Raw genomic sequence first — 144,179 nt, 5'->3', positions numbered from 1 at the left:
TGTTTGAACCTTTCAGATGATCATTCTCAGGGAACGAAGGATTCTTCTACATAAGAGAGGATTTTTTACGCGACCCACAGCTAAGACCACATTCGCTTATTTTGGTTAGACTATATTGTTTTCATTGCCACTGTATTCACCTTTTGAGTTTTAAGTTTGTATTCATTTACTTTCTTTCCAGGACAATGCTATCCAAATACAACACTCCGAACAAATGCTCCGTGAAGTAATGGAAACCATAAATACCATAATCGAACAACAAGTTCGCTCAAGAACCTGTGTTCCACTTCGTCCTGATTTGCAAGCATTCTACGAACAAATCATGGCATCTCACGTTGAGAACGAGCGTAACGGGCGGACCTCACGAAAACGTAAAAGTCACGAGCATCATGCATTTGGCAACCATCTATTTAAAAGAGATGCAATTAGCGAACCTAAGATTCGAGAAAAAAGCAACGTAGTGAAGAAGCTTCTCAATGAATACGACTTTCTATCGGTCGACGATCAGGAGAAAGCAAAGGAAGTTAAAGATTTACTAGAAATGCATCAGATATATTTGAAGGAGCTAGAACTAGATGAAAAGCGAAAGAAAAGACAGAAACGTAGGATAGATGCTAGGAAAGATGATTCAGGAGATACTGTTGGTAAAAAGTATGCAGAGTTAATAAGAGTTGAACGATGTCCTGCGAAAGGTCGAATGCATAAAGGAGAGGCTGATGAAGACGATGCGTTTCAAGAGTATGCTTAATATGGTCAAGTTATGTTATTTTATTTCTAGTTTTTTTCTTTTTATTGATACTAGCAATGTTAACTAAGCTTTGATTAAAAGTTATGAGTGAAACCAATAATCTTTATTTTGTATGTTTGGCATTTTTTCTAATTTATTTGGACTCATAACTTAAAAACACACCACCAACAGCACTTTCTTCACTAATTTCAGTATGCCGGACAGATAGACTAATGGGGAAAAGTCGTATACAGGTTCATTTTCCCAAGGGAGAAATCCCCCTTCTCTTCAGTGAAAACTTACACTTGTTACTTAAACCATCCTTTGGCAGGCCAAAAAAAATCAAACGAAGATTTAAGCACAATGCATAGTATATTATCAACAATAATTCGCACAATCACAAACACATATAATACTAATTAAATAAATATATAAAGCTATCAATCTTTAAAACATATAAACGAAAGTCTTTTGATAATCAACATGAGAAATCTGTTGCTTTATAAAGTCGTTATCTGGACCTCATATCTCATCAGTATTCGCACAAATCGCCATGCACTGATCATACGTTGCAAAGTTATTAGCGTTTCCATCGCATCCGCCAAATTTGAACTCATGGCATTCTTTCGTTTCCGGGTCATAGCTCCATCTTGGTATCAAAGCCCGACAGACACCTTTCTTAATGGGCATCTTGCACCTGTCTCCTGTTTGATATATTGGTCTGCCGGACGCTTGCCTTTCTGGGGCTGCAGTGGCGATTATCTCTGCGGGGACTTTCACTTCACCTATAGCTTCGGCGGCTTCTATAACCTCTCCGTCCTCAAAATCAATTGGCTGCGATTGGGTTTGTTTTGATGCACTCAGCAAGAGAATGGCAAAAAGCACTAGCACTGATATTTGCATTTTTGATGCTGTAACGCACTTAACAGTCGAAATTGGGAAAGATCAACAAAACTAAAGATACTTTTAGATTGACTGTGGTCACTGGTTATACTCTTTGATCGCACCTTACACCGGTTGGGTTTTTACTGATTGGATTCCACCGGAGGTCTTCGATTTATATATCCAACAGGTGAGTGCTAAGGTGAGACACACAGACACAAAGTGCATTTTGTTTATCTTTGGTCGGTATGGTAATTTCTTTCTAGAAATAGTTTAGTTTCATCATTTTTTTTTTTAATAAGCGATAGAAACATAGGGAGTTATGCTGGTCGGGTTAACAACCAGTGGATCACTATTATTCCTTAGAATTTTTAGTTTGTATGTTGGGAAGAATGTACCCTAATCAAACGTAGAATCAGGCCCATTCCGACTCATTGTTGCATAAGTATTCCTTATACAATACCAGCTCGAAAATTAGGAGAAAAGTTTTGACCACAAAAATTAGGAAGTGCAGAAATCATTTATTCGAGATCTATGTCTTTTGCCAGATTTTGTAGCAAGCTTTCGGCTTTAATTCTAACATTTTAGATGGCAATAATTTCGGACGCTGGTAAATAAGTTTGCGTAGTCCAGCTTAGCAAACCGTTCGTAAAACTAATAACCTCTCGATGGAGGGCCCCCGTATATTCAATTCCTCATCCACGGAATAGCAGCTAGTCAACTTTAACTGTTGGTCAATAATGCCATTCCATTCTTCAACCCGAGTTCCTGTTACTTCGTACAAGAATCAGCAATCCTTACATTGGACTTTAAAAAAGAATAGCTTTGCGGAAAAACATGCACATTAACCATACGACCACCAGGCTGCAAAATTGGCATTCCCTGCCAAACTTTCGGGCCGGAATTAGTACTTTCGTCGGTGGACGGTCGGGGAATTTCGGACAAGCTGGATGGGGACCCGTGGGGCCTCGGCTATAAACCCGAAAAATTGAATCCTTATTCCCTAAGAACCCCGTTCGGATTAACGGCAAAGCAAACGTTATTAGAATCGATGCAATGTCTATCGGTCCTTCTGTCTGTCTGTTTCTTTTTTTTAAGGAGGAAAATCTTCATAAGGCACTGGCTCGCCTTTCGTCTCTACGCTACGTAACATAACCGCGCTTTTCTCGTCTCCTCTGCCTTCCGCAGTTTGCTCTGAATAGATGCAAGCATGGAGTTAATCACTTCCCAGTCTTCCTGACATGCTAGCATTCTACGCACTTGATTTTCTGGTACCAGCACCTCTCTTAGAATCTCCTCTAGACTCTTCCTTTTTTCCACCAATCTTAGACAATTGAAGTATACGTGCTCTAGGTCTTCTGGGACTCCATTGCAATTTAGACAATCGGGTGAAGTATCCAGTTTAAACCTGTACAGGTACTGGCCATATCCTCCATGCCCCCTAAAAAACTGGGTAAAATAATAAATAATCTCAGCATGTCGTGATGTTGCCATCTATTTGTAGATCTCTCCCTGTCGACGTCCTTCGTCTGCGATGAAAGAGAGCTGAACCTGATGCTGAATAAGTTCGTCATCTCATCTGCCAGAATCTATCAATCGGCATCATTCAAGAGATGGCGAACGCAGCATCATCTAACACAGTCGTGAAAGCAGAGCACACTCTTCAGGCTGTTCTTTCGTAAACTACAATCACTTTGTAGGCGTTACATTACTTTGACCCGCAATACCTTTCCCTAAACTGCAGCTACATAGAGCAGGATCCAAGTCACCATCCTAATAATAATCAACTTGGAAACATACCGTGGCCCACCACGTTCGATATCATCCTTGCTAGGGCCATACTTGCGTACATGCTTTCGCAAGCATACTCCTGCTTATAACCGAGTTCCGCGTCGATCGTCATTCCCGAGTATTTAATGGCAGACTTGGAAATGATGATATAATTCCCATAAATTCGGGCATAATGTTTTTCCGCAATCGTGAAGGCAGAACTCTCTAGCCAACTCATAATAGCACCCTCGCGATGCTTTGCGACTAGAAACAGTGCTATATCGTCGGCGTAACCCACCACCCTGGCATCCTCCAAAACTGAATTGAATACATTTCTCCCGTCCAAGGTCACGAAATATTTGCTAGTACTACCCTTTCCGTGGATAGCATCTCCGGCCAAGCTAGTAACCAATTTGATGGCATTAATAGCTAATCTGGCTTTACGGAACCCATACTGTTGATCCGAGAGTCCTCCATGGTTCTCAGCAACTGAAGTTGTCAGTGCTTTCCCCTTGCTAGGGGAATAATTCCTAGGTGCTTTTTAACAAGGGTAGGGCACGTGTTCTGCGAAGATGAACGGCCTCTGAATCGTCCTGTCACCTATCATTATACCTTTTCTATAGGCACTCTCCCAAGGGCTTAAGTCTGCTTTCAAACAGAGTTCCTCAAAACACTCCCTCTTGATCCATTGAATGACGAGCTTGAGAAATTTGGCGAATTCCTTAGAGGAGCGCTCTTTTTGCCCCTGATCAATTCTACCTACCGCGCACTGAGCTGCTTTTCTGGCTCAGTGGCAGGCTGTTGGAAGGCTAGCCAGTTCGCTATTTCACCAGTAGTTCGATCTTCTACTGAGAATGAGCACCTCCTAACACACCCTGTCGCGCCCTGTTGCTCCATCTATAGCTCAAGAAAGGTTTCTTGGTGGTAATGCAGGACTGGCAAAGGTTAGGTCTAAGATTGAGGCAGATCCCCCTTTCCGAAAGGTATTTACATCCCCCCATTGGCCAGAACTATCCAACTGAGCAAAATCTTATAATAGACTGCGCCACTCGCTACCCCACTCAAGGGCCCAAGCATTGAAGTCACCGGAAATCACCTTTGGACTACGTCCTCTTGCGTGTATGTGTGACAATGTCAGACTTGTTGACGCGTAACAGTTGTACACATATACGCCGTTTATTTTCGCAAACACAAAGCCGCTGGCTGTCTCACTCGCAATACCTTGTATGCCCACATCGATGCTCTACCAGTCGAAGCTATTCCATCCCATACGCAATATGGTCTTTCTCCCTGCATCTTCTACATCGATCAAGCCGGTTCATGCCTTCACGAAGTGACCAAACATGAGACACTTGAAGCGGAAATCAGCTTCCTCAAATAGCAGATAACCCCTCCCGTTCAAACTTTTCTGGTAGTCCCAATGTGGCCGTTTGAGTATTGCCATAGGCTTTTCGCAAACTCACAGTTCAGTTTTAGAACAGGGGGATGCCATGGAGGTTGAGGACTCTGCTCATCGAGCTGAGGCACCCAGACCTGATCTCGGCGAGTAGTGCTCCTCGTAACGTCAGATGTCAGAAATGCCCTGACTCCGTAAAATTCCAGATATGCTAGCCGTATTAAAAAATTGATTTCACGTACCGGGCCGCCTCTTAGAAATATTTACTGATTATCTAAAACCGCTTCCTACTCTGTGAGAGGCCAGAGGACCAGAGGAGAATGGACGTTAGGTAGCACAGGGGCCCACGTTAGGGCAGCTTACGATAGTCTGCTAAGACTCGACATGACAGCAGAGCCGCTTTATCGGTTATACATATGGTGTTGCGGCACTTGTTGCCGAACTCACTGTTGAACAAGCCTAAAGCAGATTTAGCATATTAAAGCGACGGGTAAGCGCAGATAGATAAACACCAAATTAGTCATATTGAGTAAAAAGAGAAACCAAACCCTGCGTCCAGATCGGTCACTTATGATTGAGTCAAAACCAACGGTAAAGTACCTTGGATTGACGCTCGACTCAAAGATGAGCTTTTTCGAGCAAATCAAAGCAGCGGCAGATAACCCCGCGGCTGGAGTTTCAGCCTTAAGTCGACTAATTGCAAACATTGACGGTCCTACCCTCTAGAAGGAGCGTCTTCTTATGAGAACAGCTCAATCAGTTCTACTCTATGGCGAAACATACACTGAATAAGTCGCAACTCTCAGGAAAATGAGTCAAGATTATGATGGACTGCAGCAACTTAGGTCCGTGGCAGATCCGAAAGCTCAGTGAGATTGATTATTTCATTACCTCCTTACTTACCCCCTTCCGATATCTGCTCAAATAAACTTACTAACATATTCAGTTCTCTCGATATCTCTTTCAGTACTCTGTACTCCTCAAGTCTAGCTAAACGAATTACTCTATGGGCTGTTCTGCAGTACTTTGAATATATATATATATTTCCGAGGGCTGCAAATTCAAATTGAGTAATGCGTCCAGAGCTACGCGAAATTTCGTGCTCATAGTGTCGGTAATACCCAGATATACAGCTCTTTGCCGTGAGACTAGCTTCCAATGGAAACCTTTTATCTCGCCTTAATCCACCACGCTACGAACATATACTCGAACATCGGCCTAATGACAGAAACATGCATATATCCACATTACTACAGACCTAAATTCCTTCTCATGCACAGCCCCCAGGTTTTAAAAACCCGTTTCATTTTCGCCTCCACATCTTGGTTTCTGATCTATAATAACTCTTGAGATATCACCTTTTTTGGAAAGTTGAAGGGTTATTCTCCTCATTTCTGGAAGGCTAAAACCATTCAATTTTCTTCTTTTCGTAAATAACGATTTTGGATTAACTGAAAGCCCTTGCCCAAGGTCCAGCGTATTGTATATTCCTACTCACCGCTCAGCTTGGACGTGTAACTAAAGTAACATCGACACCCTACTCTCTCCTTGGCTAAAAGACCCTTGAAATTGATAACTCATCGCATATTTGCCTTTCAGAGTGGCTTTCTCTATCTTTGAAATCAAGGAATTAGGAGCAGACTTACAGGACTTTCCCCGCTGGTAAACATATTGGCTTTCATGTAATGGGTGTCACCTTCACGCTTTCGCACGAATGTAATGCTCAACCAATCTCTCTAGCCATTTTAGTGGGAATAATGTGACCTGTCTAAGCATCTTTGCATTTAAATGGTCATCTTTTATAGGTCGGTATTAAGACTATCTTAACTTTTTGCCAAGAGGCAGGCACGTAGTCTAAAGCAACATATACTAGAAAAATATTAACTAGAAATCGCTTTAGTTGCCCTGTGGCTTCCTTTAGGATAGCTAGGTAGATGATATCCATGCCAGGTGCTTTGAAGTATGTAGCACCGTGAATAAGTCTTTTAAAGTAAATGTAGGCGAACGACCGTCATTTCTTCATTCTACGCAACTAACACCTCAAAAACCCTTGCCCACTGAAAAACTCAATCTTATCATGTTTGCGGTAGGCGGGTGCAAATCACAAAGCCACAGTCGTTAAACATTCTTAATCGTTAGGATACACTTGCTTACTGGGGATAAAAGCTCACCCTTCAGAATTGACTGAACCTTTCAGATTGATTATCAGCGCGTTAATCACGTTCGAAGAAAGCCGCCTTTGAGTTTGCCATTACGTCAAAATGTTTTACTGTCGACAGAGATTCGACTGTGACTGTCGACGGTGGTATCACCGGCTGGTATTGGAAGAACTCTGGGGAGCTTCTCTTTTGTCAGAACGATCACTTTTTTTTTCTCAAGAACTAAAAAAAAATCGCATTCAGCTATCCATCTATTTGCTTCCAACAATACCATTCTCAGCCTGCTCTTGGCTTTTTCGAGAAAACCTGATTTCGAGTGGCAACATCATTATAGCGTTTCGCAGGGGATAGATTTAGAGCTGCATCCTGATTTTCCGTTACCCTTCCTGGATCTCGGGGCACTGTCGTTCTGGTACTCTCTATTCTTACAAAAGGTAGTCAATCAGCTTAGCTGAACTAAAAGCGATCTTTGCAACCATGGGCACATAGAGTACTACCGCTTATGACCGCTGTGTGCCTCAGCACACCTGCTTGTTAGACCGCTTTCTCAGGAGCCGCAACTGTGAATAGTGTTGCATTAGAAACATATAATTTTGACGATAAGCCTGCATCTATACACTTGGGCCAGTCATGGCTATCAGTTCCCCAAATAGTTTAATGCTGAGTGTAATATAATGAGATGGTAGTACACTGATGGTAAATCAGAATAACCTTTGTGCAAGCATACGTTACCCGTGCTAAGTAGCAAATTTCTCTTATGACCAACCTCAAGCTTCAACAAGATAGCAGGGTTATAATCTGGTTTCGGCGCTTGTTAGACCCTCATACACAAGACCACCTTGTCTGATAAGGCTTGTCGTAATGAACCAATGACGTCTCTTTTATTCGCTCCCAGATATTTTGGCACACTACTTATGTCAACTTTCTCGCAGTTCTACTTCTCCTTAATGAGATGATGAAAGATGAGAAACTACTTTCAAGGTGTTCTGGGCTACCTCGTGAGACGTCCTTTTTATCAGTTCCCGATTTCGACAAGCATGCCACCGGGTTTAGCCTTCCAAATATATACTGTATTTGCGCCAGCGGCATGTAGCTTGTAGCTCGGTACTTTTTTCTAAGATGGTTTTACATTTGTTGAGCAACTTCTCTTCCTTTGTCTTCGACTTTTGAATAAAATCTCGTATCATGAGGCTCGAACCTCGCCATCCTGTTTGACGACTCCTTTTTGAACCTTAGGCTCGAAGCAAAAAGTATATGCACAGGAGGTCAGACTGCCTAGGCAAGCCATTAATGCTTGCGGGAGAAAAAGATGACGTTGTGTGGGCGGGAGTTCTCGGTCAAGATCGCTGATACATTCTATACATCTTCACCTAGAAGAATTGGTCGCCATATGTGGGATTAGGGTGTTAGTGCACGAGGATGAATTTATCATAGTATATTATGAAAGTAGTGCACATTGTTTTATTATGATGCAACTATACATCGCAGCGTGATCAGATCGGTCGGCGATTGTGGAGGGGGTTCTGCCCTTTCAAATGCGTCTCAATTTACTCTGAGCAATAGGAGTGTTGGAACGTGTCTTTGGGCGAAGTCTGTTTTTCGATTTTGTCACTGCGTAATAGAGTGCTCACTGAAATAGCGGTACGCGATCAAGTTTTGTGTGCGGCTTGGTAGGAATGCAACGGAAACTTACCAAATGCTTCGAGAGGCCTTTAAAGAGATCCAGAATCCAAAAGCAGGAGCTCCGGGTGGCACACACAATCTTCTCCCAAACCAAAAAAGCTCTCGCAGTATTTCAATCCCTCTTGCAACTCTTTCCTTTTGAATAGTTTTTAGAAACAGCTGATTCCCTCTCTCCCACTTTCATCCCCTATTCTCTATCAAGTGTATAACGAACATAGGACTCACTCAATCCAAAAATAAAAATTTTGGAATCTAGTTGTTGATGTTGGGAAGAACCACCCGAGAGGTACAAACTGCCTCCATCCAGATCGAGCAGGCAGCGTGAAATTTTGGGCTGCACATGAAGGAAGGCAAGACAAAATATATGGTGGCAACATCAGCACCGAAAACCAGCCAACCAACAACATCAAACCGCACTGGTCAAACAGGAAGGATAGGAGAATAAAACTTTAAGACCGTTGACAATTTCTCCTATCTAAGGTCGAAAATCACAACCGATAACAGCTACGATGATGAAATCCGTGCACTGTTGTTGTCAACCAACAGAGCCTATTTCAGCTTATAAAAACTGTTCCGCTCGAAACGCCTCACCATAGGGTCAAAGCTCTTACTGTACAAGACTATGATCTTGCCAGTCCTCTTGTATTCCTCGGAAACTTGGGTTCTTAGCAAGAAAAATTGCGAACTCTTGGCCGCGTTCAAGAGAAGAATCCTCCGAAGATTTTTTGGCCCCCTACATGAGGATGGACGATTCCGTAGCCTACACAATGACGAAATCTATGAGCGATACCATGGCCGTCCGGTTGTGGATAAAATCCGGCTCAATAGGTTACGGTGGGCGGGTCACTTAATCCGTATAGATGAGGATGATCCCACCCGGAAAGTCTATAAGGGCAATATCTATGGTAGAAAAAGAAGACGAGGCAGACCCTGCCTAAGATGGAGCGATGGCGTAGGTCAGGACGCCAGACAGCTTTTAGGGATATCGAATTGGTGGACCTCGGCGCAAAACCAGGATGTCTGGAGTTCCTTATTAAGGCAGGCCTAGACCGGATACCGGTTGTTGCGCCGTTGATTATGATGATGAATTGGTAGACCTCGGCGCAAAACCTGGATGTCTGGAGTTTCTTGTTAAGGCAGGCCTAAACCGGATACCAGTTGTTGCACCGTTGATGATGATGAGTTATTGATGAGTTTCTCTCCGTTGCGTGGCACCAGTTACCAACTAAATTCATACTTGCTACTGGTGACCTGTAACTAGCACAGCACTTTTATTAATCGTACGCACCGGGTAAAACCCTATTCATACTATCCAGCAGCAGAGTATTCATATTATCCAGAAGCAGGCGTTCCGTATCCAGCATGAACCGTGTCCAACACAGCACAGACGAAAGTATTCATACTATCCAGCAAATAGCGTGTCTAGCATAGAGCGTGTCAGACACAAAAGAATTCTTCGACACATTTACTATGATAGCATTGATACTATCCAACAGAAGGCGTATACTATTCAACTGTTCTTCTCCTTGTAATTTTTTGGCGATCCACTTCACGATTTTACTGAAAAAAGTGGATCTAACTCATGGTAAACCAAGCAATTCGACCTCTCAATGTTGGAATTACATACTTTAAATTATGCAATCCGCGACTGACTACTAACCTCAAGTGAAGATGAAAACTTTACCGAAGTCAGTGTTTGAGTGGGTGGATTTTACGAGCCAACTGAAAATATGTATTACTACAAAAAGTGCCATGTTTGATTCGAAAAACACAGCCGTTCTTAATTGCAAAAAGATTTTGAATGGTAAGAGTCAAACGATGAAAACTGGATGATCTTCATAGTGATGTCATTCCTTTAAGATTTTGATCTATTTCTTCACCCAACCTCGTATATAACCTGAACCTGAATAACGCGAAAACTACTCAAATAACGCACATTACCATAAACTTTACAAATATTTATTTTTCTTTCCCAAAAATTTATTCATATTTACATCAGAGGTCATTCACGCGACTCAAAACGATACGCAAAAAATTCACGTGAAATAGACATGTCAACCAGATTAGATAATAATTTCGATCAGTTTTGAGTCAAAGAAGTTAATTGACCTGTTAGTGATAATCGCGTTATAAAAGCAAGGTTGAAACTCTTAACATTTTCCAATAAATTAAAGGGGAATCGGTCACCGTTGACGCAGGTGTTGGTATACATTAGCCGAACATTAAATAAATTTTATGGTGGTACCATGAGATTTGTGCAATTTTTCTGTGAAGTCGTTTTCAGTATCTTTTCTGCTGCAAAATGGAATTAGCTGATATTTTTCAGATGGTTGACAAACAAAAAAATATCCGATCTACTATGGCATTTTGAAACAGGAAAAGTCACCAGTATGTCACTATCCGAGAATACCATGAATAGTGATATAATTTCTTTGGTTTTTCCCTAGCCTGAAATGAGTACGCAAGTAGTATCTACAGAAAACTTCCCACCTACGAGTACCTTCGTACGTGTGTTGCATATCCTCAATAATGGCAGTAAAGCAAACTTTGTAAAGCAATACACCCCCGCAACTACGGAGTCGTCGATTCATTTAGTAAACGATGAAGTTTCAATCAGATTTCTGGCGGAAATGCATTCAAGCTTTGCATATGATGAACAACGCTCTCAGTAAAACAATACGAAATCAAGATCTGAAGGAGTTAGATTGAAAGTTTGTACATTTTACAGATACTTTGTTTTGTTGCTCCACGTAAATACCACATATGTACAACGAGATGAATGGTAGTCCCATATTCAGCGGAGCCTCGAACTTAACTATGTACTCGTGTGTGCATATTAGTCCCATTCGAGAATCAAGGATGAGGTGCTGACAAACTTTTCTGTGTTTAATTGAATGATGAATCATATTCTTTACGAAAGTGATTGGTAAATTCAATCAAACTACTGCAGTAAATATTGTTTAATTCATATTTTCCAAGTATTGAAAAGTTCCTGATTGTTATTTTTGTCAGATCTCATGAGTTTTGTTGTTAATTTAAAGTTTGACTGCATGTATGGATTCAAATAGAACAAAAAGGGAGACAGCGAACATAGTAGAATAGAAAAAGTGTTGTTTAGTCACTCTTCCCGCGATACCTTATCTTTCAATACAATATTGGCTGGACTATTCGGTATCAAACGTGTGGTGCCTATATACATCTCATTCAAGATCATCATCATCATCAACGACGGAACAACCGGTATCCGGTCTAGGCCTGCCTTAATAAAAAACTCCAGACAACCCGGTTTTGCGCTAAGGTCCACCAAATCGATATCCCTAAAAGTTGTCTGAAGTTCTGGCCTACGCCATCGGTTCCATATCAGGCAAGGCTTGCTTCGTCCTCTGTTTCTACCATGGATATTGCCCTTATAGACTTTCCGGGCTGGATCATCCTCATCCATACGGATTAAGTGACCCTATTGAGCCGGACTTTATCCATAATCAAACGGTCATGGTATCGTTCATAGACTTCGCCGTTGTCTAGGCTACGGAATTTTCCATCCTCATGCAGGAGGCCAAAAATTCTTCGGAGTATTCTTCTCTCGAACGTGGCTAAGAGTTCGCAATTTTTCTCGTTAAGAACCCGAGTCTCCGAGGAATACATAGGGACGTGCAAGATCATTATCTCGCACAGTAAGAGCTTTGACATTATGGTGAGACTTTTCGAGCGGAACAGTTTTTGTAAACTGAAATAGGCTCGGTTGGTTGTCAACAACCGTGCGCGGATTTCACCATCGTAGCTGTTATCGGTTGTGATTTTCGACCCTAGATAAGGGAAATTATCATCGGTCTAAATTGTTTAGGATAAGTGAGGGATCCTAAGTCCACAACCACTTGCTGTTGGACCGGACCAAATGGAGAGCAACTTACTTCCACGTCTCTTTGGTCCGTGGATCCCTCGTCTGGGGCATGGCACCCAAGCATTACAAAAATTATAGGACAAACGGTTTCGTCCAGGGCAGAGGCAACTCTTCAGACGCTGCCTCACCTGTGCCCTGGGAGCAGCGTGACCGTGAGTGGCATCAGATGGAAAACGCTCCTTTATATTTTCAGAAAAACACGCCAAGGGTGCGAATTATATCCAATCGAAACCAATAGTTTGAGCCTGAGCTGGCTAAAGCTCTGCGAGCGTCAGACCAGCTTTCTCTAGACAAGACCTGATTTCAAAAATTGCTTCGTTTGTGAGTATCTCGATCTCATCAATATCTTCTGCCACGATAGTCACTCCGATGTCGTCTGCGAAGCCAATGATTGTCACCCCTTTGGGCAGTTGTAATTTTCCGCCATACATTATTATCCACAGGAGAAAACCCAAGATTAGTCGTTGTAGAACCCCGCAGGTTGTTCTCTACGTCTACATATTGTTATTCTCTACGTCTTAGGTCCGTCGTCCGAATCGTAACACAATATTCTCTTCCGGAGAAATTCCATGACTATGTGCACCAGGTATTTAGGAGCGTCCAATTTCTCTAAAGCGGCAATTATTTTCGCGTATTGAAGGCATTCTTCACGTCGAGAGTAACTACCGCGCAACCTGATAGCATTGACGGTAGATCTTACCATTCGGAATTTGAACTGCCTGTCTGATAGACCACCCTCCTTTTCTATGGTTGGTACAAGCCATTCTATCTTTGAGGCACGTCGTAAATGTTTCAGCGAAATACCTTGGAACTGTTTTGATGGCCACTATCAGTACTTTATTCAGAACGCCGTCTAAACCGGAGACTTTATCTTCGCAACTTCCAGGACTTCTTCAATGGTTACCTCGCGAATTTCATCGGGATCTACCTGGACAGTGGATAGGTTTTATTCACTTGAAACTTGTGGGAAAAGAGTACTAATGATATCCCGCAGCAAATCAGGGTTGATGATCGGCGATGAGCGTTTACCCTTGATTGATTCCATAACTGCCTTGTATGCACCTCCTCATGGGTCGAAGTCCACCTCCTTGCATACCCTCTTGGAATGTTCAGTTTTACTTCTAGAGATGGCTGCTTGCAGTTCTTTCCTCGCATTCTTATATCGGTTGAGCAACTCTTCAAACTCCTGGTTTTAAAGCAAACTTTACGAAGTTCTTCAATTTCGGCATTCCACCAGAAGTTGGGCATTCGTTTCTTGAGTACAGTGCGGTGGGGCAAGGAATCGTCACACGCTTTTTGTCTGCCTGTCTGTCTGCCACACCCGATTTATCCGGAAACGGCTAGACCGATTGTCACAAAAATTGGTGAGAGTATGTGGTCTATTGTTTCTTTTACATACAACAAGTGGCGCCATTTTGTGTAAAGTTTAAGGACCTAACAATTTAAACCAAAATTCGAGCTGAAAACTGAAAAATGAAAAATAATAAAATGACGGCTCGACAGCGCGCGTGGAACCGTAAATCTGTTGACCCGAGTGCCGCGATCGAGGAGAGGATATCCGCAACGCATCACAGTCTCGATCCCTGTTCCTTCTGCCTCATATAGTTATTGAGACGCGGCCTTTGAGGTTCCCTCCCTTCCTTAATACCCTCCGGCCATGATCCTGAAGAATGTTCCTATGTATTAGAGTTTTGTGGGGTTAAGGAGGAGAAGTAAAGAAGGAAGTCCTCAAATTGACTAAAGGGTAAAATTCAGTACATTCATGCGTGAGAGAATATGAGAATCATGCAGAAAACAATATAAAGTGGAAATATTTAAATAGCCAACATCTATGGAAACGGAATAAAAAGAAAGTAGGTGAAATAAAGTAAAAATAAATAAAATTAAAATAGAAAGAATCACTTCAAAAAGAAAGAAAAAGAACCCTCACCTAGAGCTCTGGTGAGCACGTAATTTTGTTATCGTAAATATTACCCAAAAATTTAAAAACGCTAAATTCATATAGTCCTTAGAAAATTTTAACGTTAATTCACTTCTTCCCCATAATTTCTGTGCTGCATGATTTACGTGTTTGCCTATACCCAGCTCGGGGATTCCGATTACTGTCGTAGCTCTTCTGAAGGTTTATACTTGGCTATGATTTGGAATTATTTTCAAAATTTCAATGTATTTTTATTAAACAAAGTGCACTTGATGCACGGTTTAGCCCGATGTGGCATTAGATTGACTGAATAGAATCCAAATTGGGGTCTCATCTGGACTTAAACTTCCCTCACCGAGTCGCCGCCTCCTCCAGGCCGCCTGAGCGAAACACCGAACAATCACGGTAGAACTCAAGTCAACTACTTCGTTAATGCTGCTATAGAAGTTCTCCAAATCTTCCTGCTCTTTCCCGTATATTTTCTCGCGACTCTTTGTAGCACGAAACACCAAACACCTCGACCCCAGGCTGACATAAGGCCTCAATTCTCCCTGACAAGTAAACTCTCTGGTGATCATCGACGAACTTTCTCTTTCCGTACCCCCAACACCCCCGGAAATTCGGGAGACAAAGAATCTACAAATTATCATGGAACGACTCTAGTAAAAACGACGAAATTTTGAAATGCCTGTATTCATTTTCTATCCAAAATTCATTCGAGTTTTTAAAATATTGATTTAATTGAAATATTGATATAATATGATATTTTGGGACACAACTTCTATTTATTTGAAAAAAATATGCTTAAATCACTACAAATTCACTGTTATCACTGTATTTGCCACTAGCTGTCGGAAGACTCCCGCCATCCACCGCCTCGCTCGCGAACTTCACAATTCGCAGGCCGCTAATCAGTCGTCTCCCAGGAACAGGTCCCGATGCCGCTACGATTGCCTTGAACTTCGACAGTTCATGTTGCCAAGAACAAATACATGCGCATACGCGGCAGCGAAGCAAAGAAAGCACAAATCGTTACATAATGCTCCAGGGCCCAAGGTGATCAATCGATTAGTATACAAGGCAGGTATATTGTATGTGTACTAATCGACTCATCATCATCATCAACCGCGCAACAACCAGTATCCGGTCTAGGCCTGCCTTAATAAGGAACTGCAGACATCCCGGTTTTGCGCGAGGTCCACCAATTCGATATCCCTAAAAGCTGTCTGGCGTCCCGACCTACGCCATCGCTCCATCTCAGACAGGGTCTGCCTCGTCTTCTTTTCTATCGTAGATACTGACTTTCCGGGCTGGATTATCCTCATCCATACGGATTAAGTGACCCGCCCACCATAACCTATTGAGCCGGATTTTATCCACAACTTGACGGTCATGGTATCGCTCATAGATTTCGTCGTTATGTAGGCTAGGGAATTGTCCATTCTTTTCTGAAACGGGGCCAAGAGTTCGCAATTTTTCTTGGTAAGAACCCGAGTTTCCAAGGAATACATGAGAACTAGCAAGATCATTGTCTTGTACAGTAAGAGCTTTGACCCTATGGTGAGATGTTTCGAGCAGAACAATTTTTGTAAGCTGAAATAGGCTCTGATAGCTGACAATCCGTGCGCAGATTTCATCATCGTAGCTGTTATCGGTTGTGATTTTCGACCCTAGATAGGAGAAATTATCAACGGTCTCAAAACTGTACTCCTACTCCTATCTTTATTCTTCCCGTTTGACCAGTGCGGTTTGATGTTGTTGATTGGTTGGTTTTTGGTGCTGATGTTGCCATCATATACTTTGTCTTGCCTACATTGATGTGCAGCCCAAGATCTCGTACCGGTTGCTGGATCTGGATGAAGGCTGTTTGTACGTCTCGGGTCGTTCTTCCCATGATGTCGATATCGTCAGCATAGGCCATGGGCGGAATTGAAAAGGATCGTACCTCTTGCATGCTGAGGTAACATCACGGATCCCTTTCTCCAGGGCCAGGTTAAGGGGACGCATGATAGGGCATCCCATTGTCGTAGACCGTTATTGATGTTGAATGGTCTTGAGAGTGATCCTGTTGCTTTTATCTGGCTTCGCACATTGGTCAGGGTCAGCCTATTCAGCCTTATCAATTTCGTCGGGATACCGAATTCGCTCATGGCCGTGTACAGTTTTACCCTGGCTATGCTATCATAGGCGGCTTTAAAGACGATGAAGAGATGGTGCAACTGATGTCCATATTCCAACAGTTTTTCCGTCACTTGCCGCAGAGGGAAAAAAATCGATTGATTACCTCAAAAATGAACTCGACAGGCAAAACCTTTCTAATGGATAACTTCGCTCAACTAACCACTTGTTCCGCAATGACATGAGTCTGAGAGTTTCTGACCAATGCCTCTACTACCGAATCCAATGAACCCTTTTAAAGAAGCGTAAGCATCCACTTACAAAACTGGCTTCATGACTTCGTGGTCACTGTTTTTCTCACATCATCTACAGAGCGACAAAATTAGCCTTCTCTCAAGAGTGCGTTCTCTCACCGAAACTTTCTTGGTTGTCAGGGCAAAATGACATCAAGGCTGCCTTGTCTGAAGGATATGGGTGGCTTGAGTAGACCATGGCATCTTTCCTTTATGACATCTGCTTGCTCCCTAGCCGAACTATGGATTTCGGCTACATGTTTCTGAATTTAAAGAAGATAATACATAGGACCCAATTGAAGACAAATGCGAACAAAACTATGCTTCTTAATCTGACGGGGCATCGCACTCGCATCAATAGGCAGAGCATTGAAGGTGATGCTCTATTTATCTTGGTAGCGTTGTTTCTCCTGACGATGTTACCCAACATATTAGGTTATTGCAAATGAAATGGCCGTTTTTGTACTAAAATTTGAAACGACTGTAAAGCTTACAAAAGTTTATTTAATCAAAATAGGTGCCAGTCGATTCAAAACACTTCTGCCAGCGAGATTCAAGAGCATTTATGCCAGTTTCGTAGAAGTCCAACTGTCGGGTGTTGATAAATTCGTTGAAGGCAATTTTGACAGCCTCTTCGTTCCTAAATTGTTTTTTCCGCCAAAAAATGATCCAAATGCTTAAAAAAGTGGTAGTCGGTTGGCGAAAAGTCCGGTGAATATGGTGGATGAGGCAGAGTCTCATACTGCAAACATTTGAACCGTTGTTCTGGATACATGAGGTCGTGCATTGCCGTGAAGGAGTATCACACCATTTCTGTTGACAAATCTTGTTATTGCAAGTGCCGGGAAACTGTCGAATATTGTACGCCCAGTTTCTCTGCAATGTCCCTCACAAACTGACGTGTGTCGGATTCGACTAGCAAACGCAGCTCATCGTTGTCAATCGATGGTCCTGGATGTCCACGTGGCTCACTTTGAAGGTTTACGTCGCCTGACCGGAATTTTTCGAACCACCGTGTCGTGTGGTTCGTTCGGTTACCGTATCAGCTCCAAATGCGCTATTAATGTTCTTGGTCGCCTCCGCCGCTATATGACCGAGTTTGAACTCATACAGAAAAAAGTATACGTTCTTGGCTCTTTTCCATCTTTTTTTTCCTTTCTATTCCGTGTTATCCCAACGATGGTCAAAACTGAAATAACTCCTTGATTAAATGTAGGAGTATTTATACTTCAATATTCAACACCAACAGTACCAAATGGTGGTGGTTTGATACACCAAATTCAAAACTAACTTCACTTGATTGCCAAAACGGTCATTTCATAGGTAACAACCTAATATTAATAGCGCTACATTCATGGCCACACGGATAGAGCGCCATTAATATAAACAATTGATTAACTGAAAATCGCCACAAAATATCCACCATATCCACACGTAACCTCAACGACCCAATTTCAAATTTCTTACCATCTACCTCAGTGTCCCAACTCCTCCCTGTTTTAATAATTTGCCTGAAATTCTCAGTAATAAAGATGGATAAAGATAGGTATCTATTTATGCATTCGTCATGTCAGGCAAACCCAGAAATACTTACCATTACCCTCAAACCCAAATTGACTACCGCCCCTTACTTTGAGTACCTTCATACATTCTTCACGTATCACTACAAGTTGCAGTTGCTCGATTCCAAGCAGATACACAGACCTATCATGACCCAAGGAACCATGAGTCAATTTCATAAAGTGGATATGCCTACGAAGCCAAGACGTTAGCTTCTCGGTAGCGAAATAACATTAACAAAGAGGAAACTATCTGGGTGCCCTATAACCCTCAAAGGAGACTCGTAAACCTGTATAAAGTCCTCCCCCTAAGCCGAGAAACGCACAAATTAATTTTAAGTTCACAACAAATGCTTCAAAATTGAACTCTAAAATTAGGGATCTCCAAATTTATCTGTAATAAGAGAAGGCTGATCACACATTCTTGGCAACCTTATCAGCACTAAGAAGTAATTGTTTTCCCATAAGAAGGTAACATTGTTAGCGTTAAGCCACATGGAATAAGTCCAATTTGTTAAGCCCTAATTATAATTTCAATGGAATTAGAAACAACATTCGCTAAATATAGTACATCCTTGGTCGGAAGTTAAATATTCATGTACGTAGCTTCGAGAAGATTCACAAAGTAGGACAGCGAACACCGGTGCAACCATATACGTAAATTTTGCGGTACTTTCAGCTCTCGGAGTCGCAATGTGCACCAAAGTACCCATATTGACTCAGCAACACTATCTACTGCTTCTCATATGGTATATTGCAACCGCATATGGAAATAACTGCTATAGTTCGGATACATATTCATATGACCGGTAAACAACTTTCGCAACGAAGAAGTGAGACACAGCGTTCGAACTATTGGATAACCGACAAAAGGTGGAAAACCGAAATTCCCATACTGTTATCACGTACGCCTCTGGGAAACACGCAGGTTTCTCTGTTTACCGAAGGAAGGGTTCTACGTCAGTAGAAATGCTTTCAGCTTGACCTTCAACTCGTTATGCAAATTACATACACATTTCGTACGGGTGCGTATAAAGATTATTCGCGAACGTGGTACTCATGCCTGCACTTACCATAAGTGTGTTTACATCGAAACAGTGGTTGCAATTGATGATCCGAATGGGAACCGGTCATTGGTTTTTACCGCATATAAAAATGTACAGAAGTAAGTTAATTATTTATACGGTTTCTATACGATGTGACTAATTTAAGGGGACTCGCTGATAAAAATGTTGGTGAAATACATGTACCCATATATGCATATGGGCAGGTTTCGTGAGAAACTTATTTTTGCAATATTTTTACATATTTGATATTAAAACCCTTTTCAAAGGGAACATACGTATGTATACTGTTTTTACTTGTAAAGCTTCCAAAAAAATCAAAATCCTGATCGTTAAACTCTCATTCTATTGTTCTCTCCTCTAACTCATCGTCAGTGGCGCAACAACCAATACGATCTAGGCCTACCTTCCCGGTTTTATGCCGATTTCCACCAATTCGATATCTCTAAAAGCTACCTGGCTGACCTGACCAAAACCATCCCTCCATCTAAGGCAGAGTCTGCAACATCTTCTTATTCCACCATAGATATTGCGCTTACAGAATTTTCGGAATGATTCATCCTCACTGGATTAGGTGACCCGTCCTATTTGGTCAGATTTTATCTAAAACCAGACGGATGTGGTATCGCCCTTCTAACTTCTTCATCTAACAATTTCGGAGCGTGGAAATCTTCCAAAGTTCTTTCGTATTTCGAATAATCCAGGAAACTAAATAATTTGATCCTTAGTGTACTGCCCCATATCTCCTCTGCATTTACTTCTGCAAGCAACCCCGTCATATTATTTACATAGCATGCTGATCCCAAGGCCCTTAAAAGGAGGAAGGTTTGAGGCTACGTACTTTATACTGTCATTAGTAAATCAAAAATAAACTGCTGAGACCAGGGAAAGGGATAACTAAAGCATAGTTCGAGTTATTCCACTATACTAAATCGTACCTGATCTCTCTTGGTGACAGTTCCCGCGACAAGCCGACCAAGAAAATGCATCCAATATCGTTAAAAACAAAATGATCGGTTTGAGTCATAGGCCTCGAGAAAATGTTAGGGCGGTCATGTCGAGAAATGGGCGAGGGTTCTTGAAGCAGGTACGTAAAGTAAATTAGTCCGAGCAAATAGAATACGTGTCTGAACGTTAAATATTGGCACCCTCACTGGAAAGGTGAAGAGTAACTCACAAGAGCTGTTCGGAAAATTCGCATTAATATCTGCGCTCCACAAGGAACCCGATGGAATGATATCAAAACTAGGACACCGAACCCGAACGCGGTAAAATTAGCTACAAAGTTCTCTATTTTGGTAGCCCACACACTCAATACGGTGTTTGCATTGCCATCTCAGAAGTTTTCCATGATGCTATTCAAGAAGTCGAACGATTTGATGACCAGTTGATAAAGCTCACCATTATATCAGCTGATCTTCACCGCGTACGCACCACAGATGTCGAGAAAAATACCTTCTGGCAACTACTCGATGCAAAGACATGTAACTTGCCCGCTGATGACTATATCATCATTACAGTTGACCTTAATAGTAGATGGCAACAGTTGGCAAGGGAGAAAAGGGTTTGAACCGCCAAATAAGGGTGGCGAGTGTGTAGTCCATTTTGCGGACACCCATAACCTTGTAATTGTAAATACATGGTTTATCAAACGATTGCCCCATTTTCATACATTTGATAGTGGAAAAGTAAAACACAAATCGACTATATTCTCATAAGACGCCGACATTTTACCACCGTCGCTGATTGCAGTCATTCTCTATGAAACCATCATACCTCATAATCGGTCGTTGGTTGCGGTCTTGCGTCACCAATAAAAAAGCATGAAGAGCGTACCTGTCTCTAATCTCACTGGCGCGATTATCAACCATTACGAATAAGAATCAAGAACAGTACTTCTACCTGTCACCGCGACTGAAGTCGACAAAGCAATAAAACGATTGAAATCGGGTAAAGCCACAGGACCTGACGACATCGCATCTGAGCGCTGGAAAACAAAGAGCGAATTTTTCAATCACATTATTCAGGAAGGTAGAACAACGTCTGACTGGCAAGAAAGTACCACACTTCCAATATGAAAGCAGAAAAATAGTCCAGCAGAATGTTCAAATTACCGTCCGATCCGGTTGCTGTCCCATACTATGGAAATTTTTGAACGCATCGGCAACCGTATTCGCGAAATCGTTCAAATAACCGTAAATTAAGCTGGGTTTATCACGATTGGTCTGAACATCGAAGTTGATGGTAAGCGACCAAAAGGCCGGCCGAAACAACGATGGCTTGATACGCTGAATGGAGATTTGGAAACCTCGCGACTGCATCCAGATCAGACCTTTGATAGAACAGCATGTCGCAACCAGTCACGACGAAACGACTCCGCTTGTGAACGGGACAAAGGCTAAAAATAAAAAGGCTGTACTTCTGCAAACTAAAGTGCACCGGTAGGTCCAGTAAAAACCTTTCCATGCTTGTATTGTTGAAACTTAATGATTGACGATTTTCTATCTGCCTTTGATTTCCGACCATGTTTACCTACTGCATATAAGTTGACAGCTTCCCCCATACCGAATCCGTTGTCGAAAAACTTAGTTTGGATAATTACTGCTTTAACCTTCTCAATGGTACATTCTTCCGTAGACACTCAGTAGCTTGTAAATTGCCGTGTATTTCGACCTAACGCAATTGTGACGAAATTCTCTACTATTTGAAAGCCGTCCCTAATTGTTTCTAAGTGATATTCGGAATAAAAGTCACTTCGAATATATCGAATCAGTTGAAGAGATATTACAAAATCATTCAAAGTATTGTCTGTTTAAAAGCAAAAGATTATATGTAAGCCACCTTTTCACTCTTTTGCGGGGTATAGGGCAGCCACAGAATCTGTTTCCAATGAGAGGGTGCCTCAGTATCATTTTCATCACAGGAACAGTAGCGAAACAGCCCAAAGTTAATCACAAACATCCGTGATTACCGAGATCCGAATCGATGCAACCAGATCAACTTATATTTTCCCGGGATCCAAATTTATGCATGCGTTCAATGATAAGAAAAATGTGGCAATCAATGAGACCAGTAGTATCCCATGGTTTCCCGGCTAAAGCAGAATCGCCGCCTTTCTATTGTCTTACTATGGAATCCGTTTTCATGCAATTTTTTTTATTCTCTGCAGCATATCTTTTCATTGATCCCCATAGTTGCTAATTTCTACTCCCTTTCCGAATCCAGAACTATAATATAAAATTAACTTCATTTTCAGCAGGGTTTCAGTATAAATTCTAAGAATTCAATTTATTGTTATGCTGTGTATTGCCGTATTGGCAATTAGATGGATGATTCTCACTGATGATCCGTGGAAATTAATTGACGAAATCGATTGATGTAGCTGAGAGTTCAAAATTTAGGTAATTGTCTTACAAAACAAATGCCTTGAATAAATTGGAAAAAATAGAAAAAAAGCTATTATATATGAGAAAACTAGAAAAATTAAAATAACCGTTGTAATTGAGGTTCAACTACGGTTTTTCGGGAGGGAATTACTCCCTTTTTCAGCACATTGGCTACCTCTTACTTAATCTCTTTTTCAGTACATTTGCAACCTAATAGATAGAGAAATCAACATGACTCGATGCACGAAAAATTTCACCTGGAAGTGATTGGATTATTGTCGATAAAAAAACAGCCCAACAATCAGAGAACTAAGGCATAGGCTTGGGCGAGCTATCAAATTTCGTAAAAAAACGAACTCCCTGCGATCTGAGGATCAAGTCTGCTATAAATTTGTTCTTCCCTTCGTCGCGAAGGGTTCATCAGCAGGGTTCTTGGCTTTGAATGAAGGTCCGGGAAAAGAAACGTCTTTATCATAAGTTCCTCGACGTGGTCCATTACATAGAACTTTGCGATAAACTGGACAATCTGAACGGCGAGAGGAATCAATATCGACTTGTCAAAAAACCGACAACAACGCACACAAGATATCGAACACCTTTGCTGCGCTATTGACCAAAATGGCACTTTACTTGCCGATCGATGAGACACGACAGATACATAGATGGCAAAAATATTTTGAGCAGATTTCAACAGAAGAATTTACTCATTTCCACTTCCACAAGCATTGCCGCAATTTGGAGAAATTCCACCTATTAGTGCCACTCTCAGGTCGATGCTGTACCCGATTTACACTGCAGTGGTGGCTAAGACTAATAATAATATAATAATCGTTGGCGCAACAATCCATAGAGACACTGCTGTGATCCACATGCGCGAGTATAGTTTTGGGATCGCAGTGTTGCAGGAACCCTGGGTAGCTTGCGTGCTGACATGCGTGTGTTCACTGTTAAGCGGTCGGCCAACGTGACTTTTGTGATTAATTATACCATTTAAATAGATTGCGCCTGTGTTGAGAGTTTCGCTAATAAGTGCGGCGTGTGTGTCCCAATCAAGGGGCCTTTCTTCACTGACAGACGACCTGGAGCAGTATATCGCGTGGCGGTTCAAGGGTAGTATGCGCCCGAGCGTGGTAGACCGCATGATACGGTATCATCATCATCAACGGCGCAACAACCGGTATCCGGTCTAGGCCTGCCTTAATAAGGAACTCCAGACATCCCGGTTTTGCGTCGAGGTCCACCAATTCGATATCCCCAAAAGCTGTCTGGTGTCCTAGCCTACGGCATCGCTCCATCTTAGACACGGTCTGCCTCGTCTTCTTTTTCTACCATAGATATTGCCCTTATAGACTTTCCAGGCTGGATCATCCTCATCCATACGGATTAAGTAACCCGCCCACCGTAACCTATTGAGCCGGATTTTATCCACAACCGGACGGTCATGGGTGTCGCTCATAGATTTCGGCATTGTGTAGGCTACAGAATTGTCCATCCTCATGTAAGGGGCCAACAATTCTTCGGAGGATTCTTCTCTCGAACGCGGCCAAGAGTTCACAATGAAACGGTATACTATTATAAAAAAAAAACTGGAAAATGCATTCTAATTTACCACCTACAGCTCTGCTACCAAACCCTACTCTCACCTCCACTTGGTAACTGCCGGGCAATGCATCTGCAGCTAACGAGAGGGTATTGGCGTGCCCCTTGCGCCGGAAATCAAGGTATTATGCCATACCTGGCTGTAGGTATAAAAAGTTATGGAAACGTCACGCTGAAAAAAAAACCTAAGAAGCGCAACATACACGGCATTCAGCATTGGAATCCGATTTGGGCTGATGTTTTGCAGCATTCTGTTACCTGATGTGGAAATGATTAGATCACATATGAGTACCTAAAATGTGTGTTTGCTAGAAAAAGTTCTATTATGGACTTCGGACTCGAGATGGACTTCCCCCTGATGTGGCATGGTAGCATGAATGATTTACACGTTTAGCGGAACCTTGCCTCCGGTCGGGGTTGCATTCTGTATGGGGCAGATTCAGACAACTGGTTTCTTGTTAATCCAGACGACATGGGCGTTCATATAGTAAATGGTATCTTTGGTTTTAATCAGTGCTTTGCTAGCAGTGATACGCTTAGTTGCGCCAATGAATACACGCGTGGTGCCTTCCGCTGACGGAAGGAGTTCCTCGACGCTGCTTCCAATTGCATACGTTTTATGTTAGTGCCATCCTGTAACGTCTTGTGCTATATTATATGCGGATCAGCCAGCTCATGGAAAGGTTTCATTGCGGTTCTCCGCACCGGAACGATTCCAGTCCACAAGGAGGGAGATCAGACACGAGTCTGTAATGAGACTCATCTGCAGTGGCTCTTGCTTTGCACCCTCGCCAGAGATCATCTGGTATCATGGAAAACAGGAATGTCCTTCTTAGAAGATTTATTCCTACACGGCAGGTGCTTCCGTTGAACCCCCAGGACCTTCTTTTTAACAGGATGAAAGTCCCCTTTGAATAGTAGACTAAGTATTTTTATTCTACTGTCCGTTTAGCATGTATCGCTAGAGTCAAGCTGAAGAAATCAAGCACCCCACGAATCTCTGACCTCAGAACCAAATATTGTATCCTACGTGACAAGCAGAGATAACGGGTTCCCCTCACCATCTCCTCGCTAGGAGTTCTAGATAATTCTCAGGAATTCAAAATGAAGTTATTCTTATATCACCCTTCTCTTCCCAGTCTTAGTCCCTAGAAGAGTTTAGAAATCTTTAATAATATAGGCATGAAAATGAACTCCTCTTTTAATTCTTGTCTATTGAAAAGTCTCTCGGAGACTCCCCATCCTCGTCGGAGGTGAAATCCACACGGAACTGAAACTTATGTCAAAATAATTCCACACACACCTTGCTTCCATTCGTTTAATTACCTTCCACAGAAATTACACGAATTTAACCATATGTGACCCAAAAACCAAAAAGGAATACTAATTTGTATGTAATTCTTCTCCACAGTGACCATTAGGGAATAGACCCCGGCATTTCCACAGACAAAACAATTTTCCTAATCTGAAGATGGACAAATCACATGAGGGATTAGTATTGTAGTAACACTCGTACTCGTGCGAAGAAACTAAGTAGAAGGAAATTTTCCAGTTTTCACACGTATTTCGATTAAATTCATGTTTCTTTCATAATTTTCGAATAACATACGAGTGTGTACCTTCTGAAAGGATAAACTGAAAAGGAACGGAGAACTTACATCGATACAAGTGCATTCCCCAGGGTTAGGGCAGGCAAAACTATCATCCTTTGTTTTCCAGTTCAGATATAAAGAAGCCTCTTGTAAACTTTCCAAGTTACGGCCGGAGAGTCCTGCTCGTGGGGAAGGAGACGAATGCGGGAAAACAGCACACATACCTGTTGACATTAAGTAAATACGGAGCTGTACACAAAGAAAAGTATTAAAGAAAGTTTTCGTGAAAGACAATCCTAGAAAAAATCTCCTGATTTTGTCTGTAAGGACACATTTGTCTTTGCATAAATTCATATTGACACGAAGAATGTGTTAGTTCAAACCTTCTTGAAAATATGGAAGATATTTTATGAAGATCCAAACTCACTTCTCTTGCACCAGGATGAATTGTGCAGAGACAAGATTTTCAAACTTTCTGATGGGACGAGATAAATGTCGTAAGTTAGGAAGGACGAACTTAAAGTATTCTCTACAGCTAGAGAATTGAACCCTTTACAGGTGTTATTTCTTCAGTCGAGAAAGTGGATAAAGTGAAAGCTCGTTTAAATACGTTTAGAGCAATTTGACCCTCATTAAATTAAAGTTTTTAATTCCTTGTAAGGATCTTAGAAGTAACTGTCTTGTAATTGGCTAAACAAGTCATTACAAATTACTTCTTTTCACACAGTTTTCTCCCAACCAATGGCTAGCCTATCTCAACAACGTACCTCTGAGAACTGACTCAACAATCATTGCAAAGGTCTTAAATATCCAATAATATTTTTATTGATACTCCAGGATACCAGGGCACACGTCTATTAAAGTTCCGCTTGCCAGTTCACCACATAACTATTATTATTTCAGTTTCAAAAATCCCGGAAAGCCAATATACGACCTAATTCGAAAGCTTTCAGACGCAGCCTTTTCAATTTCGGTCCATTCTTCAACCATAACTGCCGCTCGAAGCTGTAGCATGTGCAAAGTCATTTCAGCCAAGAATGTCACTATTATTGTTTCCAGAAACAACAAATCGATCCACCCAGCCTCCATCCATTCCTTCGCTATTTTCGTCCTGCAAGACGGTAAAGTCCAGTGAGGACCGAAAACAATGAGAATGTCTACGACCACCATGTACATTGGCTGCGCCGCTCGTATACAAGTCCAAGGAACAGTAAATGCCATTTACCAATCAATTGACCGTACCAAATGTACCTGAAAATTAGCCACAAAATCTACGATTTCGCTGGAAAACAGAAGGACAAAACAGGAAAACTGGAAAAGTTCATTCTAGTTTACAGTTTCGGAGGGAAATTTTAGAAATATTTTTCGACCAACTGCAAGTGGTATGTGAAGGTTTTATTGAGTAAAATTGTGAAAAGGACATTCATTTGTTGACTTGAATGGTGAGGATGAATTGGAAAATATAGTAAAGAAATGAATATTCTACGTAAATTGTCCCTGAAACATAGCATAGTCAATAACAAATCAAATCCACTTGTCACCAACTTGCCCAAAGATATCTCTCGATATCACTTGACAAGATTTACCACCAAGACAATGGCGATCATGGCCCTATTTTCACTGGAGTTACCAAAATGGAAGTTTAGTGGACGGTACACAATTCAAAGAACAGGAGTGGTTCTAGCCTCAACTATTCTAACTTTATTTTACATATGTCGTCCACTGGCATAAATAGTAAATCGTTATTGTTAGGATTACTTATGTCCTTCGTAAGGAGAACATGAATCCGCAACCTTGCTTCCTATACTCCCCCTCGAACACCACCTTGAAGGGTGATAAAAACACATGAAACAAAGGATATTAACTGTCTAAGTGGTAAGAAGTCACACACTTCGAATCCACTCGCGATTCTGGAGGCCTCACCTACTTTATGTTCCCGACGGAGAAATGTGTGGTAGACAGGCTCTTCACCTCAGTGGAAAACTTAAAACCGGTGTCTACGGCGCGAGCAGCCAAAAAAGATAGTACAGCAACTCCCTTAATGGTGACATTGTTTTCTAACTCTTTTAAAATACAGGGGAGAAAGGCTCGGCAGAAGGAAACTTTAGCCGCGAAGGAGAATTGGCTATAGGCTTGCCTGCCGGAACCTTGTCCTCCGCCTGCACCCGGAAAAACGGAAGAAAGGGAAGCTGGTAATATGTAAGCAATCGGTCTAACGCTGGTATGTGAAAACAGATCCATGCAGCCCGGACTCCGTGAACCTGGGACGGCTTCTAGCGGACGACAACGGAAAGCACTGAGAAAGAAGGCGAAGTTTCTTGGAAAAGAGGACATGGGCGTTACTACACCACCAAATGTGGCGATATCCAGAGAAATCCGACGCAAGAAAACGAAACCTTCGGCGGAAGGTGAGGCCAAGCTGCTAACCCCGCTGAGATCCACACTGAATGCAGCAGACTTTTCAATTAGCGGCAGTTTCATATTAGACTATACTGCAAATATAAGAGTTAGTCAAATCAACCTGCAGCATGCCAAAGCTTCTTCCTATCTACTGGCGGCAAAGCTGGCAAAGTTGCAGGACTGTTCTTATATATTTCTGGTTCACAAGTCATGGGTTCGTTTTAACAGAATCTGTGGTATTATTATAGATCAGTCAAGGGAATTAGGATCTTCGATGAAAGATCCTCGAGATCGAGGGCCTGCGTTCTGATGTCAAAATTGTTAGAGGCAACCATGCTGAGGCAATTCTGTTCCTAGGACCTTGTTACTGTCAACTTATAATACCAGGTTAATGGTAAGAGGAAAAACGTCACAGTTGCCTCTTATTACTTACTCTATGATTCTTCGTGTCTGACGCGAGAACTAAGGGATCTGCTAGTGTATGCAGAATCAAGTGTCCTTGAACTTTTAATAGGTTGTGATGCGAACGTTCAGCATATTTGTTGAGGTAGTATCAAATGCAATCCTAGAGGTCTCTCCTGTTTGATTTTATCACTTCAGCTGGTCTGATGACCGCTGATCGCCTCATGCAACACGGTCTCAGATTGAATTTAAACAAAACTGAATTTTTGACGACCGATCCCCATGAAACAGGCACAATCACTGTCAGTGGCAGTGATCTGCCCAGAACTGGGCGATTTAAATACCTCGGGTCAACGCTATCAGCCAATGGAGAGCTGCGTTATGAAATTGCTTCACGCATTAGCGCAACCTGGATGAAGCGGCGTTCAACAACTGTTGTGTGTTCTTTGTGATCGACGTATCAACGAACGTCTCAATGTCGTCCTTCCTGTCGCTCTCTATGGTTCTGAGTGTTGGCCGACTATAAAAGACAATGAACGACGTCTTGCGGTATTGGAGACGAAGATGCTACGTTGGACTAGTGGCGTCACACGTTTAGATCACACCCGAAATGAGGATATCCGCGATCGTTATGGGGTTACACCTATCATGGAAAAGTTGCGAGAGAGGCGGCTTCGATGGTATGGTCACGCAATTCTTGCCAACGAGAATTCACTTGCCAAGATTGGTCTGAACATCGAAGTCGATGGTAAACCACCAAAAGGCAGACCTAAACAACGGTGGCTTGATACGCTAGATGGGGATTTGAAAGCCTCGAGATTGCACCCAGATCAGGCATTCGATAGAGCCAAATGGCGAAGCTGATCACAACGAGCCGACCCCGCTTGTGAACGGGACAAAGGCTGCAGAAAAAGAAGAAGAGCTGATGAGTACGCGATGGGGTTGTTCGTGGACATTGAAGGGGCTTTTGACTGTGCGCCTTTCCAAAAGCTCTTAGATGCCGCCAGAAAACATGGTGTTGACGAAATTCTAATAAAGTGGATCTACGCTTTGCTAACGCAGAGATTGTTGTGTGCTGAAGGGGTGTTGATCGCTACTTAACAATGGAAGCGACGAAAGGCTGCTCTCAAGGAGGTGTGGTGTCACCCCTTCCATGGAGTATGCTGGTGAACTCACTACTATGCGAACTATAAAGTCTGCTAATACACGTTCAAGCTTATGCGGATGACGTGGCTCTGCAGGCTGTTGGTCGAAATCTTAGAGTGGTGTGTAGAAATACACAACGCGCCGTTAATTTTATTGACAGTTGGTGTCTCAGGCACGGATTTTCAGTAAATCCAAATAAAACCACAATGGTATTATTTGCAAGAAGGAGGAAACTGAATGGTCTTTGCCTCCCAGAGATGAGGGGTATAACCCTTCAACTCTTCGAGGAAGAAATATCTGGGAGTTATTCTAGACAAGAAGCTTCTTTGGCACAAACATGTAGAGATAAAGATGAAACTATCTCTCACAACTTATGGGCTGTGTAGGCGGACCTTTGCCTCGACATGGGGACTTAGGTCTCAGGTAGTAAAGTGGATATATGTTGCTATTATTAGGCCGTTTTCCCCTTATGCATCTGTAGTGTTGTCGGTTAAGCTGAAACCAAAAGGTTTTCGCTGCAAACTAGCAAAGAATTGTGTGTCTGGGTATCACCGGTGCCATGAGCACCACATCCGGAGCAGCTCTGAATGCATTACTCAATTTGCAGCCCTTGAATTTGTTAATTCAGAGCACCGCAATGAGAGCAGCTCATGAACTAATTCGACTAGATCTATAGGAAAACAATGGACGTGGGGGCGCAGACAATTGGAAGAGTCATTGAGAGAACTAAATTTAGTTTTCGCAATGCCTTCCAATTCTCAGATCTCCATACATCTGTTTGGTAGAAGATATGATGTTATCCTGAAACGGAGGCAAAACTGGGATGGACCAAAAGAATGCGAGTCAGGATATACTGACGTCTTCTACACCGATAGCTCAAAGACAGAAAATGGTTCTGGAGCAGGAGTTTACCTCTGGAATAAAAACAAGAAGTGGGTTTTTCCTTTGCGACAATACACAACGGTCTTTAGGCTGATCCTAAGGGCGGTAACCTGGATGATTGACGAGCGGTTCAAGGGCAGGCGCATCGCAATCTGTAGCAATAGTCAAGCTGCATTGAGGGCGTTGAATAGTACTTTGATCACTTCAAAAATCGTTCAGGAATGTAGAAACCGATTGAATTCTATTTCTAGAGTCAATACGGTGGATTTACTCTGGGTACCTGGTTATTGCGGTGTAGAGGGAAATGAAATCTCAAATGTCTTAGTTAAAAAGGCTTCAACTTTCCCCATGCCCGAACCGAAACCAGCAATTGGAGTGTCGCTAGCATTGGTTGATGCTGCTATCAAAAACTGGGAACAAGCTTACCATAATGAAGGTGGCTGAGCCTTAATGCTGCTAGACAGACCAAACTCTTCCTGTACAAAATAGTACAAAATTTATCCTGCCGAAAAGCAGGAAGACTTGCAGAAGTATTGTGGGCATTCAGACAGGCCATAATTCACTAGCTGGGCATATTTTCAGAATAGGGATTCTCCAAGATGATACGTGTCCATCCTGTAATGAGGAAGCGGAATCCACGAAACATTTTCTATGTGAGTGCCCCGCCTATGGACGCATCAGACATCAGATTATTGATGCTGATGTGCTCGAACTGCAACCGTTAGCATCACATCCACTAACGGAAATCCTGCGATACATAAACGAATCCGGGATATTCGGGAATCGAGTATAATGGACCACTAAAGTCTGAGTGCTCCGAGGCTTTGCTTCGCCCCTCCCACCTCCCCCCCCCCCCCCCCCTCAAACACACATAGACACACAAGCCTATACAAATTCAAAAGGTTAATACTGGCCTGGTCTTGATAAACAAAATTCTATCTAGGAAGTTATGAAGTCTTGTATGGTGGATGAGGTTGCAAGGTCAGATCGGAAGTTCGCGTGTTTGCAAAGAGGTAAAAAAATTTATATATTTAGTTTCTTACTTCATGACGGTATCATGTGTTCACGACTTTCCGACGTGTTCAGTCTGCGCTGCTTAAATATATAATAAAGAGTGGCGTATGATCCTTTCAGTACACTCATTTAAAAATAATAATACTTCAGAGCTTATTCATATACAGCATTTTCCTCCATTCAGTTTGGCATGCCTCTGAACCTTTTCACAACTATACAATGGTGGCCGGAGGCATGGGTTTGTATTTAAATATAACCCCCTTGTGTCCGGATAGCTGAGTGGTTAAAGCACAAGGCTGTCGTACGGAAGGTCGCGGTTCAAATATCACTGATAGCAGTGGGATTTATATCTTGATTTGACTTCGGATACCATTCAACTCAGCTGTGAATGAGTACCTGAGTCAAATCAGGGTAATAATCTCGGGCGAGCGCAATGCTATACAATGCAATGCAATGTTAAGATCATCGTGTCTGCGGGCACTGCAAATAACGTGTCCGTAAATGTTATTTAAAATAATTGCAATTCTTTCCTACAACACGACGAAATTGGACCCTAGCTAACGATGCAACAGGAGGACTTCTCGATCTGAAGGGTGAACGAGGAGGGACTACAAGAGATCTATGAACGAATTGGGGATAATAATTCCCCGGTATTGTTCAGGATTTCGAACAAAGGCTTCGAATGGTTAAACGGGACCTGACGGATGAAAATACGAAGGCGGTCCTTAATACCAGGGAAAACAATAGCGTCGCAAACTCGGGTTTGTTATCATGATATAGATATCTAGGGGTAATAATCGATGCCGACTTCAAGGGGCACTTGGACTATGAGGAAGAAAAGACAGCAAAGGCTAATTCATTTCTACCAAGGATGATGCCCAATATTGGAGAGCCAAAATATAGTCGCCGGATGCTTATGGTGGTGAAATCCATCATGCTATACGCGTCTTTTGTCTGGGCGGGAGCACTAGACAATGTGGTGAACAGGAAAAGAGTGAGTTCAACATACCGGCCAATTGCACCGAGTGTATGAAGCACATATAGGACCGTATCAGTGATAGTGCTATCTCACATCAATGGAGAGATAACCCCGGAAACCCCCATTGGAGATCCTACTAGTCCCGTGTATTAAGAGATGGATCGAGCGAATACGGTAGATACAGAAAGTACTTGCATCCCGTCGAATTGGACGAGTGCCCCGACTGCCCCGACTTTAGAGTCTATCCGTATACAGCAGTTTCCACCATTCAATTTGGCATGACGCTGAAACTTTTCACCACTACACAGTCGTAAATCCCTATATGGGGATTAGCACGTCAAGCATACCATCGCTATTGATTTCTGACAATGACTTTCAGCAGCCCACCCCCTCCAAGATTTACTTACACTCATGGATTGTTGACGATACCCTTTCTCAATTTGTGATCCACCCACTGCTATTTCCGCCTTCTGGCCACACACCACCGTAGTTCATCGTTTACTGTTTATCGTTATTATCTCAGGTCAGAGTACACCAATGACACGACGTAGACATGAGTTGATGTAAGCTTGGAATTTTTGGAGAACCGGCGGCAGTCACTTTCAAAGTGCTGCACCCATATAGCATCCCAAACCCTCACGCGATGTCGATATATTGAACCTCTCGCTGCTACCAAAAAGAGATAATATCCAGGACATAATACAACCTTGGCGAACTACGCATTGGGATTCCTTCAAGACTTTAACCCGATGCAGCACATTATATTTTGCACCATCGTAATGCCACTCCTCCTCCTATATTCCTTTTGACGTAGACATTCTCGAAATTGATAAAAACGAGATTGAGTTGGGAAATTACCCCGCCCCTTCCCCACCTATCCACAACAATCTAAAAGGTGTCAATGTGATTAGTATAGAAGGAACCACACCAGAAGCCAGCTTGCTCTCTGTAGATCAGACTTTCAAGAGGTTCTTTTTTGCGTTCCGCGATTATTTAAGCTACATATTATCTTTACGATGGGTAACATTTCTTTGAGATATCAACGATCATTCTCTTCTTCTGCTCTTTGAAATAGACTTCAGAATCCCAAGATATCCATGTTCAGGAAAACTGCATAGGCTGCAAGGAATAGTTCCGCGGAGACACGGTCAAGGTTCGCAATTGCGTTGATGACAGAAGATTTGGTTCGTGCTTGGGAGGACAATCCGTATCCAAACATTACCTCCATCAAAGTTGTAATATGTGATACCCAAACACTTTTCATTTGTGGCAACTTCTGCTTGCTTAGCCAACGCAGTGGTGAACTTCATTTTATCGTTACGCACGCTGCGCTGCACTTCTCTGTTATAGTATCGGATCTCCAGGGTGTCACGCTTATTACTGAGCGTAACAATCAACAGAACACTCAGCACCTAACGTCCATCACTTTGCAATCAAGAAGGATCATGTTGGCACATTGTAGCGGTTTCCAAGGCACCTTCCCCACTGGACTGTGGGTTGTATGTGTTTGTCCGGTGGCGTTTAAAGTCGAAGAGTTTTTTTTTAACACTGAGAAAAGAGAATACTTCGAACTGCATACCCTGGTCGGTGATCCCTCAGAGGGTCTCGACAAAATATTGTGCTATATCGCCTCTGGCTACCGCGTCCACATATCAATGATTGTGAGATTATACTTAAAACCGTGCAAGTCTCACAAAGGGCCGATTATATCGACATGGATTCTGTGAAAGCGTTTAGTGGACCCAGGGAACACGGTTAAATCTTTTCCAACACGTTTTGTACTTCTGGCCTTTGATGCGCTGCCTGGCCCAAGAGCTAATGTCCTTATTCATGAAAGGCCAGAAATATTTTGCGATAACTTACAGATTCGTTGTCCGAACGCATGGGTATGCTAAATCTGTAGGAATATGTGGCCTTAGTATCTTGCCTAAGGATTCGCAGTATATCCTCGACGTTGAATCGAAGATAGGAAACCGCTAAACGAGTTGACGCCTAAACCATTGCAGGAAATTCGATGGTGGTGGGAATCTTGACCTATGCACTACGTGACAAAGCGTTGGCAACTAAGGTGTACTGGTTAATAAGGTTCAGGTATCGAAGTTGACGAGGGGACGCTTTAGCCGGCTTCTGTTTCAAAATAAAGGTGAGTGGCTTATGGTCCATGAACGCTGTCAACGGCCTGCCTTCAGGGAAATACCGGAAGTATTTTATTGTGAAATACACGGCTAGTAACTCACGATCATAGGTGCTGTAGTTTCGTTGAGCGGGGTTCAATTGCCTGGAAAGGAAGCCTTGCCAGACATGGCCTTAAACATTATCGAATACGGCTAGGAGTGCATCTGGCTGAGTGGAACTTCCATCAATTGTTGCTTGATGGTCTCAAACGCCTGGACAGCATTTGAGGATAACGCAATCAGGTGGAAGTCTTTGGTCTTCGGCCCAGATAGCTAAGCGTTAAAGATCGATTGATCGTGGGCAGCCTTAGGCAGTAGAAGTTTTACATGCCCAAGATCCATCTCAGATCCTTAACCGTTTTTGGAAGCAAAAAACTCGAAATTGTTTGAACCATCTCAGGGTCCGGTTCAATGCCTTTAGGAGCTATCGACTGGCTACCTCACTTGTAGTTGTAAAAATTTTCCTTTCACAACGTGAAGTACCGATCTCAAGGAGACGTTGAAAAATACACACGAGGTGCTTTAAACGCTTGGACTAATTGCAGGACGAGACCAGAACGTCCTCCAAATATGTGAAACAAAAGTAGACCAAAGTGCACAGTCATTCTAGTGGCCGGTCTGGGGTCGTCTGAGCATTTAAACGACTGTAGTCACCTGAAGATCTCCATTCGCCATTGGATTTAGAGACCATATGGAGTAGCGAAGCCCAACAACTGTCTGAAGGTCTGAAAATACTCTGCTTAAGGAGTTCTTTAAACTCTCTTCGCGCAAATGCGAACTTCTGCGATTGTAATGGACGCACCTTAGAAAAGATATGGGAGCCAGTAGTGTTGATATAGTGCTGAACATCATGCTTCACTGGTTCAGAGAGACTATAATCAGTAGCAATGTAGTGATATTTTTGAAAAAGTGCCGGTCGATAACGTCTCCAAAAAGGATGGAAAGAGTGTTAAGCGTGTAGGTTGGGACTTTCCCAATGACCTAAGGGAGGTTGTGAGTTAGATGAGGTATCTGTTGTGCAAATCCACTAGCAATCCATAGAGGCACAAGAAGTCTGTGTTTAACATGGAAGCTTTAACAAAGCGCCAAAAAAAACGTTAGTCGAAGTCCTGAACTTATATCCACTTGCCAGGAACCATAAGTACATACCGACGAGGAACTTGTTACTGCGAGTTCTAAAATTTGTGGTGTTAGGTGATTATTCCGGAATGCAGGGGGGGACCGGGAACTCAGCGCTTGTATCTATCAGATAGTGACATCGACTTAAAGAATTATAAATTGTTGGTGCAGCGTTTCGGGTAGCCAGAGCCCTCGGCAGTCTAGTTTTTTGGTGTAGATGAGAAAGTGCAGGGGCTGGTTCTGTGAACTTTGAGTGGTACCAACATGCCCAGGCACTTGATGAGGGTCTCGACGACCTACTGCCAGATTGGCCTTCTCGGTGGTCTAGTCCTACGTATCGGGCGCAAAGTACCAATCGTCTCCGTAACTTAGAAACAGTGGCTCTTAATGGCGCAAGATTCTTCAGGCTGGAAGTTTAGGCGACACGCTCAAAAACACCCGCCCCTAGGTTTCCGATCATAGACACATAAAGGGAAGTGGAAATGACATGAGAAAAACACGCGATTATCAGTTTATAAAGTTTATTTAAATATATATTTACATTTAGTAGTTTTTTAATTCTATATTTGTTTATACGAAATCTAGTCTCATATATCATCAATATTATATTGTATGTAACTCTACACATTCGTCCTTTTGTTTCGATTTCTATTTTTAACTTCTAGCATTAAAATTCGATTTTAGGCTGCGCGAATTCAATACCATCTATGGACATATTTATTATTCAAATAGTACGAAAATAATTATTGTTGCAGCTAATTTATATCCATTCACTTGACTACGCTTTGCATACATCCAAATCGGAACACGGGCACCATAAGCACTTCTTACATTAACCAATAACCGCATCAAAGAAGACAGTCAATTTTATAGACATTTCAAAATAGTTAATTTGTAACGTAACAATGACAAATAAGCTCCATATAATTTACAGAATTCAGTATTAATTCAATTAACTTGATCTTTTTTTAGCTGGCGGCGAATCCTACTCGTATTCATAGTTAAATAAGTGTCAGATTGTTTTCTATTTGTTTTATTTGTAAAGGCAACATCATATCGCAAGCTAAACAATTAACAGTCGTCAGTCAGATGTTATCAAGCGAAATACATGAACTAAATGATGACTATCTCAAAGTAAAGAAAAATTGTTTTCATTTTCATATCCTACAATAACTACATAGTTGATAACGCGTTTGAAATTATTGAAACGAAATTATATTGTTTTCAATAGTATTGCATTTGTGGGGGAATTGTTTTCGATTTTTCTCATGCATTAGCAACTAACTTCGATCGACACCCCTTTAATACTTTCCGAACTGAAGTGCACGCAACCGTACTTGCAAACCAACGTCCAAACGTACGGAATGAAAAACTCTTCTGGTGCATCCTCCTCTACATATTTGAATTTGAGATCGGGGAATTTCTGAAGGAAATGTTTATTGTTAACGGATCCTCTTCTCAGAATCACTATTAATTAATGCTTAAATACTTACTCTCAGTCTATCACTAGACCACTGACTTGCACCCTTAGATATTACTTCAAGCACTTCGCTTACACCAAGTTCCCCTCTCTGATCTTGTACCCTCTGCAGGCGGGACGAAAAAAATCCAACGACCTGAGAAACGAAATTTCAACCAAATCATTGCGACCATCAAATTTGAAGTAATCCATACCATATCAATGTTTTGTATAATATCCTGGAAGGCATGATGACTTCTGAACCCCTCGAACACTTGTCGCTTATACAATAACGTATACACTAAATTGGGACAATAGACTAATTGATTTGAGAGACACGAGTTCAAAATTTCCAACACCATCCGCAGCACCTCTTCCAACACGTTTAAATCTTGCAGCATATCTTCAGGTGACGTGGCCACATTTAGGCTTACCGATCCGTTGACAGGTTCCTTGATTTGAGCATTGAGCCGTGAATGCTTCTTCGCCAACGTTTCAAACAGGCTGACTAGTCGTTGCGCAACATAAGGATGAAGATATCTAAACTGACCAGACATGTTGGCTAAGGCGGCAAGACAGTTCGTATGAAGATACTTATCACGCATTTTTAACATATTATATTGGATTGTTCGGATCACGACAAGAATGAGAAGGCCCCCGAGGGATATTTCTGATATTGAGCGTTCAGTGTACCAAGTGACATTTTTCAGCATCTGCAATGTAAATTAGGAATCGATGATCTAACCACACTCAAGACGTAAGAATCTACTCACAATCTGATGCACCCGCTTGTTGAATCCATCGTCCTCACTCAATATCAGCAGAACAATCAACGACATGTAGATGTGATGTGACGTGCTATCCGGAGCATTGTACAGTGTCTGCAATATTGGAATAACTAGATTTTGAAGGTTTGTCTGAGACATGACAAACTTGTAGAACCGTTGATTTCGATGTAGTAACAAGTACAGCAAAAGTGTAGCTTGATCGATTGTCACAATGCGGCACAAAGTATTATATAGCGCCGCGAAATCTATTTTAAAAGTCGAGCCATCTTTCGGTGAATCTGTTGAGTCTGAACAATCGAAAATACTATTTCGATACGCATTCTCTTTGGTGGTATAGTGATTCGTCAGGATCAGAAGAAGTAGAAGACTTTGATTCGCTAAAGGATAATGTTCCCGGAATTGCTCCGACAAATCTGTGGTTGTGGCCGCACTGAGCACATCTTGCGTCTTACGGAACGTGAATATCGAGAGCAAGGACTCAGCAATGCCAAAAACAAACGAACCTCCCGACGACGCTCCGAACATGGCTTGCGGAGCTTCGTGCATACGTGCCACAAAATGCAAGAGTGCGCTTGTAAGCACGTTCGCGTTCTTGCATTTATAAATTGTTCTACGAATGAAAATAGTTACCCTAGTAATAAGATAAATAAATTTCTGAAAAATGGTCTTACTTAAATATTGCAGATTTATCTGATGGCTGTTGCGAGAACAGATGAACCGAAAATAAGATAATGATTGCATTCACCGCTTCAAGATGTAGATGGTACGTGAATCCTCTGCAAAGACAATAGTCCCAAGAACCTCAATCAAAAACGTCTGATTTATTATTTACAAATTTACTTACTTCACAGGAATTACGACTATCAAATTAACCAAAGCTTCGAAAAACGCTTCAAATTTTGTTCCATCAACGATAACTGCCGGCTGTTGTGCCTTCTCCTCCGGTGCATCGTTCTCTACTGCAACAATTGCGTTTTCCACTTCACCTTCTGCAGTCTCCTCGGCCTTATCCAGTTCTTCGAAATTCGGAACAGCTTCGAAATGTTGCAAGAGCTGATATTCCGAGCCAGTCTCGATCATATACTTAATTAGTGTTCGAATTATAAATAGAGCGTTGTACGCTTGCCACACGTGCATGGTGCTGTGGAGTTAAATGGCGATAAACAATGCAATTGGTAAGTAATTGATCAATTTATCCATTACCTTTCCTGGTCGGAAAGCGACAGCAGTTCGGTTACTTTATTTAAGAAGACAACAACTAATGATCCGAAATTTCCGGTTTTAAGATTGTGGCTTATGAAACTTTGACACAGAGATTCCAACCGCGAGTCTAGACTCAACTGTTCTTGACTGTAAAGAAAAATGAAAGATTCGTTGGTATTATCTTAAACAATATGAAAAGGAAACTTTTATTTTATTTCACTAAAGGAGGTTTGTAGAATTACTCCGGCAGATTTGTAATTTTGGACGTACCGACTACAACTTACGCTTTTCCAACAAAAGAACGTTGCGGTGCCCAGAATAAAGAATTTGTTATTTGAATCTCGTGGTCGACTTCTCTTTTCGAATCCTGATTTGAAACATTGGTTTAAACCTGATGGGAGCACCACCCAGCCCCCCGAATATCCTATTGTCTATAGGTTACGGTACTAAAGTCGAGATAGGCGCATCTCCGACATCATATCTAGTAAATATTAGCCGAGAAGGGCAGGCATATTGATCAAAAGCGTAACTGCGGCCTGGGGTTAAGAGTCGGTGAAGAAAATTTGGGCCGTTTATAGCTTGGCTGGAATGGCGAATGTAGAAAACCGCTCTATCTTTCAATCCCAATCCACAGATACTGTCAGATTTAGTGATTGTGATATGTATGACTTTCGGTTTATAACCCAATTTATTCATTGACTGCTTAAAGCAGAAAATTTAGAGCTTTGGTGGCGCGTGTCTAATCTGGTGAAGTACGAGTTGATTTGCTGCTGCTCGCCCAATATTAATTCAGACTAGCTTACCCACATGCTTTATCCTTCTTGGAAATTTAAGTAATGAAGCACGGAAGCCTGATTGAACTGACACTGAGCCGAATTGGGGATGTCCTCTGTAAAGTTCAAAAACAATGTTACAGACAAGATAAAACCTTAGGACTGTTAAATCAAGTTTCAGACTACACTCAAAGTGTTTCCAGCTTGCCGTAAAATGTGACCGGAAGGATTAACGTCAATCACGCATCGAATAGAGACTAATGAACTACAAACCTTGGCTATCAAACAAGATGAAGCTCCTGAGCAGCTAGCCGATACCCTGTCCCAATATAGGGCTGATGTAACAGCGTTACAGGGAATGCGTTGGACAGGGACCGGTTTCCTGAAAAAGAGCCGCTACACCATATATTATAGTGGCCATCCAGTAAACCATGTGCTCGGAGTAGGTCTCTTAGTCAGCCAAAAAATGAAAAATACTGTTATCAGCTTTGAAAACATAAGCGAACGGCTATGCACTCTGCGCTTGCGAGGCAAGTTTAGAAATATAAGGCTCATTAACGTTCACGCCCCTACAGAGAAGACTGCAGAGTCGGAGGAGGATACCTTCTACGAGGCAGTAGAACGAACCCTCGAAGCCTGCCCAAGATTTTAACAGCCAAGTAGGAACGCAGTCCGCATTCAGGCGATACGTTGGCTCTCAGAGCTTACGTCAATAAAATGATAACGGACTGCGGACTATTCAATTAGCAGTGTCACATGAAATGGTTGTTTGAAGTACCTCTGCCGCCACCTCTCAGCCTTGATGAGCGTCAGAACATATAGGGGGGCCAATATAGACTCGGATCACAATCTCGTTGACATGGTACTCCGAGCTCGAATAACAACACCACCCAGAGTTAACACTGAAGCCATCCACAACACCTATGAGAGGGAAATGGATGCCGCAATAACCGCAGTCCACAGAAATTCTGGAGGAGAACCATCAACAAATGATGTTCACAATCACCTGGAGAACGTTATTGTAAATACAGCCACAAACATACTTGGCCCTAGCCGCAAAAAGAGTCGGAACAGCTGGTTTGACAATGAATTTAAGCTAGTAACGGAACGGAAGAATGCTGCATACCGAGTAATGTTGCATTTTCAAAGGACGCCGACACGCGCGAAAACTTATCACGAACTCCGGTGAGCGGAGAAGCGACTTCGCAGACGGGAAAAGGCGCGGAAGTTTTAGGGAAATCTGATTTCCGACAGAATGGGCATATTAGAACAACCAAAACATCGACGTGTTGGAGATCCCGCCAACTAAAAATCATAAGTCGCCAGGAGCCGATGGAATTACAGCCGCCAGACACGGACATCGAATTGGTGAACCTCGGCGCAAAAGCGGGATGTCTGGAGTTCCTTATTAAGACAGGCCTAGACCGGATACCGGTTGTTGCGCCGTTAATGAAAATGATGATGTCTTTTCAAAGACGAAACCATACGATCGATCGCTATCAGAGCTACTGGATGTTTGTCAAGGAATTTCCAGATAGACGCATGACCGTGTGATTGGCCACCTTTCCACGCTCCAATGGTATCGAGTCTATATGCATCATTGGCTGCTTTCCGTTTCACCTCCAAGTGAATGGGGGAGCGGGGGGAGATTTAGAATAGCTTCAAGTGCCGCAGTCGGCGTAGTATCATTGCTCCAGTAATACTTAGGCAACCAAGCCTCTGAATCTGCGTTAGCAGCTTCCTGCTATGAGCAAAGTTCAGTCTCGCCCACCAGACGATGCATGCATACATCAAAATGGGTTTTATTATGGATGTATAAATCCAGTGTATCCGTTTTGATGAAAGTCTCCCGGCCTTACCTATCGCATTCCTACAGCACCAGAGCAATCTACAGAATTTCTTATATTGTTCCTGGATATGGTGCTTCCACATTAACTTGGAGTCGAAATGTACTAAATAAATACTTAATTGTTTACGCCAGCTGGATTTCCGCCCCTGTTAAGATGAGTAGCATATAGCTGCCCCACCTGACGTTCCTAGTGAACATAACGTCGCGTATAGGTGCCCCACCTGACATTCCTAGTGAACATAACAAGTCCAGTCTTCCTAGCGTTTACCATGAACCCATTGCGGAGGCACCAACTGTAGATTTCTTGCAGAATTGCATTCAATTGATCACAAACTGCGTCCGCAAACTTTCCGGTAATTATTACGGCTAGGTCTTCCGCAAATGTTTGCGCGAAGACCTTTTTGTCCTCCAGCAGCCACAGCAGGGTATCCATTACCAAGAGCCATAAAAGCGGGGAGAGAACCCCTCCCTGTGGGCAGCCCCTAAGACATCTTGCTTCAATAGACTTCTGGCCGACCAATATATGGATTTTTCTCTACTCTAGCATGTGAAGGATCTAACTAATTAGTAGCGGTTCGAGTCCATGCTGTCTTGCCAGATCACAAATTGCCGCGAATAAGGCATAATTGAAGGCACCTTTGATGCCCATGAATACCTTTTCGGACATCGCCTTTTCAATTTTTGCCGTGAGTTCATGGAGTGCTGTCTCCGCGGATATGCCTTTCTGGTAGGCATGTTGCCTATGGTGAAGTGGCCACTTAGGAATGTGTGCACCCCTTATGGACCGATCTACTAGTCTTTCTAGTCCTTTTAGTAGAAAAAACGTTAGGCTGATCGGTCGGAAGCTTTTTGCGTCTGTGTAGGTGGGTTTCCCTGGTTTGGGAATGAATAACACCTTCACCTCACGCCAGTTAATTGGAATATAAGGTTGTGCTAGGCATGCGCGATATATATTCCGAATATGTAAACCCAGGGCATCCACTCCCCCCATTACTAACGCAGGAATGATGCCATCCGGACCTACAGACCTATAACTATGGAATGAGTTAAATGCCCATTTTACTCGCTCCAGTGATACTACTTTGTATAACAGATTCCAGTCTCTCGGTTGAGAGCTGCATGCTCCTGCTGGCCCCGAGATTAGATTTTGGATGCTACCTGAGAAATGCACTTCAAGTAAATGGTTTGCCGTTTCTTCATCGCTTTCTGTGTACATTCGTTATGTAAACGTAAATAACCCCCTGACCCGCCTGACCACATTCAAGAAAGTGGGTCCATTATCCAAATTAAGAAACTGCAAATCGGTTCCTACTAGATACTCCAGTAGTCTCGATCCTCATGCATTGATGTTGAAACTGCGCCAGCATATGTGGTGAGCGTTGACATCACATCCAGCTTTTACCCCCATGCCTCTACCTTTGGCATATTGGATAGCTCTGATGAATGTCCCACTGGGTGCGTCTTCTGCGTCATAGGGAAAATATGCATAGCACCATAGTATCTCTTTATCTCCCTGTTGACTTTTTATGGTTAGTTTAGTCCACGTGGCGTCACCATCACAAAGGTCATTAACTAAATTAGCCTGGAAGTCTTTTGAGACTACCCTGCAGGAGCGGGGTCGATCGCTTCCATTGGCATACAACAGGTAAGCATGTTGGAAGTTTAGGCCCCTAACTACCCCACGAAAAACCCACGATTCTTGTATGAGGTATACAAATGTCTTGCAGCTATTGCTCCGATACTTTACAATGGTGCAAATTTATTTAGGAAATGTGGCACCTCACCTACGCTTCAGATCAAGATGCCGAGGGCTGCACGTCCCCTTCAATGATTTTAAGAGCCTCTATATTCAACTCGCCGGTCGATATGGGCAGGTCGAGATTCTCTTTCTGGTCAAGATGACTACTTTGGTTTTTCCAGGGCAAGGCTGAAACCATGCGCAGTCATCCATCCGCTTACCCGCCGTATCAATATGAGAAGTCTGCTCTGCGCCTGTACAACAGTGCATCTGGTAACAAGTGCCAAAATGTCCTGTGCATAACCCCTAGGCGTGACTCTGAGATGTCGAGTCTTAGCAGAACATCGTAGCGTAGCGTTCCAGAAGTCCGGTCCTAGGACTCCTGACGTGATGTTCATCCTCCTCTGGCCCTCTAGCGTCTCATAGAGCAGAGCGCGGTCTTTCAGATAATCTCTCAATGATGGAGACCACCACTTGCTGTTGGAAGGTCTGCAGATACCCTGCTTAAGTAGCGATCCAACCTCTCTCCGCACAAAAGCGAACTTCTGGGTTGATAGAGGAGGCACCTTCGAGAAGATTAGGGAACCAGTAGTGTTGATGTGGTGCCGGGCGTCATGTTTAACTGGCTGAGGGAAACTACATTCGGTAGTAATGATACGATATTTTTAGAACAGTGCGCGAATACATGGAACGGGAAACTCAAAAATGATAGAAAGAATGTTGTTATTAGAGCAGGTTGAAATTTTCCCTAACGGCCGAGGACAAGTTTTGGGGGGTTTATTGCAAACCCGTGCTGCAAATCTACCAGCAGCCTATAGTGGCACAGAAAATCTGCTTCTAATATGGGCACACTGATGTCAGCCAAAATGAAACAGCATGAAAAGGTACGTACCCCAATAGTCCGTACATTGCGATAGGCGTGAAGTTTGCTGCCACTAATTTCAGCTGCTGACGAAATAACTTGTTAGGACTAGAGACAAGCAGGACCGAAACTTCCGCACCTATTTCTACTAGATAATTGCGCCTACAAAGGGGGTCGTACACTGTAAGGCGATGTGTTGCTACAATTCGGGCAGACATCCCCGCTGTCAATGTTGTCACATTAGCCGTAAGAGCAGCAAATTGCCTCCTCAGTTCCGCCACATCACCGGATTCGCGAGACACCTCCACGACCACGGGGCGAGCGTGCACCTCGTGTATCTTATCGCGGCCAACACTTCCAGAGAACCGTCGTCGTCACACACTAGGATGACCTACGTACTCTCCGCAAGTCACTGAAGCCACGAGGATTTCATTTCTTGATCACCCAAGATCCGTCAGTAAGTGATTCAGCTTGATTGTCTCACTTACCGACAGACATCTGATGAGTTGGTCCTTCAACCGGGTATAGAAGCACTCGCCCAGCACGTCGTAATTGAATTCAGTGGCGTCCGTAATGACGAGAAGTGTGCCTCCAACTGAAGGAACCACGCCTCCGGTGGCACCATAACCGAACCGGTGTTTAGAGCGTAAGATGGCTCCGCAACATCCTTCCTCTCGCGCGACATTATCAATCAATTTTTTAGCGGAGTATTGCAGCGGAACAACAGGTACCAACTCACAGGAGAAAAAAAGCGGATGCAAAAAGAACCTACACCACGAACGCAGTCAAAAGAAATAGATAACGCCGACTGTTGTGGCTGCTGTGGACTTTTACTTCAATAATGATATAACTATGCTTAAACTAAGAACACTGGGGGCAGTGCAGCACTTGCGGTCGTTGTCTTCTCGTCGTCGCTGACTGCAAAGCGAACCCAATTTTCTGCGTGATCTTCAAGTGCGGGTCAAAGGCGGACGGCCTGATTTCTGCGATCCATTTTTGACATCCTATTCATTGCGATATCCTATTTGCTTGGGGTTGGGGTATACAAGTAGCGCGCAACTAGACCGTTATCAGATAAGCGAACAAAGCAAGTGTGTAACCGTGTTTTTTACACGATGCGTATTGGAATTTCTACATCCAGTTCCGATGATCCAATAAGGAGACTCACAACTCAGCTGTTTGGTCACTCGAAACCTAGAAGTTTACGCAAACCACAAGAGCCAAGCGGGCGAAATTGAATAAAACACTCGTGTGCAGCCATGCACATAAGAAACAAGCGAGGGCACTGTGAATGCGTCCAAGTCCAAGAAAGCTCTGGAATTTTCATTGGACTGGATAGATAAAACCACAATGCGTGTCAAATTGTCGTCTTCGAACCCTCCTTCAACAACGATCGGTGAAGGGCCACACAGATCTTAAATGAATCCTTTTTTGTGTAATGTGAAGGCGTTTGAGGTAGCTCTCCTCAGTTTCTGGTAAATAAATTTGTTTTTGTTAAGCATGTTTTGAGCTGTTGTTTAAATTATATCCTCCTTAGTTGGAACAGCAGATACCAACTTGTTGGCAAACATTGATTGATGCATGATTGTCGAGAAAGAACCGATAATTTACGACTATAGAGAATAAAATGTCGAGAACCAAAAACAGGAATTCCATATCAATTGGAATCTTATTGTATTTGGGTTGGGCCGACCCTCGTTAGAAAATGATAAAATTGAATCATACACAAAGCATTCCTGCCAGCTATTATCAATGCCAATTTGACGCTTCGACCTTATCTGAAATTCTAATCAAGCCGGCGAACCAGCCGCTAATTGGAAACCAACCCCTTCGATCCCAAAGCAAACAAATTAAATTTGCTTGAACTTTGGATGATAGAAACGCGTGGAAGGCAGCCTAGACGATGCTCCGCTCTCCAACAAACCTGTCCAATATTGCGAAACGCTCCTACACGTCACGCTCCATCGATAGAAGAAAGTATTATTTACCTGTTGGTCGGCACGCTGATATGGTACTGCAGGAACGAATCCCAGAACTTCTCGTCGCTGAGCGGGACATGGTTCTTGCCGACAAACTTGCTCAAGTACTCGTTCGTCGTCAGCTCCTCGTTCTTGCTCACATTTATCCCCATTTTGTTCAATTATGTTTGCTTGACGACAAGCGTTCCTCCGTGGTCACGTCTAATTTGTCATTTAACAACAATTTACGAGGTCTCTTCGCGATCTCCGAATGTCGGGTCAAACGGCGGCACAATACGGACGGCAAAAACTTAGGCTAGTATGCCGGGCCAAGTGGTGAATTTCTATCGGAAATTTCTCTGTGTACGTCGTCTGCCAATAATTGTAAATCAAAAGGGAAAATTATGTATCGTCACAGCATCCGCCGACAAAATGTCAAACGCACCGCAATTGACAGATCGACAAAAATGACGTGAACATAGTAAAGTTGTGTGCGTTGGGGAAGTGCAGTCTCTTTACAGCGGGTGCGGAATAATGTAAACAATTTCTTTTGTTTAGTGGGAGACTGCAATACCATTGCAAAATTCTGTGGGAGTTCTGGTTCGCCGCCTTTTAGATACTTTCTGGGTTAACGGACGGTGTAAGTTGAAATTTTCGCGCGCTGTTGAGTTTTCCGTTTCCGCATACTTTTTGTGCAACCTAACACAGCGAGTCCTTTCCACGTCCACATTCTTCTTTCCTTTGTAAGTACCCAGGCCATCTTATCTGAACTTCTTTTGTTTTCAAATTGCTTTTCCATAAATAGTCATGGCAATAACCTTGAACTTAATATTGTATATTGTAACGAATGTATAAACCCATATGGTGAAGAAATGCCTAATAAGGCACCTGTTTGTACTCGACTCCGAGTAAAACCTGAAAAATTGAAGTTGAAATTTAATAAGCTATTTCTGATGTCATTATTAAGAGTAAAAAGCCAGTCCCGTCCTTCTAACAGCCTCTAAACTGTTTTCATAACAAATGGGTCAGAACCGGTTTTTATTATTCATTCATACTAAGAAGGCAATTCAACGAACTCGAAAATGTCCATGCGAAGTAAACCAGACTTCCAAATTCAAAAAGTATTTTATTGGCTACATGTCGACATTTCGGCTACTACTTGCAGTTTTCTTCAGTTCATTGCCTTATCCGACTGTTGTTGAATTTGGGTCTTTACAGGTACAATCAATATCTAACTTCCCAATAAGTGGAGCGTAATTTAATTAGGGAAAAGGGAGTATCAAGCTGTTAGAAATGCACACTGAAGAAGGGATCAACTGGTTCCCGAAATACAGTATAAATATCCAAATGAAACGCTTTAGCCCAAGAAGAAAATTTTTGGTATTTTTTTTCATAAACAATTTGAAATAACTAACATTCTCAGGTTCAGAAATGATTGGAATATGATTAATTTTTATTTAATTTTAATATCTAGGATTATATATTTTCGCTGTCCGTGTTGGTCCTCAGGTCCGGTGGGATTTTATGAATCTCCATAATATCCTAAACATCCAATTTTCTTCTATGTGCTTCAGAATATCCACATTGGCAACCATACAAGTGTATTTGGTTACTACTGATTGCGCTATTTCTATCCACGGGGTGCATGTTCGGACTCCACAGAAGACGACTCAATTTTCTGTTTGACCAATGACCAAGTCGTGGTAAAATCGCCATCTCCTATGCTGATTCGACATCGTTGTAGGCGAATAGGCTACCAAATCTAGCGACTACAAAGTGCATATCCAATTGTGCTGCGCCTAATAGGTGCACATCCGGAACTTCTTCGCTCCCCTCCATGAGTTCTCGCTTCCTCCATTGTAAAGCAACTTAGAAATTGTCAAATAAAGGCCTGGAGCAATTACCAACACTATAGAGAGGAAATTATGACCCGAGGTGACAATTATGCGAATAAGTCGGTCCCAGAGTGAAACTTACACAGGTCTGGGGTAATAATCATCCCCATATTATCCCCTTTTTGATTGAAATTCCTATTTCGAGCCCCTGAGAATAGTCCGCACTCGGGAGGGATCTCCCCTTTTCCACCTTCTTCCCGACAAACCTGGTAATTTCTGAAACGCACTACCTATAGTCCATTCAGCAAACCTCAATGAATATAGAATCATTGAGATTTTCATGAATTCCGTGGAAATTGCCACGCATGTAAGCATTAGTGCCAACCGGAGAGCAAAGAAAGCGATCGCTGTCACTCGAGCGGACCATTACAAAAGTCTTTACGATAAACTGGACACTCCGGATGGCGAGAGAGGTCTATATCGACTTGCCAAATGTCGAAACGAACGCACACAGGATATCGAACACTTCTGTTGCGTTAATGACGGTACTTTGCTTACAACCGTCAAGCCGCAAAGGGTACATGGCGAGAATACTTCGAGCAGATTTCAACTGAAGAATTTGCTCATCCTCCACTTCCACAATCATTGCCGATATTTGGAGCTCTGAAAAGCGAAGAGTTGCGACCCAACACAGTGAATTCTTTAATCAGGTTTTTCAGGAAGCTAGTGGTCAAAGAGTAGTACAGGTCCCAGGGCGAAACGTGGATTGATACCCACGATGAAGCATAAAACCTGGAAAATGCCTGCTGAACCAACACTAACAGCTCTACTACCAAACCCTATCTCCACCTCCACGTGGTGACCGCTGGGAGCTCTTTCTTAACGAAAAGCTGCAGACGGTGAAGGAGTCTCCCGCGCCTAAAAACGGGACAAATTGTACCAACTGGTCCTCCAGGTTGGGGGTTGGGTAGGGCTGACAACCCTACACGGAAAACAACTTGTTAGAAGCCACAACAGGAGCCTCGGACTGGACGGATTTTACAACGACGAACCCGGCAACGACAACGGAATAACGGTTTGCGCATTTTCTCATGGAACGTGCGCTCCCTGTACAGAGATGAAGCTGATAAACAGCTAGCCGATACCCTGTCCCAATATAGGGCTGGTGGAACAGCGTTACAGGAGATGCGTTGGACAGGGACCGGTTTCCTGGAGGAGAGCCGCTACACCATATATTATAGTGGCCATCCAGTAAACCATGTGCTCGGAGTAGGATTCTTAGTCAGCCAAAAAATTAAACCTGCTGTTATCGGCTTTGAAAACATAAACAAACGGCTATGCACTCTGTGCTTGCGAGGCAAGTTTAGAAATATAAGCCTCATTAACGTTCACGCCCCTACAGAGGAGACTGCAGAGTTCGAGAAGGATACCTTCTACGAGGCAGTAGAACGAACCCTCGAAGCCTGTCCCAGATATGATATCAAAATCATACTTGGGGATTTTAACAGCCAAGTAGGGAACAAGCCCGTATTCAGGCGATACGTTGGCTCCCATAGCTTACACGAAAAAACAAATGATAACGGACTGCGGATTATTCAATTAGCAGGGTCATACGAAATGGTTGTTGGAAGTACCGGGTTTGCGCGGAAAGCGGTCCACAAACATACGTGGGCCTCTCCAGACGGGGCCACTTTCAACCAAATTGACCACGTGTTGATCGAACGCCGCCACCTCTCACCCTTGATGAATGTCAGAACATATTGGGGGGCCAATATAGACGCGGATCACTATCTCGTTGGCATGGTGCTCCGAGCTCGAATAACAACACCACCCAGAATTCCCTCTGACAATCAGGTGAGAGTTAACACTGAAGCCATCCACAACACAGCCCTCCGCAACACCTATACGAGGGAGATGGATGCCCCAATAACTGCAGTCAACAGAGGACCTGAAGATAAAGCATCAACAAATGATCTTCACCATCACCTGAAGAACGTTATCATGGATACGGCCACAAACATACTTGGCCCCAGCCGTAAGAGGAGTCGGAACGGTTGGCTTGACGATGAATGTAAGCTAGCGACGGAACGGAAGAATGCCGCATTCTCAAAGAACGCGGGCACGCGCAGAAACTTATCACGAACTCCGTCGAGCGGAGAAGCGACTTCATAGACGGAAAAAGGAAGCCTGGGAGAACCAACAAGTCTGTGAACTAGAAAAGTACAGGGAGCAACCGCACCAGGCGCGGAAGTTTTACCAACAAGTCAGTAGGATAAAACCTTATACTCCTCGATTCTCATCCTGCCGAGACAAAGAGGGAAATCTGATTTCCGACAGAATGGGCATATTAGAGCGATGGGTTGAGTATTTTGATGAGCTACTGAACAACCAGAACCAGAACCAGTAAATCTGCTGGAATATCATCGGGTCCTGGCGCCTTTTTGCTTTTCATAGAGAGACTGCCTATTCCAACTCTTTTATAGAGAAAAGTGGACAGTCCTCTACGCTCTCCGTGCCAATGTCATCATCCCATACGTGATGCGCAGGGAATAGTGCCCTTACAATGCAGCCCATCTGCTCGGTGTTAATTGAACAGGGTTTCCGCAGAGACCCGATTTTTTGGGTTACAAGTTTGTAACCGAGTCCCCAGCTTTGCTCTTGTTTATTGCGTTGCAAAGCCCTCCAAAGCATCAAGTCTCCGTTGCAAGTTTGGCATTGTCTCATTCGGCGTAAGATAGAGACAAAATTATCAAATAGCTCCACAAATCTGCTAGTTGTGCTGAGAATATAGATTCAAAGTTCGAGTGCCTCAGGATATTGTACTCGGACCTCTGATGTACTTACTACACATCAGACTTCCCTAACAACCTACGTACTTCCACTTTTTCATTCGAAATGGTATCACTGATTGGCGAGATGAAGAGTAAATTGTGACACGCTGAACAAGCAGCCATGTCGGACTCAACGGTATAGCCATCCCTCAGTTTACAGTATCCACTGCTATCCAAATAATGATCCGATCCCGATCCTTTGGTAGGAACCCAAGATTGCAGACGTCGCTCAGACTGGTACGAATACCGTCTAATCATTCTATTCATAGCAAATTCCGCAATGAATAATCATTTTTACGCATATCATCAAATTATTTATCGATTTTCCATTACGCTTTCAGAGCTCCTTGGGCCCGCTCTCTTATGATTGGTGTCATATTTTTTAACGGATCTAAACAGCTGGGACCGCTGTTCATTCCTGCTTAACATTCGCTTTCTTTCTAGCAAATATAAATTCACTCTTCCATTTGATATTCCAATAAAATTTCATTTCATTCTTTCAGCTTCTTTCTGGATAAGAAATGCTTCTTCTCCAATTATGACACACATCTACGATCTCAACGACGATTGTCTACTCCATGTCTGCTGCTTCCTCAATATCTATGAACTGCTCCAATTTGCAAAAGTTTCCGATCGTCTCAAATATGTGGCAGAAAAATCATTACAACAAATCCAGTTCCTTGAACTGACCGATCATATAGTCCAAAGGGTATCAGTTGATGAAGTTAAATACATTTTCACACAAGTCGGTCGCAGATTAAAAGCAATTGGTTTGGCTGACTTACGAAGCTCAAACACGCTTTCAAAATTTGTAGAACTCATTCCGCTCTACCTGGTCAATATCGAAGAACTAAATTTGGAATGGATCGATCAAATCCCTCTTCAAACTTATGGAAAAATATTCGGTTCCTGCAAAAAGATAAAATCATTGAAGATATTCGAGTGTAATATTACGGACGAAGTCTGCGCGTTGATGTACTTGTTACCGGACTTGACACGACTGGATTTGAGCGAAAATCGATTAGTTACCGGAAAGTATTTGAAAAAATTGAAGAATTTGATTGATTTGAGAGTGTCTTGCTGTAACATGCAAGCAAAGTATTTTCAAGAAATCTGTGATTCGATGCAACTGCGTATGCTGGATATTCGACACTGTACAATGCTCTTCCAAGACTCATTTGAACGACTGATCCACACCCAGAAGAATTTAGAATTGATACAAGTCAGTAATTATCCTTGCGGTGAAGCTGCTGTCATCGCGCAGCTACCGAGTTTGAAACATATTACCATATCATATCCGGACGGTGTCCATCCGACTCAACTATTGAGAGAGCTTGTCCTTCACAAAAAACACTCATTGGAATCAATTGAGATTTATTGGAAACACTTTAGCGAGCGATCAGTTCGGCATAAAGTATTTCTGCTTGAAAATCTCCGACGACTAGTGATTTTGGACGCAAGGAGTTTTGCTGAAGATGATTTGAAAGCGGTTTCATTGGCTTTTCCATTCCTGAAGTCGTTTCATTGTAGTGGCTTACACTATCTACCGAGCAGGTCATTGAAAAAATTCGCTAAGCGAGCGAAGAGTTTAGAAGAACTAAATATAGTTTATTATGAGTATTTCCCCGATGTATTATATTACAGAATGTTAGAGGATATATGGCGGAAGGAGCATGGAAAAAATCTATTGGCATGTATGACACAAATTCATTTCTCAACAAATATTTTGAAGGTAAGTATACATTGACTGGCGTTCAGATCAGGGTTTTTGACGCTTGTTTTTTTTAATAGAAGCAGAATAGCTGAACAATTCTCCGTCGTTCTAAGCGATTCTTTTAAAGGAGAAAAAGGAGCGTAGATATAACAATTTAATTAATTAAAAGGTTTATAACTAAGAAGACAATAAAACCCATCAATCACAGTATCGTTATTCTTTATATTTCGTTCATACATTTCTACTCTTTCTCTCATATCACAATCATAGTACAATATCATTACATAATCTGTCTCCACTTCCCTTGCGGAAAAGAAATAAAACGGAAAAAGACCCAATATACACTCCTAATGCATTTTTAAAGATCTGCAATTGCCTTGTAACAATGGACTCAGTGAGCCATTTCGGGTGTGTTGGCGAAAAATGGCTCCAGTTCTAGTCTCTTGCGGCAAGTCGCCGAAGTGTGGTTTACAAAATAAACAATAGAAATTAAATTGAATAAAAACCTACCATTTGAAAAGGGAAAATACATGATCTCTGACTTAACAAATATGGCAACCAGATTTGCGCATTGTACATATACCTTAGTACATTAAATTGTTGCTTTTGTCAAATTTTCTCCTCTAAACGTAGCAATACACGAATAATAAATATATACATTTTCTTGTAAAAGTGTGGAAGCACACGGTACATTGGCTTTGTTTCCGTTATCTTTTGTAAATTCATAAATTATTGACTTCCAATTCAAAATAATGTTAATAATACTAAAGTATACATATTAAACTATTCAAAAATTGGCGTCACTTATTTTACGCATCTCTTGCTCTATAATCATTCTATTGGTTTCTTCTACATATTTAAAGAACTAAACGACGAAAATTATTCGAATAATAGGAAAATAGAAGTCTTTAATGTTTCATTTTCCTCGTCGCAACCTGCGGAGTGCTGCTCAGCATCTGTTTCAAGCTGAATGATGACAGAGCGATCCCAAAAACTGCCATCATTGCCGCAGAACGGGCAACTGCACGATTAGGCGTTGCTGCTGTCGCTGTGACATCAGATACCTGAAAGGAAAAAAGGAAAATTTAATAGTTGGAGATCAGAGAGCGGTTATGATATTAAGTAGCAAGGCCTTGACAGTCTTTTATTGGATACTTAAAGTCTACAGAAATACGTCCGCAAAAACAGCATAGACAACTATAACTTATCAGCGTTTCTTATGTTTCCTTTAGAAAGCTACAGAACTCGATACAAAGGTATAATTCGTTTTTCGTGAAGTGAATAATCGGAACACATGGCTAATTCTGTCTACGAAAAACCTTTTTGTCTGCTTCTGTATGTATTAGATCTACAATAGGGGAAACTAACAAGGCAAAGAAGTCATCGATAGACTGAGCAAAATTTGGAGATACGAGATGACGAAGCAATGAACAAAGAAGAAAAACAAAATCTATCTTGAAGAATTAGCACTCACGAGAACTTCGCCGAATATTACTTTAAATTTAGAAATAAATTAAACAAAGCAATAACTAGCAGCAATGAGCGTTTCTTCTGAGACTAAATTTTGTTTTCTTGCCAAATAAAGAGTTTTTTATTGCTCATATACCGGTACTTCGAGGACCAGTTGTCCTCTTCTTCAGTGAGTTTTTATCAGAGACATGACATCTTAAAAACAAAATTTAGCCTCTTTTTCCCCACACCATAGCAACAACCAGCCCCTAATCAACGCTTCTATGAGAAATCTTTAAGGATACACTTAGAAAATGAACTCGCACAAGTAGGTATACTCCCGAAACATAATAGGACGTGAAAAACCCTGCAAATCACTATGAGATTGGGAAAAGGAATTGAATTACTCTTCCTAACTTTAAAAATTATCCGAAAAGATGGATAGCTCGAATACATTTTCAGAAAATGAATGAACCATCGCATATAATTTAAACGGAGAGGGCGGCACACAGTCCCGTGGTGGACAGGATAGTTACAACTCCGATAAATAATGAAATAAAAGAAGAAAAAAAAATAATTCGACAAGAAAACAAACTGATTTCCGAAATACAGTGTTTGTATGATAAAAGAAATGTTAGCCAAGAAATTAGATTCAAGAAATATAAAGGAGAATAAGTGAAACTTGTCAGAAGGTTGCTAAACAGTTCTCAGCCCATATAGTTTAATTTCCATTCATAATAAGATCCTGCAACACTACAAAGGTTCCTAATATTTTTCGGTCGTCTTTCCAATTTGTAAAAAGCTCCAGTGGTCTGCAGTGGAGTGAATATATTCGAAGCGTTAGGGTAAAGATTCAGTTGAAATCGTCAAATCATTTGGTTGAATCATCCACTTCATAAAGCCGCTTGTTCTTTCTGTCGTAGAAGTACTTGGAATTCAGGAGTATATAATTTTAGGAAGCCTACTCCGTATTGAGAGCAAGGAAAGTAACCGCTTCGATAGGATCGAAAGTATAATGTGAAATTTACCGGGAGTCATGGGATCGCTGGGCAAGTATTTTACACGGAACAGGTACGCATTGGGGTGAGGAGAACCACCCCGATTGAAATTTGGCAGGAGTAGCTTGCGTTAATCAGCAGCAGAGTTTTCAGGCCTAGTAATACGGCAACGGCTTGCTCTATTAGTGGCGAATCGGGTAATATCAATGAATCCGTCCGCCATATACTTGAGAACGGACCAGATCAATCGGAAAGAAACTTCCTTCCTCGACTTATGGTCCATGGATCCCCCTGTTTTGGGACAGAACCCACATTTACAAAAGTAGATGACGTGCGGTTTCGCGATAGATGATTGAATACCCTTAGCCCAGATAATTTACCCTTGATTATTGTGTAATATGGTGTTTCGTCCTGCTTTGAAGCACCGCAACTATGCAACGCGACACTACATTCAGCACAACTGCCGCGACGCAGAATATCCATATTTTACTAGCTTGGTAGCCAACTGCAAAAAGTACGACCCCTTTAACACCACGCGACGCGGCGGTACATTCAGCACAACTTCCGCGACGCGGCATGCCTATATTGCACTAGCGCGGCAGCCAACTACAAATAACTCAAATTTTAACAGGCGGCTATAAACCAAAACAGAAAAATCGTAGCAGTCACCGGAGTTCATTATATGGAAATGACACGCGACGCTGCAAAATATTCATCGCCGGCAACCCGACCACGTCGCGTGGCTCAGTTGAATATCGCGCCGCGCAACGTCGTTCAAGTGTGTATTGCTCTCTATAAAATCATATAAAGATATTTTGACATTTACGTCCAGCTTGTGGCCGCGTAATTACGACAATTGAAGATATGCTCAAGGTCGTAGCGGTTCGGTAGCACAGTGGACAGTTACTTTGGATATTGTGGTCGATTCGGAAAATGTACGGAAATACTTTTGGAAACATCGTCCCAAATACTGCTTAGTGAGCAGATTATTGTGGCTTATTACACGTATCTCGACGGGTAGTGCTCCACATAACGCCTGATGTTAGAAATGGCTCCCATTCCGTCGAGTGAGCAGATAAGCTAGGCACATTTGAGTTTGAGTCTCGCGCTACTTCTTGCGGACATTGAGGAATTATTATATGTATTCGATCAGGTGCCCATCCTAGAGATCTCTAGGATGCTTCCTACAATAGTCTTCTGAGATTCAACATGCCAGAAGAGTCGCCCCAGCGTGGTTATGCAGATAATGTTTCAGCACTTGCTACACTGGACACTGTTGAACAGGCGCAAACTAAACTTGGCATATGTAAACGGATGGATGATTGCTTATGATTCCAACCTTGCACGCTAAAAAGAGAATCGAAGACATTGTGAAATTGATTATTTTCATACCCAGTTTCCACATGATAGGACACGATTCTCTGATTATGTATCCTGGAATAAAGTGGCGAACGACGACAATCCCATCTTTTTTCAAAATTGATTGGGATTCGTCAATATTTCTATACAGACACAAAGGAGGAGTCTCCACGGACAATATTGTCAGAAAGGTGCTGAGGGGATTATGTAGGACTCTTCTACTTGCAAAGATGAAAACAATTTCCTGACTTGGAGACTCCCTTGGGCTCAAAATAGTGGATCAGCGAGCAAAGCGTAAAAAATACAACAAAAAAAGCCCACCACGCCACTACGCGCGATCCCATATGTCGTCTTGTTTTTGCTTCCGACGCTTTGCTCGCCACTCTGCTCACCGTTCTACTACACTCTGTCCTGAAGGAGAGAACGGGAGAACTATCACGAAGTAATGTGTAAAACCATTCCAGAATATTTTTCTAATGACGGGCACGTGTTTAATTGCAGTCTGACGCTTATCGCTGCTGGAGTCTTAACACTAAATACGCAAACGCATTTACCCATCATACCAACGAAAATAATAGGCATGGTTTTCGCCTTCTGGTACAGTTCGCTTCGGGCGATATCAGGTTACTGGTAGCGTCCGATTTAAAAATTTGATTCAGCCCAGAATTTAGGTGTGGCTAATCGCAACAAAGGGTCAGTAATCAACTAAAATTATTATGAGATAAATGTGGTTAGTTAAACCTGTTGTGAATTTGGGATTTGATGCCTCCTAAGGAGTTGTGATCACGATACAAATCCCACTGCCACCAGTGAAATTTGAACCGCGACCTTTCGTATGACAGCCTTGTGCTCTAACCACTCAGTTATCCGGAAATTTGTATAAACCTCCGTAACTTTCTTCGCCTCATCATCGGGGGCGCATGCTCCAAGTACAAGAGTTACTATAAGGTCAGTTGAGTTCAACCGACAACGAACATCTAATCAGATCCACCATATCACGATTAGGTTGTTATTGCATAGGCTGCCGCATTTCAGAACTGTATACCGCATCACGAAGCTTTTAGCTTTTTTTAATGGCTGAGGCAAATTCAACAGGAGTGAATTGTTAGGTTTTCGACGGTAAAAACCATTCTCGCATTGGTATTTATATTGGAATGACAACTCGTGATGACCATTGATATCGCCGAGCAAAAAGCGGTGTTAGCCAGTTAAGAAGGAAGTGATAATGGATTTGTACAGGACAAAGATTTCAATCCCCAATATTCCTGAATTGAATGGTAGTAGCGAGTGCTTCAATGATGTTGCCGTGTGTGATAGCTAACGGTAATATTGTACTGTTTGGTAGATTATCATTGCCAGTCCGAGACCAGTGCTAGAAATTCGGTCATCTCAGAGTACGCAGTAACCGCTATGGGAATCGAGGGACAAAAGTGGCGCTAACTTTCGCCTAGATATGGCTGCGATCACTTCAGTTTCGGAAATGTTGTGTTAAAGGCAGTCACGTTGTAAAAGTGAGATGATATTGATTGTGCTGCATTGGAACTCTATTGCGAGTTTAGTAATGGCCAAGATATGGTTACTATTTGTTGACCACTATTTTTGCACTAGTTGGCGGTGAAAGGCAGAGCGCGATGCGCCAATTGTCCGAGCTTATTGTATACCCGTTCACACTTTTGTGGAGTATATTCAGTGTTATTACAAATTTTCCCCCAATTTTTTTTCACTAAGACAGCGTTTCAGTCTTCTTATCGTAATACTTAATTTTGTGTAAGTTTACAGCAGCGGAGGCAAGCACAAAGATAAACACAAAACATTCATCGCAACCAGGATTCGAACCCCGAGCAGCGGGATCGAATGGCTAACGCTTATATATCCACACCAACGAAAAAGAAACAAGTTTTTTATTATTTCAGATAATTAATCGTTGGAAACATCGCATAATTACACTCAGATACGTATATATCATTCTTGCATTGAAAAGAAATTGCGAGATCTGGGCCTTTGTAGAACGGTTGGCCCTTCGCATCGCACCGAACCACTCCCCCTGAGAGGCCGATAAATGTCGTTTTTTTTTCAATTTTCGGATCTTTCTCTTTAAATTTCTGCTGTTCGGAATAAGGCAACAGTCCTTAGCGTTGTGAGATGGAGCAATATTTGCACTGAAATCCAAACATTTGTTTCATTTAGTAAAACAAGCCGTCAATTTTGAGCCAATAGTTATCCCACATTGGTGAATCAACTTCAACAAAGTTGTAAAGCCCATAACACTTTGTTCCACAGATATTTTAAGATTTTCCGCTATAAATTTTTAATTTTCAGATACAGCAATAAATAGAATTTATGGAATCTACCCAAGGTACGTGGGTGGCTTTAAATTTTCTCCCAAACCGGATTGCAACCAGATTTTCGCGTCAATTCAGAATATCATTTAAATATTAGCATATGCGTATCTACATTCTTAATCAGATAATTTTAGATCATGCTCGAGTTTCACCTTTATAATAGCCCAATTATCAATAATTGTGTGTGAGTTGTGAATTTGTTATCATATTAGTGGCCACTTTCGCACATTACATTATTGCAAAAATGACGTTCTTATCAGTCGCATGCAAATGTTTTCTAAACAGATTAGCGTCGCCGCAATTGTTATGTAACAGTCGGCAAGTTCGCATATCTCTGATTCCTACATGATAACCAATGACAATGCATTTCAATTCTGGCACTGCAGGGAGCAGTGCCGCTAGCTATTTCAACAAAACTCGCCATTAAATGTCCATTTTAATTTTAGCTTAAGGAAAGCAGCACCCGGAATAGAATTAACTATGTGACGTTACTATTGTAAAGTAGGAAAAGAATAGAATTGGCATCAAATGCTGGTGGTAAATATGCAGTACACAGTTTAATTGAGTCAATTAAATGCTTGAGAAATTAAAATGTTTGTTTTGCTATCGCTGAATTCATAAAGCTGGCGGATACTACCTTGGATGGGAGTCAAAATTCAACCACCAATAAAGTTTCATGAAATCTAAGATTCAAGTATGTGTCCAGATTTAAACTAATCGCTTAAGTGGTTAAATGACTCTCGCCTGAAAAAATTCCTTACGATAAGGATAGTTTACAAGAGATAAGAGATTGCGACGCATTTAGTGCATGCATCGACCTCTGCTTGAATCTCGAGAGTTTGCTATGTTTATTTTGATATTTATGGCTATACGTCTCCTTTTCAAATTAATTAGTTTGATAATATTCGCAACGATTCAGCTTTATGGTTGGTTTGAGCAGAATGCGATAATTTCATATGACCTGGACTGTTCTGATAAAGAGTATTTCCACGCCACATACATATTTCTTTATTTCGAAAAAATGGTTTATAACCCTGCATGCATTTGGCTCGTGATTCAACGGAAAATACGCATTAGCCAGCAAGACGTTTGATCTTAAAATAAGACCGATCTAGACAGAAATTGATATGAATACGAAGCTCCATAGTTGAATCTTGTGTAGAACTTTTGCGTACATTCATTGGAATTTGTCTTTCCGCTTTCGAATTCGTTCTTTGTATCAGCGTGAGAAAAAGTAATATAAAGAATCTGCTAAAAATAAATGGCTCTTGCCAAATGTCAAGCAAGGCTAAAGACATTTACCTCGTTCCTTTTTGTTTCTTTTTTTTAGTAGTTTTGTGGCGCTTAAAGATAATATTGAACACATTTACGTTTTACATGACTCCCTCGATTATGCAGAACAAATATTTATCCGGCCCGGACTAGATTTTCTGTTTTAATTGACATGGCATAATAATAATACACTCATATAATGATGCTTGTTCAGAATATGGGCCAAGTTTAACAGGAAACTTTAACTCCACTATAGTATGATAACCAGTGGACTTTGAAATATGTATCAATATTGCAAGCTCATTGTATGGAATGTATTTCTATATTTACACGGACAAAAATGTCGGAAATAAAACAGTCATTATATTCTGAAAATAAGACAACAAATTTGGCTTACATTTTTGTGGAATACATATAAGTGAGGTCATAGACACAAAAATGAAAATCTATCTTCAGTTAACTTGTTTTCAAGACTTATAGGAGAATTGAAGAATAAATTGCAGACAAATAAAACCTTCTGAATACCTTCAGTATACATTCTTGCTTTTGGGTCCTTAATGAATAAAACGTTCTGTTCACAAATAGGATTATGAATTCGTGACTAGTTTACAGACAACTTTCTTTTTCTGTCCGCTAAAATTATCATAAACATGTGGACGGCATCAGGAATATTCCTAGATGTAGTCAAAAAATAGTACTCCATCTAAATTTTAACATATACTACGCGGCGTGCCTGAATTCCAATTTCAAGGCCGCAAAAAATTAAATATCGTTAGAGAAATTTTCCTCCTGTTTTCTTTGTCACCTCGAAATTGCCTCATTTTTCTTTTAGTACATTCTCCTAGTCGTAGACATTTTCTTAAATTATTTAGATGAGTTTATTTATACTAAGTAATGACCGGTGTTTTTCCTATAGATCGTTGATGATGTATTTCCCGCTACTGCCAACAAAATGGAAAATGTTATTCATTGTAATAATTCAAAATAAAAGAGAATGGAAAGAATAAATGCGGCAGACTTACAGGATCAATTTAGACATTTTTGTTTTGGTTTTGGGGTAGCTCTGCCTTCGTGGTTGATTATGCTCATTTAGGTCACCCAGCGTTATTCTGAGTCATTAGATAATTCAGGAAATTGACCGGTGCCATTGTTGTCATAGCCATGTTGTTATCCTTACTGAGATAGTTGAGTTCCATGGTTGGACATAACCAATAAAAGAGGCACTCCTTCTCAATGATGACCTCTCCACTGCCACTTTTTACTTCTAATCAATTTGTTCTTTAGAATACTTAAGTTATATGCCTTGTTACACTATGGCCCCCAAACAGATTTGTGATCAACATAAGAATGAATCAACAAGCACCTTATGAACAGCTTTTTTTAAATTTTTCTTTACATATTTGAGGATTATGTTGCTTCTATTGAAAAATGAATTTCGCCTTTCTTAGCAGTAGTAAACAATCTGTTCATTTTCACTTCATTTTTAGGTTTTAAGAGGGTGTAATATTCTCGTTCGTTTTCTTTTGAATATTCACTACCCTATCGTTGAAAAATGGTATTTAAGCGAATGTAAAACGACAATCAATTCGCTGTAATAACTAACACAATCCTTGATTTTTCAATCATTCCCATTCTCACCAAATTCTGTCAATTTTGAGATTAATTACGAAACCCTTACAGATGATCAGAGAATGGATTTCCGACGTTGAAAATACACACCCACTACTATCTTTAGAACTAAGTGTCATTGGGAGGAGTGGTGAAGTTGTTCCGAGCTCTTGGCAAACACCCACATTCCCACACGATTATTCACATCACCAACCACCTGTTTCCATCGACCCGCTTCCGAGTCTATCCACTCATTTTCGTCACGCACTTTTGGGCGCAAACTTTACAATACGCCATGGAAATTCATTCCTTTCACCTGCTTGTGAACTGAGAAGAGCAAAAAGCAAGAATTGTTAGAAAGAATGCGAAAAAATAATAGCATAGACTGGAAAGAATGAATGCCAAAATGAGAACATATAATACGTTCACACAACATATTTTGTATTATATTTTCCGATTTGAAAAGCTTTCCGCAACTTAACAGCACAAAGACCAACAAAAATAACTACGTGGGACTAGGATTTAAAACCAGGCTAACCAGATCGTCCGTTGTTGAACCAACTCGGTCTTCATACCGTCAAAATATATAATTGCAAAAGTATAATACATATGATTTCAAAAAAATCAAAGACCAAAAATTTGTTAAACAAAGTTTACAACAGGATTACGAATCATTCTTTAACAGTACCCTTTCCCACTTCATTACCCTTTTTGTAACTTATATTTTTTAGATATAGTCAGAAATCCATAAGAAGCGAGGAATGGATGAGAACCTTATCGGGGTAAAGAATGCATCCAGGCTCGAATTAATAGTAACCTTAAAACACTGTTTGCTTTGGCGACATTCCAAATACATATTGGAAAATCCAACTTCCATTCCCCAATAAGGATAAAGTGCCTCCATTTTTGGTGTATTGAACCCACTTTCAAACAAAATGTGCAAGTTTTCGAAATTTTTGTTTACAGTTTCGTCAAGGGCAGAGGCAATTCATCAATTCAACTGCTGTCTCGCCTCTACACTGGAAACAATGGCGGCGGGGGTTGCACTCTTTAAACTGTTCACAACACAAGATACGATCAACGAAATCGCTTATTTCGGACCGCTTTCAAAATAATATAATTGATCTAATTTTGCTGAAATTTCCATATTCCAAGAGAAAACCGTGCCCAGAGAGAATCCACTCCTCACCTTTCTCCCCACTCGACTGGGCTGATATCCATCTTTGGTTGCCCGATTTTTCCTCCGAGTTCAAGACACTCTGTTAAACACTTTCAAAAAACATGAAAACTGATTCCATATAACATAAGAAACATGTTCCTATGGATCCTTCTACTTTCTACTTTTCAGGACCCGTTTACACGACGAAGAATATTAGATCGAAAATAATCCACTTAATTAAACAAATAGGGAAACCGGAAGCTAAGCGCTTCAGGTATGAAAGGTTTTGTGTATTTCTTATATAAGTATAATTAAGCGGTCATTTGCACCTAACTCGTAATGTTTATGCATTTAGTTTGTCACACCGTTCACTATAGTGTCATACTGACGAAGTCTTAGAATACAATTTGCACTGGAGTGACAACTTTGACCTAACATAGCTGTTAGTAATGGTGCAATTTCCACCAAACTCCGTAGAATTATGCTCCATAATATAGCCTATATTACTGCGAGTATAGGCTACAATATTTATTTTCAGATATTTGGGTTGGATAGTTTCCGAGGACGGGTCCTTGAAGTAACTAACTTTTTCGAGATCCGACACTCCTCCCCTTTCAACCGTTGTCAAAACTAATATCGGCTATACTAAACAAGACCTTTCATTTGATACCCCACATGACTATACCTCCTTAAACTCAATGTGTAACTATGTTACTTACTGCATGTAGCGAGATTCACAGGTCCCAGTATTCTACCAAATTTCGTGTCAATAGGATTAACCTTTTCGGAGATATAAGGTGTGACAGACAGATGGGCGAATAGAGAGAGACAGTTTTACAAAAAAACCTTAAAAAAGAATCTAATATACTCCATCTAAGTACAAACCACTCCTAACAATGGTTAATTTTAGTGATCAAACGAGAATCGAGTCGCAGTTGACGATAGAAATTAATGTGCAAATGAAACAATATCTTAATATGAGTTTTTAGGACAAGTTATAAAAACTCCCACGAAAAACCACCCTTTTCGAGTGAATTAACGCTTTTCTGTAAGCCTAAAGGGCTGCAAAGATAATATAAGACCCTCAGCCCCCTTTGTTAATGGACAATGTATGCAGTTGATTGTAATTTTCGACCATCGATTGACTGTTATTGATTGTTGATGAATTAAGCCTCAGGAAATTCGCCTGTACGCAAGATCCCAGCATAAAATTTGGAATTGAGAAACATGTATAAGAAATCGTTCATCAGTCACTCGATCTCGTTACCCCGTTAATCATAGATGTTTGTTTTCGCCTCTGTACTGCCCCGCTTCTGTAAGGCTATCCCACCATTAAACCAAAAAGCCCAAGTGGACCGGGAAAATGCAAAAGTTAGGCTGAAATTCGCAAGGGTTTATCAGCACCGTACCACCTATCAGCGGGTTTTACGGGATGTGTTGGAGACGTGGGTCGGATTGACGTTTCAACAGGGTTGAATGATGGAGCATTCGTCTCAAATCCCAGTCTGTGAAAAGTTGTTTCTGGACTTTTGGGGTAAGCACGTTTAGCCGCCGAATTTCGAATCTTAACCCGATAGACTATTCGGTCTAGTCAATTCTGAGACAGAAAGTTTCCGCTACGCGATGCGCCACCATTAGTGCGCAGAAAGCCGTTCTGACACGCGTCTTAGATGATATTACGGTGGATGAGTATGCGACCATCGTAAGCAATTTTCGTAAACTACTTGGTAATGTATTGATGCCCCAGGAAAACATTTTTAGTATTCGTTGTACCCTAATTTTGGTGCGGATTATCCTAAATATATGACAGTTTTAAAGGCTTTGTGTAAAATACAACCTTATTAAAATCGAGTCACTCTCTACCTGTCTGTCAAACGCATTTTCTCCGAAACGGGTACAACGATTCAAACGAAATTTCAGTGACATATAGGAACTAAAGGAGTTAAAAAAATTTCACCTAATAGACCCGTGTAGTATATCAACTGGAAGGTCTCAATTAGTGTTTTTACAAGCGGATTTTAGTTTTGACGTAAATTGAAAAATGGGTGAGTGAGGAGTCGTGCGTCACAACGCGGCAGTGTACTCAGTCAGACCTACAACCTTGACTCTCACACTATGGTGGCGAAGCAGGTGAAAATCCTCACACTTCGAGACTTTTAAGGATATTATCAACAACGAAAAACGAAATAAGATAAGTGCGTTACACCAAATGTAGAGCACTTTGAAAGTGATATACAAACATTTTTGTAAAATAAAGTTTTTCAGATCTCACATATGTTATATGGGTAGTAATATACTATTATTCATTTTATTTGAAAAAATATCAGTATGGAAGGTATTTCGTAGCCTAGGCACGATATAGTGGGCCTCTTGATTTTTTCAAATTTTTCGGTTGGGTAGTTTCTAAGGAAGGGTCCGTTAAAGAAATCATCACTTTCGACACCTCCGCCTTTCCGCATTTCCAACAAATGTCAAAACTAAGCCAAGCATCAAAAAGTACTAATCAAGACCTTTCATTTGATACGCCACATGACTATATTTGGCGAAAAAAATGTACAGCCCCGTTTCGCATGTATGGGGACCCCCCTTAAAGTCAACGTGAAAGGAACGTGAGCGTTCATAGTTCCCATCTTTCCACCAAATTTGGTGCCAATCGCTGCAACCGTCTCCGGGAAAAATGCGTGTGAAAGACCAATTTTAATAAGGTTTTGTTTTACACAAAACCTTAAAAATCAATCCCAGCAATGTTATTAACTAAGCTAAGCCAATTTTCTATATAAAAAATTTGTTGATTGAACTGAATTTTCGAGGACGAATCCACAACATTCCAAATGAAAATCTGGCAAATATCGGCTACTGTCTAGAATTCATTTGAAATGAGATTAATCAATGCATAGAGAGAGAAAATAGGGGTCAAAATTATTCAGTACACCAATGGATATGTGTTATTCGATCTTCGAATTATTCTGTTATAAAATACGGACGATGCAGACATCAGCACAAACAACTTTGAGCGCCAAGTGAGTTCGATGAAAGTTCAAATATTTGCCGTAATTATCTGGTGTATTGACTATTTGATTGGTCTCAGATTTACTAACAATAGAAATACTATCAACAGCCGCATTAATTGGATTCATATGTAAGCTCGAATACAACAGACTGAAATATCTATAGATTTCAGTAGTTAAGCAATTCAATTGAGATATCTAGTTGTGGCCCATGTAAATATGTTGATTACAGATAGATATCCCCTAAAACACCCTTCTGGATGTTAGCTGGCTTAAACCATAACCATGAAGGTGGATATGAACATTCGCAGATAATGTACTGATTGTGTACACATTGCTATCTACAAGCTTTTATCAGCAGGCGTGATCTTTTTAAATAACAACCTCCGCAAAAGTTTGTCCCTCTGAAAAATCATTAACCCCAACGAAGTTTCATGAATCATGTATAATACCTTGAATTTTTTGAAGACGCCAAATGTTATGTAAGCAACAAATACTTTACTAAAACTAAATTTACTATAAAGGGAGTGTCGATTCCTAAATAGTTTGATTTGTAGTATTCAGTCTTTATTATGGTACGCAAAAACCTACCAAATTGGAATTTGATAATTCGATTAAAATAAAGCGAAAATTGAATGTTATCTTATCTCAAAGCCAACATTTTTTCAGGTAATACTAATCGGTTGCCAATCGAAACTAGAGTAAGTGATTTGCAATCGAGCATGAACTTTTAGACTTGGTGTAATCGATTATCTTGGCACATATGACTGCCTCCTTCCCAAGGAATACCGAAAAATTTTGATAAGGAATGGCATTCGCGCGTGCGACATAAAATGTGACGTATCTGGCTGAATTGTTATCTAAATTTTTGTCGTCGTGCTATGGTAAGTCTCTGTTTCTACATTTATAATATTTTTTTCGATAAATCAATGACTTTCTGCGTGCAACATTAACAGATTATAATGAATGGTCTCTCAGTTCAACAAGATGCGATAATTTTTAATGCCAAGTTATTTATAATATTCATTTTTTATGCTCCTTTTTTCCAATAATCAATTTACGTAAAAAGGCATGCTTTCCCCTCATGGCTTGTAATCAAAATGCATACATTTACACGAGCAAAAATCATGTCTGACGCAAAATAATACAAAAACATCAACATATGTTTTAAGGTTCTTTTCCATATTTACGCGTGGAACTCGAGGGTATCAAATTCGCGAAATAGAAGCACAAATTGCTTCTTAAAATAAACATATACGCTTGGCATTTTTGTCAAGGCTGAGAACATTCTAAATTTACATGTTCAACTTGTTTACATTTTTTCTAGCCACAAACCTGATGGCGTTAAAGAAGGCCTTAATCCAATTTCTCCAATATTCTTATCAACAATATAGAATCGTATAAGCAATCGATCATTGCATGCCTTGGACTAAATTTTATTATCTTTGTTGATATAAATAATGAATTGCCACATTTGTGTATTTGAGAAAACCTAGTAACGCCACTAGTCGCACAAGGAAACGCTTTCAACTCCATTGAACTCTGAGATTATGAGGAAAATTTTGCATGTCGCCCATGTCGTAATTATTGTTGTGATTTATAAAAATATGTTCGCATCGGTCAATGTAAGCCGTCGCCCGCTTTGTTATTTTGATGCGAAAAATTCACAAATTGCCGACACACTTTTGTGTTGATTACTTTTATTAGAAAGACGACCGTTAATGGAGTACAAGGATACGTAAGCTTCCTAGAGCGTTGGCACAAACAAATTTGTTTGTTTGTATAAATACGTAGTCATTGAAATTTCAGAGATAAATTTTTGGAATGACTGAACAAATCTATGCGTAAATATGTAGTTGGAAATGAAAGACCTGATGCATGAAGTAATTCACATTGGAAAAATTTCGGAAATCTACAAGAGAAAATTGTACAAACTGTAACCAGCCATTTTTATCTCATTTAGCTGAATCGCGGATCGTTATAATGTCTGAAAGTAATAAATCAATACCACGCTTAAACTTAGGATAGAGCAATCGCTAAAGCTATTAACCCAACAACCGCATGAAACCTGATAACATTAGTTGTTTCAACGTAAAAGTCACATGTAATTCCATATAAGCTCGTAAATTAATCTCGGGGAATCCCCATATGCATGGTATTGAGGTGACAAGTTATGAATATATTTATAACTTGTCAGGTTAGTAAACTATTAAACTATTTTCACGTTTTCTGGGAGTCTTGGCTTTTAGTATACTTGAACGTTTACGCCAAAAATGTTGGGAAAACTTAATTGGATGCAAATTCCCTACATCTTACACACTGTGCAGAATAACCAATTCCAAAACAAATAACTATTACTGCATTCTCAATGGATGGTAGAAATTTAGATGTTTTGACAATAGATAAGATGTAGGGTGTGGGCGTAATTAAATAGTTAGCGACTTTGATTTGAGTGATGTAAAAATAGTGGCTGCCCTTTTTTACTGGGGCTAAAAAAACACCTATGGTACTTCTTGCTCATAGAGGGCGGCTAAAGGGTATAGCAACTCTCTTATCAGTAATAGATAATAAACGCCTCGAATCAAAACATAACTCACCAAAGACGATGCCTATTGACGTTTCAGGTGAGCAGAGCATTGAGGCGTCGATCTTGGTAACTTTGTGTCTGCTGATAGCGTCAACGAACCCGAATTTATTCAACGCTAGATCCACTTTCGTTGTTTTGTCTAAAATCTGGAAGTACAGATACCTTATCACCAACATCAAGTTGAGATTGTTACGCGTGAACTTTACTCTGTGATGTTATATAGGAAAATCACGTGACCAGTGAGGATTGGATTAAAAGCCGGAATAAGTACCTTCCAGTAGATTAAGACTACTTTGAAGGAGATGTATTTTGTATTTTAAATTTTCCGAATAAATGCATAGTGTATGAAGCATTAAATATGCATAAGCTAATCGCACAATAGATGTTACATTTGCTCATTGTAGCCAAAAAGAACAACTAAAACCTGCACCCACTTCCACTAACAACTCCCAAACCAATGGACTGATAAAGGTAAACCAGCAACCATCAACGGAAAGATAACTGACAGAGAGTAATTCAATAGTGGTAAAATAATAATAACAATCGTTGGCACAACAATTCATTCAAGACCATAGCGGTACACTACAGCTTATAGGAGGCAATGTGGTCAGCATTGCGCACGCCCGAGATTATTACCCTGATTTGATTCAGGTACTCTTTCACAGCCGAGTCGACTGGTATTCGACATCCGATAACAAATTCCTCAGCCACCGGTCAGATGTGATCCGCGACCTTTGACTACGAAAGCCCAATGTTTTAACCTCTTGAGCCATCCGGACAATAGTGGTAGAATACTAGGCATTAATACTTGGCAAACAGAAGACAGAAATTGTCACACTTCAAGAGGAAGAGAAGTCTGTTCGTTCAAAACAATGCTCTTTCCCAATAGATTTACACCATTCGTACCCGACATATTCGACCCTGAGGGAATGCTTCTTATGTCCCAAACACAGATTTTGTCTAGATAATCCAAAAACAGCTATTTCTTGAATTTTTCGATAAGCTATAAAAGATAAATCTAACCAAGGTTCTTATAAAATGAAATGCTTTAACGATTACGACCAAAAAAGTTCGCAAAGATATCGGAAGTAATGGAATGAATCAATGTAAGGGGGTCATCGCGCCTGAAGGCCGTTTTTTTTGTTTTGGAAATTTACAGATACAAATACGAATTTTTCACCATACATTTATTAATATCTTGAGCACGTGCAGTAATTTTTCCAGCCCGATAGTTCATACTTCATTATTGAGGTACAGAGAAACTTATACACCCATCTCCAAACAAGTTGGGAAATTGGAAGCTGGACGCTTCAAGTATGAAAGGTTTTGTGTATTTCTTTTATAAAGGCATTTGTCCCATTAGTACGTAGCACGTAACATATGCATATATTATGTGAGAATATCCACTTTCGAATGATATTATTAGTAATAGTGCGATTTCCACCAAACTTGGAAGGAGCATGCTATACAGCCTACATTGCCGCAACATTTCTTTTCTACTGAAACGATAGAGGGAACTGAACTCATCTTAAAGAAGAAAATAAATGGCATTTTAACGTGTGGACTTAACCACGGTTTGCAAACTAGGACTATTAAAAAATATTAAAAGGTAAATTTTTGCTGCTTTGTTAAAATTTTTTATAAATTTTGGTGTTATTTCACGGCTTTTTTAATGCATAAAAACGGTCCAATCAATCCCAATTATCCTAGTTTGCGAATTGTATAAATATGTTTTGAATCAAAAATTTCGTAGAATTTCGTTGGATAGATTTTGGGCTATGCTTGCAGTCGATTTTCCGGAAAAATGAATTTAAAAAAGCTTTAAAATAACAAGTTATGTGGTCTTATAATCTCCAGCACGCATCGTTCGTGCAATCAGAAAATGTAATCTGTATTTGTTGGTTCCTGGAGAAGTTTTTTCACTATTGGCTGTATGCACTGAAATCCGAACTTTTACCAAAGACGGTGCCACTAACATATGCGTTGCAACACTGTGATGACATATTGTTATTTTAAGGCACCATCGGTTAGCTGTTAGAGCCAAGAAAACTTCTGCCGAAAGTCATCGTTTGCTGGTGGACATTTTTGTATCGAATTATTACAGGCGATGAAAAATGAATACAATATGATAACCGAAAGCGCAAGAGATCGTATGTTGCCAACCCGGAACATCGAAAGTAAAGCCAAATACACGACTCTAAGGTAATACTTTATATTTGGTGGGATCAGAAGGGACCAACTGACTACGAGGTGCTGAAATAAGGTGAAACCATTGCGTGACAGCTGTACCGACAGCAACTAATTTAAGCGATTAAAATGTAACACCATCCTCGTGGCTAGTAGTGATTATTTTATTCGTATCGATATTTTAGCAACAACTTATTCCCTTCTTCAGTGCACAAGTGCACCTATGCGCCATCGCTCGCGGTTACCTGAAATGCGCTTCAGCTTCCATCACGACTTCTCGAGACCACCACACTCGTCCTCTACTGTTCTGCGTGCTCTTGGGGCGACCCACTCGCCGGCCATCCTGGGAGACTGGATTCCACTGCGTAGCATAGCCCGCAATGCAATTATCGCCCCTTCTTAATGTGTGACCATCCACTGCCACTTCCGTCTTCCTATCACATCGCATACGAGGTGCCAAGCCTGTGCACCAGCCAAGTTGTTCGTTTGAGATGGTGTCAGGCCAGCATATTTCGATGATATTACGCAGACAGGTATTGACAAAAGCTTGGAACTTTTGAGTAACAGTGGAGACCATTTTCCATGCGCATTCCCATATAGCAACACAGGAACTTAATTTTAGTGTTGAGATAACTGCATTTTCAGATTTTGGGCAGGACAGCGAAAGGGGAGCTAGCGCTGCTAATGCGTCGGGCAGCATCTAGTTCGGTGTCCCACTCGGCAGAAACCACATTTCCTAGATATACCAATTGATCGACGCTTTCGATGCTCTGCCCATTATTGCAGATAGGGAATTTGTGATGATCCGTCAAACTGAAAACCTTGGTTTTGTTGGTGTTTATCTTCAGTCCAACTCTACTTGCTTCTCTTTCCAAATTCAGAGCCAAAGTCCATGACCCCATGGGAGAACAAACAGATGCCATCAGCGTAGTACATTTATTTGAGGAAAGATGCCATAGTCTATTGAATTCTTCCACATCCTCCGGACAAGGCAACATGAAGAAAGTAACTCCTTTAGAATATTTTTGCCTATTTATCACGGAAGATTTTTACAAATACCTCATTGATAAGTTATGCCAGTTAGTATTTAAGTCGTTAGAGGTTCATTCAAGAATCTCACAATGGAAAGAAGTTACTGATGATGAGATGAAAACTTTCATTGACGGTTACGTCCAGGGCAGAGGCAACTCGTCAGATGCTGCCTCACCTCTACCCTGGGAGCATTGTGACCGAAAGTGGCAACAGGTGGAAAACACTCCTTTATATAATCGCAAAAACAGGACCAGGATGCGAATTATATCAAAATGTAAACCGCCAATAGCTTTATTCAAGCTAGGCTAATTTGATTTTCTCTGCAAAATTTACTGAGACTGTGGGTTAAATGCGATATATGATCGTATATATACAAAATCAACGGTAAACTAATGTTATTATCATTGACCCATTGTAAAAAATGTTTGCAGTGTACTCGAAAAATATCTCACCAGTCATCCATCCTGATTCACTTCGACCAATGCCCCAAGAAGGTGGCATATATTTAGCTATTTTCGATGGAAGCCTCTTGTATAGAAACACCCCCATAGGCGGTACGAGTTGGCCTCTTGGATTTCCAGTGAAAAAAGTTGTAATACATTCTACATACATTCATTTCTCATCATTTTCGATCCTCGAGTAGACAGCCTACTATCCCTTCTTTGCTAAGACATAATTGTCCTGTGGAGACAAGGAAAACGCCGTCTCATCGCAATTGAAAATTCGACTCCGATCAAGAAGTATGTTTAAATTATTTTCAGCTCCCAGATACGTTTTCACTTTCTGAAACCAGTTTCGGATAGTTGTTTTAGTAATTCCGAAACCAACATTACACATGGCCATGACCCAATCTGCTATAAGGTTTTCGCTTTTGGTATTTAAAATAGGTGGTGCCCCGAACACTTCTAAGGGTCCACATCTCCTTTAACTTCAACAATTGTTTCGACAAAATTTCCTTCCTACATAAAAAGGGGGATATCACGCAGTGCAGCAATTATAGAGGTATCATGTTGCTGAGTACCATCTATAAGATATTCTCCGCTATCTTGCTAGGCCGGATAGCCCCATATGCCCAGAACATCATTGGCCCATAACAAAGAGGCTTCACTCCAGGCAAATCACCAACAGATCAGATTTTCTCTCTCGGCAAGTGATGGTAAAATTTTACACGACCATGAGAGAATTCGACATCCCGGCGAAATTAATAAGACTGACTAGGCTGACCCTGACCAATGTGCGAGACCAGATAAAAGCAGGAGAATCACTCTCAACGGTCTGTCCTCTGGCGTCCTCTTCAACCTGGCCCTGGAGAAAGTGATTCGCGATGCAGACATAAATGCGACAGAGACCATCCACTTTAAGTCTACCCAACTACTGGCCTACGCTGACGATATTGACATTATGGGAAGAACAACCCGCGATGTACAGTCTACCTTCATCCAGATCGAGCAAGCGGCGCGAGATCTTCGACTGCACATTAATGAAGCATCAGCGGTAAACCCGAAAGAACGAACATCATCGAATCGCACTGGTCAAACGAAAACAATGAAGATAGGAGACTACAACTTTAAGACTGTTGAAAATTTCTCCTATCTAGGGTTGAAAATCCTAACAGCTATGACGATGAAATTCGCGCACGGTTGTTAGCTGCCAACAGACCTTACTTCAGGTTACAAAAACTGTTTCTCTCGAAACGTCTCACCATAGGGTCAACGCTCGTACTGTACAAGACTATGATCTTGCCAGTGCGAGGAATACAGAGAGCTTGAGTGCTAGCAAAAAAAAATGTGAACTGTTGGCCGTATTTGAGAGAAGAATCCTCTGGAGAATTTACATGAGGATTGACGATTCCGTAGCCTACATAACGACGAAATCTATGAACGATGGCCACGACCGCCTAGTTGTGGAGAAAATCTGGCTCAATAGGTTACGGTAGGCGGGTCACTTAATCCGTATGGATGAGGATGATCCAGTCCTGAAAGTCTATGAGGGCAATATCTATGGTAGAAAAGGAAGACAAGGCAGACCTTGCCTGAGATGGAACGATAGCATAAGACAGGACGCCAGACAGCTTTTAGGAATATCGAATCCTTATGAAAGCAGGCTTAGACCGAATACCGGTTGTTGCGCCGTTGATGATGATGATGAGTGTGGAAAAACTGTACAAACTTCGCATAACAAAATCGGATTTCTAATTGCTTTTTTGCAGAAGTCCCTAAGCCAAACAGATATCACAGTTTTGGATATTATTCTCGTTTCCCATTTTGTTATACCCAAAGTAATCGCTTAATTTTGAACGTCTGCTACGGTTTGCCGTTGTCATGCATTTATAAAATGCACGATCTCCTCATAGAATTATGTCGCGATACACCTGCATTTTTTGCACGTTTTCTGTACGCACTTATAAGACAAACTTGGAAACTCGATACCTTTCTTGATACGTTAAGAACGAGAACAACCGGCAAACAAGTCTCTTACTTTTCATAGCTTGTTACTAAGCGCGCTGAAGAGAAGGACGGGGTAACAGACCTTTATGTGATGCTGCCATTCAAATGCAGCATGGAAAATTTCCAAACTGGAAATCAGCTGTTTGTGGCTTTAAAACCAGTTAAAATCAGGTGGTGACCCGCTACGAACGACATCCGCCACAGATTTGAGCGCCAATTTGATTGCACTTTCGCCAAAAGGCAGAAGATTGCATCGAGGCAATTAGCACATAGATTCCTACGTACTCAGAGTATATAAAAATTTACTGGCAACCTCAGCACTATTTTGGATGTGGGAATAATTTGTGAAAACATTTGTATTGTAGCCTTCTGCTTTGGAACTCGCTTGCGACATTTCGCGGGGGCCAACAATCGCCTTTCTCTAAACTTTCAAACACTTTTCTCAAGGCTCCCTCGCCTCCTACTTTGACCAAACAATTCACTGTTTTGCATGGTTCACCCAAACAAGTTATTAGCATTCACGACGCGCACAAGACCATAATCACTTCCGAATATTAGATTCCCCGGAACTAGTTCTGCTTCTGGTTTCCGAAATCATTCAGAACACACGTGATAGCGAACGAAACCACTAAAGTTGAAAGAACTGAAGACGACATTCAGCACCGACCGTGAACCTGGCCTTGATTTTTGTCTTATGCCCCAGAAGGGCGAGCTCCTTCGAGCACTTACCTGGTTGTAGCTGAGACGGAGTGCGTACAAAACGGTGTTTGTGGTCCTCATATTATTTCCAAGCTGGGTTTCGTTGAAATCGCAACTGAGATCCTTCGCTGCACGCGTAGAAAATTCGGCTATATCCGGTGACAGTGGGGAAAAGTTGAAAATGCTTCCTGTCGGTAGAACAGAATATTGCGATTAGCTTTCTCCAGAACGACTGATGTTTGTATCTGCGCTCTCGGCGGATTTATCAAAACCCCAGCTGACTATACACATGCATAGTTGTGCGGGGCTAGCTGTGATCGGAAAACTCCGCGCAATTTCCCCCAGGCCCGGTCTTACATAATACATCACAATGCACTGCGCCAAACAGAACATTTTCCGGACAACGGACGAGCATTCATTCAAACAAATCGGACACACGGTTCACGTGAAACTACTCGGAAAAGAGGGGGAAAATGCGCGCAGCAATCCGTGCGAGAGAGATAAACGACACGACGACTGGATCATATGCGACAAAGGAAATCCCGAGTTTCCCAGAAAGAAGTTACGTCAGAATTTTCACTCACTTCAACTTCGGACTTTCCTTCCAAGGCGGACAACTTGCAAACGTGATACAATTGCAACGATCCGATGAGTACTGTACGCGACTAAAGAATTTTATTCGCGAATTTAGCCGGAGCGACTGACACAACGTGAACCAGCTGCCAAGGCCAGAAATTAAAAGACCCGAATTCGATAGGAGCGTGAATACGCGGTGCGCGACATCTGGAGACCGATCGTGGGCACTGTTCGCGAAGTTTCCGGAGACAAGAATTCCCTGCACGAAACGTGAAATCCACTAAATGGTTGGGGCTTTCTCTACACACCTGCAGGCGGCGCCACATCCGTCTAAAGGCGAAAAATCTAGTCTAAGCAGGAGGCGGGTTTGTAGATGTCAACGTGCGTTCAGCTGTCAAGTCAGGTCGCGAAAGGGTGGTAATTTCTCGAAAGGCGAAAATGGAGCTGTCACCTGATGCAAAGGAACGATTGGGAATCGTGTTTGAAGCTGTGAAAACTGTGTTCCACTGGGGATTCATTCCAACGGTTATTTACTTAGGTTTGTATGAACGCGGAAACTCGCATTTTGATTCGAACCCTAACCTCCCGAATCTTCATGTTTTACAGGTTTCCGAAAAGGCCCAGAAGCTGGGATGCCTCCCCTAACAATAATGAGTTTGCTGTGGCAATGAGCGTTTCAATGCCATAATTTAACTCTTAGATTTTAGGGTAAAATCCTCAGTGGATCTAATTTACAAATAAATTGTCTCATAGTAACCTGGAACTTGGTGTCTTTTACTTAAGTTATCAGTCAGATAACAACTTTGGTTGTATGGGTATCTACAAACGGTAATGCGTAATCTACATGCCGTTGTGATAACCACGTTGGTAGTCAAATCAGCTTCTCTTTATTTGCCTAGCAGGCGTAGATTTATCCCCAAAAGGCAACGGCTCTTCATTGAATGAAACTGCTTCACGACTCGATAACGGATTTTTCTTCACCGTCGAGCAGCGTACTTGGATTCGTTACTTCGCCTGTTCTTAAATTTAGTCCGGGAGGAGTTGAGAGACTCTCAAATTGCCGTCTAGCATATCAGATCATTGTTTTTTGAATGGTTGCACATTGACCTCGATGTTCAAATCAATCCTTCCTAGCAAGTTACACTCGGTGCCTCATTCGCCGGAAGATCCAAGGGAATCATTCCCGCGATGACACACATTGCCTCACCTGATACCGTTCTATATGCACTGCACGCCCTCAGCGCGATTGGTCGGCATACCGAGCTTACCCTTCCCTAGTTCGCTGCGTTATCCAGTGCGCACGGCCAGATAGGAGCCGCGTATAGCAGGATGGATTTCACTACCCCTGGGATAAGCAGCCGGCGACTAGATTTTGGCCGTCCAATATTTGGCATCATCCTTGTTGTCCGGATAGCTGGATGGTTAAAGTACAAGGCTGTCGTACGGAAGGTTGGGTTCAAATCTCGCTGCCGGCAGTGTGATTTGACATCGGATACCAGTCGACTCAGCTGTGAATGAGTACCTGAGTCAAAATCAGCGTAATAATCTCGGGCGAGCGTAATGCTGGCCACATTGCCTCATACAATGTACTGTAGTGTACCGTTACGGTCTTGAATGAAGTGCTCTAACACACTTCAACGCCCTGATCCAATATGGATTGTTGTGCGATCTATTATTATTATTATCCTTGTTAGAGATGAACTGGCCTTCACTGCCTTTTTGTGAGCATAGTCCAGGTGCCCCTTGAAGCTCAACTTGACACCGATCATTACTCCCAGGTATCTAATAATCGATTCTGAAACGACCTCGTGATTACCAACCCAGATTTTGGAAGTGTTGTTTTTCCTGCGATTGGTAATAAGGATCACCTCCGTCTTATCTTCCGCCAGGTCCAATTTCACCATTTGGAGCCATGCTTTAATAGCAGGAATGGTTTCACTTGCATACAGTTCCACGTCCTTGTGGTCTTTCGCAACTACTGCCACTGCCAGGTCGTCTGCAAAACCAATCAATATTGCCGCGGAGCCCGAGCACTCCCTTATACATTATGTTCCACAGCACAGGCCTCAGTACGGAGCCTTGGGGAACACCTGTTGTCACAACAAATTCCTTCGGTCCGTCGTCCGTCTCGTACCAAAGAAGTCTCTACGAATGGTAACTCTCGATAATCCGAGGTAAGTAGCCAGGGACACCCAGTTTAGCCCGGGTGCCCTTCATCCAACCCCAATTGGCTGAGTTAAAGGCATTCCTGACATCCAGCGTTACCACCGCGCAGCACTTGACAGCGGCCGATGCCTCCCGGGGCAGGTCCACGACCGTTGCAATGGTGTCAGCCGTGGACCGCGCTTTACGAAACCTATACTGTCGTTCCAATAGACCACAGCTTGACGAACGGAAGCTGCCTGTTGTATATCACCCTCTCCAACATCTTCCCAATGGTGTCTAAAAGACATATAGGGCGATATGAAACGGGTGCGCCAGGTGGTTTTTGGGGCTTCGGTAGCAAAAACAACCCCTGCCCCTTGTACTGAGCAAGAAACACTCTTTCAACCATGCATGATTCAAATGTACTTATGAACCATGCGGGCCGGATTTTAGCAGCCAACTTCAGGGCTTTGAACGGAATCCCGTATAACTCCGGAGCCTTATTGTCTCCAATTCTTCCACAGGTTTCCCGTAGTTCCTCTTCGGTCATCTCGGGGATTGTGAAGAGGTTTTGTTGAACCATTGGATGAGGTCCGCTTTCTTCTTGTTGCGGGAAAAGGATAATAATCGCATTATGAAGAAGAGTCGCAGGCACGTCACTTGGAGTGATTCTTGTCGACAAATCTTGTTCATTACAACCTTGTAAGCAGCGCCCCACGGGTTCGTATTTGCTTCATGGCACAACTGCTTGTAGCTTCGCTTTAGTCCTTTGGCAAAACCACCTCGCTCGCAGACACGATGCTCTCAACAGCGCAATTTCTTGGTTCTACCAGTAGTTTGGTTTCCTACTGTGATGGAACATGCGTCGCGGCATTGTAGAGACCCAGCCTCAGTTATCCGTTGATATAACTGGCTCACTTTTTCCAGCGCCATTCCCTTTAGGTCGTAACCTCCTTCTAAAGTCAACAGGAATGTCTCTTTCTCGAAAGCTCTAGTGGACCACCCAGCTATTCCGATTTTTCCGCTTTTGATACTCACTTGATTGTCGCCTCCCCCGTTCCTGCTGTCGAGAAAGATGACCTGATGGTCACTGTGGGAATAGCGTTCACTCACTCGCCAGACCATCTTGAATGGTTTGCAAGAGCAAGTCTTGAGCTGCCTTGCAATGGTTGAGGTTGATTTGTATCAACCTCATTTAGCCTTACGATTCAGCTCCCTCCTATATGCCGGTCATCTACTCCTGTCCTCCCTTTGCACAACATGCATTGCGGATCTCCATGCAGTCTTTGATAAGGTATATTCTTACCTTGCCCGCGATTGTCAGTTTAATCCCTGATTCCACCGGCAAGCTAATAATAGCGGTCTGTGTACCTCCATATGCCTTCTTCATCTTTTTGATGGCACTGTTTTCTAGGTCACTAAGGTTGAATTGTTCCCTTATCGTAGCGCAGATATCCTCTCGTGATGTAACCTCATCTAGGTCTTTGAACTCGATCACTATTTGTTGCTTTCGAGTTTTCAGGTCAGCTTGCTTACCTAGCATCTACTCCACCTGGCCGCGAAAGCTATCCACTATCTTCTCACTAGATTTGTTTAGTTCCAGCAACAGATTCCCCTTTTGCGTGCGCTTCATACGGCTCAGACTGTCACCCAGGTCTGTCAGTTCCGGATCTGCTTTGACTTTCTGATGGATATTGGCGTACAGCATATCTCCTTTCTTGGAAATACCAGGTGTACTCCTAATTAATTTCCGGTTTTTTGTGAATAAAACACATAATTCCAAGGGAACAGTAATAGTTATTTTGTTCGAAATTTTTTCATCGCTTTTTACACAATGAGGCAAAGAGCTGGTAATCCGATGGGGCCAGGTCTGGTGAGTAAGCCGCATGGTTAAACACCTCCCACTTGAGTTTTTCCAGCGTGTCGCGAACGACTTCCGACTTATGCGATGGTGCATTGTCTTGGAGCAAAATCACCTTCTGTGTTTCTCGATATTCTGGTCGGTTCTCCGCAATCGCCCGGCTTAAATCTTTCATTTGTTGTTTGTAGCGAACGGCGTTCACAGTATCACTAGTGTTGAATCCATTCAACATTGTACCAATATTTTATAATATCAATATAAAATAATCATATTCAAAATTTAATCGATAAATTTTCAAATATACTACCATCAATTGCAACATTCCGGTTTCACATTTCGTCTAGAAAAAATTTAAAGTTAGCATATTTAAATTTATCATAACGTTCCGATCCAAATGTAATTTAATGTAATTGGATCGATCGTTCAATTTTTAGCTGACCCCATCAAAATCAATGCACATGCCATGTAAATTTGCAATGTAAACATTATCTATTTTTCACACGGTTAATATTAAGATTATTTCTGTATAAATACACTTTGTTAGGTTAAGAAAAATCAGTGAGATTATAACGTTGATATAGAAACAACAGTCTTTTCTATAATTCAAATACACAAAGGTTCCTCACTCCCTTTACCCATAAGTGATTGGATCCTATCGCTTTCCTTAAGTTAGATTATACAACGACTGGAGCGGTCGTTCTATAAACTACCCAACAATTGGTCCGTCGAGCCTACCAAACGAGAGGTCAATCGAACCCTCAAAAATAGCGGAGAAATGGCGGAAGTATTACTAAAACACCAGCAGGACATCGCGAAAGAAGGAGAAATCATAGAAAGAAATTATAAGAAGGATGGCCCTTCGCGTAAAACTGACGAATACTATTCGAGGAAAATCAACAGGCTTAACGAGCTTGTTTCGATATTTCACTCGAATCATCAACAGCTTCTCCTCTTATTGGATCCAGAAGATCCATACTTCGAATTATACAAGGAGGTGGAAGCCAAGTTCGCCTCATTTAAAGACCTAATGGAAAAAGATCGGTATCAGTTACCGACGAAAATTCCAACTAGCCTTGGACCGGAAGGTCTTTCAACGGCAGTTACTCCGTCTGCCAATGAAAATCAGCGCTATTACTTAAGTGAAGACTTACCGAAACTCCCAGCAATCCAGATACCACTCTTTACCGGTCTTAGTAAAGAATGGAGCCAATTCATTGAATTATTCAAATCAGTCATTCACGAGAATAGAACTCTAAAAAATAGCCAAAAATTACAATACTTGCTGAGTTATCTTCGAGGAGAAGCGAAAGAAGCCGTGGCACATCTCCAGCTCACAAGTAGCAATTACGAAGCTGCGCTTCTTATTCTGGAAGAACGTTTCTCCAACCCTCGGCAGGTGGCTACCGAATACCTAGATTCAATACTGGACATTAAAAAGCTGGATTATAGATCCACAAACGATGTCATATCCATGTACAATACAATCAGAAACTGCCTTGCCGGTCTACAAAATTTGGGGTACGCGACTAGCCATTGGGATCCCATCATAATTCGTATTATCATGCGAAAATTCGACACTGAAACACTCAGATTATTCGAAGAAAATTTGGGCACCAACAAAGATTTCCCATCCGTCGAAAATCTATGCTCTTTTCTACTGAAGAGATATCAACTGTTATCCACAATAAAACAAAAGCCCACAATTTTCGAAAACAAAAATAATTTTACTCAACCGCAACAAAAGAAAAAATCGTTTCTCGTATCTGCTATCGCAAAACCCAATTGCATTCTCTGTAAGGGTAAACATAGACTATTTGCTTGCAAGAAATTCAAGCAATTCGAGGTCGAAAAACGAATTGATTTTGCAAACAGCAAAAATTTATGTCTAAACTGCTTGTCACATGGAAACAGTTTACAATGCAAAAGTAAATTGCATTGTTTCGAGTGCAATGGCCCGAATCATACATTGCTTCATAAAAATTCTCCAATAAATTCTAATTTTGCAACTAAACAAAAAAATTCGCAAAAAACATATACGGTCATACTAGCCACTGCACTAATCAAGGTGAACAATAAGACCGGCGGTCAAGTTACCATCCGAACGTTAATTGACCCCGGTTCACAAATTTCATTTATAACCCCAGCCGCAGCAAATAAGCTGGGATTGCAAAAATACAATGTATTGGCAGAAATCACAGGTGTTGGCGGCATACATGCTGCTACAATAAGAAAAAAGATTAATGTGCACATTTCGTCAACGTACGAAAATAAGTTTAACTTATCCACTGATATGCACATAATGCCGTCATTGAACATGATACTGTCAGAAAAATCCATGAAGTTGGAAAGACCGACATGGGTCAATACTCTGCAACTTGCAGATCCGAACTTTGAAAATTCAATGAATATCGATGCAATACTAGGGGCCGATGTGTATGAGCACATCGTTGAGCCTGAAATTAAAAAAGGAGAAGTTCTTCTTGCCCAAAAAACCAAGCTGGGCTGGGTTTTATTGGGAAAAATTCCAATAATAACAAATAACTTGATCAAGGCATCAGCTAACATAACAACTGCAGAATTTCAACAAAAAATGCAACGATTCTTTGATATGAATGAGAAAGAAACAGAACAGCCTGATCAAAAAGAAATCCCAGAAATAATCTATCAATCCACAACCGTCCGTGAACCAAACGGAAGATACTTGGTAGCACTCCCCTTTAAAGATGATAACAAAATTCCACCACTGGGGAACTCTCGGAACAATGCATTGATTATCTACAAACAACTTGAAAAACGCTTGAATCGAGATCCAAAGCTGAAAAAAGCATACAATGAGGTACTACAAGAATATTTAGATTTAGGACACATGAAAGAGGTATCACCATATGTGGGGGATGATAGAAACGTTTTTTACCTCCCACACCATGCGGTGGTAAAGGCCGAAAGTAAAACGACAAAAGTCAGAGTGGTTTTCAATGCCTCTGCAAAAACTACTTCTGGGTCCAGCCTCAATGATCATTTATATACTGAATATACACTACAAGACACTTTGGCTCAGATAATTTTAAAGTGGAGAATGTTCTTATATGCCTATATTGCCGATATAGAAAAACAATTTCGTATGGTTGGCCTACTTCCCGAATATTATAACTTCCAACGGCTCTTTTGGAAGCCAGATGAATTCGGCCCAATCCGTGAGTACATAATAATGGTCCTCATATTCGGAAATACTTCCTCATCGTTCCTAACGATTAGATCGATGCTTCAACTTGCGATTGACGAAGCCCATAGGTTCCCATTAGCAGCAAAACGTTTAAAAGAAAACTGTTATGTAGATAATGTCATGACAGGCGCAGGAACAAAAGAAGAGGCAATGAAATTGCAAGAGGAAATGGTAGCCTTGTTAAAAGCTGGTGATTTCAACCTTCGTCAGTGGGCAACGAACGATAAGGAGTTATTAGAAAACATACCGGCTGAATTACGGGAAGACGGTATTTGCGAAATATCGAATGATCAGACCGTTAACACATTGGGCATACAGTGGTATCCAGCAGACGATATTTTGAAATTTAAACCACTTAAATTCAGCGAATCCGAAAAAATAACAAAGAGACAGCTTCTGTCCAATATCGCCTCAATATATGATCTATCACAATGGCTAGCCCCATTTACAATAAGAGCGAAAAATTTAATGCAGCGAGTCTGGCAAACCGGAATCGGCTGGGACGAGGTTCCTTCTGATGATATCCTGACGGAATGGAGGCAGATAAAGGATGAGCTTTCAGTTTTACCATCGATTTGTATCCCACGTTAGACTGGTTACTCCATTGAGGATACAGTCGAATTGCATGGTTTCTGCGACGCATCAGAAGTCGCATACGCAGCGGTCGTATACCTTAAGACACGTCATACCAATGGGAAAAGGACTACTAACCTTTTATGGGCGAAGACTAGAGTAACACCACTAAATTCAAATACAACGCGACCAAAGAGAGAGCTCAACGGGGCGGAAGAACTAGCCAAGCTTATGGAGTTGACAATTACTACCTTATCTCCCGAGGGCGTTCCAGTATATTGTTGGTGCGATTCTCAGATTGTTCTTGCATGGCTGCAGAAGGAGTTGATAAAACTGGAAAAATATGTAACTAACCGAGTGAGCAAAATAAGACTTCTTAGCAAGAGTACTTGGAAATGGAGCTACATTAGATCAAAAGAAAATCCTGCCGATTGCGCCTCAAGAGGCATCAAAGCGCAAAAACTGAAAACACACAAGCTATGGTGGGAAGGTCCGACATGGCTTTCGCAAAATCAACCACCAGTTGAACTGCTCAGCTTTTCTGGAATTACAATGGACGACGACTTTCTAACACGCTACTCCAATTTCGCCAAACTGGTTAGAATCACAGCGTATTGCACGAGATTTACGACGAAATTCAAAGGAGCCATATTGGCAGACGAATATGAGCAAAGTTGGTTGAGAATCCTACGAATCATTCAACAAAAGGAGTTCTCGGACGAAATCGACGATATTACGAAAGGAAAACCTCTAAAGAAGAGGCTGAGAAGTCTTAATCCATTCATCGACCGCGATGGAATTCTGCGGGTGGGGGGCAGGCTTCGCAACGTGAATGTAAACAATGACTATCGACATCCGATCCTTTTGCCGCCCAGTCATCATGTCACCCATTTACTAATTCGAGAAGCTCACGAAAGGACAATGCATGGTACCGTCAATATGGTTCGCCAATACCTACGGATGCGGTACTGGCTCATAAATGACAAAAAAAGTATTCGACATGAACTACACCGATGTCTGACCTGCCTTAAACAAAACAGTAAACCAGCTACTCAGCTGATGGGTGACTATCCGGCAGTTCGTATCAATCCAGCCCATCCATTTATGCACTGTGGAGTCGACTTTGCTGGACCCTTTAGAACACGCATGTCTAAAGGACGATCCACTGCAACCCTAAAAGGATACATTTGCCTGTTTATATGCATGGTCACCAAGGCCATACATTTGGAATTAGTTAGTGACCTGTCTACTGAGGCCTTTTTAGCTGCATTCAAAAGGTTCATCAGCAGACGAGGTCTATGTAAAGAAATATATAGCGACCATGGCACAAATTTCACTGGAGCCAGCAAGTATATCGATCAAGAGATGGCTGAAGCCATCGAAAGAAGTTCGAACGAGATCGCTCGTATAACAGCAAAGGATGGCGTTAGCTTTAAATTTATTCCCGTAGCCACTCCTCATTTCGGGGGGCTATGGGAAGCCGGCGTGAAATCTGCAAAGAGGCATATAAAAGGTGTGTTCGACGAATGTAGAATCGTGCCAACTTTTGAAGAATTCTCAACAATTCTATGCCAGATAGAAGCATGTCTCAACTCGAGACCACTTGTACCACTATCAAACAGCCCAGACGATTTAGAAGAATTGACGCCGGCACATTTTTTGGTTAGCAGACCACTGATGGCCCTTCCAGAAGTCGACATAACGAATGAATCACTACATGATCGCTGGCAACAGTTAAAACAAATTAATCAGATATTCTGGAAACGGTGGGTCTACGAATATCTTCATCTTCTTCAAAAGAGGGACAAAAGGATAGCAGAATCACCTAACTTACGATGCGGTCAAATGGTATTAATCCGAGAAAGAGAAGCTCCTCCCACGAAATGGCCGTTGGCTCGCATTTTAGAGGTACACCCAGGACAAGATGGGAAGGTGCGAGTGGTCACCATACGATACCATGGTAACAAGTGTAAACAAATTGATATCGTTAACCTTTGTCCGTTACCAGATGACATTCCTGCAGAACCCATTCCAGGACCGTCCATCAGCGGCAAACCAGCAACCACCATCAGAAAACGTCCACCTGTTCCGCGAAGAGCTAACAATCCTCCAAAACCAACGTCCCCATCAACTGCTAACCGGAATCCGAGACGAGCGAAAAAACCCAAAATAGCACCATGCACTTGGGCGAAGGCACTGCTAAACATCGCCATTCTATTTTTTACCTTCGCAACGGCTTTCACCCAGGATACATCCACAGAGTATTATAAAATCTGGAAACCTCAAGCTGGATACTACGTTGAGAAACTACAACCAGCAAAAATCATTAGAGGAAAACTGAGACTAGAAGTCGATCTTCCTCTGAAAAACGTCAACCAAGACCTAGACGGAATAGCTTCTACTTTGAACAAGAGCCAGGAGATGTGCCAGATGACCCAAGAATTACTTCAGTCCACTCATTGCGACGTATTACTACGACATTTAACCTCCAAGCGCAATGAACTCACCAGGCAAACCGACGAATTAACAGATATGAGAGAGTTCTAAAACGAGACAGAAAAGGAGTCTTCGGAACAATCATGACAGCAATATTCGGGGTTAACGATGAAGTCTACAGAGATATTGAAACACTTCAAAGAAATCAAGAGATGACTCTAAAGACGGCAACTGAACAGAGTATCCTAATCAACGCTCGCATAGATGACATGAAATTTTACACCACTCAAAGGCTGAGCGAATTTAGCAAGAAACAAGCAGAGGTCATAGATTCTGTAAACTCAATGAAAAAATGGTTCTCGAAGGTGGACCATGCGGCTATAGGCGTACAGCTGATATCAGCCTATTTGGCTGCTATAAATTACTACGACGAGTTGGCGGACAAATATTCAAAATTTAGTGTCTGCCTCTATGGACATGGTAACATACTTAGCTTCATGACTATGGCGATGGTGACGAAGACGATCAGCGAGGTCTCAACACAAATTGGACCACAGTTCACTATTTACAAAAGACCTCAAAGCCGAACCGATCTTATTCGTACCCAAGAGGACATCATTGTATATGGGTACTTCTATATTGTAGAGGTCCACAGCTATGAGCTTCTTCACGTCACAGCAGTTTCACAAAGGTTGCAACCGAACCAGTTCCTTTTTCCTCGAAGTTCCACATCGTTAGTTGTCGTAAATTTTAACCAAGAAGCGTATTTCGAGCTGGATAAAGAGGGACTTGACTCCTGCGAAATCATCGAAGACGTTTACCTTTGTTCACCTACCTTGACAAAGAACATTAATCGTTTTCCTAATTGCATTATAGATGAAGTTTACAACCGACCGGGCAAATCCAGGTGTCCGCTACTGCCAACGATAGTCAATGAAACGCAATGGAGTGAGCTGACAGCGCCGAATACCTGGCTTTTCATTACAATTCAACCAATAATGGCCTCGATTTCCTGCGCTGGCGAAAGATTCGAAGTTCTACTGAAGGATATCGGCATAATAAAAACAGCAGGAGGTTGCCTTACAACAGTCGAGGGCATGAATCTACGATCGAGCACCACGAAAACGAAGAAGGTTACGCAAACGTATATGAAGGAGGTTCCATGGTTAACTTCAAAGAATTTCACTAGTCATCCCGTCAACGATACGATCATAATGAAAGTTGCGGATGCAAGTTTTGAGCTACCGACACGAAACAAAACATCCCACGAGGTCCTTCTGGAAAAAATTCATCACCAGAACCTCATCACAATTGCTACAAGTGTGCTATTAGTGGCAGCGGTTATGCTGTTCCTATACCTCCTGATTAAAAGACGATTCAGTATAAGGCCGAGTCCACAATCATCAAACGAAAAGGAAACAGAGGAAGTACAAGACGACGTGCCGCTATCTGAACGATTTGAAGAGCTCATTGCCCGGCCCCCAATATGTTGAATCCATTCAACATTGTACCAATATTTTATAATATCAATATAAAATAATCATATTCAAAATTTAATCGATAAATTTTCAAATATACTACCATCAATTGCAACATTCCGGTTTCACATTTCGTCTAGAAAAAATTTAAAGTTAGCATATTTAAATTTATCATAACGTTCCGATCCAAATGTAATTTAATGTAATTGGATCGATCGTTCAATTTTTAGCTGACCCCATCAAAATCAATGCACATGCCATGTAAATTTGCAATGTAAACATTATCTATTTTTCACACGGTTAATATTAAGATTATTTCTGTATAAATACACTTTGTTAGGTTAAGAAAAATCAGTGAGATTATAACGTTGATATAGAAACAACAGTCTTTTCTATAATTCAAATACACAAAGGTTCCTCACTCCCTTTACCCATAAGTGATTTGATCCTACTACAATTGGATCCTATCGCTTTCCTTAAGTTAGATTATACAACGACTGGAGCGGTCGTTCTATAAGCTACCCAACAACTAGGTTTCAGCAGTTCAAGGTAGATCACACCGGCCTGGTCCCACCACACACACAGCATGACCTTCCGACCGTAACGATTTGGTCGTGCCGTCGATGTCGATGCTTTACCCGGACTCACCCACGATTTGTTGCATTTTGAGCTCTCCAAGACAATCCACTTTTCGTCGCCCGTAACAATTCGATGGAGAAAAGACTTTCTTTTGTACCGTTGAAGCAACATTTCACACGTTACTTTTCGGTTCTCTGTTTGTCTTTCGGTCAGTTCATGCAGCACCCACTTTCCACACTTCTAAATTGTTCCCATGGCTCGCAGACGAAATTGCTTGCTGTAGAACTCCCAAAGTATCTGCAAGCTCTTGTTGCATTTGCGTGTTGTCTTCATCCAATAATGCTTGCAATTCGGCGTCATCAAACAATTTTCGCTTGCCGGAGCGTGCAGCGTCGTTCGAAAATTGCTTGCTGTAGAACTCCCAAAGTATCTGCAAGCTCTTGTTGCATTTGCGTGTTGTCTTCATCCAATAATGCTTGCAATTCGGCGTCATCAAACAATTTTCGCTTGCCGGAGCGTGCAGCGTCGTTCAGCTCGCAATCTCCAGTTTTGAATTGTCGAAACCACGTTAATGCACGATCGCCATAAACTTCCACAAGTGCACAGTGGCTCTCGGACACTTTTTTTCCTTGATTGAACATGAAAAGCAATGCAAGGCGCATATGCTCGATATTCGGTACGTACGCCGACATATTTGACGCGCAATAAAAACTTGCTGGAAATTCTTTTTTGGGGAAACGTCAACGCAGTTTAGACACTCGACAACGACTAAATAAAATGACAGGTATGTGTGACCAACAGCGACAAAGAACATAGAACGCCATCTATCCAAAAAAAAAAAAACGGAAATTAATTAGAAGTACACCTGGTAATGATTACTTCGGAACGAGTCTTCCTTTTCTTCTTGTGCCGCTTTTTGTCGCCACCTTTGTCGATTCCGTCTCTCTTTAATGAACTCACAGGTTCATTTATGCGTTCCCCCAATGAAACAAACGCTTTTGCAGTTTGCTGCCTTTTACAGCATCGATAGTTATGTCAGTCCGGAGACTCTCGAAGTTCCTTTCCGAGTCCCTCGATGAACCTCGATTGCCTAGGGGTAAAGTGGCCTTCAATGGTGACCTTCCAAGTTTTGAGCTTTTTCGAAAAGGATCCGGTGTAAATCTCATTTCCACTCCACACGCTAGATATCCACGGCCGGGAACTTGCCTGCCCACTCCCAAAAACCGCCGGTACTGGGTTTCCCAAGCACTGCACCATCAAAAAACTACCCTTCTCGACCTCCATATTTGGTTCGATAGTAGTAGATAGGATTCCCAATTTTATTCACGGGTGGACGTTTACTTCCCACTAACCCGGCCTGCGTATAGGCATGTCCATGCAAGCACATCTCCTGATGCGTACATGTGCATGCCCATAACGCATTCGCCGAGCATTCCCTTATCCGCACGAAGAGACGTGCCTGATGGGAGATTTGGCAACTCCACACAGGATATATATATATGGTTTCCATTCACCGCTTGGTGAGGTATAGCACGTCAACCACACTTGCGCGCAATCGTTCGCGGTTACCTGAAATGCCCCTCAACACCCTTGATTTCCCGGGACGCTAGCACCCGTTCCTTACTGTTCTGCTCCAAGTGCCCTTGCGTTCGAGTGGTAGGACTGTGCGCCGATCAAGTTCTTCATTTAAGATAGTGTCAGGCCAGTACATTCCGATGATACAACGCATCTTGGTGATGAAATAACTGTATTTCTAGACAGGGAGAGTGGTAATAGCTAACCTGCGTAGAACACTTCAGATGGACCCCCTATTCACGCTATCGAAACATTTCTCGACATCGGTGAAGAGCAAGTGCAGATCTAAACTCTGCGCACTGTACCAAAATGATTTGCAGGGTGTTGATGTGGTCAATGCAAGAAGATACGGAGCGGAAATCAACCTGCCCTATATCGATCAAACTTTCGAGATGTTCTTTGATGCGTTCCAGGATTATTTTAGCCATTATCTTCGCGATGGCTTGAAGCTCGCAGATACCCTTCCAGTTGTCATACTCCAAGCGTGAGCCCTTCTTTAGAATCTTAACGATCATCCCCTTTTTCCACTCTCTGGAGAAAGTCACGGATTCCCAGGATGTTCGTACGAGTGGAAGTAGCAGATCTGCGTCAAGTGAAACGATAAATTACTCTGCGAGGAAATCGTCAAGTCCAGCGACTTTACTCCATTTGAGTGCATTGATGACCAACATGATTTCTCTTCTGCTTGGAGGAACACTCCTTAGTTGCATGCTACGGTGACAACCAATTTTATCCATAAGAGGAGGAACCTTACCAGATGTGATACGGCTAAGAACCATGGTGAAGTGTTCTTCCCACCTCTTCAGTTCATTGATCCGCTTCTACGATTCCGCATTCAGCCATATCTTATGATGTGTAGTATCCGACAAAAGAGCATTTGTGATGACAGCCCAATGCTCATCGATATCCTCAGGCGGGCTACTCAGTATATCTGCCATCCGATTAGAAATATAGCTCTCTCACTGTCGAGTGACAGTTAAATCATGCAGGCGATTATGTTGAACTTATGAAGCGGTGGACGCAATACGCAAGCGACCATCAGATGGTGATCTCTATCAAGAGCGATGTTAGCACCTCTCTTGTTACGCACATCCAGGAAGCAACTTCCAAAATTACTGCTGGTCGCGTAGTGGCCTGACTACTCGTACGGTGTCGGTCATTTGAAACCCAACTGGCCTTATGGAGGGCTCTGTGCTCGAACAATGAAACATCAATGACGAACCGGTGGAAGCAGGAGAAATTCACACCCTTCCCACCATTATCATTACGGTCGGCAAGGCTGTGTTTCCCCATCACATGTCCGACCAAGGTGTTGTCAGAACCCACCTTGGCATTCAGATCACCCATCATCATCACGATGCCTCTCCTGAACTGCGTTTAATTGCGCGTAGAAAGCATCCTTTTCCATCATGTCGGAAGTGTCCGTTGGTGCGTAGCATTGTACAATTGTGATGTTCCTTAACCTGGACCGGAATCTTGCAGTTAGAATTCTGTCTGCAACAGGTCAAGAGATTGCGCCTTGCGGTAGCCGTCAGAAGCAACTCAACACCGGATTCGCATCTGCTACAACTGACTTTTCAGGGTACAAAGGTACATTGCCGTAAGAGGAAGAGGAGTACTCTCTAGAGTCCCATCAGCTTACATCGCTTAAGCCCAGAATGTCCAGCTTACATCGTTGGAATTCCCGCTCCAGTTATAGCCAAGGAGGTAGCCGTGAGGTCAGTTTCTATACGAGGCGTTGTTGATGTTTCGGTGGCAAAAATTTACATGTTACTAGCCCATACATTTCTAGTCCTTTTAGTTGCCTTTTGCGACAAGCAGGGAAGACTTTATGTGTATTCTTAAACCCCAACTCACTGAGCTAACTAATTTCAGCGGTCTAAAAACTTCTGCGACATTACTTTTAGCACCCAATGCCGTTCAGAATTAATCTCTTTAACATAAAATTGTTAAAAGGTTTATTCAAAATAAACAAATTCAATAAATATAATACAATTGCACTATTCCCTTATCTAAATTTGTTTGTGCTACACTTTCTTTCCATTAATCGACGCCAGTTTAGTCCTTTGGATATTTGTAAAAAATAACAGTCCTGCAGCCCTTTCTATGACCTCAGGGCGGACCTGGAACACCTGCAGTGGCGTTTCATCGGCAATTTTTTGGTTGGGCATCACATACGCTTCCATCTTGAGCTGCTTATCTGGCGTCTCAGCCACAATAACTTTGAAAAAATGCGTGGGGACAGCCACCGTATTAGCGCCAAGCACCTGGTACTTTATATACATTTTGCCGTCATCCTCTTTGCGCGGCAGGTAGAGTGGTCCCGTGCAAATATAAACATTTGGATGATCCTTGGTCAGCTTTCTTACGTAACGCTCCAGTCGATTCCAAGAGTCCCGGTTGAATCCTTCGCCCACCTGTGGAGCCATGTTGCTCAGATAGAATGTTTCGTCGCAATGTTTCTGTTCAATTCGGTGATTCCCAGCGGCAGCCATATGACCGCGGTCAAAGCCTGAACGTTTATAGTCCGAGTTATCAGCTCTGAAGAATGGATGGACGTTGGGATCGGGGGTGAAGTTGCATTTCGAACGATCGACATTGTTGTTGCTGCGAACACTTTCCGGTGTGATATGCTCGAAGACCCAGTGTGGGACGCGGTTCCGCCGGTCGTAAGAGACGACAAAGTCGGAATATGAGAGGATTTGATCCATTCCAGGGTATCCGTATTTCATAATTTCGGAAATTCGACTTAGTTTCCGGTACTCTAGCGCGGGCTGGGATGTGTTGTCGGCGGGAACTAGTGTTGCAGCTGATATAGTTCCGAAGATTGGCAAGCATGGCTTTGCTGTAAGCTGCAGTTGAAAGATAATCCTTTATTCAAATAAGACTTTATGGACTGGTCTAACCTTTTCACTGATTCCGTGCAATGACCCTGTCTTGTCATTATGGTGGATCTCTTGCAGAATTTGTTTTCTTTCAATGACAGTTCCCGCGTAGTATGACACACCTGCAATTGCAGCGACTTGAAGAGATTTTAAAAATGTTTTCGCGGTCATTGTATAGTTAACCAATTTGATTAAGGTTTATTTGATGAGACTAGGACTTATCGGACACCATCCCATTACGAAATGACAGTCTGCTGCCGGGTGGAAAATCGTCACGTGTAAATGCGGCTTCAAATGTCAACATCGCAGTCAGCCCCATATGTTTTGGGTCAGTTTCGCGGTATTGATTATTGAAGCTGTTAAATGCGGGATCCAGATAAGATTTGAATTTGCTGAATTGCAACTTGCAGTCATTTGGCGAAAAGAGATAAAATACTGAATGTATATTTCTTTTACTAGCCCCGTAGTATGAAATCAACAACAGAATAAGTTCATTAGAAGGCCTAATCGTTCAGGTACAGCCTTTCTCCACACAAATTTAGAAAAATATTTGCAGGGTCTACAGGATGGAGAGTTTGCGCAAATCACGTTGGGAGAGAGTTTGAATGGGGTGAAAAGCAATGCGGTGACAACTTCCCATTGCCAAGTCCCTCCCGTTTTAATCTGCGCTTTTCACGACGCACCATGGAAAAGTACTAGTCGTTAAATTCAAACATCAGATTTAAATTTTATCGAACTGCGTTATCGACAAAGTTTTCAGCGGGTACAGGCGACTTGAATAGCTCGCTTCGAAGCCAGGCTGACGTCATTTCTATTTTGCTCTCGAGTGCGATGTGTTGGTGAGTCCCTGAGAGCAATGTCAATAGCAGATGAAGCGCGCGTAAAATCATACCGGATGCAGTGTTGGCGTGTGGGTCCAGATTATGCAGCTGTGCCCCGTGCCTTGTTCATGAGTAAGAAAGTATGTTTCACGCTATGCTTGTGATAATTGCGAGTGGAGATGGCCCCTACCCTCTCGTTAATTGCCTGAGACTGCGTTAAATTGATTTGTTTGCCCGTTTTGCATAAAGAGCCCACCGCCCGACGGCAGCCCTTATGTTGCAAATTCATTAATTCATGCCAATAGTTTAGACAAACAACCGAAATTCGACCCTGGTACGGTTTGTTTAGGGCGTGTGCGCTAGTGTGTGTGCTCCGGAGAGAGGCCCGCATGCTTGAGAATTCCCACGAGAACACAATTTGGCCACCAGCCGTCAGTTCAGTCAGAAGAGAATTCTTAATCGCAAGACGTTGAAGTTTCGGTGTTTACGGATAATTTGGATGAAAACGTAAATCGGAGTTGGTGGATCATCGCCAGGAACGGTTTCGTAGTGTCAAGTGAAAAGTGCAGGACTAGTGGACACAAGGTAATAATCTCCTAGAATTGTTTGTGGCCGTCAAGGACGCGAGAACTTCACGTTAGAAATGTTAAAATGGGGCCAGCCAAGGCTACAACGGCTTCGCTTGTCGTTGGTCAAAATATGAAAATAGTTTTATTTGGATGGGGTCGCGAGCGCGGGGGGCGGCCGTACGTGACATAAACGTAGAACATACACATAAATGTTGGGAGCTTTGATAAAAATAATTTAGCCAATATCGACGGAAATTCGGTGAAATATTTTGTCGAAGGGTCTCTGCTTATGCAATTTGGCGTTGTTTGCCGGGGCCAGGGCTGCACGTTGTGGCGGTGATTGCTGAGCTCATGTGGCGGCCTGAGGGCTTCGCTGTTGTGTTACTCATGCGGTTGTCTCAATGGCGCGGAACGCTATGCGAGTACAGTGCGGGGTAGTTGGTGCAGAACACTTTCGTTTTCCTGTCAAGTGTCGCTATTTTATCAGATTTTTGCTATTTATTTGCTCCGCAAAAAACGTAATTAGAATTTCGGATTTTTCTGCAAAAATGAGATGCTTTTAAATAAAAGTTAGTTTCAAAATTAAAAAGTGGAAAAAATTTAAATTTTTTTCGTTGACCCGAAAAGTTGAAATTTAAATGAGTGCCAGTTGGGAAAAATAGCAAAAATTTAATACGAATCGAAATACGGTTTCGATGATGTAAACTGTCCAGAAATTTGTATGTGCACCAACGAAATTGTTTCGGGGAAGTTCCTATTCCTAGAACGATCCGAGGAAGTATCGATTCCTAGATCCACTCGTCGGTCACCCAGAGATAGTGGATTTCATTGCATGGCATAACCTGCAATGATGTTATCACCCTTCCTTAATCGGTCACCTATACACATCACTTTCCACCTTCTGATCAACAGGTCCACGAGTATCTGGCTTGTATGTCACCATTATTGTCTTAGGCCAGAATACTTCGACGATACAATACAGAAGACATGAACTAATAAAGTTTTTAAAAATAACGGTTGCCGTCACTTCCCATGTACAAGTGAAGATAACTGCATTTCCAAATTTTAGACAAAACTGCGAAGGAAGAAAGGCCTCACCCTGTCCAAAGAGATCCTCTTGGGCTTGCCACCGAGGTCTACATTCATACGAGTGTGACTGTAGTGACTTCCGGAGGGCAACAATTCGGACCAGAACATACCGGTTACCTGTGACGATCGGATTTCTCCAAGGCCGTTTCACCTGCCGAGGACCAAGTCGTCAGGGATTCGAAAGTTCTCCCCGTACACCAGCTTAGTACGGCTGGTAACGAACTCCTCGCGGACGGCTGTACGAAACCCAATCAGAAGGAAAGGCAAGGCCTGCGATCAGCTCGGCACGTCGCGCGCCATAAAAGCTGCCTTCAGCGTCCGATGCTAACGTTCTAGCATCCCATTGGACGTTTGAATCCCAAGAGCTTTCCGAGCTCCAACAAGAGGATAGATTCAAATTGCATGCTCCGGCCTATGTTGATCACGATGGGAACATCAAAGTGTGATTGCTGAAAAATCGACTGTGGTTGTGATTTTGATCAAAGCAAAGCGTCAGCGACCAAGTCTTTACCGGACACATGTGGAATGTCCAAATTTAATTGGCTGATGTAGGTTAAATGCCGAAGGGGACGCTTTGTCGGGCTTTTGTCGTAAGGGAAGGGTAGGAAACAACGCCCCACTGGGGCCTTTTCTTCGGAAGTAACGCTCAAAACAATTTTCATTTCCCGTTATGTTGAATTTATTATATGATTAAAACTTAATGTCCGGATAGCTGACTGGTTAGAGCACAAGGCTGTCGTACGGAAGATCGCATTTCAAATCTCACTCGTGGCAGTGGAATTTGTATCGAGATTTGATGTCGACTCAGCTGTGAATGAGTACCTGAGTCAAATCAGGGTAATAATCTCGGGCGAGTGCAATGCCGACCAAACTGTCTTGTATAGGGCACCGTAATCCTGTAGTGTATCATTACGGTCTTAAAGGGGTCATCCTGTATGTCGGATCCGCGGAATTGAATTTTTTTTCTTGCATCAATTGTATCTAGATATAGGGTAGAATATATGGGCAAAGTGATTTTTTGATATTCGGAGTCGTTCGGAAATTATAATGCTAAATATGTAATAGGTCACATGCCAGATTTATGTCGATCGCGCGTATTTATCGGTCCGAATGACGTTCGAATGACTTCGCTAAAAGGACAAGAATTGAAGCCAAGGCTGTACATGTGTTTCCTAAGGTTTATGGACTAGGTATAGCAGATTAATGGTCAGTTAAGTTCTTATGGCTAAAAATCTCAATCTACTTTTTAAATGCGTTTTTCTCGAAACCGCATGTTGAAAATCGGCTGCCACCATAGCCTAAAATCTATCCAACGAAATTCTTTGAAATTTTCACGACTTATTCAGAACATATTTCTACGGTCCGCAAACTAGGATAATTGTGATTCATTCAGTAGTTTTTTTTATTCATTGAAAAAGCCGTAAAAATACACCAAAATTCAAAAAAAAAAGATAAACAAGGCACAAAAAATTGAGTTTTTAATACTTTTTAATAATCCTAGTTTGCGGACTGTGGTTACGTCCGCACGTTAAAATACCATTTACATTTTTTCTTTAAGATGATCACACCTTTTGGAGATGGGTGTATAAGTTGCTTTGTATTTCAATAATGAACTGGTCGGGCTGGGAAAAATACTACGCACGCCCAGGATATGAATAAATATATGGTGAAAAACGTGTATTTGTATCTTTATCCAGTTTTTCACAAAAAAATTCGAAAGAAAGCGAAGAAAACGGCCTTCACACGGGATGACCCTTTTAAATGAAGTGCTCTACGCACTTCAAGGCCCTGATCCAATTGGGTTGTTGGGCCAACGATTATTATTTTCCAGTTGTCACAAACTCGGCATATGCCAGATTTTACTTAATACTAGTACTAAGTGCCAAGCATTTAAGCTCGGACGATCCTACCTACTTAAATTATAAAGTGGCGCTGATGGTGGTGATGGGAGAATCCGTCGAGAACTCTTCGCATGTATGCAGAATGGTGTACTTCTGCATGGTTTAAATCAGCTTGTTTGAGAGTCGTAAGATATCAAGGGAAGACGTGAGGGTTTTAGGTACAATACCTCTAGTTGACAATATTATGGGAACTACAACGACTTTCTGGAGACGCCAAATTTCTTTGATTTCCCGAGCCAGTGGCTCATAGTTCACCTTCTTCTCTACGTATTTCTGTTCAATGTTGCCATTATGGGGGATAGCACCATCAATAATATACGCGGAGCGATCCATCTTGTCAACTAACAGCGTGTCAGGCTTGTTGTGTGGAATGTGGCGATTAGTTAGAATTTGGAGGTCCCAATACATGCTGTAAGCAAATCATCAAGGGGTTCACTCCCAATTGTTTACTTTCATCAGTTTATATTCGCATTTCAATTTCGCACAAGGGGATTTCAAATTGGCCAACGTAGTGTTATAATGGAAGGTCCAAATAAATTAATCATGAAGGAAAAAATGAAATCCCTTTGCGCAAAATTTAGAAATTGAATAAAATAAATTTATTGTGAAGAGTGTGTGTGTTTTTCCTCTATTTTAGACGATGCTGGCACCCAAATTTCCATCACATGAAAAAATGTGCGAAATATTTTCCCAAACTGAAATCAGATCATTTAATAAAAAGTTTGAAGGTGTTTGGAAGTTCTTGTGCTTAAAAGTACTGTCACAAGTTGTCTGAATCCGCGCAACATAACTTTAAAAATATTTAAAAGCCAATTAAAGTCGGCAAGTTGTAATAGACATAAGGACAGATTTATTCAAACAGAAAAGAGGTGGTTAGAAGTGTCCTGCGAATTTCAAACCAATCGACGTTCAAGAGGCGGTTGCGGCCAGTCGCTACTAGATTTCTAAGCAAATAGCGAGCAGACGATGCGCAGGAAAACAGTAGTTTTGCGTACTGAAAATCAACTGGATGTTTCACCTTATGCAACTGTAATTCAGGGCGCAGGGTAGCAGACAGGCGAAAAAGTAACCGAAATACGACGGTTTGCTCAAGAACATGTCAAAAGTCAACATATTTGCCAGTAACTGATATCCTGTCTATGATAATTGAAGCTGAATTATCCAAGAAACAATATAACGTAATCTGAAGTTATGCGAAGCAAATATTCCCGCCTTACAAACTTGTCAAAAAGAAAAATTAAAATGTTACCCAGAAAATATTTCATTAACAGAAAGCTGCCTGTCGACTACTGTCGGTACAAAAAGACGTTATTACGAGTTTAGATCCATCGGGTTCTCTAACATTCATTTCAAAGTGGGGTGTGTTCATAATATTTCTTGCCCCATTGCGACTATAATCGGCAATTAATAAAAATATTGTAGCCTGGAATAATCCTCGCCTGTTCGTCATTGTAGGTCTATAAGTCTTCAATATCGAAAAGAGAGAAGAGCTTGCTAGAGATAAAAAAAACAGATATTGACGAACAAATTCGAAATTTACACGCTACAACAATAACGATTGATGATAAAGAATACTCTGTGGCGCATTAAATCATATTCACGATGGTTGGCGGCAAAATATGCAACGCCTTAAGTGAGACTAAATATTTTACTCAAAGTTATTTCTGCGGTTCTACGTCTAAAGATGCTGTAATAATTTACAACAAATGTTATTCAGAATTGTCAAGGGTGGCTTCTTTTCATTTGGTATTTTAGCCTTACACTCGCGGATAAGCACAATTGAATTTTTTACTGCAACTCCCATATAAATTACCGATCAAATCTTCGAAAATAAGAAAAGAATCCAAAGATATTGTTGAGAACAACAAAAAAATTCTCCAAGAAGATTTTAGGAAAAACTATCGCTAGTAGCCGATCAAACCTGGATACGGTAGCAATAACAATGAGGATATAGCCGAGAAGAAATTTTAAAGAATCCGCCATTATTTCTAGAGTTGATAAAGAACTTATTAGACGATTGTACATAAATCTTTCTACAAACAATTTCGAGTGGTTTCGATATAAATAAAGAAAAATTCAAAATTGATTGTTTAGAGATGGCCAAATTATGCATACGATTATATCTATGGTTCTACATGAGTCCGACTGTGTTAGGATTTTAATTCACGGGCCAGAAGTAATTTTGTACACATTCTTACTAATCGGGCAGCTTAGCGAGGAAGCACAAGAAGCTAAGGCCTACAGGCTCTTATTTTCTTCTGATTCCTTGGTTACTAATCTACGAAAACTACCAACGACTTCATTGGATCTGATCATCACGGATTATCACGGATTCTGATGATGCCGTCTAATCAGATTCAAAATTTATTACCAGCTCTAAAATGAAGAAAGTGCAAATATACGTTCCTATTTTTTCCTATTTTTTATTTTAATTACAATCATTTTTTATTGAAATGATCCTTCTCTTATGTTATTTTACTTTCCTTGCTTGACAACTGAACTAAGTTTTAAAAATGTGTAAACTATTCTAATGTTTTACACTTTAATTTTTTAAAATTTTAGTGTTTTATATTATTAGTTTATCCATGTTTTTATCTCTTTATTTATTATTTGCAATAAGATTCTAACACGAAAAAAATAATTTTGAAGTTTTGAGCACGAGCGCTCTGCAAAGGTACCAGTGTGGACGGTAGAAGTTTACCGAGAATCATCTAAGATATTTGACCGTCTTTAGTAGTGGGAAGCTCGCGATCGCTTGCATTTTGTCTGGGTTGGGTTGAATGCCGTTCTGCTTGAGAAATTTGCATTTGTCAACATTCAGAGTTAGGCCATTTTCTGTTCAGTAGAAGAAACAGAAGTCCAAGTTTCGTAGTACAGAGTAGATATATCTCTGGAAGTCATCCGCATGAACTCGACGAATCCCAAAGATGTGCAAATTGCTGTCTTTGGACTATTGTGAGCTAAAGGGATTTTATAGTAGGCCTTGGCGAGATCTAAGGTTGAGAAAACAAGACAGTTTGCCAAATAATGGGCAAAGTCTTGGATGACTGGAATCGTTTGAGCATTCAGGTGTCTATAATCTCAAACAGGTCGTCATTCGTTGTTCGACTTGGGGACCAAATTTAGTGGTCATCTCCACTCCACTCCAACTGCTATTGGAAGGTCTGCATATACTCTGTTTAAGTAGCTGTCCAAACTCTTTCTGCCTAACAGCGAGCTTCTGAGATGATAGAGAAGGCATCTTCGAGTAGTGTTGATGTGGTGCTGGACATCATGTTTAACTGGCTGAGAGGGATTACATTCGACAGTAATGTTGCGATATTTTTAGAGGAGTGCGCGAATGCGTGGATCGGCAACGTAATCAAAAATGATAGAAAGAGTGTTGTTGTTCGAGCAGGTTGAAATTTTCCCTGACGACCGAAGAGAGATTGTGAAATCTATCAGGAACCTATGCTGCATATCTACCAGCAGTCATAGTGACACAGGAAGTCTGCCTAATACGGGGACACTGAAGTCAGCTAAAATGAAGTGCCACGAAAAACTCCGCCGCAAGCCAAGACTTAAGTTTACTCGCATTTAGCTGCGAATTGCGGTGAACGTGGAGTTTGATGCCGTAAATTTCAGCCGCTGAGGAAATACTTTGTGGGATTTGGAGACGGGGAGGTTTACTAGATGATTCCACCTCCTAAGGGGTCGTACACTGTAACGCGACGATTTGATACAATTCGGGTAGACCTTGCCGTGCCCCCCAACGAATTTAGTCTTTTTTTTAGGATCACGAAAAAAGTGCATAGGCTTGTACACGCCGAAGTTCGATGCTGCTAACGAGTTTGCACTCGCTCCATTTTCCAAAGCAGTTGGCTGGGTGTGCGGTCGCCGAGCGCTAGATCAGTCAGTAAGTGATTCAGCTTGATTGTCTCACTTACTGACAAACGCATGATGAGCTGGTTCTTCAGCCGGGTGTAGGAGCACTTGCTCAGCCGGCGATGGATTTTCTGGCGCCGGGATTCGATTTCGATATCCAATTCAACGGACGGACACTGAACCCGCTTGGGATTGGGGTATGCGAAGAGCTCGCAACTAGGGCTTTGTAAGACAAGCGAACAAAACAGGGGAGTAATCGTGTTTCCGGCACAATGCACATTGGAATTTCTATGCCAAGTTCCGATCTAATTACGCACTCACAGCTCAGCTGTTTGCTCACTTGAATCGTAGAACTTTACGCACGCTACATGAGTCAACTAGGCGGAATTGAATATAGCACCCGTTTGCGACCACAATCCACAATAAACGAACGTGCAGCAATGCGAATGCGTGCAAGTCCAGGGAACTCGTGGAGTTTTCGTTGGACTGGATAGATATAGCCACAATGCGGGTCGGTGATCTATTCAGTTGCTTCGACAACGAGGCCAATCCTGGATTTTTGCCTGCTGGTTGATCCGTGCTATCTTCTTAGTCGTGCGCTGATTAATCAACACTTTTTGTCGACCTTAGTTGGGGCCGTTTTTTCGGTCGATGGCTGACGGATTAGTTTACCAGCGTTTCGAGTCTGCAGTAAGTGCAGAAAAAATGGGGAATCTCACTGGATCGCCAACCAAAATGAGTTCTTCCGGCGTGGAATCCGTATGCTGCTAGAAAGGTGAGCCAAGGTTATAGCAGACGATGAAAAATGTTATCAATAATAAATATTTTGTTAAAGAAACAAATGCATTTACTTCAAGATGAGTTTGTGTGAATGAACCGAATCATTTTTGTCTCATTTGCGGAGAGTACATGTTCAAAGAATACCGTATAAATGACAGCGTTCGTGAGGCTTACAAAAATTACTTGAGTCATCTGCTGGAAATGAAAGATAAACCTTGGATTCTGCAAAAGTTATGCAAAGCGTGGACAAATTAGAAAAGGAATAGATTTAAACACGAAATCGACATGATCTGGAATGAACGCGTGAACCACCACGACAACTGTTATTTTCGTAACTGGTATTAACCGAAAACAAATCTCTTACAAAATGCGGATAAATTAGGGTCTTTGCCTATTGCTCTTTCGACAAAAGTAAAAGAGAATATATAACTATCGCTTTGGTTTTGGACAAAATTAAATATGTGGAATACAGCGACCTCATATGTATGTGTTGATTTAAAAAAGATAAAAGCGGGCATTTATAACGGGCCGCCCATAAGATTGTTAATAAAAGACTCAAATTTTATGGACACTATAACAGACGTTGAGGAGCAGGCATGATATGAGTTTGTTTGGTTTGTTAAACATTTTTTGGCAAATAAAAAAAGTTCTGAATATTGATATAATATATAATGAACCACTCTCAAAGGTTGGATCCAACATGAGCACCAAGTTACAATTTCTTGGCAACCTCTTGGACTATTTTCCCGCTATTCTTGGGGATCTTTGTGAAGAACAGGGCTAGCGATTCCACCAAACCCTTCGTACTATCGTGGAACGCTTTCAAGACTACTGGAACGCACATATATATATAGTTGCCGTTCACCCCTTGGTGGAGGGTGGCACTCTATGGCAGCGAAAGCGGATCTAGCGCTGTTAATGCGTCGGGCAACATCCAGTTCGGTGCCAATGTCGGCAGAAACCACGCCTCCTAGATATATAAATTGATCGACACCTTCGATGCTCTGCTCCTTAATGCAGATAGGGAGGATGCGATTACCCGTTAGACTGAGAACCATTAAGAAAATTCGAAAATTTACATTGACACGCTTATCGGCAACTGATTAAATTCCTCCGAAAAAACCTAGCTAGTTAAGTAGGTCAACGAAATGAACTGGTTCTAAGTACACAAATCTCACATATGAGGCCCTTTCTACTATTCCTGGAATAGTGTACCCAGACGATCCTAAAGGCAGATTAAGTAGATTTTTCCAAAGTACCTTCGTTTCAGGTTTGAGAAAGATGCGCAACTGCATATAAAGTGGAGAGCCGTCTTTTCTTCACATTGGCAACATTAGCCAGGATAGCCAGACCACTTTTCACCTGGAAATAATTTTGGGTGCAATGCTTAGTTGAAAAACCCACTAGAGGCAAAAAATATGTTGCATTAGCGGCCTTGGGTTCTTTTATAAAGTTTTTCCCTGCCGGCATGAGTTTAAATTTCTCAATTCCGGCGAACTCTTGTTATTTCATTATTTAGAGAAGATTTAATAGTGGATGGCGGCGCTTTAAATCTCGCAATTGTGGAGGCAGATCCTTAGCGACTTGATATGTCGGTCATCTCATTACCAACTGTGCTCGAAGGCGTTGGTATCCATATCAAGAACGTTGCGTCCAGCCGACTGAATTTAGACAGTACTTGGTGCAAGCTCCACATCAACTAGGTTCATATGGTATTCCCATTCAAAACTGATATATCATATATTAAATGTCGGAACGATTTCGACTCTGCCAGTTTTATCACAGACATTTTTCTACTGCTAGTAGAATGGCGTATATCTTTGGTTGGAATATGGTTGAAAGTTTTCACAGGTACTGGACACATAAGGGCCAACTTATATTTATACAGGGATAGTCTGCGGATTGGACTTAGACGGTTTCATGTGCCAAATCTATGCGTCGTTAGCTGCGTTGTGTTTCATTTCAAAGTGAGTGTGATAGATTTAGGACAGCTTCAAAGTCCGAGGACGATGTAGTTTTCATTGTTTTAGTAGCATTTAGGCAACCAAGCCTTTCTGTGCTTCTAGCTTTGTACTGTTAGCAAAAGTTAGACTGTGCATGTATACATTAAAATGAACCTTGTTATGAGTGTGTATCTAGATTTTTTTCTTATGGACGAAGGTGGGAAGGGATTCCTATCTAATAAAACCACCCCCAATCTTCCGCGCCTTATTTCCGCAGGACCACCGTCAAGTTTTATTTCGAAGGCAAGCCTCTGGCTTACACCATCAAGTTAAGGTCATGTTCGACTCACTTTCCGGGCTTGTTACACTTCTTGGAGTTTGAATCGCGGCTAATATGGCGTTTACTGCGGTCTAATTCGCCTTTGATCTTAGCATCTTTTCTGTGTTATCTACTTTAAAGGCGTCGAGTTCTGATGGCGCCTGTTCTATTCGCTGGATTTTTTTTTTGGAGAAATGAGTTCAGGTTTGCGTACAACAACTTTTATTTCTTTGCAATACCGGACAAACAATTAGAAAATGTATATATAACATATATACAGTCGCGGCCAGTGAAATGTGGACCAGTTTAAAAAGTTAAATGACATCGTTTTATGACCGGAATTTTCAGCCACATTTAAGAAGCAAGGCAAGGATCGGAAACGCGAATTATTGCGCTTAAAATTTTTTACCTGAAAATTTACAAACTATCTAAATTAGGCAAAATTAAAAAAAATTATTAAAGATTTCCACATGTTTATTAGAAGATACTTTGCAAATACATTGTCACGTTTTACTTGTATTAAATCCTTTTAAACGTTTTGACGTTTGATCTTTCAAGTGGTAATCTTAGTGCACATTAAACATACTTTTCAATATTTTGTTGAACCGCCTTTCGCTTTTGTGACGGCCACAACTCGACGTGCCATTGAACTGATTAAATTTTTCAAGACTTCTGCTGGAATGCCTTCGTACCAAACCATTTGGATTATTCTGTCTAATTCTTCTAAATTAGTCGGCCCCTCTTTCGCTATCTGCACTTTCATTATGCACCAAAGGTTCTCTATTGGGTTAAGATCCGGATTGCTGCCAGGCCATAAAATACAGGAAACATCGAGTTCGCGTAAATAATTCTTTGTTTGTTAAAAATTAGGAAAGGTAAGGTGATGAAAAAATGATGCTTACCAATCCAATCGTCTTGGAAAATCATTTGATTAATAATAATAATAATGCGAAAAATGCTCTTCGAGGATACGGACCAAATTTTCTTCCAGGATGTTTTTATAATCAACAGCCTTGATCGTCTCTTCAAGCATAGCCAATCGTCCAATCTGGTGATACGAAAAGCATCACCAAATCATTCTGCTCATTGGATGCCTTGATGATCGTTGAATACACTCGTGTGCATATTGCATTTCATCATTACGAGAATTGTTGAACTTCGTTTTATCTAAGAAGATAACATTTTTCCAATTACCAACAGTCCAGCTTTAGTGCTCCTTAGCTCACTCAAGGCGTTTCCGTTTCATTTGAGCGGTCAAGCGCGGTTTCTTAGCGGGCCGATGTGCACATATCCCCCGGTTGGAGCCTTCGTCGTACAATCCTTGTAAAAACTGGTGTTCCTCCAATTCCAACAAAATGCCTTCTAATGTCCTCAGCCGTCTTATAGCGGTATCTAGGACTAATCCTCTTTAAGAGTCGATCTTCACTTGCAGAAGTCTTTCTGTGGGCTCTTCTCTCCTCTATTTGTTGCTCAGTAGACCCAGTCTCAGCAATTTTTTTTTAAAAAAGTTGCTACTGCAAATTTACTGTAGCCTACCCTAGCCGAAATTTCCCGCACACTTAAAGATTCGGCTCGCAACACCAAAATCTTCCCTTTTACAACTTCGTTAATTTTCTTCACATTCGACATCCTTTCCGTTTTTTTAACTGTTGTCTATCGCGTCACACCACAAATAAAGGGTGCGTTATTTATTATTTTTTTGCCTATGAATATATTGGCTTTCGGGGGAGTGAAATATGTCATGTCCAATGAACTCAACAATTTAAGTCGGTAGACTATCAACAGGAAAGGAATTTTTTCTCCATTTTGAATAAGCAGAATTGGAGAAGCTGTCAGCGGCTAATCTTGTCGCTGCATGATAACAGACTTTTTTGGATTGGACCCTTTTGATGTAGAAGATTTTGGTTTGAATAAGACTGAGAACCGACTCGGGTTCCCAAGATCGTCCAATTTGACGCATCTAGATTATTTTCTCTGGGAATTTTCAAAAGGTAAACTGTTAACCAATGTGGAGGGAAGTGTGCTCGTGTGAGCGAGTTTCACAGCTATTGACTGCTGCATCATACATTAAGCTCTTAATACAAAATTTACACCAGAGCGCAGAGCAAGTGGGATTACACAGGGCGTTCCCTGTATCAGAACAACGATTCTGAACACACCGTCCTCGACGCTCGGTTATGACTACGTTATAATTGTCGCTCAGTCATGCCAGCCCCGCGACAGTCGCCGGACTTGAACACTATAGATAACGTATGGGATTCCTTGTACTGTGACTGTGATACGTTTTGGTTTTTTTGATAGATAGTAGGTACGCTGGAGGTTTCAATTTATGTTAATATGAATAAAACTTTATCTCCCTCTATGTGGTGCGTTCATTTTTAAGGGTTTGTATGAAACAAAACCTTATTAGAATCGAGTCAATGTCTGTCCGTCTGTCTGTCTGTCTCTCACACCAGATTTATTCGAAAAAGGCTAAACCGATTGTCTCGAAATTTGCTGAGAACCTGTTGTGCGTTTGTTGGTGGCTTTATTGAACAAGGTTGCAATCATTTGTTTTGATTTAAATCATCGTCAACAATGGTGAAACAATCCGGTCTAGGCCTGTCTTAGTAACGAGCTCCAGACACTACGCTCTTGCATCGAGAGCTGCCTGGCATTTTGGTCTACGCTATCGCTCCATCTGAGGCAGGCTCTGCCACATCTTCATTTTTTACCATAGATATTGTGCTTATGGATTTTCCGGGCTGGATCCTCACTCATATGGATTAGATAATATCCGCCCACCGGGTCGTGGTAGGGATCATACATTATATATATTACCGATTTGAATTAAATATGTGCCGATATTTTTCTACAACTATTTGCCATTTAGAGGACAAAGTTATGCCCTTTTTCCAAAACCTCTTGTCCCAGTTAAAAAAAACAGAGAGGGCTAGTTTTTAGAACTTAAATTTGAAGTTATTTTCTTTTTACGAAGAGTCTTTGACATGAACAAAAAATATCGCGATTATTTGGTGCCAAGTGTGCACTGTAACGTGGATGCATCAGAAACTGCCAACCAAGTTCCCGAAGCTTTTCTTTGGGAGTCGAAGAACGTACATTTTGTTTGGTCCCATGCCTGTTATTTCATAGCTCCTATTGTACCAAATTTTGGGAATTAAACCGAAAATGCAGAAAGAAGCGCGGCGTGCTAAATTCGGTCTCCTGCAGGCAACTTTTATTTGTGCGTGAATATATCTTAGGAAAAGAAACCATATTCAAACCACTTTAGCTGCAGCAAGAGATTGGAAGAATCTTTCAAAAAAATTACCTTCCCTGAAACGGCACTTACACTGCTTTGTTGAATTAAATGGTCCCAAATTCAATGTTTAAATTTATCACACCGAATTCATTAAAACCAAGTGACGCGGAATGGATTTCGTGGTTACTCATTATAGATTTATGAATTTAATCTTCTATTTTTGTCTGGCACTTAATGATTTTCGTTCCTAAATAAGGGAATCTTTCGTTCGCCAATTCCTAACCAGTTCGGAAGTCATCATTTGCATCCAGTAGTGTCATTAATGACTCTACGTGTACTGTAAGCGCTGTACATACAAGCTTTGGCTTATTCACATGCCTTGGGGATCAATACCATGCATGATTGATGCAATCTTGCTGAAGATGTACATCTGCTCGTTCTTTCTCAATTTCTTACGACGCCTTGAGATCTCTAGAATTCGCTTTCTACTGATCGGGACCATGAGCGCTATCTACGGAAACTTGATAACCGCACGTATGACTTCGGAGAAATGCATTGAACATGTTCATGGGTTATTGAATCGATAAGTTATTTAACCCTGGCCACGTATGGTATATGATTGTTACAATGTATTTTTCTACCAAATTTACCTCATCTAGGTGCGATGATATAATTATGTAAATAGAAGATTTGTGGTGTGATGTGTGCCTATTTGGGGGGAAATAGAAATTCGGTTGTATGGTTCTGAGATTGTTTATTTGTTCATCTCGTAACACCGCACAAAATGTAAATATAGTAAAAGCTGAATGAGCAACAAATTTGGAGCATTTCACATCTCCGCCACATATCGCATAAGCATATAATGATAATTTGGATTAGTCAGTTTTCTTCGTATGCTATCTACTTTTGTCATGAGTTTCGCTCAATGGCAAATATGAATCAACAATAAAACGAATCGATCTTTTTTAGGGTTAAGGAATTTATGAAGCCAACTAATATAGTAAGCATAGAATTCTCAGATCGCTGATCATATTTCTTCCAATTTTTTTGTTTTCAGTTGTGTGTCGATTTTCACAATGGACGTGATTTCGCCGCCAGAGACCAGGGGCAGGTCTAGATCTAAGACGCCCTTTCTAAGATCAAGTTGTGACCGGGAAGCGTGCACACACATCGGTGAGGGTCATGTGCATGAAAGGAAACTTAAAAAGAGTCCGCAAGTGCAGTGAGTATTGTTATAGTTATGTTTTTAGTTAAAGAATTCTGTGGAGAATTTCGGGATGTTTAAGATTATCATTAAAGTGGAAATAGAGTTTGAGTGGAGCTAGCGTAATTTAAACGCAAAAAAACCGGGATAATCTCGCCATCAAATGGAGCGGCCTTTCTGTCAGCTATCTTAAGCGCTCTACGTTATCGCATTCCGATAGTTCACATGGAGTTGATCGTGAATAGTATGTTTTATTTATGACTCTTGCGACATACTGTTAGTAGAATGAAAACATTTAAGGTATATATTAAATATGTAATAGTTTTTTTTTGTTTTCGTGATATCTCTTCCCACAATGCTCGTTACAGATAAAGAAACAATAAATACAATACGATCATATATAGATGTTTTTTGCTAATAAAAGTACCCAAATTTTTTCAAAAGGTGAATTTTTAAATGTGAAGTATTTGTCAGCTTTGATCGGTTGGCAGACTATGGCTTGCATGCTTTTCTAGTGAATTCGATAAAGATCGTCTTAGGGTTTTTCAGTACTTCACTGAAGTAGTGATTAAGGTGTGTGCTGTTTAGTTTTTTTGTGCATTTTGGAAATTGATACTATGCAACCGCAAGGGCGTTCTGTTTAAATATATTTACAGTAATATAAATGAGCGTCTTGGAACAGTGAGTCTTTGGTATTGCATTTTCATGGCCTCTTTTTGTGTTCGAGGCGAAAGTTGTGAAAATCATCATCATCGTGCTCTCCATATTCTATTCTAATTTGTTTGGTGCGCATATAGTTGCGATATTTTGATATTTACGAAACCATGATTGTAAAGAAATGGAAGTGCGTAAAAGAAATGATTGGAGAACGAGAAAGTTAATCGACTCGGACAAGTTAAAAACAAACTGTGATGCAATACTAAAATCTCCATGAAGATAGTTTCAATCCAGTCTGGAAGAGGAGTAGGCAGGATAGAATCTCGGTGTGTCTAATTGTTCTGAAGCATTGGTGTCGTAGTACGAGGAGGATGATTACTAAGAATGAGAGGCACTGACGAATGATACGGAAATTGGTTCTTTTGGATGCAAAACGATACTTGCTTATTTTGTGAGTGGAATTGGCAAAATTTACAATCTAGAGCCTCTCCGTAACATTACCCTCTCGCCTCCAGTGGCCATAACATTGCAAGACAGGGAGAATCCCTCCCTATGGGCAGCAAATAAGGCTCTTGCTACAATCGACTTCTTTCCGAGTACAAGAACAATCCTGCTCCATCATATGAAGAATCGGTTGAAAGCTTCCTTGTCCCTTTATACGGGTAGATAGATTATTGTAAGATTGCCGATAGATTATTGTAAGCCTGAACCAAGTGTATGTATCTAAACGTAATCTCGCGGTGTTTCTAGCGATTAAATTATTTGAAATAATTAAGGCTTGCCTTTTCTTTCCGCTGGTTATATATATTAATCTTGCAAATTCCAATACTTCGGGAGCCACTTGTACCCTTCATCAGTTCTCGAAGACTTATAGCACTGATGAAGAGAACAAATGGTTCCCGAAATATTCATATTTGAAAAGAAAAGGCAAGTCTTATCTATTGAAAAAAAAGTGTGTGTATATTATTTTGATCAAAGTACATACACTACTTTGGTCAAAAACTTTCAAATTTAGTCTAAAAATTCAAAATATAAGATTTTTCAACAAAGTCAGCTTTGTGTCTTTCAAAGTAAACCCGAGCTTGATCCACTCTTCGAAACATTTTTTATATTTGATGTTTGGTATGTCCACCAATGTCTTTTTGACTTTTCCACTACGTTTTCTCGGTTTTTGACTTTATTAAACAAAAAAAAGTCGCAGGGAGTCAACTCTCTTGGCAGTTGAATGACATTCGTGGATAATGACGATATTGTGTGATGGTGCGTTATCGTGGTTTTTGGCTACAAACCCTCTTTGACAAATCGCAGCACGAAGATGGCTCATTATCTTCTTCTTTAGCCTTTGTCTCGTTCAAATGCGGGGTCTTGATTGGTTGCGTGATCAACTTTCGACTGATCGTCAACTGATGCTGCGACCAACCTTAGCAAGTGTGTTCTCGTCAGCGCAAATTAATATCCATATCATCGCAGATAGTTCTCTTCAATTCGTTCCCAATCGATGCAACCCTGTATCGATCGCAGGTGTTCTCATGTCGGATGTGATCATGGCGTGTTATGTCATTGATCCAATGTAACATCTTTGTTTCCATTGCCGCAAGGCGCTATTCATTGTCTTTTGTAGTCTGTCAGCATTCGGAACAAGTTGTGCCGACGCACGCATTCCTCTGCTGATCTGCGTCAAGTGCTTTTGGGGCGATCCACTCTTCGGCCATTCTCGGATAGTGGATACCACTGCATGGTGCTATCCACTGGCCCTTTCCGATCACATCGTCCACGGAAGGCAGATCTGTGCGGCGACTAAGTGCTCTGCTTGAAATAGTATCAGGCCAGCGTATTCTGACGATACGTCGCAGACAGGTGTTCACCAAGGCTTTTAGAGCTTTCGACTGACTAGTGTGGTCATTTTCTATGTGCTACTCTCATATAGCAACACAGAAATAACATTAGCACAAAGCAGTCTCAACTTGATCTTGGTGTTGAGTTAATTGTATTTTTAGATTTTAGATAAAGCATCGAAAGTGGATCTAGCGCTATTAATGCGTGGAGGGACATCTAGTTCGGTGCGATGAGATATACAAATTGATCAACGCCTTCGATGCTCATTGATGCAGATAAGAAGGGTCAGACTGAGAACCTTGGTTTGTTGGTATTTATCTTCAGTTTAACTCTACTTGCCTATTTCCAAATCCAGAACCATTGGGTTAAAGTCCATGACCCGGTGAGAGAGCAAACAGATGTCATCAGCGTAATCGAGGGGTTTGAGGAAAGATGTCATAGTCCATCGAATTCCTCCACATTCTTCGGACAAAGCAGGAAAAATCGAAAATGATTCGACGTAGACAATACAGGAAGATAGAGGGCGAAAACCTGCCTGTCCTCTGTCGATCAAGCTTTTGCAATATTCTTTGATGGTTCCAGGATTATTTTAGCTATTATGGTTGTGACGGCAGGGAGCAAGCATATACCCCCCAATTTTCAAACTTAAAACGGGTGGCTTTCTTTGGAATCTTACCGGTCATCCCCTTGTTCCACCATCCAGGAAAGTTCTCGGATTCCCATGATTTCCGTATGAGTGGAAGTAATAGATCCGCAGAAACTGCAAGTGCAGCGGTCAGAAATTCTGCCCGAAGATCGTCAAGCCAAGCGGATTCACTACGTTTTAGTACATTGCTGGTCGATATGATTTCTTTTCTGCTTCGACAAACAGTCTGTATCCGCATGTTACGGTGACTAGTAATTTCATCCATTAGAGACGAAACTTCATCGGATGTGATACGGTAAGGGACGTGGTGAAGTGTCTTCCACTTCTTCAGCTGCTCGTCATTGTACATAAGGAGTCCATCGTTAACGTCCTTCAAAGGACCATCGAGATCAAAAAACTCCAGCGATGACGGCTTTACGGTTTCTTACCAGGGCAGAGGCAAACCGTCAGACGCTGCCTCACCTCTGCCCTGGGAGCAGCGTGACCGTAGCGGCTCGCAGATGCTGAATGGTCCTTTATATAATCCGCAGAACACGACATGACTACGTGACTTTGACTTTAGTGGTGCTGACAGATTGAATTGGTTCAAATGTCAGCAGTATTTTCCCGATAAGTTTGACATTATTTCGCAAATCGGTTTACGACCTCCGGTGCAGAGTTACTACTTGTTCACTGAAAATCACTGAGTTCATTGTTTGATGGTGATTTTGGAGGCCGTAACAACATTGGTAGAATGCTCGTAGATATTTGCAAATTTCATCATTCCATTGTTGATGTCACAATTTTTAAGCATCAAAGTTTTCATAGTTGATCATTGCTCATCAAACCGGGTGGATCACATTACCTTGAGCAAAATATTTAGAAATACCTATGGGTGTCTAGAATAAGTGGCATCGATTATGAATGAGATCTTCTTCATGGTTAGATAACTTCGCTGCCTTAGAGGATCTCACCATTAAGGTCAGTTTGAGTCGGATTATCGCTATCGTGTTACTGCATAAAACTTTTTTTTTATCATAAGTATGTCCGTGTGAATGAGTACCTGAGTCAAATCAGGGTAATAATCTCGGGCGAGCGCAATGCTGACCACATTGTCTCCTAGTGTACCGTTACGGTCTTGAATGAAGTGCTCTAACGCACTTCAAGGCCCTGATCCAACATGGATTGTTGCGCCAACGATTATTATTATATTATGTCCGTATGAGTATCCTGTTCGAAAGAACTACAAGAACATTACGATAGGAAGCAAGAAGAATTTCACCAGGATTCTCTCATTCTGCTTCGCGTAGACTCGAAATGTCTAGTGAAACTTCAGGAGAAAAATTGAGACGGAAGCCACCGCTAACAGCTCTTCATAAAAAATAATAGAAAAAGAGGTGAAAACTTTTGATTTTTTCCGAGGATGGTTTAGATAGTTGGAGGTATTATGTATTTCCATGACATTCGGAGGGAAGAAATGATTTTAAATGAGCGGCAGCCAAGTAGAGGGTCTGTTCTGATATGGGGTACTATCGGGTTTAACGGTCGGTCTGAATTAACGTTTATCAGTGCGAAAATGGGGTGATACAGCGTTGAAAAAAAAGTGCCGAAAAAATTGATAAGTTAACCGAAAAGTATTACAGCTGAAAATCATTAAATAAGAAAGTATGGTGATTTAGACGAAATGCATTTGGACATTGTCGATTGCCAAATCATAAAAAAGTCCGATGTTGACTTTGTATTTAAAGTAAATTGAGAAAAATTTTCCGCATTCACATTCATATGAAGTTGGAAGAAGGTCGTCCGTAAAATTTTACTACAGAATATTTGCATTCTTAACTTTTCGCCAGCGAAATCCTACGGCCACAGCAACATCCTAGATGAAATACCTCGGGAAATCTGGGCATCCTCCACGGACTATGTGACATGCAAGCTGAACTTCACGACTTTGCTGTGGATCTTCCAACCAGGGCAAAGTGGAAGACCAGCGGCGTGTTGCAAGACTATGATACAGTATTCTTTACGGACGGATCAAAGATGGCCTATGGAGTCGGCTCGGGGGTTTTCTTGAATACTGACCGACATCCAAGCGGCCATCAATGCCTTGTACTCAACGACGACATCTTCCCGGCTGGTGAGGCAGTACAGAGACGCGCTTAACCGTCTGGGCGGCACGCTCAAGGTCACTCTCCTTTGGGTTCCCGGGCGTAGGAATGAGCGGGCTGACGGATTGGCCAGGCAAGGCTCTGCTCTTGGCAGTCCTTCGGCGAATACAGTCGGTGTTTCGCTGGCGGCTATCGGGGCCGAGTCTACTCGCACTACCTAGCAGCCGCGGGCCTGAGATGGCGAAGGCTTACAAGCTGCGCCAAGTCAAGGAGAATTTGGCCCGCTTATAAAATAGTCCGATCACGAGAGCTCCTGTGCTAGACGCGTGCAAATACATTCAAGATTACGGCGGTCTGCATGGGGCTCTGGCCCATAGGGGATCATGCCGTTAGGCTTGGCAACTCACATTGCCGAAGCTGCGGGGAAGGAAGAGAAACCCTCATGCACTTTCTCTGCGATTGCCCAGCTCTGGCTAGAGTCAGGTTGCGGGCACTGGGTAAACCATTCTTTGGGGACCTCAGAGAGATTTCTAGCTGCAGGGTGGGAGAGCTGCTTTCCTTTGTGAATGCTACGGGCTGGCTCTGAAGATCCGAGCCGGCTGGACTCTGCCTCCCTGCTCCCATAACAACAGTCACGGTCTTAGGATTAAAACGGCGCACCAAAGCTCTAATTAGGTTCCTCGGAGCGGCCACTGATACCTACCTACATTACCCTCATTTTTCGCCAGAAAAATTAACTAACATTGCAGAACATTTCAGAGATTTGAAAAATTAGATTATCATAGATGCTTTGTGATAACCGCGAGTAACTTCTCTTTCTTAGGTTTTCTTATGAATACATTTATAGTAACAGGCTTTTACCTTTCTGACAAGTTTCGTACTCTAAATTGTTAAATAAGTAACGCTAAATATCTTATTCAATTTCAGAACAATTATCGAAGAAGAATCATATACAAGATACACTCCTGATCGGAAGACACAGCAAGCAATATCGTCCCGTATGAAAGCATCAAAAGTCAAAACTTCCGACTATTCCAGTGATGACATAAGTCCGGAAAATTCGCGTACACGATCAAATGTAAAAACTGTTACGATTACCACCTCAACAGAGACACTTATTGCTGGTGGGCAACATTCAAGTCAATATAGAAACGCGTCGTCGCGATTGTCGCAAGTGATGTCGCCTATTGATAAAATTTCTTCGAAAGAGACAACCCAAAACGACATGAATAGTGCCTTTGAAGAATCAATTAAAACCAGCACGCCAATCACTACCGGCAACAGCAGTAGTAGCAGTAGGAAGATTCAGTTCGCGTCTAACATCACAACGAATGGACAAGCTGGCGAACATGTGAGCTATCAAGAGTATAAGAAAGCTGGCGAATATTGGAAGTAGGAAAATCGTGCTTTAATTTTTATTCATTTACTATGATAATACTTTTTTTTTACAGTAAATATCCAAAAACAGATTACACTTATTCCCGTCTATCACCTCATCGTCGTGAGATTGCGCCCGGATATGTCGCTATGCCTAATATGTCCCGCAAAAGTTTGGATAAACACAATGAGCGTGTCGATGTTATGATTCGACAGAATCCATCTCAAGAGTCATACATTTTACGCCGGTATGCCGATAATCGCCAATCGACTACAAAAAAGAGTAGCTCGACAAAAGTGTTACGATCAGAAGTGCAATATGATTCGCAGGACGAAGTCGATTTAACGGAGTATGATAGTTTTGAGCGGCGGCGCCGATATATGCAATACAACAGTGGTAGTAACATCGTATACAAACAATCGTTCATAACAAGAATATTGACCACAATTGTGTCATTATTCCACTCGGTAACCGGAGTTTTCTGGAAAAACGAGGCGGATGTGGGTTATTATACGACGTTTGAAGAGAAAAGAGGTAAGTTTTTTTTTAATTTTACCATAAAGTTTGGACACTTCAGTGTATTTTTGTTAATACTTCCAAGTAACTCGCTTCGATTTTAACATTAATCATTGGCCTTTTGGAAAACAGATCGACTTCTATTTGAATCCTGGTACTACTTTACTGCTTTCCGTGATCTAATTCTTACTTTGGAATGGATTGGCGGCAGTGCGATGTTTTGAAGCGCAACATACGCCAGGTTTTATTAAAAAAGTGGGCTAAATTGGTTTGGTAAATCGTGTCTTAGACGCTATTTTTACTTTTTTCCCTGCAAATGAACATGGTTTTTGTTCCCTATGTGCTTCGACTGTTAGTACAGCACTTTAGATATCTAAGTGTGAAAATACAAATCATGGTTGTTGAAAACTAGCTTGGTTTGGAAAATAATTTCTATATGTATATAAATGAGGTACTGGCAATTCTAAAGCAAAGAATGGTTGGCTTTCTAAAAGTCGAACCGTAATTTCAAGAATCGGTTTCGGGAAACACTACAACGGAGCCGCTTCCACCCTGTGAAAATTCAATTTTTAAACCATTATAATTAATGAATGAGCGTTCCGAATTGTTTTCTCTGACCGATATAGTAATTGGGGAGGTGAAATTACTATTTCGGCGTTAAAAACATAGTTATTTTTTAACGGGGGGTAGACCTCGCACTTAAAACGGGCAATCTTTTTTATTTTTCTCTTAACATCGCCAGGATTTATGAATAAGTAGAGGTAGTAAATCTGTAGAGATTGCAGAGGATGCATGCACAAAATTCCACAGGGAGACCTTGTAGAACGATAGTGTTAACTCGCTTGAGTGCGTCGATGGCGATCACTTCTGTTCGGAGGAACAGTCCGTATGTTACGGAGGCTTGGCATATAACTTCATCTGATGTTATACGATTGAGAATCCTTGTGAAGTATTCCTTCCATATCTTCAGCTGCTCATCATTTTGGATGAGAAGCCGTCCCTCACAGAACCATCGAAAGGTTTACAATCACCTGCAAATTCTTTCGTGACGCTTCCTTCGCCAACACAATAATGAAATTCCTTTTGTCACGGTGCACGCTCCACTTCGCGTATTTTGCCGTGGCAACGGAGCTCTAGCGTCTACACGTCTCCGCAGTCAGCTAGGTCTTGTAATGTCCTTTTGGAACGTAGTGGACAACTTCATCCGCGCGGGATTTTTTAAAAAATCTTTAGCATCTGGTGCAGATTTTCTACCTTCTGTTTTTTTCTTTCTCTCTATATATATTCTCTGGGACTCGTTTCCTTTTGTTCTGATGTCTGCAGAGTCGTAGGGAGAAAAATCGAGGCCAGGGTGAAAATGATCGCATAATTAACCTATTTTTGCTAACAATTCTGTATTACGGGCTCTTGAGAAAACTTTGGGTCGGAGGGAATCGTCCGCTATTGGTTAAAGTGATTGGTGCTGAAAGACCATGGTGGGATGGGGGAAAAAATAGATTCACGTACGGTTAGTTTGGCATTTCGCAAGCTGCATAAATATTGCCGGCTGTAGAAAGGGTGTGAATAATTTCGGAAGAATAAACTCATTGAAGATATCCATAAACATTTTATTTAATTTAGAAATCTCCGATCACTTAAGATCAAATTAAATAAACGTTGGTCGAAATCCTACCAGCTTTCTTTCGAATCCAAAGTTTTATGGAGAAGCCGGGATTTCGATAATGATGCAACTGGAATCGTTCAACGAAACATCTCGTCGGCATACAGTAAAATGAATCAGCCCCATGCGATGCTAGATCGAGTTCAACGTTCGCTATTCATTAGCCATTCGCTCGTGACCGTGTCAAATAATCGAAATTAAACTGAAGATAGTCGCCGGAACCGACAAGTCGAATCCACACATTGCAACGTAACGATGATCATTTCAATAGCAATTCAGGGAGTATGGCTTTCAGAGTAAGTGAACTAGCAGAACTAGCAGAAGTGCTAGTTGTGTTAGTCAAACGCAAAAGTTCAACGTTCCAGATCGAGGCGTCCGACTTTGGATCAAATTGCAGCGTTTTTTCGGAACGATCCATCTCGTTTCGTCGGTATATTGTGCCGCCTGGATCTGAACGTAGAGGTCCTTGCGCCATTATTCCTACTCCATTAATTTATAAAAGTTCGCACATGATGCATACTTTTCACTTCTGTATACTGTGTATACTGAGCAAATCTCGGGTGGTTTTAGTGCGGTGGCCCGTGGTAGCTCATTGGGAAGATCTGTTGAGAACCCCCCGTATGAAGCGATTTTATGGCGTTGTTCCTCGTTGTTCGAGAGCAATAATCCGAGGTATTTATGATAGATTGTTCAGTTCTGGACACCTTGCTACCCCTGGCAGTGATAGTTCCTACTTTATTGGGTTTGGTCCTTAAAAACTATGTTTTACACAAATTCAGTCGGAGAGCATAGTGATAAACAACGTATCATTCTAATCTTTAACACAATGGAATTGTTCGATAAATTTGTGCGTTTCGGGTGTAGTTTATCGGAAAGTTGTTTTAATAGATCGCTTGTGCAGCACAGATCGCTTTCTTTGCTTGTTACTTGAAATTATTATAAATTTATCAATTGGTTAGCGTTTTATCGGAAATAAACTTGTGATAGAGATATTTTTCTTACGGATCTTCATTTAGGCATCGTCATTAAAAAAGCGGTTGATGAACGGCTGCTATGTTGATCGTATTTTTGGTTTTATAGTACCAAGGTCGAGAGTGTCGGTAAAATGGACAATAGTCTCACTAATTTCATTGTTCGTTCTAAAGCCATCAGGAGGCATCGTTCTCTGTGTCGGGTCGACGTGCCTATTGAGTGCGAAGGCTACCAAATTATAAGAGTTTATAGCCACTTTTATCGCGTTCAGTTTCTACGTCGCTATCTTTGGCACCACACCATCCCCACAATTACTAAGGCAGGCCTAGACCGTATACCGGTTGTTGCGCCGTTGATGATGATGGTATTCTAGACTCAACATGAAATGGTAAAGGTGTTAGATGAATCTGCTCCTTCGGAAAGAATGGTTTACAAGTGGGCTGGTGAATTTGAAAGAGGGCGTACAAGGCATTCAAAATCATCAGTGGGATGACGTCTAAAAAGTGAATCAAATTCAGAAAACATTCTTTAATAATGGAGGAAAAACCCATTCGATTGCTACTTTTTCATCAACATTTGGAGCGTTTAAAGAAAAATAAAAAAGATAGCAGGCGGTGATTTATCATGGATGAGACCTGGATCTATCACAATGCGATGATCCTGAATCGAAACAAGAGGCCAAGGAGTGGTAACCATCCCAATCTTGGACACTGAACCGAGTTCGTGAGCAGAAATTAGCTTTTGTTTGTGGATTACCTCTGAACTGGTAAAACAATAAACAAGATTATTACTGTAACTTATTGGAAGAACTGGACATGAAAATTCATAAAGGCTTGGTTTGCTTCATCAGCTCACAAAAACAACTAAAGTCACCAAATTAAAGTATAAATTGTTGCAACATCCACCCTATTCGCCAAATTTAGCTCCAGTTGACTTTGGTTGTTTTCATACCTAAAAAAATTCTTACGTGGATATCGATTTTTATCAAATGAAGAGCTAATGGTTGCCGTAATGGGGTACTTTACAGATCTTTCTAGTATCTGAAAGAAGTGACTGAATGTCGGATACCAGTCGTCCCAGCTGTAAATGAGTATTTGAACCAAATCAGGCGAGCTTAATGCTGATCACATTGCCTTCTACAGGGTATCGTAATACTGTAGTATACTATTAGAATCTGACAATTAATGCATACTACCAAAAAGAAGGAGAGGTATAGAGAAGGAGATGGAGAGATAGAGGGAAAATTCCTATCAAATTAGCCAAGACCAAATTCTTTGTTTGTAGCTTCCAATTGTAATCGAAATTACTGACCCAATGGCGATTTTTTGGAAAATTTGATCAAAGGCTAGAAACAAATTGCCTTTGTTTCTGTAGATACCAAGATTTTACCTTATGCAGCCCTTGAAAGAGAAATTGACGATGCACGTTTTCTCCTTGGTATGTGCTTTAAAATCAAGTAGTAGGCGGTTGTCCTTTTGATATCTAATTCATGTTGCTTTGACCAAATTATCGCCATTGAAAACTACAATGAGTTCCAAAATATGACTTGTTTCCACAGTAAATGTTGTTTACATTGCTAACATTACAAATTTCGTTTTGCAGGTTTTTTTGGCCGAATACTATCCAATGTGTCATCACTTATTGTAACAGCCTTTCGGCCGTTATATCTTTTTATATCATCAATGCTGTACGCGGACACATTATTGCTACGCTCTTCAAATCCTGATAATCGCGGAAAGAAACGATTCTTGATAATTTTGCTCCTTCTGTTGCCATTACTTTTATTAGCAGGTAAGTGATAATTGATTTTATTGAAGCAGATAAAACATTTTGCTATATTTTCATTTTCAACCTTTTTCAGGACTTCAATACTACCTAAATCCCAACTACATATTTCCTCCCGTTCTGAATATAACTTCCATCACGTTTCCCACTAATTTCAATCACCTAAAAGTGGATACAATTGAAAAATATGAAGAACTTAAAACAAATACAATTGAAAAAGTACAAAACTTTGTTGTGTTCTCTGAAGATTACCTGACCTATTTCAAGGGTGTCTCTCAGAATGTGCTTTTCGAATTACAAAAAATGTGGATTGAAAATTTTAGTCGAACCTGAAGTCCAAATTATTTCGTTGTACCTATTTGTTTCCAAAAAAATTCTCAGTAATTATTTGTTTTTTGTTTAACGCAAAGCGTTTTTAGGTTTATGGTGCAATTGCAAATGACAAATCGTATTTACCAGATCAGATCTTTGATAAGTGTAGGATTGACCCTCGGTCGTGTTGGATTGTATTGTATGAAGTTATTCGAGAGACAACGATTTACATGTTTGCAATGTTTGTTTTGGACTTACCAATTAATGAAATGCTGAAATACGGAGCAGGAGTAATTATTATATAATTTGTTATGTTTTCGAGATTACACAGATATTATTGAGAATTAGGGCAGGGTTGACTGAGTATTTGCTCATAGTTTTCAAGAAATGTCAACTTTAAATTTCATTTCGAATGCACCAAGCATTAGACTAATTTCTTCTAAAATCATCTAAAGCAATGATTGTTTAGCTTTTTTTTATTCGTTTCTTGAAGGAGGGAAGTCTGGTTGAAACAATGAATATTGATTAATTTGAATCTGTACACGGCTTTGGTTACGCAATTAATTTTCCTTGTTTCTTAACACTTTAGAGTGGCGAGGGATAATTGCCGTGTAATTTTGTTAGTCGTACGGATTTCTAATGAGTTTATCAAGTACTTAAATGGTTAGAAACCCAAAGTGATTTGCGTTATTTACAGAAAATTAGGCTCTTTATTAGCATATTTAACTACTATTAACTTCGCCGGTTCTCCATTTTCCTTCCCTTTTCTTGGAAACCTTGTTCGATAATAATTAAACATTTCCTTAAGGAATTCCAAACTTCTGTTGTCAATTTCAGTCATGAGCGGCTGACATTTGGTTAAATTTCTGCTGATAGGTGCTTAGCTTATGGCAAACTTGACTCTTGAAGCTTGTTTGCAAAGAGTTTGAGGTGTAATCCTTGATATCTTTGCAAAATCTGCGATGGAGAGATTCAAATTTCTGGAATGTATGTTTTGTTTATACCGGAATTCGTTCCTGTCTCTTGAGGTTTTTATAAAACAAATTGAATCTCAAAATTTCCTTTTTGTCGCTTAAACGTTTATTCAAACGCATAAGGATAAAAAGTCGTTAAACTTTCTCGACCCTCTTCAAATCCTGCCTTCCACTATAAACTTATCTCATAAACCACAATTAAATATTATCAATCTAACACTAGTCATAGGGAACAAAGTTCAAACCCAATAACCATAGTTATAAACTTAGTGATTAAGTGCCTATAATTGAAGAGTAAAGTTCAAAAAGGAAATGCAACCAATCCACGACATTAGCTCGTTTATGAAACGTGTCCACCTTTTGTTATAGTTTAGTGATCTGCTTTTAAAGCGTCCTTAATCCTCCAATTTTCCATTTCTCCGCAAAATATTCCCCTCCCAATCCTAAAATAGTTACCATATTAATGTTAACCAATATATACAGTTTTACAACTGCAAAGGAGAAGGATAGAGTTTTAAAGAAAAAAACAAGTATTTTGGAATATATTACTTACAAATGATAATGCAACGTAAAATCTCAAGTTAATCTTTAAAAATGTAGAACTATACTTAATTGTTTTTAACGTGCAAGAATTGAAAATAGAAAAAAAAAAGATCGTTTTATATATTAGAATGTTATGCAACATCAATTTGTTCAGATTATGAATAAATAATGCATTCTAATAGAAATTTGAGTTGTTTTATTCTAACAAGCATATGCAAGATTATGTGAATAGCTAGCCGCTGTATTTTTAGCAGGTAAGTTTTGAGAATTTTTCTGCTCTCTATCCTTCTTCATTTGCGTTTAGAAATTCTGAGATATAATTCGGTGTATATTAGTTTAGAATCATAAATTGTGGTTAACTCCATAAATGGTCGCTGTTGTAAATAAAATTCGCATTTGAAGGAGGGTTCTTGTAGAGCGTCTATTGCTATTCCTATAAGTTCTTATTTTTACGTAGGCACGAAAGTTAAGTTCGTTGAATTATTGTCAAATTTGTTGGATCTGAAATTTTCACTATAATGTTCATAAATACGAACATCAGATTTTATTTATTGCGCCTTGGATAAGTTTTTGCTGTTTTCGAATGAAAATGTATTTAATAATCTTCGTTGACGCGTCAATCAAATCCAATTCAATTGGATCTGAGCCTTGAAGCATGTTCGAATAGTTCAGTCAAGGTTGTAACAGTACACTACAATGCGTTCAACATTGCGCTCGCTTGTGATTATTACCTTGATTTTACTCAGGTACTCATTCATAACACAATATTCGACTGATATTCGATATCCCGGTCGCGATTCATATCCTTCTGTTACCAGCGAGAAAGCTCTAACCACTAAGCCTGATACTGAAGGTCTTGTCCATCGCTAGCCGTTATTTTTCCTCACCTTTCAGGCTATGTTGGAAAAACGAAACGACTTTTAAGATGAGGGACATGTTGCAAAATCACGGTTGTTTTTCTTTGAACGCTTGATACAAACACATCAAAGTGGTAGTGAACTCTCATGTTAGCAATTCATAACAAACTACCGTCGTTTGTTTGATGTCAATTTTGAATAATAAAGTGGTTTTTAAATCTGACAACTCTAAATAGGCTAATGAATCGTTTAACTAGATGCAGTAGGGGACAAAAAATAGAAAAAACTTATTGATGTGAAATTAAATGGTTATAAAAAGACAAACAAATATTTTTTGATCTAGTTTTTTGTATTTTGGAGTTAATAATGGTTTTGATTGAAATTTTCCAAAATGTTTAATTTTAAAAAAGAAATCTAGTTTTTTAACCAAAAAAACAATAAATTCCAAACCTTAAAAATTTTTTTCTATTAATATATAGTGGCATGACTATTTGCCTTTATCACCGGCTCGCATCTGTAGCGCATTGAGCTTAAAAAGATTAATCAGAACATCAATTGAAATCTTCATCCATTATTGCTATGATGATAATTCCACGGTTTCAGAAAATATCTGACGAAGACGACAATCCGAATCCTTCCCAGAAATTCACAAGAGAGTTCAGATCATATTATTCGGTTTTTTTAGTCAAGCTAATGCTTAATCTATTAGATGAATTCTTTGAATCAGAATTTTTTTGAAAGGTCCCATGCTCAGTTAATTTAGGTTTTGTGTAAAACAAAACCTTATTAAAATCGGTTTACCGTTTGTCTGTCTGTCACGCGCATTTTCCCGGAAACGGTTATAGCGATTGACACCAAACTTGGTGGAAAGGTGGGAACTGTGAACGCTCACGCATAGTTTTTTCAGCAAATATAATCATGTGGGGTATCAAATGAAAGGTATGGGTTAGTACTTTCCGAAGCCGGTCTTATTTTTCACTATATGGTGCCTAGGCTCCGAAGTACCCTCGATATCGATATCTGTTCAAATAAAGTTGATAATAGTATGTTACTATAATTTTTAGTAATTGACTGCGAACCCCCTTTAAGTTCATTCTAGAATCACGAAATGCAGCAATGTAGGTTATACTATAGAGTTTGATCCTACCAAGTTTGGTGGAAATTGCACTATTCCTAACAAAGTTATAATAGGTCAAAATTGTCGCTCCTGTGCAAATTCAAGACTTTGACAGTCATTACCACACGAAAGTGGATATTCTTACAAAATATATGCATATATTACGTGTTAGGTATACAAAACCTTTCGTACCTGAATCGTCCAGCTGCCGGTTTCTCGACTTGTTTGTCATGAGCATACGGGGATATATTTTGTCCAAAATTATGACAGTAAGTTTGAACTGTTACGATGACCTAGACTTGCATTAAAGAACTAACTCCATCATGCGAAAAGCAACCTACAATGAATATTGAACAAATGTGAAAATGAGTGAACGATTTAGTCATAATTCAGATGGTAACACTTCCACCCCGTGGTTTATCTATAGTATTTAGCATTTCAGATGGGATCGCTAATCATTTAGACTTCTTATATACTAAATACGGTTGCAGACGAACAAATTTGAATGAACTTATCCCTCGTCACTTCAAAGAGGGCGATCTCAGTCTGCAAGGAACCAATGCTGATGCTCGGAAACAAATTTCGACAATGCTCGTATATTTTTATAGAAGTTGAAATTTTGTTATGGCCTAAGGCCGACTGCAAACTAAGAGCGTATCGTAACAGGGCGTTTTTCAAATCCATTGCGCTCAAATCACCGCTTAGTTTGAGTTTTTACGCTCGTAGAAAGCGACAGCCGTGATTGATTTGATTAAAGATAAAGATGGGTTGCGAAGTGTTAATAAGTGAAGTTAGTGTTCGACCGCCGCTCTGGAGCATGAGCAACAAGAATTATCTGAATTTTGATCTGGAATTCAATTTAGTGGTAATGATACTGGGAAAATAATACCGGAGGTTGGAAAGCGATTAAAGAGCACCAGAGGTAGTTTTACTGACTAGATTCGTTTGGAAGATAAACAAGTAACATTATTGGTAATGGATATTCTACGAGAGCGAGACGAAGACAGGACCTTTCATTTTTCAAAAGTTACTACGTATCCGAAATGACATCCAAATGTGATTCTGAAACATTCAGAACAGGCCTCAACATCAGCACTATCACACTCTTCTGGGGTTTCTTTTGATGATTCCGCTTCTTCTGCAGATGCAAGTAAGCTTGCTACTTTGAATACTTTTTGACTACTGAGTATACACACATCATTACGCTGCGCTACGATACGTCCTCAATCTACCAATTTACGCCCATTGAATAATAAATGCTACACTGTGCTATGTTTCGTTATGCTTTAAGTCTGCGTTCCACCTAACAGCGATAACTTTATTCCTTCCAAAAAATAGTATCATATTTGGGATAATTGTCATTGGAGGGATTGCTCCAAAATTCCCTGGACAGCAGATGTCGGCACCTGGATATTGGGGTTTTCGGTCACTGCTTTTCAAATATCTGTACTGGCTTTGGACGGAGATTTCTAGATAATTCGAATTGGAGGTCGCCTAAGCCTTTCTTCTAATTTTAACGGCCGTCCACTTTTGGCTTGGCTATGTTTGGTAACAGAAATTTTCAGTTTTTCATGAATTCTTCATACGGCTGAAGGAGATATCCCAAAACATTCCGCAACATCTTTCAAATTTGCGCCTCTTTCATTTTCTTATATAATGTACATCTGGATATCATTTGACTACATTTCGTTATTACTCATTGAAAATAAAGACAATACATACTAAGCATAGATATTGTTTTGATTCTCTGCATTTTCGACTAAGTTTAGAAAAACAGTAGTGTTTTATGAAAAAATTAATCTGTTGTGATGTTCAAAAGACTATCCTAAGTGGCTGGAGACAATCAAGAGGGGAGAGCTATCCCACACGTCTAAAAAGATGGCGAAAATGATCGTCAAGGTCCATCCGCAAATATTGAAGCTTAACCGAAGTGCTTGTACGCCTTGTGCCAGCGAAGCTCGGGAATGTGGGGAGTTCTTCGAATCCTCAAGTGTCATTTTACAAAACGTGGGTCCGCACCGGAGACTGAAAAGTTCGCATGAATCTAACGAATGACGACACGCGAGCTAATGAAATAAAAAAGTCGTAAAACTCCCGCGATCGTAACGGACATTTTTCCAATTAGTTGCCTCTTTCACATGAAAAGTGTTAAATAAACGGATAAAAAGAATAAAATCAAGTCAAAATTTTGCTTTCTCAAAAAAAATTCTGTCCAAGTTCCATATACAGTAAAGTTGGATTATATAATGCAAAAGTTGGAATATATAACACAAATCCAAAAGTTTCTATATTTACTGTGAGTATTGCGACAGTATGTGGTTTTTGCTGTTATATTCCAAAAAGAAGATAAAATTCCGTCTCTGAAGATTTTACTGAATATCACCAAATGATCCTACGAGCTCGCATTTCTTCACAATTTATGCACACTTTTGTTTCTTTTTATTTGTGAGGCCAACTGTTACATATTCTCGCGGTTTAGTTAAATTTTGCAAATTATGTCGGACATATTCGAAGAAAAAAAAAATGTACAATTTTGTCTATCACCTTTAGAACATTTTTCACATCATCCCAACAATTATTAATCCAAAAATTTCTCACACAACAAAGCAATTAATATCCGTTAGTAAGCTCCTTGGCAAATTACCACAACAGAACTCCTCCGCGAACACTTTTTTCGACCAGCAAAAACGAACTCCTTCTTTGGCACTAAACTCCCTTCCATGTTCGGGTCATCAGCTGTCTTTCTAATTAGCCGGTGTCGGCTCCGGCTTTGAACTTGAAGTTCAACGGAGGCACAGCAAAAGCAACGATTACAACAATACTCCTCATGCCTTAGTCAGAAAAAAACGACGGCTAGAGCATGCACTCAACAACACGATGATCCTTTCGCTATGTTGGAACACTGATTGCGAAAACAATAACGTCCCAAAGTTGGTACAAGCAAAGGAGGTGAATGTACATTTTCCTCGTCCAATATTGTCTTGCACTATTCGGAAATTAAGATAAAATTTGGAATTGTTCAAATGTAAATAAATTCTTGAGTTTAGGTGAAAACAGCTGGTTGTTACGTTTCTGTAAAATAAATAAAATTAATCATTTTAGAAGTTAAATGTTAATGAATGTAGGGATGGGAATTGGTAAATTGAAAGGAATAAATTGGGGAAGTTAAGGGGTGTTAGGACGAAAGAAGGAACATTGCATATTATTAAATACATTCTCCTGTCAGATTGTCCTGGACAAAACAAAGGAAATGTTGCATATGTCGCAAAGCCGCGGATTCTACAAATCTTTCGGTATTCAATTAACAACTTTACCAACAAAAAAATGTAAGAAACGAAATAAAAAAAAGATTGATATACATTTGATTTCATAAAGTCGGATGTGTACAAAATAATACACTACAAGATTGCAGTACCCTGTAGGACGCAATGTAATTAGCATTGCACTCACCCGTGATTATTACCCTGATTTTACTCAAGTACTCATTCACAGTTGAGTCGACTGATATCGGAGTTCAAGTCACGATATAAATCTGCTATTATAGGGCATAGCCACAGCTTGTTATATGGTATATCGCGATCAGTTAAAACTTGCCGGTCCCAATACACGCTTTAATCAGAACTCTCGAGTACTGCCTGCGACTCATATTGGTAAACCGGACATGTTATCGTGATAAGACCATGCTTGTTTGCAACGTTTTGGTGGATCACCTTGCAGCATTACGCATGCATTGCACCCACGCCATAACAGTACAGCCAGAAATGAGATGGTCCAACGTCTCTAACGCTGAACCACACATTCTGGAGTTAATCCCTACGTAACAAACAGCGTGCAAGGTACTTGTTTGTTCTTTGCTGTAAAAATAAGCGATAAAATGTGATGATGGATCAATTACATCCCTGTCTCTGATGTCCCGAGGCTGGTTCACTCGCTTCACGGCAAAATTTGGGTGATGTATTTGGAATTTGATCACAGCAGTCCGTATCTGCCGCTGGACGTTTTCCAGATCGATTTTCGTCCACGGCCATGTTCCGAATACATATGCCAGTGAAGGGATAGCGAGTACATACAGTGCGCTTTTTTTATTCTTCTTCGATTTAAGTACCTGCTTTACGCGTCGCAGCAATTCGGACATTAGAAGACCCTTCAGATGACCAATATTATGTCCGGTATGCGGCTCATGATGACCTTTGTGGATGGTTTGGATCCAACACTAGCCTAAACCAAATTCCATCCGAATATTACGATATCATCTAAGTATATTAAGTGTGACAGCTCATACTTAGCACGTAAGCCATATTTTATTGCAGAACCTTCTGGTATCATTTAGTAGCCATGAAAATGGGATCAGTGCCATGCAAAACCAAAGAGGATTCATTGAATTTCCCTGGAAGATGCTTCTCCGTATTCCGATGGACTCTGAGGTGCTGGTATCTACACATGAGCACACTGACAAGGTGGAATGTCAAACTTCCATATCCGTCGCCATAAACTTTATTGGTTTGGGATCAATGCATTGGGTCCTGTATTGTGTCGTTTCTAGAGGTAAGGTAAGCAATCCACTTAATGAGGAAAAATGGAAATTCCTCAGGCCGAGTACTGACCTGGTTTATGCTATGTGCCGGCCGACCATATATACTGGTGAACTTTTAATAGCAGACCTGGGCTCTTCCAGTTTTTCGAGCCATTTATGTCTCGTCGAATTCCCTCTCTAGTAACATCCACAAAATTTATGGCCCGGACAGGGTCATGGCGGATGCCTTCGGCGGTAATCCACTCAGAGTGCTGGCCGGCTAACCCCCAAATTCCACCCCAATATTTTTTCCTTCCGTTACCGAAGACTGCACTGTCTGGACGCTCTGTTGGGATTCGTTGAGTGGTTTATTTTATATTTCCATTTTTATTTAGACCGTTGAGACCGTTGACGATGAAATCCGCGCACGGTTGTTAGCAGCCAACATAGTCTATTTCAGTTTTTAGATTTTTCTTTATGTTTTAATTATTTTACAACATAATTATAATAATACAATAAATTATGTTTCTGTGGGAGTTTTCGAAACATGTACATATATTCGCGTTTCCTAATAACGTTGATATATAGTCGTGATCTACTACGTTTAGGGTTATCGCAGGCGATCCCGTTTTTATCGTCAGCTTCGGTGCCACTGACCAAGTAAGAAAACCTGTGAAAAAAGTTTGTGGCTGTCACTGACAGCCTATTTAATTTGGGTCGGCCGTCAAAAATTCTGTTTGTTTAAATTCAGTCTCAGACCATGATGCATGAGGCGATTGTTCTATTTTTGGATAAGTTGCCCGAGATCAGCTTAACTATGAGACCCCAGGAAAGTATCATCTAAATAGAGCAGTGTGAAGATAATATAGTAATGTGTCCTGTGTCTCAGTTTCCATAACAATAACAAACAGCAGTGGAGAGATTGGGCCTCCCTGATGAACACCGACACGCAAAGCGATTTTGATATACCTGTTACATTTTGAACTTTACTTTTCAGATGGTGGTAGGGCAATTTAATCGAGTACAAAAGTTCCGCTGGAACTAGGCGTTTCCGCAAAGCATACCAGATTAGTTTATGTTAAACATGGTCAAAAACAACATACAGGTATGCTATGTAGAGAGGGCTGTGTTTCTCACGGTTTTTTTCTAAGAGTAATCGCATATTGTGCATTGTGTCAGTAGTTCTGTAATTCTTGTTAAACCCGGCATGATTAATGATGATTCGAAGAATTATCATGAATGTGTTCAAAAAGGTGGTATGGGATGCTCGGGCAAAAGAGATTAACATCCCGGTCTTTGTGCCAAGTAGTTGCCAGAAGATATTTTTTCCGGCATTGAGTTTACCTGCCTATGCGGTGAAGAAATGAATCATCCGTTCAGCTGAGAAAACGGTGAACTTCATCAGCCGGTCATTAACTTGCTGGACTTCTTTAATGGCGTCACAAGAAAATGCCGACACCATATTGAGTACGTGGGTTACCAAAGTAGAGGAGTTTGTAGCTATTTTTACCACTTTGACGTTCTACGTTATAGCTTTTGCCACCGCATCATCGATGATGTGCATTTTCCAAAGGGCCCTTGTGGGTTCTTCTTCTTTCTGGTAAGGGTATCAATATTTAGCTTGCAGATATGGATTTTTTTGGTTCGGTATAATTGTTTTACGTCTATGCGTCAAGAACATTTGTATATTTTTCAGCAGTATCGGGTCCCGTTTGGTGCGTCGACCCTACGATTTCTTCAAATGGGGTTTCGTAGGTAGTTCTGTTACGAAGAAGGTAGAATCAATACAATTAAAGGACGAGAAATTACACTTCTCCTTGAAGTAATGGATTATAGCAAGTTTCCTCAAACAAGATGCTTGGATTTGAATCTTAGTTTGTTAAGCATGTATATGTTCACCTTTGTGCTGATGTCTCATTCAAAATCAAATAGGAAAACAATTAAATGAAAACAACAGTACGAAGAAGAGACTGTGCTATACTCCGCACAGAAGAGTGAAATCTACCGTGTCGTTCCTCATCCTGTCGCCATTTTTGATTTCCAATGCTAATCAAAGACATCAAAAGCGCCAGGCTATCTTAAATTGGCTTGAACATCCAGGCCGATGTAAATTTAACTAAAAATCGTTCAAAATAGCAATTGTTTACATATTAGTCCACAATTCAAAATCCTCTAGACTTCACTTGGAAAAAGCTTACGAATAAGAGAAGTGATGATCCAGACGAGACGACTTCCTTACCGAACAAACAAACTCCAAACAAAAAAAGAATATATGGAAATTGGTTAGCAGTATCACTTAAAATTTTCAAGCTTTGTAAACAGGTCCTCATCTGAATACACTCATTTGACCTAATCTTAAATGAAAGACTATGCCCGTCGATTATATTCCACATAATCTCTGATTACACGGCGAAGAACAGTTGCGAGGTGTAGGCTTCTCCTGTAGTCCAGGGACGAGCTGAAGCACATTGTTAGAGATCGAAGCGAGAAGATTCCTTTTCGGATGTAAAGCGCTCTGAGTTTGCGGCGAGAAAGACAGGGCAGCAACCCTCTCGACCAAACCAAAACCAAGTGGCCGAGGAGAATGTCCATAGTGATGGCACCGGGAAACGCTGTATTCACTTTGGTTTGCTGGCTGTGATGCAGTAGGCGAATGCTTCAAAGGCCTATTAAGCCGATTAGACCCGTGTCTGCACGAGGACTCATCTGAAGTGGCAATTGGTCACTAAACCTTACCAGGGGTCTGGTACCATGGAAACCCGGATAGCCCCTGAATTGAGATGTTTCAGGAGAATTCCTGTCTCATGTGCGTTCAGCTCGGTTCAGCTCAGTTGATCCCCTAGTGGGAGTTTGATGGGGATTGTGGTTACGTTCAGGTGAAAAGAGACCTTCGGGCTTCGCGCGTGGTTTTGCGTTTCAACACGGTGTCGTACTCTGTAGTTCGATAGAGATTTAGGTAGGTCTTGCATCCACCTGTATGGATAAACTGAGCCATGCACTCGGTATAGCCTGGTACCATTGTGCTTGTCTTAGCGGGGCACTGATTGCGGGCATAAAATCAATCTGTGTCTTAAGAAGGCCGTGGGTTAAGTCAACGAGACAGGTACTCGCGTACAACCATAGAGACGTAACTTCCGGCTGTAAATGCCAGTGAAGAAAATTCGTAGTTTGCATTACAAGAGGAGTTTCTATTCAATCAGTACGGTTTTTTGTGATATGTATTTGTATGCTATGGGCTAAGGGTTGTTATCTGCGATGTATCATCAAAGTACAATACTTAAAATGAATAATCAAACGGATTTCAAGATTGACGGTTGAATTGGTGAAAAAAAAAATCAGCCAGAACAGCTTTCCGAGAAATTGACTATTCCAGGCTACACACAAATCAAAGACAAAAGTGCTTAGGAAGGAGTGCGTATAAAATATTTAACAGTCAAAGATAATTTAGTATTATTTGCAATGAATTTTATTAAGTTCTTTTCTTATAGTTCGAATACAGTATTCTGAAAATATTATATTTTGATAGCACAATTAATTTTTACGTAATTCCTGTATACTTGACCTAAATTCATATCTATGAATGCAAAGCAATCGACACTGTCGCCGAAACAGTCTTTAATATTCAACGTAATATTTGATTACCCTTTAACGAAATTACAACACTCAACAAAGTGCTGATTAAAATACAATAATTTTGAAAACCCCACTTTCATTGCCAAAGAGAAGTAGAACTTTCCTCTAATAACTGAAATTCTATTGGGTAAATTGAGTTATCATTTCGACAATAAGACATTCCAACTTTCACAGTATTTCATGATACATTCGTTACTTAAAATATCTTTGCCAAGTTTAACTACAACAATGACACATACTCTTCCATTAATTGCAGCTTGGTGTTTTATGGAAGAACAGGAGCGTCGAGCGATTGTTTTACGAGCACAAAATCTAATTCCAGCATCGTTAATTGGATTTCATAGTATTTTACTGTCATCTAACTGGGGAGACGTTTTCAAATTCGATTTGAACTTATTACCAACACAAATTTTATCGTCTTCGTCGTCCTCTCGCAGTCACAGTACCTACGAAAGCATCACGAGCGACTTGAAGAAATCCCTTAGCGACGATGAATATAATAGACTACTTAATCATATCAATAATTATGTGCAGAAATTAGTAGACGAGAAATTAGCTAATGAGCGAAAATTGTCTGTGGAGCGGGAATCCGCACTTTCCAAGGAACTTATGGCTCTTATTGGCGACAGCGTTCGTGCAAATGTGATTGCTAGTGTGAATCAAGCTCAGTCGGACAGTAAGAGGGATGGTTTCCATAAATTAAGCGATGAGGACGTATCACGTATCGTGGAGTTGGTGGTACTTCAGTTGGCCTCTAGAGAACGTCCTCAATTGGGGGTAACTCTTTCACAAGACAATTTGGACCAAATCACTTTGCTAATTAAACAAAATATCGAGGCGCATAATAAGAGTTTGAATGTAATTGAACGCATTGCTGCTGATGAATTGCTGCTGAAGCTATTAAGTTCATCGAAATTCAATGAATTCATCAAAGAACGCATCACAGAAGGATTACCTCGGGAAACGCTTCATCAGCAACAAGTTTTAATTGATGGACTACAGAATGAGATTGTGTCATTAAAATCCCAGTTAGATTCCAATGTGGCGGATGATGAAGACTTGCGTCAATCGATTAATGCTTTGTACACCAATTACAACAGCTTCCTGACACAACTGAACGAAATGGAGATGAATTCTACCAGTCGATTTGATAATCTCCTTGAACAAATGGATGCGAAAATCATTGCAATCTATTCCAAACAGTCTTCAACTATAGACAGACAAATCAAATTGGTATTAGCTGATATTCTTGGCTACAAAAACGGTGAAAACATTGACGAAATCGATTTACGGGAATGGGCGCTCAACAAGTTTGTTACGAAAGATTTGCTGAATGAACGTCTTTCGGCAATAAGTAAGGATTCAAATGATCAAATTAAAGAGGAATTGAATCGTTTTGCGGGTCTTTTTATGAAGGACATTATGGAGAAAGTTAAGATTGAAATTTTGCGGATAATAGAAGTTCGGGAAAAAGAACATGCCTCGGAAAAGGGTAGTATTAATTGGGCTGAGTTTGATGATGAAGAGTTAAGAGCTATTATTAGGGATGTTTTGGCGGTTTATGATGCTGATAAAACGGGACGAGTAGATTATGCACTGGAGTCTGCAGGAGGACAAGTACTATCGACTAGATGCACAGAAAATTATCAAACAAAATCAGCTCAAATATCGATTTTCGGTATTCCTCTGTGGTATCCAACAAATACACCGCGAACCGCTATTTCACCATCAGTACAGCCTGGAGAGTGCTGGGCATTTCAAGGATTTCCCGGTTTTCTCGGTGAGGGATGATATTCAATTGGCAATTTATTTTACTCCTTGCAATAAAATTGTTTATTTTTCTTCTTGCAGTGGTTAAACTCAACACTATGATTCATGTTACGGGATTCACTATTGAACATGTTCCTAAAAGTCTAACGCCTTTCGGTAGAATCGATTCAGCTCCGAAGAATTTTTCAGTTTGGGTGAGTAATTTTTATTACAGTTACTTGTTAGTCGTTTAAAAGGTTTTCCTTAACTGGGGTTGATGCGATATTTATGCAAATTTTTGTTGATTCGAGTCCCTTTTTTCACGATTTGGGCCCATTATTTGCACAGTTACTCGTAATTGCCCTCGATTGTAATTTGCTTATCCTTTTTTCACAAAATGAGAAAAAAATGTTTGGTTTTCCTTCTTCACAGGGTCTTCAAAACGAACGTGACCAGGAGCCAACGCTATTAGGTGAGTATGAATATGCTGATAATGGTGTTGCTTTGCAATATTTTCCAGTTAAGAACAAGTTGGAACAGCTTTTCGATATTGTCGAACTGAGGATAGAGAGTAATCATGGTAATATTCATTATACTTGCCTTTATCGGTTTCGTGTCCATGGAACCCCGAATTTATAGAATTAGAAACACAAAGAAAACAGAACAAATAGATTAAGCAAAAAGTGTAATTATTAATGGTAAGTTCACAAAGAATTCATTACGTTGTTAGAATCTAGAAGAGTTTTTTTTCATGATAGCTTCTAGCTTTGGAATGAATTCGACCTATTTACAGCAGTGATAAAATAAACACATCATGTGCCTTTAGGTGACAGGATAATTAGTTTATACAGTGAAAATATACAGGCATTGCTATCGGATGACTTTTAGAAGTAGGTTGTGCATTGTAAAAAAAAACGTTGAGAGCACATGAGTGCATCGATGCAATCAAGTGAGTCATGTTTGCAAATTGAATTAGGTTGCGCTAAAAGCATTTGAACAGGATAAAAACACGAGTGGTTGTAAGTTCATTTTTACGTGTTATGCCCAGTTAATTAGTTTCTAAGGGCTTTCGGAAGTGTTCTAAATATTTTGGTATTGGACAAATTGTAAGCCTTATATTTGCAGAGATATACGGTTGTTTTAAAGGTTATCGTGAATATACGTCTTTTCTAGATGTTATTAAGTTTACGGATTTTTGAATTTGCGGGTTAATTCTTAAAGTATTTGCACAATTATTATATTTGAAGATTGATTTCAGTAACGCTTAAGAATTTTTTTAATCAATAACGAAGCCTATAAGTCCACCCTCACTAGTCAAATAGAGTAGACAGCGTTCAGTGATTGCATCTACATGCGTGAAGTACTTGTTCAATAACATACAAAAGCGGTACTCAGAGGACGAGTTGGTTTTTATTTTTAATTCACGTTTGTATAAAGTTTTCTTAATTATTATCTAATCATGGAATAGTTCTGGTCGAGCTGTGACTCTCATGACGTCTGCCACCAAAAAAGCTAACATTTCCAAGTTTCGTTATTATTCCGGTAGTAAGTATCCTGGGTTCCTGGCTTTATTTCAAGCGAATACACTTCTTCGTGCTTGTTAGTTAATCCCAATTTTGTATACGAATTCGGTTTGGCTTAAGACTTACCTATTCTATAACCGTCTTGAATTCAATTGAGTTGGCATCTTTTCTTCTTTTCAACTTGATAGCCATTATTTATTCTGCGGCAGTCTTGTCTTGTGTTTGTTGCCATCGGGAGCTTTAGAGAAATTGTGGAGCATACGCTTCTCATCAACTGGCTCAGTTGTATGTTTGTTCTGGTTATTACACAATCTCTGCCAGTCGTTGACGACATCTCTCGTCTTCATAAATCGAGTTTATAAGAAGTTTGAAACATGAGGATGCATTTTGGTAAATTGCGTTCTATGAACCTTTCCAGTACAGAACATTTTTCAGAACCAAACCTTCACTAATCAAGTTAATTCCGCTACAGAAATCTTGATATGAATCTCTCAACTTTTATATAGGTTGGCATAAACTGAAGGAAAGTATCTTTCGATTTTTTTATGTATGGGCTTTAGACATTTTTTTTATTCTAAAACTTTCTTTTCAACGTACGGCTTCGCCCAGGACTCAAAGAGACTACACACAGGAGATTCAATTCCCAATGCTCCAAAATTTATGGTGGAAAAAAGGTACGGCAGCGTTGGGCCGTCCTAACTGGCCTGAAAGCTTGCAGATGACTCCTGTGCATCTTCGTTTACAAGTATTGGTCTCGTGTTTTTTTTTAGTCAGCCATGGATGTGGAATTTTCAAAAGTCATTTGTGGAAGCCGTTGACCGAATATCCACGCCTACATAGTAAGCCACACCTGTGTACTACCTCAACTATCCACCCTGCAGAATTGTCGTTAGATATTACTTCACGGGGTCGGTTAGCAATTATGGTGCTATTATTTTGTACCTATCGCTAGCGTCTCCCTTTCCGCGATATGGAGCTCTTTTTGGACTTTTCTTACAAAGTGGTCTGTCCTGTCACAACGTCCATGGCAATGAGTAATTTGTTCTATGTGAGGCTCTATATTTAAATCTTTTTTAGGATCTTTTTTGGCGATATCCGAAATCCGGAAAATAAAAAAATATTAATGAAAATGCATAATCATAGTTCCCACCAGAACTACTGATGTGTAGAATAATGTGTAAAAATTTCAGCCCGATCGGTTTAACAGCGTTTTAGTTGTGCTTGTCACCAATTGAAAAAACTGAGAAAAATGCGTTTAAAGTTCGCGTTTAGTAGGCTCATCTATACGGCGCCTGCTAGTTTGTTTTAATTTGATAAATATTTTGAATTTTGGTTTCAAATTTCTGTAGTATAACTTCAACATATTCGGCTTTCCCTTAACCCACCCATTGAGCTATTCCATCGGGTCTGAAATTTGGCCATTGATGATGCTCTTTTCTCGGTCTAGACCTGGTAGCTCTTTAGCCAAGATGTCAACCGGCAGCAAACCTTCCGAGATCGTTCGAAAGCCACTAACCACCACTAATCAATCAGGGCACATATCCTTCATGACCGCGACATCAAGCAAAGCCGAGCTACCGACGCGAGATAGCAATGCTCTGCTGACATATCTATGACTGCCGATATTTGATAACATTTGCGAGAGTGTTGCCTGTAACAATGATGACTTTTTCTCTGCATATTCCACATGTACCCTAAATCTTAGTTGATTATCGAGCATTACTCGCAGGTATTTGACTGCTTCTTTGCTACTTATGGTCTGGTTTTTAACTCGAATTTCGATGTATTCCGGGTTCGTTTGGGTTGTAGTAATAATGGCTTTCGTTTTGTGACCAGTGTGTGCGAGTCAGTTTCAACCCCATCTTGGACCTTCCGGGGCTTGTTATTTGCTGCTGTCTCGATCTCGTGGATGTGATTTGCCAGGTGGTTATCCCCGCCAGTATCGCCGGCAAAATCAACCATATTCACTCGCTCCGGTAAGGCAGATGCAAGACTCCATTATACGTGATATTTCACAAGAGTGGACCCAGCACCGATTCCTGAGTGATGCCTGCTGACACATGGTAGCAATTTAACCCTTCGTCGGTGTCGTAGCTACTCACTCTGTCTCTCAGATTGCGCGAAGTATTCATCCTGATGAGTAACTTTTTGATGCACGATCAGTTTGCCGAGTTGAGGGCATTCCTCACATCCAATGTGACCACCGCATAGCGTTCCAATCGTCATCTCTCGCCTTCTATGGTAGCCGCAGCGATAACCACCACTGCTTTTATTGTATTCTGAATCCAAACTGCATATCAGATAGAGCTTTTTCGTTTCCAGCTTCTCTGGAAGGTTTCTATTTCTATATTGGGTAATATAAGAAGCAATCTCTGGGATCAAACGTTGCCCTTTCCATTTTTCCAAGGAACATCGCTTCGCCGAGGCATTTTTGCATGGTTTTTCGGATGGCTGTTTTCTTTGTACATAATTGGCGATTGTTTCAATCATGGTGTTCGGTCTTTGTGGGAACAGGGTCTAATTTAATTTAATTTAATTTAATTTCAGCATTATCGGAAAGTTACCTGCGGTAGCTTTCCCTTTTATTTTCGGCGGTCGTCATCACTCTGTAGCCTGTGCCCTAAAAGTTCACGACAGCTTCCTGAAAAGGGGTTCTTAGAACTTTCGCTTTTATTTTCTTTTATCGTTTTCTACAGGTCGTGTCTCAATTCTCTAGACGTGAAGTTCAGTCCAGTGGAAGTCCAGGCTTTCTCTCCGTCGTTGAATGATTCTTCGGGCAGGCATTTTGCCTGGAGTTCGCTTATTTGTTCGTTCCACCAGCCTCTCCTATTGAGTACTCTCCTTGGCATTGCTGCGGCGCAGGCGTAGACAACAGCCTAAATTAGTTGTTTGGGCAATTTTTTCCAGATCCTTGATTCCTTCTAGTGGAATTCAACATTAACTTGAACGCATTTTTGTCAAAAACGCAATCCTTCCTTTGTGGATCTGCGAATTTGCGATTCTACGCCCTTCTGTGCTGTTCTATTTCCAGAAATGCAAACGTTTTGAGGAGCCTACCTACCTATGACGTTATTATGCCTGTTATCCAACTAGGTCGTCCACGTGTTGAAATCACCGCCGAAACTTACTGGATGTCTATTGTGTTCGTCTGAGGCTACGTTGTCTAGATAGATCTTACATAGCGACTATGAAAATTGATGCCATTTATTTTATTCCAGACGAAATCCTCTGTTTGCTCTTCGACTTCTTGCAACGCTTGCTGCCCACATTTCATTCATGAATCCAAGCACTGTTCTCGGAAATGGGAACAGCGTCCACCCTCTCGTCTAATACAGTTTGTGCCAGGAGCAGTGATCGAGCCGCCTCGTAGTGATGGAGGTTAATTTGTGTTATATCCATGATGATAGTATTCAAGACTCTCCTGAACATCGGGCATTTATTGCTGAGAGCTATGTGGCTTGTGTGTTTTGTCTGGTTCTTTCTTGTAGAACATACACGATGGCTTTTTGTCGCGGTTTTTCGTTATATGGCCTTCATCGCCTGTTTGGGGTTACTTAGATGCAAACCAACCGATTTTTATCCTTCCGGCTTCCAAATGCTCCGCACGCTTTCCGCAAGGGTGTTGCATCCTTGATTCGCAATTGAATCCTCCTTGCTGGTACTTTCATCAAAATCTCTGTATTCGTTAGTAATTCGGTAGACTAGGGTTCTAACATCTGTATGCATCCATGCATGCATTGTCGATGTTCCTTCTAAACTCAGCTCATTTTCCTGTTTCTCTGAGTTGAAGTAACAGGTCCTCATTTCTAGAAGGGTCTTTTTTTCAAAATAGCGTGGAGTCTCGGTCTCTTGCTTTTCTTAGCCATTCGCCACGTTTGTGCGTACTTCTTTATGGTCCGCTCTTTTCTGGCTTGTGACGTTTGTTTGCCTAATTGTATTCTCCGTTCCTGCTTACATCTCGGATTGGAGTCTTTATTCGGGGTATGTTTCCTCGCTTCAGAGGTGTTCAATCTGGAAATAGTTTGCAAGGAGTTATTCTTTCGAATCGTTTCCTTGATCTTCTCATCCCACCATTCAATCTTCGTTACTTTGTATATAGCTCTAATGTTCTCAGTTACATTCCCCATCGATTAACGAATGGGACGTCCTGCAGCATATCGGCCAATTTCTTAATTTGCTTCTCAAGTTTGTGGAAGTTGCTTCCTTTCGTGAAAGTTACTATTGGTATTTTAAGATTGTTCACATCCATGATAGCTTGATCCCCACTCAGAGCCGTTATCAATGTGCGAGTGTGTAGTCTACTAAGTGGTCCTATTAGCTTTACAAGCAGTGAGGCTAAGTAAGGGTTGACGCAAGCTATTTCGGAAAGATTAAACATAACATACTCAGGTTATAGGATACTATAAACGTCAGCCCAAGGTTATCGATTGTATGATTGTATGTTGTGTATGAGTTTGTATCATTAAACCAAGCTTCCTACTTTGTGATAGTTCCAATCATTTCCTGCCCAATTAGACCTTTGGGGGATATGTTCGTGACTGACGATTTAAACTAATTTCGGTTGACTTTGCTTATTTTGTAGTTTTTTTTCATCTACCCTAATTTTCTTTTCTCTCCTTTCTTTGCAAAAGGCACAAACCCATTAGAATATTTCACTTACTATGATGACATCTGTACTTAGAGTGCATTGTGCCTCGGGAACTTCAAACACGTTCATGAAATAAAATTATTCGAAAATGGTGATGTTTAATCGTCACGAAATGAAACAATCGATTTGTCGTCCATTCGTTTCGTTCGTTGAATCTGAGGTTAATATTGACAGACAGGTGTCGACCTCATGTGGAGAAATTCGTCACTCTAAAACCTTCAACTTGTACATGCTTCGGCACCAACAGAACAGGCAGAGCTGGGGAGCGAACATAGTGCAAATAATGATTGATTGATGTGGATGTGGTTTCCTTTTGCTCATTCAAATCAGGTCAGGGATATCCCTTGTTGTTGTACGGCTGTTAATTGACTTTTTGGTTGGATTGCTCATTTTGAAGTTCAGTGTTTGGCATTTTGGAGGTGCTAAGCAGCTAACCAATTAAACAATCTAAAGTCGGTATTTTCTGAATGGTTAAAATTTTCAAATAAATGTCATGAAATTTTTGAGGCTCTGTTTCTTTGCAGTATCACCAAGTTCCAGGTGTTATAATCTATTTCGAGATGTTTTTTCAAATGGCAGCAATAATGAAAATAACATTCTTCGTGTCCCAAGAAATATATATCTCCTGTGCGAAAAAAGATTACATATTCGAAAATTTCAGACGATTATCTACTCTAATTAACACACGCAGAATAAAACACATATTTCTACTTCAAAACAATTAGACTTTTCTAAAACCTTGAATTTTAGGTCTGTAAAAAAGATAAAACACAAGGCAAGATAAGGGAATTATAATTTTATATTGTGTAATCAATAAGTAGTCGAACTGATTGTGTTATTCCGATTCAATAGTTTTTAAAATGACACCCTTGTGCTTCGGCACATCGGGTATTATGTGTTTGCTAATTGTTTAACGCCTTTTAGATGTCATTTATCGGAATACTGCCAAGAGTCCTTGTTGTCTTGTTGTAGTGGATATCTTCAATGGAATCGAATCGTTGTCCCTTCAGGCGAAGAACAGAACAAAAGTCCGGCGGAGCCATGCCTTGTCGCACGCTGTTAACTCGTTTTCGTAATTGACGGAGCAGGTAGAAACTCCTTGTGAATGACCACGATGATTAAAAAAGACCAAAAGCATGGTTTTCCAGGCCTTTTTCGGACGAGGAGAGTTGATTGTCTTCGATAACCACGTTGAGAGATTTGGAAACAATTCGTTTTTCGTTCGTAACTCAATGTTCTTGGGACAAATTTGGCGTCCATTTTCTTCGTTGCCAAATTTTCTGCGTTGATGGTTTGAACGTTGCCGTAGGAAAGTCTTAACTACTCATAAGCCAGAAGAATTGATAACAAATGATCAGACTCCAAAAATTGCTTCACTTCGCTCACAATTTTTAGCAACCCTTGATGTCATCCTTGTTCCTTGTCATCCTCGACGATCTCCCTCCCCTCCCAGAAGAACACTCAAATGCACTTGAGCAGTTCATACTACATAACATCTCTGTTCGCCTGCCTTACCATATCAAAGGTTTCTTCGGTAGTTTTTCCAAATAGCAAAATTTCACCTTGTAGCGCTGCTCGGGATTCTGTTGCATGCACCACCGTGAGGATACTTCTAAACAGCTGTTCACAGGAAACAGTGCGTTCACTCTGCAAAGGCTTTGTCTCGCCCACACAAAGTTAGACCTACTACTTTTTGATCTCACCATGTACATAGATTAATGTTTAGTGGCTTTTCGGAAGGCGTTTTTATGTTTTTTAGAGTATTTTGAAATTTCACTCTAGTATCTAAAGACTGCAGTTTTCATCTTATTTACTAATTCTTACTGCTTGCCCCATTGTACTTCTGAGGACAAGAAGTAAGAATCAGTGACGGAGCTTGTTAGTATGTAGCTCCTAGTGTACTTCTACCTACTAGACCTTCATTGGTAATAGTATGATTGCTTCGAAACTTTCCAAAATTATGCTTTCCGTTGTAATTTGTTCGTATGCTTTTGCAAAATTTTATAATCCTTGGGTGAATAATATACTGTTATTTATTTCATTTGAGTAGAGATCGGCATGGGAGATATGGGGGGGGGGGGGGGGGGGAGCCTAGAAAGCACCATCGGGATTTTTTTCGGATTTTTTTGGTTGGGTAGTTTTTCAGAATGAGTCCTATCTCATTTTCAGTCAAGTCTATGTGCTGGAGACTCTGAAATTGGGACCTTTTATTTGATATTCCATATAGTCCTCCTTTGTTTATATCGCAGATTCTCCATTATGCTGCCGCTTATTTAAAATTGTCTCCTCCTTCCAAACATCGTGGAAATAACAACGCCAGTTTACGACGGTTTTCATTTTCATTTTCTTTGCTAAATGTGCGGCGAAACATTAATTACATTTTGAATATTCCGTTTGTCCATTTGTCCTTTCGCAAGGTGAGTAGAATACGAAGTCTCCTTCAAAGTTCAACGCTTTTCACGTGCTGTTATCGCTTTTGGTCAGCTTCTATTTTGCCATTGTTACTTGGATCCGAAATGAAATTCATTACGAATATTCGATTTCTGCTAATTAATCGTGCAATTTCTATACCACGTTTGTTCTGTTGCCACCATTTTAAAGTCTCATCGATGTCGAAACGATTCAATGAATCGTTTCGTCTCATTTTCGTTAATATCCATTTTTTCGAAATCTGTTTTGCATTATTTTAAATATGAAGTTATTGAAGTTCGCTGTTTGAAAGTAAAATCGCAACTAATTTACTGGGAAAATTGAAGCTAACCCAAGAGTAATACAATATGCACTATGTTTTTTTACGCATCTGAATACCATAGAATTGAAAGATTGGAAGATCCTTTATAGCCCAACGTTTTTAATTTGGATACATATGCCTTACATTAAAGGAGGGGTCAAATGGTTCCCGAAATATGGTACATGTATTCAAATTAAAAACTTTAGACTATTGCTTCATGTCTTGCCCGCTTTTAGATGAATACTTCGTACTTGGCAGGTCCCGTTTTATATTGGTTTTGGGGTTCACCGAGACACTTTTTTGGTGATATTAGTATTTTGTGCTCTTAAAACATCGATATTTACGTTTTCCAAGCTGCTTGGTTATGTGTTTTTGGAACGCTAATAGCTAGCCATACGTCCACTTCCATTGCGATAAGTGCCGGCCATTTGGATTTGGATTTTTTGAAAATGATAATTTTCAAATGTTTGCCTTTTTTTAGCGTTTTCCATCGTTTTAGCCGATATGTCGGCTATTTCGTGTCAAATGTTGTTTTTGAGTTGAGCTAGAGTCCTTGGATTGTTGATTTATACCTTGGATTTGAGATGTCTCCACAGAAAAAAGTCTGGTCGCGTCAACTCTGGTGATCTCGGTGTCCGTGGAAACTCATCATTTTTGGATATCAACCTTCCGGGTAACAATAGGTTCAAAAAATCGATTGTAGCGCGTGAAGTGTGGTAAGTTGCTCCGTCCTGCTGAAACCAGAAGCCTTCCATGTCATTTTCTTCGATGATTGGTATGACAAAATCATAAATCATGGCCTGATAACGCTCGCCACTGATGGTAACAGAGGCTCCTTCGTCATTTTCAAAAAAGAACGGTCCAATGACCTTTTCCGCACAAACACCGATTTGATTTTTCACCAAAAGTCTGGTTCACTGCGAACAATTTCGGCGGCCGTTTGGCATAATCAAGGCGTTTCGAATAATTAGCTGGGTTTAATTTTTGCACCAATTGAATTTTGTACGGAAATATTTTTAAATCGATACGAATTATGCGCCTGAGCGTGGTTCTTGCAATGCCTTCTTACTGTATGAAGCTTCATACGCGGTATGTCATTAGTCAATCCTGTCAAAAGTTACAGGGTTGCCAGATGGGCCCACATTAAATGACACTGTATTTAGTCTATTATCTCTAAAAATTGATTAGCAATATAAGTTCACCAATTCTCTTTCATGGCTACATTTTCCATGAGGTTTGAGCTTCGGAAAAGCATTTCCCCATTCAGCTGCATACTAATGCCTGTTCTTTATACTTTAAAATGTTTGATAATTTTTGGTTCGTGTAGATAACTAGGTGCAACAGGTCAAAAATTCAGCTCACATTCTCAAAGACCGCTTCATGTTACTTGAACAATTTTTACTTTTAATCAATATTTGCCTTTTCTTTCCAATTTTGTGAATCCTGTCAACTAGATAAGCACTAACTACTTATATCAAAAAGCGTGTACATAGACATAATTGAACCTGCCAATAATTTAAGGTGTTAGCTATGTGAAATGGATAAAACGTTGTATCTATATTTATTTTAGGCGGTAGTGTTTCTAAAATATATTTCTATTATACCTTTAAGCTAATCCAAATGATCACAACAAAGAGAAGTATTATAAGTTTGACTCTGT

General features: G+C 40.9%; 9 protein-coding genes across 11 annotated transcripts; 5 read left to right on the top strand and 4 right to left on the bottom strand.

Annotated features, from left to right (window-relative positions):
* Positions 1-1,080: 1,080 nt before the first annotated feature.
* Positions 1,081-1,768, bottom strand: LOC119657798 (tissue factor pathway inhibitor). The gene has a single exon (XM_038064890.1). The coding sequence runs from the start codon at positions 1,628-1,630 to the stop codon at positions 1,250-1,252; it is 381 nt and encodes a 126-aa protein (XP_037920818.1). The 5' UTR covers positions 1,631-1,768; the 3' UTR covers positions 1,081-1,249.
* A 34,902-nt stretch (positions 1,769-36,670) lies between these two features.
* Positions 36,671-47,240, bottom strand: LOC119647250 (dymeclin). Its single transcript, XM_038048128.1, has 8 exons — positions 46,827-47,240; positions 39,617-39,763; positions 39,258-39,554; positions 39,085-39,189; positions 38,399-39,023; positions 37,841-38,338; positions 37,660-37,782; positions 36,671-37,589 (listed from the first exon to the last, which is right to left on the bottom strand). Exons 1-8 carry the CDS (start codon positions 46,967-46,969, stop codon positions 37,440-37,442), a joined length of 2,088 nt encoding a protein of 695 aa, XP_037904056.1. The 5' UTR covers positions 46,970-47,240; the 3' UTR covers positions 36,671-37,439.
* Positions 47,241-47,300: 60 nt separating this feature from the next.
* LOC119647252 (leucine-rich repeat and death domain-containing protein 1) lies at positions 47,301-53,482 on the top strand. Of its 2 annotated transcripts, none has more exons than XM_038048130.1 (3): positions 47,301-47,436; positions 51,966-53,194; positions 53,254-53,482. In XM_038048130.1, exons 2-3 carry the CDS (start codon positions 52,001-52,003, stop codon positions 53,266-53,268), a joined length of 1,209 nt encoding a protein of 402 aa, XP_037904058.1. In that variant the 5' UTR covers positions 47,301-47,436; positions 51,966-52,000; the 3' UTR covers positions 53,269-53,482. The 2 variants fall into 2 exon arrangements, with proteins under 2 accessions (XP_037904058.1, XP_037904057.1); XM_038048129.1 differs by having other exon boundaries at positions 47,373-47,539.
* On the bottom strand, positions 53,379-76,070 carry LOC119647253. Of its 2 annotated transcripts, none has more exons than XM_038048131.1 (3): positions 75,908-76,070; positions 75,354-75,511; positions 53,379-54,240 (listed from the first exon to the last, which is right to left on the bottom strand). In XM_038048131.1, the coding sequence occupies exons 2-3, from the start codon at positions 75,402-75,404 to the stop codon at positions 54,085-54,087; spliced, it is 207 nt and encodes a 68-aa protein (XP_037904059.1). In that variant the 5' UTR covers positions 75,405-75,511; positions 75,908-76,070; the 3' UTR covers positions 53,379-54,084. The 2 variants fall into 2 exon arrangements, with proteins under 2 accessions (XP_037904059.1, XP_037904061.1); XM_038048133.1 differs by lacking the exon at positions 75,908-76,070 and adding an exon at positions 75,681-75,830.
* A 189-nt stretch (positions 76,071-76,259) lies between these two features.
* On the top strand, positions 76,260-76,662 carry LOC119647254 (mitochondrial import receptor subunit TOM7 homolog). Its single transcript, XM_038048134.1, has 2 exons — positions 76,260-76,437; positions 76,506-76,662. Exons 1-2 carry the CDS (start codon positions 76,338-76,340, stop codon positions 76,568-76,570), a joined length of 165 nt encoding a protein of 54 aa, XP_037904062.1. The 5' UTR covers positions 76,260-76,337; the 3' UTR covers positions 76,571-76,662.
* A 4,018-nt stretch (positions 76,663-80,680) lies between these two features.
* Positions 80,681-83,719, top strand: LOC119648955. The gene has a single exon (XM_038050910.1). The coding sequence runs from the start codon at positions 80,681-80,683 to the stop codon at positions 83,717-83,719; it is 3,039 nt and encodes a 1,012-aa protein (XP_037906838.1).
* Positions 83,720-84,253: 534 nt separating this feature from the next.
* On the top strand, positions 84,254-86,248 carry LOC119648870. Its single transcript, XM_038050798.1, has one exon. It carries the CDS (start codon positions 84,254-84,256, stop codon positions 86,246-86,248), a length of 1,995 nt encoding a protein of 664 aa, XP_037906726.1.
* A 5,462-nt stretch (positions 86,249-91,710) lies between these two features.
* Positions 91,711-92,928, bottom strand: LOC119646674 (endonuclease G, mitochondrial). Its single transcript, XM_038047204.1, has 2 exons — positions 92,676-92,928; positions 91,711-92,621 (listed from the first exon to the last, which is right to left on the bottom strand). Exons 1-2 carry the CDS (start codon positions 92,823-92,825, stop codon positions 91,797-91,799), a joined length of 975 nt encoding a protein of 324 aa, XP_037903132.1. The 5' UTR covers positions 92,826-92,928; the 3' UTR covers positions 91,711-91,796.
* Positions 92,929-93,823: 895 nt separating this feature from the next.
* Positions 93,824-138,098, top strand: LOC119646673. Its single transcript, XM_038047203.1, has 8 exons — positions 93,824-94,060; positions 108,239-108,403; positions 114,536-115,000; positions 115,060-115,520; positions 119,737-119,925; positions 132,125-133,648; positions 133,720-133,832; positions 134,050-138,098. Exons 2-8 carry the CDS (start codon positions 108,258-108,260, stop codon positions 134,254-134,256), a joined length of 3,105 nt encoding a protein of 1,034 aa, XP_037903131.1. The 5' UTR covers positions 93,824-94,060; positions 108,239-108,257; the 3' UTR covers positions 134,257-138,098.
* Positions 138,099-144,179: the final 6,081 nt, after the last annotated feature.

The sequence above is a fragment of the Hermetia illucens genome, chromosome 1 (genome assembly GCF_905115235.1).
Source record: "Hermetia illucens chromosome 1, iHerIll2.2.curated.20191125, whole genome shotgun sequence".
In the NCBI taxonomy this organism is placed as follows: domain Eukaryota; kingdom Metazoa; phylum Arthropoda; class Insecta; order Diptera; family Stratiomyidae; genus Hermetia; species Hermetia illucens.
This window is presented reverse-complemented; position numbering and strand designations above follow the sequence as displayed.

Excerpts from the sequence above, each read along its gene's own strand:
- LOC119657798 (XM_038064890.1), bottom strand. The coding sequence starts at position 1,630 with ATGCAAATATCAGTGCTAGTGCTTTTTGCCATTCTCTTGCTGAGTGCA.
- LOC119647250 (XM_038048128.1), bottom strand. The coding sequence starts at position 46,969 with ATGGGGATAAATGTGAGCAAGAACGAGGAGCTGACGACGAACGAGTAC. Across the intron at positions 39,024-39,084 it reads GATAAATCTGCAATATTTAA|AACAATTTATAAATGCAAGA; the intron begins GTAAGACCATTT and ends TTTCATTCGTAG. Across the intron at positions 37,783-37,840 it reads TTATACAAAACATTGATATG|GTCGTTGGATTTTTTTCGTC; the intron begins GTATGGATTACT and ends TTCGTTTCTCAG.
- LOC119647252 (XM_038048130.1), top strand. The coding sequence starts at position 52,001 with ATGACACACATCTACGATCTCAACGACGATTGTCTACTCCATGTCTGC.
- LOC119647253 (XM_038048131.1), bottom strand. The coding sequence starts at position 75,404 with ATGAGGACCACAAACACCGTTTTGTACGCACTCCGTCTCAGCTACAAC. Across the intron at positions 54,241-75,353 it reads TCCGTCTCAGCTACAACCAG|GTATCTGATGTCACAGCGAC; the intron begins GTAAGTGCTCGA and ends TTTTCCTTTCAG.
- LOC119647254 (XM_038048134.1), top strand. The coding sequence starts at position 76,338 with ATGGAGCTGTCACCTGATGCAAAGGAACGATTGGGAATCGTGTTTGAA. Across the intron at positions 76,438-76,505 it reads TCCAACGGTTATTTACTTAG|GTTTCCGAAAAGGCCCAGAA; the intron begins GTTTGTATGAAC and ends CATGTTTTACAG.
- LOC119648955 (XM_038050910.1), top strand. The coding sequence starts at position 80,681 with ATGGCGGAAGTATTACTAAAACACCAGCAGGACATCGCGAAAGAAGGA.
- LOC119648870 (XM_038050798.1), top strand. The coding sequence starts at position 84,254 with ATGGACGACGACTTTCTAACACGCTACTCCAATTTCGCCAAACTGGTT.
- LOC119646674 (XM_038047204.1), bottom strand. The coding sequence starts at position 92,825 with ATGACCGCGAAAACATTTTTAAAATCTCTTCAAGTCGCTGCAATTGCA. Across the intron at positions 92,622-92,675 it reads TGCACGGAATCAGTGAAAAG|CTTACAGCAAAGCCATGCTT; the intron begins GTTAGACCAGTC and ends TTTCAACTGCAG.
- LOC119646673 (XM_038047203.1), top strand. The coding sequence starts at position 108,258 with ATGGACGTGATTTCGCCGCCAGAGACCAGGGGCAGGTCTAGATCTAAG. Across the intron at positions 108,404-114,535 it reads AAAAAGAGTCCGCAAGTGCA|AACAATTATCGAAGAAGAAT; the intron begins GTGAGTATTGTT and ends ATTCAATTTCAG. Across the intron at positions 115,001-115,059 it reads AAAGCTGGCGAATATTGGAA|TAAATATCCAAAAACAGATT; the intron begins GTAGGAAAATCG and ends TTTTTTTTACAG.